Source organism: Bubalus bubalis, chromosome 12, assembly GCF_019923935.1.
Source record: "Bubalus bubalis isolate 160015118507 breed Murrah chromosome 12, NDDB_SH_1, whole genome shotgun sequence".
NCBI lineage: Eukaryota > Metazoa > Chordata > Mammalia > Artiodactyla > Bovidae > Bubalus > Bubalus bubalis.
Window position 1 is genome coordinate 68,031,674 of NC_059168.1, and position 131,891 is coordinate 68,163,564.

At 40.0% G+C, this 131,891-nt stretch overlaps 3 protein-coding genes, 1 long non-coding RNA gene, 2 other non-coding genes and 1 pseudogene across 25 annotated transcripts; 4 read left to right on the top strand and 3 right to left on the bottom strand.

Annotated features, from left to right (window-relative positions):
- Window positions 1-15,452: 15,452 nt before the first annotated feature.
- Window positions 15,453-41,819, bottom strand: C12H2orf42 (chromosome 12 C2orf42 homolog). Of its 2 annotated transcripts, XM_006079624.4 has the most exons (9): window positions 41,681-41,819; window positions 40,381-41,215; window positions 39,567-39,677; window positions 32,133-32,237; window positions 30,719-30,823; window positions 27,225-27,332; window positions 25,275-25,375; window positions 23,768-23,930; window positions 15,453-16,601 (listed from the first exon to the last, which is right to left on the bottom strand). In XM_006079624.4, the coding sequence occupies exons 2-9, from the start codon at window positions 41,201-41,203 to the stop codon at window positions 16,393-16,395; spliced, it is 1,725 nt and encodes a 574-aa protein (XP_006079686.2). In that variant the 5' UTR covers window positions 41,204-41,215; window positions 41,681-41,819; the 3' UTR covers window positions 15,453-16,392. The 2 variants fall into 2 exon arrangements, with proteins under 2 accessions (XP_006079686.2, XP_044782030.2); XM_044926095.2 differs by lacking the exon at window positions 32,133-32,237.
- Window positions 30,128-30,199, top strand: TRNAC-ACA. The gene has a single exon. It is a non-coding gene; the product is annotated as a tRNA-Cys (tRNA).
- Window positions 39,593-96,238, bottom strand: TIA1 (TIA1 cytotoxic granule associated RNA binding protein). Of its 19 annotated transcripts, none has more exons than XR_006543476.2 (14): window positions 95,968-96,219; window positions 85,455-85,557; window positions 82,410-82,508; window positions 80,400-80,454; window positions 80,198-80,230; window positions 78,851-78,938; window positions 75,633-75,708; window positions 69,132-69,240; window positions 68,654-68,749; window positions 68,470-68,554; window positions 67,982-68,105; window positions 66,994-67,139; window positions 54,603-60,937; window positions 39,593-39,677 (listed from the first exon to the last, which is right to left on the bottom strand). XR_006543476.2 is itself a non-coding variant. In XM_006079620.4 (13 exons), the coding sequence occupies exons 1-13, from the start codon at window positions 95,991-95,993 to the stop codon at window positions 65,938-65,940; spliced, it is 1,164 nt and encodes a 387-aa protein (XP_006079682.1). In that variant the 5' UTR covers window positions 95,994-96,216; the 3' UTR covers window positions 63,453-65,937. The 19 variants fall into 19 exon arrangements, 14 of the variants coding, with proteins under 14 accessions (XP_006079682.1, XP_025117078.1, XP_006079681.1 ...); XR_006543477.2 differs by lacking the exon at window positions 39,593-39,677 and adding an exon at window positions 41,753-41,958 and having other exon boundaries at window positions 60,795-60,937; XR_003102346.3 differs by lacking the exon at window positions 39,593-39,677 and having other exon boundaries at window positions 57,500-60,690; window positions 60,795-60,937.
- A 108-nt stretch (window positions 96,239-96,346) lies between these two features.
- On the top strand, window positions 96,347-96,890 carry LOC123328564. Its single transcript, XR_006543479.1, has 2 exons — window positions 96,347-96,731; window positions 96,851-96,890. It is a non-coding gene; the product is annotated as an uncharacterized LOC123328564 (long non-coding RNA).
- On the bottom strand, window positions 96,532-96,602 carry TRNAG-CCC. Its single transcript has one exon. It is a non-coding gene; the product is annotated as a tRNA-Gly (tRNA).
- Window positions 96,891-98,156: 1,266 nt separating the features above from the next.
- LOC112578222 lies at window positions 98,157-102,442 on the top strand (annotated as a pseudogene).
- Window positions 102,443-126,572: 24,130 nt separating this feature from the next.
- Window positions 126,573-128,795, top strand: LOC102399452 (RNA-binding protein EWS-like). Its single transcript, XM_044926100.2, has one exon. It carries the CDS (start codon window positions 126,643-126,645, stop codon window positions 128,608-128,610), a length of 1,968 nt encoding a protein of 655 aa, XP_044782035.2. The 5' UTR covers window positions 126,573-126,642; the 3' UTR covers window positions 128,611-128,795.
- Window positions 128,796-131,891: the final 3,096 nt, after the last annotated feature.

Consider the following 131,891-nt stretch of genomic DNA (forward strand, 5'->3'; position numbering starts at 1 on the left):
CACACACAAAAACACAACAACTGTATTTTCCTAAACCTACAAACCTCAAGTTAGGGGTCATTTTGTCCAGCTTCATCCAAAGTAGAACATCTCAGTTATAAAAATTTAGGCGAGTAAATGTATTTGGTTTTAAACATAATCCCTTGGTTTCACTTTGTCTATCCAATCAACTCGGAGTGACAACTCTCATAAAATATCTGCTCGAGCTAGGAATCCCATGGGGCAGGACTAATTGTGTGTCGAGTTTCGCAGAGCAGAGAGCCCCAGTAAATTTCCATTTAGTAATTCAGTGACTGTCAGTTGACACCTAATATGTATCCATGGCTATCTGAGGCCCTGTGCTGGGGACAAAAACAAATGTGAGACCCAGCTCCGGCCCTCAATCTCTAATCCCCCATTAGGACATCTTCAGCTCATAAATGTGTCTGGACTCATTCGTTTTGTTCTTTTAAATCCATTTGCAAGCTATCTACTATATCACTAAGTTGTGAACATTTTCATGGTTAGCCGTGTTCAGAAATATGATTTACAGGGATGGTTTTCTCTAGCTTCTCCCTTTTTAAAGACTTTTGAGAAATAGCTTTTACATTATAAAGATCATAGCAAGAGTTCAAACTCTGGGTAATGTAATCCACACAAGATTCACTAACCTTTCAGGGTGTTAATTAGTTATAACAGTGTCATAGTGTTCAGCTTTCAGTAGCTAGAATTCCTTCGCTAATATGCAGGAAATTTGAGATGTATGCCAGATGCGTTCAATGAAAGGTTCTGCTCAAATCAAATGTGAGTCAAAAAGCAAGTCATTCTCAGCAACATTGAGCTTGGCAGGGAATCAGGCGTCTAGAAACATATAATCCGCCCCAGCCCCGCAGAGTACTGGGCTGGAACACTGTCATTTAGTGAGTGCTGCTAAATGTGCTGGGAACACAGAGCAGAAGGCACCACAGAGACTGTAGGGCCACATGTATTACACATGCACAGCATCCCCAGGAATGACACCGTGAGATTCATCTGCCCTGGCTTATTCTCAGGGAAAACCCCAACCAGGCTGAGGATCATGAACACCACAGACTGAAAGTAGCAGCCAGAAGCCACTGCACCGTTGTGGCTTCCACAGATCCATACAAAACACAGCGGCAGGAAGAAGGAGTGTTGCCTTTCTCAGGTTTCCTGTCAGGACATCCTGGCTTGAAACACGGTTTTGTCACTGAAAAATCTGAGCTAGTCGACAGATGGGAGACTGCCAGATTGTGTCCTTGAGAATCTCAGAAAATTGGTCAGTTTGCAAAAGAGTTCACAAGCTGGTATGAAAATCACCTATTTCCATTAATAACTGGTAGATTTTCTTCCAGGCAAAGAGCGGGCATGAACCGATTCAAGGAATGGGGTCTGGGGAAGACTCCATGTACACATTCTGAGCAGACAAGGTCTTTTTTTTTTTTTTTTTTGGCAATGCTGTGCGGCTTCCAGGATCTTAGTTCCCCAGTTCAGTTCAGTTGCTCAGCCGTGTCCGACTCTTTTTGACCCCATGAACTACAGCACGGCAGCCCTCCCGGTCCATCACCAACTCCCGGAGCCTACCCAAACTCATGTCCATTGAGTTGGTGATGCCATCCAACCATCTCATCTCATCATCTGTCGTCCCCTTCTCCTCCTGCCCTCAATCTTTCCCAGCATCAGGGTCTTTTCAAATGAGTCAGCTCTTCTCATCAGGTGGCCAAAGTACTGGAGTTTCAGCTTCAACATCAGTTCTTCCAGTGAACACCTAGGACTGATCTCCTTTAGGATGGACTGACTGAATCTCCTTGCAGTCCAAGGGACTCGCAAGAGTCTTCTCCAACACCACAGTTCAAAAGCATCAATTATCTGTGCTCAGCTTTCTTTTTAGTCCAACTCTCACATCCATACATGACTACCGGAAAAACCATAGCCTTGACTAGATGGACCTTTGTTGGCAAAGTGATGTCTCTGCTTTTTAATATGCTGTCTAGGTTTGTCATAACTTTCCTTCCAAGGAGTAAGCATCTTTTAATTTCATGGCTGCAGTCACCATCTGCAGTGATATTGGAGCCCCCCAAAATGAAGTCAGCCATTCTTTCTACTGTTTCCCCATCTATTTGCCATGAACCAGGGATCAAACCTGTGCCTCCTGCAGTGGAAGTGCGGAGTCCTAACCACTGAACCATCAGGGAATTCCCAGAGCCCTGTCTTAAACAGCCTTGGACCAAATTTACAACAAGATTTAACAAACTTGGGGTATAAGCATTACCATATAAGACAGTAGGCACTGTTTCACTTGTGACTCTGAAGATCACCTGTGAATTCCCCATTGCCCCATGGGTTTGCCACCCACATTGAACAGATCAGTTCAGCAAAACAGTCTAAGGCAATATCTTGAACACTATAAGCCATCTCCCTGGGAGAACCACAAGATAAAAGTTGTTTCATCAGTAAATAATGTCCAACTCTTTCGCAACCCATGGACTGTAACCCGCCAGGCTCCTCTGTCAGGGGATTTCCCATGCAAGGATACTGGAGTGGGTTGCCATTTTCTTCTCCAGGGGATCTTCCTGACCCAGGGATAGAAGCTGCATCTCCTGCACTGGCAGGCAGATCCTTTACCACTGAGCCACCAGGGAAGCCCACAAAATAAAAAGAGGATCCATTAAAAGGAGAGGAGACTGTAAGCCAGAGCCCTGTTCCCCAGGCTTGTCATGGCAAGCTCCAGATCAGAGCACTCATCCGTTAGTTCATTTATTCATTTACTCATTCAACAAACATTTATAGAATACCTCTGAGGTTTTAAGCACTATGCTAGGGGGTCTGAGAACACAAAGGCAAATCAGACCCAGTTCCCTGCCTTTGAGAAGTTCACAGTTGAAGATGGAGAGCCAGGAAGATCAAGTACAGTAAGGCACCGTGTGGGTATTGAGTGTGACTGCCCTTCTTGCTGTGTGCCTGCCTTGTTTCAAACATGGTGGCACACAGAGAGTTAGGGAAGAGTGATGACTGAGCTGCACACCTGAAGAGTAAATAGAACCAGGTCAGGGGAAGTGGGGAAGGAAAGAATGTTCAGGCAGTGTTAGCATCATGGGCAAAGGTACAGAGGGGAGAGAGAAGCCATGGCTATGTGGATTGAGAATAGAGGGCGGGAAAAGTGGGGTGGAAGAGATGAGGATGGATGGGGAAATTAAAATCAGGTGATCAAGGCCCTCGTTGTCATGCTAAGGCAGGAGCTGGGTCTCCCTTTGTGTCCCCCAGGGGATGGAGACACTGGTACATATTAGTTGCCAATAAATATATGAAGACAATGAGGTGCCACTGATGGGTTTTAAGCAGGGGAGTAACATGACCAGGGCTGCATCGGAGACAGGCATATTCTGGGAAGACTTGAAGAGGCTTAAAGTGCGTGCAGGAAGACCAGATGACCATAATGACCTGCAGTCATTGAGGTAAGAGATGAAGACGGGCTGAACTAAGGCAGTGCCGGTGGGAGTGGAAAGAAGTGAGTGCACACAGGATCAGTACCTCAGACAGGAGAGGGGCTGCCATTTTTAGGTCAAACAGTATGCTTGATGTTTATCACGTCTCATGGGCAAAGCCAGACCACATGCAGAAATTACTGGCCAATCTGAAGATTCTTCAAGACCACAGACTGAGACTATAGAGCTGGTGGTCTCCACTGCCCATTAGTGTCCGGGCAAGATGCCCCTTCTCAGGTCCCCACAGAACTTCTCTTGTGCTTATTCCCATTGCCTCTTCTGTGGCAGAGGAAGCAAAAAAAGGAAAACACTGTTCAGAAAAGGATGACACCCAACTATCTCTAAGTGACCAATCTCTGTCCAAATGAACAGGTTGGGTTAAGATGAAGGGGCCCCAATCTCTTTACAGAATGTCAGAGGGAACAACAGAGATCAATTCAAGTCCTTTGTACACAGAAAGGAAGCCAGAACTCCAAGAGGGAGAGAGACTTGCCCAAGGACAGACCTAGAGAGGAACAAGAGAACAGGGAGGGACAGTCAAGAACACAAGTATGATCTCTACTCCTCCCCCCCTCCCGCCCCCGCAATTAGGAAGTCCTTTAAAGTTCCCCTAACCTTACCATTAACAGAGGGGAGGAGGAGACAGGTAAAGCCAGTGTGTAAGATGAGCCAATTCAGCTAAGCCACACCAGTTTCCCCAGCTTCAAAGAGAAGAGAGATGACTACTGACTCTGACTGTTGCTACAGGTCAGTGTAGACTTTTGAGGCCCTGTTGTCCATCTCTCAGCCGTGTTCTGGGAGTACTATCTGTTAACACTAGTATTCATACTACCCACCTTTGCTCTCGCCTCAACCACAAGTTTCTACTTCTACTATTCTGTAAGTCATAAAAACATTTTTACAGTGCCAATATTTTTGTCCCAGTTTCACCTCTGGCACCAAGTAGTATGATAAACTTTATAGCTCTGAGTCTTGGTCAGAAAACAGTGTTGTCTGTTGGTGGGAATGTAAGCTGGTACAGCCACTGTGGAGAACAGTACGAGGTTTCTTAAAAAACTAAAAATAGAACTACCATATGACCTAGCAATCTTACTACTGGCCATATACCCTAAGAAAACAATAATGCAAAAAGACATGTGTACCCCAGTGTTCACTGCAGCACTATTTAAAATAGCCAGCACACAGAGCAACCTAGAAGTCCATCAAAAGATGAATGGATAAAGAAGATGTGGTACACAGATGGCTGCCATGGCGCACGAGTGCGGCTGCCCGAGGGCAGGGGCAGTGGCTGAGAGGAGCCACCCTGCATCAGAGGTAGGAGCAGCAGCTACGCTTTTCTGGAGCAGCCGTGAAGAGAGACCCTACGTCCAAGGTAAGAGAAACCCAAGTAAGACTGTAGGCACTAAGAGAGGGGATCAGAGGGCAGACAGACCGAAACTACAATCACAGACAACTAGCCAATCTGATCACACGGACCACAGTGTTGTCTAACTCAATGAAACTAAGCCATGCCGTGTGGGGCCACCCAAGACGGGAGGGTCATGGTGGAGAGGTCTGACAGAATGTAGTCCTCTGGAGAAGGGAATGGCAAATGACTTCAGTATTCTTGCCTTGAGAACCCCATGAACAGTATGAAAAGGCAAAAAGATAGGACACTGAAAGATGAACTCCTCAAGTCAGTAGGTGCCCAATATGCTACTGGAGAAGAATGGAGAAATAACTCCAGAAAGAATGAAGGGACGGAGCCAAAGCAAAAACAACACCCAGTTGTGAATGGGACTGGTGTTGGAAGCAGGGTTCGATGTAAAGAGCAATACTGCATAGGAACCTGGAATGTTAGGTCCATGAATCAAGGCAAATTGGAAGTGGTCAAGCAGGAGATGACAAGAGTGAACATCGACATTCTAGGAATCAGTGAACTAAGATGAACTAGAATGGGTGAATTTAACTCAGATGACCATTATATCTACTACTGTGGGCAGGAATCCCTTCGAAGAAATGGAGTAGCCATCATAGTCAACAAGAGTCCGAAATGCAGTACTTGGATGCAATCTCAAAAACAACAGAATGATCTCTGTTCGTTTCCAAGGCAAACCATTCAATATCACGGTAATCCAAGTCTATGCCCCGACCAGTAATGCTGAAGAAGCTGAAGTTGAACAAGACCTTCTAGAACTAACACCCCAAAAAGATGTCCTTTTCATTATAGGGGACTGGAATGCAAAAGTAGGAAGTCAAGAAACACCTGGAATAACAGGCAAATTTGGCCTTGGAGTACAGAATGAAGCAGGGCAAAGGCTAATAGAGTTCTGCCAAGAGAATACACTGGTCATAGCAAACACCCTCTTCCAACAACCCAAGAGAAGACTCTACACATGGACATCACCAGATGGTCGACACTGAAATCAGATTGATTATATTCTTTGCAGCCAAAGATGGAGAAGCTCTATACAGTCAGCAAAAACAAGACCAGGAGCTGACTGTGGCTAGGATCATGAACTCCTTATTGCCAAATTCAGACTTAAACTGAAGAAAGTGGGGAAAACCACTAGATCATTCAGGTATGACCTAAACAAATCCCTTATGACTATACAGTAGAAGTGAGAAATAGATTTAAGGGACTAGATCTGATAGATAAGAGTGCCTGATGAACTATGGATGGAGGTTTGTGACACATTGTACAGGAGACAGGAATCAAGACCATCCCCAAGAAAAAGAAATGCAAAAAAGCAAAATGGCTGTCTGAGGAGGCCTTACAAATAGCTGTGAAAAGAAGGGAAGTGAAAAGCAAAGGAGAAAAGGAAAGATAATAAGCATCTGAATGCAGAGTTCCAAAGAATAGCAAGGAGAGATAAGAAAGCCTTCCTCAGCAATCAATGCAAAGAAATAGAGGAAAACAATAGAATGGGAAAGACTAGAGATCTCTTCAAGAAAATTAGAGATAACAAGGGAACATTTCATGCAAAGATGGGCACAATGGAATAGTACTCGGCCATAAAATGGAACAAAACTGAATCATTTGTAGAGACATGGAGGGACATAGAATCTATCATACAGAGTGAAGTAAATCAGAAAAACAAATATCTTCTGTTAATGCATATATATGGAATCAGAAACATGGCAAAGATGAGCCTCTCTGCAGGGCAGGAGTAGAGATACAGAGGTAGAGAGTGGACATGTGCACAGGAGGCGGGGCGATGGGGGCAGGGGAACTGGAATACTGGGGTTGACATATATACACTGTGCTCAGTTGTTCAGTCATGCCTGATTTTTTGTGACCCCACGGACTGCAGCCTGCCAGGCTCCTCTGTCCATGCAATTTGCTAGGCAAGAATCCTGGCATGGGTTGCCATTTCCTACTCCAGGGTGGGTCAAGACCAGACTTTTCAGTTGAGATAACTGCCATCAAACATACACTATCATGTGTAAAACAGACAGCTAGTGGGAACCTGCTGTATATAGCACAGGGAGCTCATCTTGTGCTCTGTGGTGACGACCCAGAGAGGTGGAAGGGGTGGGAGGTCCAGACGGGAGAGGATATATGTATACACACAGAAATACGCATACAGCAAACCGTACTTTGTTGTACAGCAGAAACCAACACAACATTATAAAGTAACTATACCTCAATTTTTATTTTTTTCCCAATTTTTAATGAAAAAGAAACAACAGTGCTGTGACACACAGGGTGAGCAGGTTGAGATCCCTCCTGAACTTCGTATCTCCAGCTTCACAGGCACATCTGTGAACAGTGAACCTCTCGAGGAAACACATGTGGTCTCTGCAGATTCCACAGCCACCTTGTCTCAAGGCCTGACTTCCTCCCCGCCCCCTCCCCCAGACCCACCCGCCCTGAGCAGGAAAAGGAGCAGAGAAAGCTGTTTCTTTAGCTCTTTCCTCTTTCTCCGCTTAGGTCTATCACATCTCACAAGGTCAACACCTATTTTCTTAGAACCATAATATTCATATTTAGAGGTTTAGGGTACAATTCTGTCCTCTATCATTGCACCTGGTTTTTCTTGCTTTCCGAAGCGCTCCATTCATACATCATGGCTTACTTTTCCCCAGGCAATGAGTCATATTCACAGACAAATTTTATCTTCTGGGTCACAACCTGGTCAGCTCCCCCTTCTCACAGAAAATGATCAAAGGCCCAGATCTGAGTTTTTAGCTTGCACATATATTTTACCTTTATATTAGCTTGTACATAATTCATTAAACATTTAAAAGAAGAAAATAAAAGAAAAAAACTTTTTTAAGAAAAAAAAATCCTCAGTACATCCTCCAACTTCCCCAACCCTTGTTTTAATTTTCTCCACAGCACATCTGACATAGCATATAGCCCTTCAGCCAACTCTTCTTCTTTCCCACCTTCCTTCCATAGTCTTTCTTTCTCTTCACTAGAGAGAAAGGTAGGGCTTTTGTTTGTTTTGTTCATTTCTGTATCCCCCAGACACAGCTCAGTGCCTGGCACATACTAAAAACTCAAGACATGTTAAATAAACAAGCTGCTGACTAAACAGTTCATTTTCTTTCCTTTTCTCTGGGGCCTACCACTCCCTCTCCTGCCACAACAGTGTTTTTTCTTTGGCTTAACAGCTAAGAGATCAGATGACCATACATTTTACATCAGCTCTAGAGGGACTTCACTGAAATGGCAGAGGATATTTCTTCTCCATCTCCAACATCTCCATCTACTGAAATCCTATCCATTTGGCAAATCCTACCCCCACCTCTTCTGTGACACCATCTTTTCTTTAACCTCTCACAGCAATCTCCCCCCACCTTGGAACCCATAGCACTTGATGCCTGTATCCCTCATCTAGAATTTAACACTTTCTGCCTTGTGCTGATAATTTTCCTGAACGTGATTGCAAAAGGAAGATCAACAATAAGACAAGGGTAGTATTTCCTTGGCAAAGCTGGCTTCCTGCCCCTCCTCCCCAACTTAATTTCTTGCTGATTTAACAAGACCCAGATCTGGGCTTTACACTTTTAAGCCATCCCATGTGAAGGGATCCACCTCTGAAACACCTATTAACCAAGTTCACACAGAGGTTGCAGGGCATACAAACCAAATGCCAATGTAATGATTCATACCAAGGAACTGTGGACATTCTAATGGACTAGAATGCTTGAATTGGCCTGACTGGCTGATCTTTTCCTCAAGGGCTAAAGAGTGCTTGGTTAACAGAAACTGAGAACAAAAGTAATCAACCTAAAGTCACATCTCTCTTTATGGCAGGGCCCCCTTCCCTGCTATAGGAGCAGTTTGATGAAGGCCATCACAGGGCTCAAGTTCCCTCAGATAAGGCCTGCCCTTCCTTAGGTAGTACCAGGGCCAATGCTCTACTTCCAAGGATGGCCAAACCCCTTCTGCTCAGTTTAGACTCTAAACTGCTTTATCACTTAACCTAAATTACAACCGTGTTCCAGCCTTTTCTTCTTGAGACTGCTCCCAGACATCTGATTAGTGCTTGGAGTGTCCTCAACCATTTGGGCAACAAATTTACAGACACTTCCTAGGTTTACTCCCACGGAGAACTCATCATCCTTTACATGTGGATTTTACTGGTATGAAGGCAAACTTATTTCCTGTCACTGGGGTGTATAAACCGCACTGACAAAATAGAAGACATTTCTCCAAATAAGCACCTGGGGGACCATGCCTTATAGGTTTCAAACTAAGGTCCTAAGACAGGACAGAAAGAATTGCTTTGGCAGCAAAGAGGAAGGAAAAAAACACCTTCCATTTAAAGTGGCCCAGAGTCAACTAACAAGGCTCATCTGCTCTCTCAATCTGAAACACAACAGCTACCTACCTTGTTCAAAACCAGGGAATATTTACCTACCAAGTCCTGGGCTTTGAGGAATGATTTCAAAATACCTAGGCCCTGATTAGTTTGCCTTATCCCAGGAATGTGTCTATCTTCTGCTCTAGCCAAGTTCAAGATTTTACAAAAAGAAAGGAAACAAAAGAAAATGGAGAGAGGACTTAGGCCTTTGTTGCTTTACTCGGGTCTCTTGCAGTTCCACAGACAACTAGCAGTGGGTATGGGTTGTCATTCTCAGGATGAAGTTCAGAGAACACCTCTCTGAGATAGCAGTAAACCTAACTTACACTCACCACACTTCTGTCTTTCACACTGCTGACTGGCAAATGAGCCATGGTTTGTACATGGAGCAGGTGCAGGAGAGGTGGCTTCTGCCAGATGGTGCTAAAAAAAGGCCCCAGTCTGATACACAAGTCTTTCCATTAACCCATCCATGACCAAAGCAAAGTGTTTACTGGGAGTGGTGATCCTTCTTTGTTTTTGCAGACTTCTAGGGTCTCAAAGGCTGCCCTTCAGCGCTCCATCACTTAACCTGCTTTTTTGCCTTATACACATGGCAGGTGTAGCCAAGAGACTGGGATATGGAGAGGGTTTTAGTATAATCTGCCTTCACTCTTACCCTCTGGGTGGTCCTGAGCACCTCATACTCTAGAAAAGGGCTGACTCTTTACTGTCTCTTTCTTGCCCGAGCCCTGCAATGGAACTTTAGTAGGGCCTCTGAGATCACTTGCTCTATCACATTCTTGCTTTAAGAAGTGATGCACACCATTTACCCTGTTGAACCAGTTTCCTCCTCTCTATAAAAGGATAATTCAAACCTAGCTCACAGAACCAGCTGTGGGAATCGAATGAACTAACTTGTGTGAAAAGGCAAATACAGTCCCTGCTACATAAGCCCTCCAGGATACATTCGTTTTCTTCCTTGCAGGAGATGGTCCTACCTTGCTTACTCTGTTAGACCAGCTTCCTATAAGCTACTGGAGAGTGGCTTGTCCTCATGGCTCACTCATGCCATCCCAGGAAATGGCCATAGCACTGTAACATGAGATGAAAAATTCTAGGAAGGAGCAGCTAGAACAGAAAGACAACTGCACGGTGCCACAAGGCAGTGTGCCCTAGACAAGGCTCCCAGCAGGAAATCCTGTGGCCTCGCAGTATCACAGGTGCTGGGGCCCAGAGAAAATTCCCCTAACCACCCTTCCGTAAACTCTCATCAGGCCCCACATTCAACTCATCAGATAATGGATGAGCCCTCTGCTACCTTTTCTTCTAAAGCCACTCACTGGACAGGCTGTGGAGCTCATGCTAGGAAAAGGGAAGTTTCTCTCCATTAGAACTCAGTAGTGGGAACCACACAAAGCATTTTAAGAACTACCCAGGAATTAACGGCCCTGCAACGTGGCTCTAAGGGTTAGGGTGACTCTAAGCCGGTGGGAAAAAGTGGAAAAGCAACTTTTTACATTTTGACAACTACTACTAGGCTGCTAGGCACAGACTAGTGTGGAGTGGACGGTGTTTTGAAAAGGAGATCTGAACGACTCGCTCAGGGCAGACAGGCCAGCCAGAGGCCACGCTCCCTTCTGCTTCCACACCAGGCAGGACAGCCAGGGCGAGGCTTGGGCGGGGAGGGGCCCGGGGTCTGGCGCGGCGGCTCTGGGTGCAGTCAGGCCCCACGTGCCCCGCCGCCCCGGCGGACCAGCCGGCCAGAGTCCAGGATCGGCCCCAACCGCGCGAGGGTAACAGGAAGTCGGTGCCCGGCCTTACATAGGATGTGAAGGTTAGGGTGACGCCTGAGCGGCCTGGCCGGCTAAAGACCTCAGGAGAGATTCACGCCAGGCCGCCTGCACCCCTCCCCTCCGAGCCCGCCTCCTCAGCACCTTTGCCGCAGCTAGGCAGCCGGCCCGGCCCCGCAGTGGGTCACGAGGCAGCGTCGGCGGCGGGCGCGGCCGGGTCAGTCCCGGCAGGACCTGTGCCCGGCGCCACCCACGGCCCCCACCCGGCGCGCGCCACGTCCCCGGCTCCGCCCCGGGCCCCGAGAGCCACGCGGGGAACCCCGGTGACGTCACCGTCCTCCAGCTCTCGCCTTCCCGCGCTCTCCAGAAAAGACGCGAAGCTGGTGACGTGTCCGGGGCTTTGACGCGGCTGCGCAAAAGACGTCGGCAACAGAACGTCCTGCGGCGCCGCCTGGTGGAAGAAAAGCCCCAAGGTGGCCGGAAGCGGCGGAGCAGGCGAGAGGAGAACGTGACTGACGTCAGCCTGCGAAGCCGAGGGGGCGGGGGCCGCGTGATCAGCCTCCGCCCTCGGCGCCGGAGCGTCTTTCTTTTGCTCGTTTTCTCAGTATAGTGTGGTAGCTTTCTTTTAAGCTTTCTTTTAAGGTTATAACCTTGCCTTTTCTAGAGCTTAACGATGTAAGTTACATTGTTGGTTATAGAGAATTTGGGGGGGAAAAGCAAAGGAAAATATATGAAGGAAAGGAATAGCAATATCCCTTTTCGTGTTTACTTCTGGCCTTTCTTTTGCTTTAATCAGGTTGTGAACTCGCTGTATGGCAATGGTTTTAAGTACAAAAGCTCTTGAGGGACGAAAAGCACCAAAACTAAGTTAGAAAAACACGATAGAGGAGAAACAATAGGTTAAGGGTAATAGTATTTAATGAACGTTTAACAGACTATCTCATTTACTATGCACATCATCCACAGGAGGAAATGGGCTCAGATCTTTTAAAAACTTGCTTAAGGTTACACGGTTCATAAGCGGGTAACAGAGTAAGGGGTTTGAACCCAGCGGTTGAACTCTGAACTTTAAGATGGAAGTCTGGGGAGAGGGTGAAAAATTGCATGGAAAATAGATGGTGGCAGACCGGCTTTGTATTTCTATAACCGTCAGATGGTGACTAGTTCCCAGGAGCAAGGCTTCAACCGTAGGATCAGCTTTGCAGTAGTGCGCCGTAAAACAGCTCCCACTAATATGTGCCTTGAACCACACAGCTATGTGCTTGTTACTGACCAGAAGCACTGCCCTCTCCCATTAGCAGTGAAAGGTGAGGGTCTGCACCAGCGCTGGGTTAGATCCTGCAATTCGAAGTGCAACCTGCACTCTGGGAGCATTGCTTCAGTCCAGCAACTTGCTTCATCCAGCTGGATGATAAAATTGCAGGCTCTTGGACCCCACCCTGGAATTTCTGAATATATGTTCTGACTATATCCGTGGGTGATTTCTGTGCACATTAAAGCACTAGTGTAAACATGTTCTCCTGCCCTTTCCTGTTGAGATAGGTGGGATGGTAGAAAGATGTGAAGGGAGCCTGGTGTGGGAGGGCAGGCAGATAGGAGGTTTTGTTTTTTTTTGTTTACCTGACAAGCCACATGACTTGTGGGATCTCAGTTTCCTGACCAGGGATTGAACCTGCGCCACAGCAGTGAAAGCCCGGAATCCTAACCACTAGACTACCAGGGAACTCCCTGTAAAGAGGTTTAAAAAGAGGATCAAATAAGGAATGTCAGGAAATATCACAAGAGGGGCCAGAAGAAAAGTAGGAAATCAGAATTTATAAGATTAAAAAAGAAAAAGGGACTATGTTGAGTAAAGCAGGTTCATCTTGGGAAGTTCACGGACAAAATAGACACAGGGCTGTTCTCTGTGACTGACTTTTCTGTGTTGTCTGTGACTTGGCTGAGAGAGTCCATTCATTCAAAGGGCTGGAGGAGGGCAGCCCCTGCCCATTCATTCCCTCACCTTCAGTGGATAAAGCAAGAGTACCCTGAATTCTAGTGGAGGGCAAATCTTGGCCTATTTCTGACATAGGAGGCCAGGCAGTGAAAGAGCAGTTCCTCTGGGATGACATATACTGGTTGCACTCTGTAAGTGGCCTGGCATGGGGGCTGGTGTGGGTGCCTTTGTATGCACATGTGGGCTGGAGGGAAAGGGAAGTGATTGGCTGACTAGACAGAACAGGAATCAGTGAGAGAAGAGGGGGACCTTCCCCAGAAAGTCACAGAGCTGATGACCTCTGGTACCTTGAGAGAGCCAGGTGGCAGGCCTACAGAACTTCCCTTAGGTGGGTGTTTCTTAAGAGTCAGATTTTCTGAAGGTCTCTGGCCTCTCATGCCTCTGAATAGTAGCAAGCTGTTGAGATGCTAGCAATTTTGGTAGAGGCAGATGTGAACCAAAGTGTCCTGGGTGTAGGAGTAGCAAGTAGTTCTCACCATGCCCACTGTGTTAGGGGCCTGGCTATGTTGCTTGAAGGAGGAGTTAGGATGCCCATCAGTATACACTCAGTCTGAGGATGGCCAGTCTGTGCAGTAGGCAGGAGGCTGTGTGGACATCGGAAGGTTTTGCACTTCCCACTCCAGAATACGAACAGTGGCTGCAGCATGGAAAGGCAGCAGATGGGCAGCCCTCAGAGTTGGGAGAGACCAACAATTAATGAAGGAAGTGTGCAGCAGATGGTACGGGTTAGAGTGTGTATGGGTGGGTGCAGCGTTTGAAGAGCACTGGACTGATGGGAGTATCTAGGCCCCCTCTACTCTTGTAGTGAGGGGCAGGTCTGAAATGAGGTCAGTGCTGATGGTGTCCCGAAGGTATTTGGATGCTGGGAGTGGGTGCAGCAACCCTACTGGTACTCTTAGGACTGTGTTCAACCTGGTAGAGACGGTGTCAATGTAACTCTGAACCCATGCCAGATTTTGATGGACTGTGTTGATGGGCCAGGGGGGTCCTGGGTGAACACCCCAGCACTGGAGGAGGAGCCTCTTTGGGTAAATTATTTGCCCCAGCTATGTATTTTATGGCCCATGTGGTTCTAATGGCCCCCAAGGTTAGAGTCAAGTATTGCTAGACAGCCAGGATTTGCCTGTCACTCATAGGTTTAGCTTGATCAAAAAACTGTGACTGATGTCCTCAAAGACTGAAGGACTTAGGACAGGCCAGCCACGGTGTTTCCTTGGGTATTTTTACTTTTCAGGCAGGCACTCTGCCTCACCTAGTTTTAATGTCTCCTCTTCTCTATACTTATCCAAGCCCTTCCTATCCTTTTTTATTTTGTCCACGTGGCAGGGTTTGTGGGATCTTAGTTCCCCGACCAGAAATCAAGCCCGTGTCCCCTGCAATGGAAGCATGGAACACCAGGGAATTCCCCTTTTCCTCTCCTTTAAAGCCCAGCACAAAGTCTAATTCTCCCTGGACCTCTGGGTTCTCAAGGATCTTCCTCATTGTCTAAAGCACTTGAGAACTCTCCACACAAGCCAGCCCCTCAATTGTAGAGGACAAACAATCCTTAATTTGCCTACCCATCTCCTTCATGTAGGGGCACAGGTCCTTCTTTTACCGAAAATGCTCACAGACCCGTCTCCCACCTCCATTAGGTCCATCAGACCTTTCTTTGGGGATTTTGGACTTTGTACTTTTGAGTTGAGCAGAGCAGTCAGTCCTGCTCTAGAGCGTAAGTGATAGCCGTAGTTCCAGGTGCATTTATTGTTGTTCAGTCACTAAGTCTTTTCCAACCCTTTATGACCCCATGGACTGCAGCACACCAGGCTCCCCTGTCTTTCACCATCTCCTGGAGTTTGCTGAAATTCATGTCCATTGACTCGGTGATGCTATCTTAGCATCTAATCCTCTGCCACCCCTTTCTCCTTTTGCCTTCAGTCTTTCCCAGCATCAAAGTCTTTTCCAATGAGTTGGCTCTTCACATCAGGTGGCCAAAGTATTGGAGCTCCAGCTTCAGCATCAGTACTTCCAATGAATATTCAGGATTGATTTCCTTTAGGATTGAATGATTTGATCTCTTTGCTGTCCAGGATGTGTTAGGAGCCAGATATCCTACCAGAAGGAGCTGCACTGTGTTGATAGTAATGAAGCCTCAGGAGAGGTAGAGATGGGTCAGATGGACCCTGGCTGCAGGGGTTCTGAGGCCTAACCACACCCCTGCTCCACCCAAGGATAGTTGTCTAGCCCTATTTTAGTGTTCATGAACCAGTCATTCATTCCTGGTTTTGCCTGAGCTGGTTAGAGTTGGCTTTTTGTTATGTGCAATCAAAAATGCCTACCTACACACTTCTCTTGTCTTCCAAAGATAATGAATTATGAAGAATTTATATTATAAAGCAATATGATAAAGTGGAAAGAACATGCACTTTGGAATAAAATGAAACATTTTTAATGCTATTTCCAGTAAGATACTTAATCTCAGAGAGACTGTGTAACTTTATAAAAGAAGGAGTGGTGGCTAAATTCAAATAATGATGAGGACTAAATGAGAAAAATGATTAAGTGAGATTATAAATGAAAATGCCTGGGATGTAACAGGCAAATAGGAAATGTTCCATTCTCTTCTTTTCTCCTTAAAGGCAGGCTTCTATTCTGTGACTTTCAGTATCTCCATTCTGTGATCAGTGAATTAAAAAATAGAAACTGAATCTTACCACCTGTTAAGCTTTTTGGAGAGTAATGAAGGAAATAAAAATCAAGTGAACAAGCAATTACAAGCATTAGTTTGAAACGTCAATCAATATTGCCTTGACACCTGAATCTCTTTTTCCTAGTTCACTATCACCTAAATCTCCCAAAAGGTTTATACTTTTATAATTAGGCCAACACAAGATATAATTTATAAAAACTAGTGACACTGTGCTTTATTTGAGAAGAAAATAAAAGGATATGATTGGAACTCTGTCAGGATGATCTTCAACATTTTGCCCTAACCAAGGTATTATTAATTTTCCAACATGTTAGTATAAGGTGGAGTGCTGCTGACTTCTTAGAGAATTAGGAAAAGGTTGAAACAAACTCTGAAGGTGAGTCCTTCAGGAAGATAAGTGAGCTGGTTTTCTGTTTCTTTAAAAACTCTACCTAGGAATATCATCCAAGTTAAATGAAGACTATACACAGCAGCACCAAAAGGGCTATTTACAAGAAGAGTTTTTCTTCGAAAGAATTCACTTGAATGCACTGAGAAACTGCATCTTAGCTAAGAGTAGTTCACTAAGGAACAGAGCCATCTAAGTGTCTAACTAGTATTTAAAGTTGTCAAAGGGTGGGGATGTGCAAATTTAGCAGCAAAAGACTCTTGTTTTGCTTCAAGGGAAAGTGATGGTGGTCAGAGGGGCCAGTTCCAAGGGCTGGTCCAAGGGGGGCCGCTGGTCTTGGTACTCTGCCACATGCCCGTTGCGGTGGTGCCCATACTCAAACTTGATTCGAAGCTCACCAATCTTGGATTGGGGAAGAATATCTGGGATCCACTCGATGATGAAAGGTGTTGGCTCCTTTTGATCTGGGGAAGTGTTGCCTGAAGATAAAAAAGAAAAGAAAAAAGAAGTGATTAGTACAATTCCAAAATAAATTTTCACAAATTTTAAAAAGAAAAAGAAGTAAAAAAAAAAAAAAAAAAACTGTGTGAGAAGGAAAAAAGGGAGGGGGGGCAACAAGAATAATCAAGGCAAGGGAAAAGTGATTACTGCTCTATCTATCCAAAATAAAATTTCAGGGAACTGTCTGGCATTCTCAAATAAAATAAGACCTAGCCTGGATGAAAATAGGGCCAAAAGAATCATAAGGAGAGGCCAGGCTAAGAGGGAAAGACAGCTGGATGAGAGGAAAAGGGAGACTAGCAAGAAAAGGTCAAGTTTCAAGGAAACCAGAAAGAAACAGAATTAAAATCCAAATGGTTCTAAAATAGATTACAAATCCATAATAACCACAAGAGAGTTGTAATGGCATATATCTAGACAGACAAAAAGAACAAAACAGAAAGATCCAAAATGGATACAAAAAGAAGAGGAATTTAAGATAAGGCCAAAATGGTATTTTCAATTAGTGTAAGAAATACAAGTAAGTGTTTCTTATAACAAATGGGGTGCATCAACTACATAATTATCTGGAAGAAACTAAAAGATGACAGAATCTTGCTTCATAACTTACATCAAGATAAAGTCCAGAATATTAAAGATTTAAATGTGAAAAACTCAGATTAAAGAATGCTCTTGAATAAATATAAAGTACTAGCAGAATTAAAAATAAGCATATAGTATCACCTCTAAAACATGGAGACAATAAACATAGAAGACATAGTCCATTTAGCAAAAAAACAGAAAAAACAAAAAGGGGGTTTTCCTGGTGGCTCAGTGGTAAAGATTCTGCCTGTCAGTGCTGGAAACACGGGTTCAGTCCCTGATCTGGGAAGACCCCACGTGCTGAGGACCAACAAAGCCCATGAGCCACAACTACTGAGCCTGTGCTCTAAGCCAGGGAGGGGCAACTACAGAAGCCTGTGCACCCTAGTGCTCATGTTCCGTGACAAGAGAAGCCACCGCCGAAGTGAGAAGTCTGCACAGGGCAACTGGGGAGTAGCCCTGCTGCAAGTAGAGAAAAGCCTGCACCGCAAAGAAGACCCAGCACAGCCAAAAATATTCAATAATAATAATAATAAAATAAGAAGACAGAAGGCCAACCATATTAATTATGGTAAAGGGGATATATTAAAGTCAGAGAAAAAATAAAAATAATATAATACTGATAAGAGATTCAACAAGAACAAAGTGTCACAAAAAAGTTAAAAGGATGGCAATCATCAGAAAAATGTAAAACAAAAGAAAGCTGGTGTCACTGTTGTAATACTGAATAAAGACAAATTAAAGGCAGATGTTATTTTTAAATTGATGAACTATTGCTATAGGCTGAATCTATATTCTCTAAAATTTCTCCCTAATACTATTGTATCCTCCCAAAATTCATAAATTGAAAACCTAATCCCCAATGTTGACAGTACTTGGAGGCGGGGTCTTTGGCAGGTGATTAGGTCATAAGGGAAGAGCCCTGATGAGTGAGATTTGAATGCCTTTATTTAAGACCCCAGAGACATCTATGCTCTTTCCAAAATGTGAGGACACAGAGAGAAGCCTGCTGATGGCTATCTTTGAAGCAGGATGCAGGCCCTCATCAGACATCGAATCTGTAGGAATCTTGGACTTCCCACCCTGCAGAACTGTGAGAAATAAATCTCTGTTGTCTAAGTCACCCAGTTTACAGTATTCTGTTACAGCAGTCCAAATGGACTAAGATAATATATTTCCATTGATATCTATCAATAACTCTGCTGCTGCTGCTGCTAAGTCACTTTAGTTGTGTCCGACTCTGTGCGACCCCGTAGACGGCAGCCCACCAGGGTCCCCCGTCCCTGGGATTCTCCAGGCAAGAACACTGGAGTGGGTTACCATTTCCTTCTCCAGTGTGTGAGAGTGAAAAGTGAAAGTGAAGTCGCTCAGTCATGTCCGACCCTCAGCGACCCCATGGACTGCGGCCTACCGGGTTCCTCTATCCATGGGATTTTCCAGGCAAGAGTACTGGAGTGGGGTGCCATTGCCTTCTCCAGTCAATAACTCTAATGTACCAAAAAACAATGCATTACAATACTTAAAGGCTTTTGCAATATCAGAAGGCATTTAGAGAAACAAAACTGTAGTAGTAAATTGTATTACAACTCTGCTATCTAAGTTTTACAAATCTTAAAGCTACACAAAATTTTATATTGGATAAATAATAACACGTTTGCTAGCACAAATTCATATCATACATTAGGTTAGTGAGAAAATATTTTTAAATTCCTTTAAAAAAATTGAAAAGGCACATCTTCTGAACTCAAAATAATAAAAGTAGGAATGGATACTTAAGAATATAGAAATAAAAAAAAAAAAAGAATATAGAAATCAAAAGCCTCAACCAAATAGAAATTTTAAATACAAAGTATTGGGAACACAGAAACTAAACTATGATTATAGACTATTTAGATATTAATAAGAAGAACCTTAAATGTTCCTATTATCAAACATGAATTTTAAAAATTAACTGATAATTCCAAAAGGTATAAAAATTAAAAAGTTCCAAGAAAATGTTAGAAAAAGTTTATAAAGAGTTCGGAAAGTTTAACAGACAAAAGTGGAAAATAGTTCAAAACACACAAATCATTTTCTATATAACTACTACCAAGACCCAAAAAAGATAGCCTCCAAAAAAGAAATTGTAGGCAATTAATAACCCTCTTTATGAAAGTGAAAGAGGAGAGTGAAAAAATTGGCTCAACAGTACTTTTTTACTCAAAAAGTAAAGCTCAACATTCAGAAAACTAAGATTGTGGTATCCGGTCCCATCACTTCATGGGAAATAGATGGGGAAACAGTGGAAACAGTGTCAGACTTTATTTTTCTGGGCTCCAAAATCACTACAGATGGTGATTGCAGCCATGAAATTAAAAGATGCTTACTCCTTGGAAGGAAAGTTATGACCAACCTAGATAGCATATTCAAAAGCAGAGATACTACTTTGCCAACAAAGGTCCGTCTAGTCAAGGCTATGGTTTTTCCAGTAGCCATGTATGGATGTGAGAGTTGGACTGTGAAGAAAGCTGAGCACTGAAGAATTGATGCTTTTGAACTGCAGTGTTGGAGAAGACTCTTGAGAGTCCCTTGGACTGCAAGGAGATCCAACCAGTCCATCCTAAAGGAGATCAGTCCTAGGTGTTTATTGGAAGGACTGATGCTGAAGCTGAAACTCCAGTACTTTGGCCACCTGATGCGAAGAGCTGACTCATTGGAAAAGACCCTGATGCTGGGAAAGATTGAGGGCAGGAGGAGAAGGGGATGACAGAAGATGAGATGGTTGGATGGCATCACTGACTCAATGGACATGGGTTTGGGTGGAGTCCGGGAGTTGGTGATGGACAGGGAGGCCTGGCGTGCTGTGGTTCATGGGGTCGCAAAGAGTCAGACACGGCTGAGCGACTGGACTGGACTGAACTGAATACTTATGAATAGATAATAAAAAATCCTAAATAAAGTATTAGCAAATAGAATCTACATATATATTAAAAGAAAAAAGGCCACATAGGATTTATTCCAGAAATGCAAGATTATTTCAATATTAGAAATTGATTCCTAAAATTCATATTGGACATCAACTGTACTTAAATTTCATTGCACTTGGGTCAGTAGAGTTTATCTTTAGAGGTTTCTCAAAAGATGGTAAAAAGGTATTTAAAAAAAATTCAATTCCAGGGAGCTGCCTGGTGGTCTAGTGGTTAGTATTTAGCACTTTCACTGCTATGGCCCAGGTTCAATTCCTGGTTGATGAACTCCTGCAAGCTGTGTGGCAAGGCCAAAATATAAATGAATAAATAAAAATATTTTTTTTAAAACTATATTAAAAATCAATTATAGCTCCAAATAAAAATAACTTAATAAACTAAGAATATGATATGCTATTAAAATAAAAAATTTTATCTGAAATAATCAATAGTTCATTATTTACTAGTGAAACTTAGAGCAGCTTTTTCCAGAAATGTATTCTATATGAAATACTAATGGCATTCCCCTGAAAAGAGTTCACTGGTCAAATAAATTGGGGAAATTTTAAGTTATATAAAGTTCAGTACAAATCTTTATTTCAGGATCTTTTTAATATGTAGATTTATAGGATGAGTTACTAAGAGAGATACATTATATTGTAAGACACTACTCACTACTGCCTCCCTACTCCAATTGTAACATTTTCTGAGATCTGAGTGTATCTTACAACTAGGGAAGTTTTCATATGGCAAAATTTCTTTTCCAACCAAAAAAGTTATTACAAAGTTGACTGAACATCTTACATTCAAGGGTCTTCAAATCAAAGAAATACAGTATATAGCATTTTTCAAACTTATCAGATCACGGAACACTTTTTTCAGAGAATATTTATCACTATCTCTTCTTCAAGACAGTTGGAAAATGCTATGCTGGGGGAGTTTTATTATAGTAAAAACAATAATTTTACTATAATAAAATGAAAATCACAGCTGCTAGCTTTACTATTATTCACTGTTGCTCTTGAAGTTGTAGGTAATTTAATAAGAAAAAAACAATGGTATAAACACTTGATAGGAAACAAATTTGTCATCATTTTTCAAGTGATATAATTAATTTCCCAAAAACCAACAGGTAAACAACTATCATCACTAATAGGAACTCATTAAGGACAGCAATCTGATAGTAATTATACCAAAATCTGGAGAAGGGCATGGCAACCCACTCCAGTACTCTTGCCTGGAGAATCCCATGGACAGAGGAGGGCAGGTTACACAATCTCTGGGGTTGCAAAGAAGCAGACACGACTGAAGTGACTTAGCATGCATGCATACCAAAATCAAAAGCTTCCCATACACTGGCAGTAACCAGTTAGACACATGACAAACATCTTACTCACAAGAGTAGTCAAAAATATATTTCACAGGAGTTTGACAAAATAATTACAAATTCTAAATTTCTCCATGACATAGTTCACTGCCCTGAAAGTGCTTATAGCCTAGTTAGTGGAAAGACAGGTGAGTGAGTACTGCCTGGATGGCTAGGAGTGAAGGCTCTGACTGCCTGGGGTTGAAGATCAGCTCTACCACTTCACTAGCTCTGTAACTCTGGGCAGGATACTGTACCTATCTTCACCTCGGTTTATTCATCTGTAAATGGGGATCACATTTACAGATGTGATAGGCCCTGAGTAGGCCGATGAGCATTAAGTGAATTAATCTATGTAAAGCACTTAAAATAACACCCAGCACATGGCTCATTAAGTGCATTTTGTTGCAGGTGTCATTATTGCTAAAATCCCTCAGTTAAAAATAGACAAAGCAAAAGCAACTCATCAAATACAAATGACTAATTGAAAAACTTACTCATTGATATTTGAGGGTAATGTAAATTAAAAGAATGATAGGATATTTTTTGCCTATCAGATCAACAAAGATTAAAAAAGAGAAACTCTTTCATACATGGTTAGCAGGAGTAAAGTGTAGAATTAGTACCATCTTTCTGGAGAGCAGTGTGACAAAAAAAATCAAAAGTCCTAAAAATGTAAATAAACTTTGACGCTCCAATTTCACTTTTCTTTTTTTAAATAATTCTATTTATTTCTGGTTGCACTGGATCTTTGTTGCTGTGCAGGGCTTTCTCTAGTTGTGGTGACTGGGGGCCACTCTCTAGCTGCGGTGCTCGGGCTTCTCGTTGTGGCTTCTCTCATTGCAGAGCTCAGGCTCAGTGGTTGTGGCACCCAGTCCAGTCTTAGTTGCTCCGAGGCATGTGGAATCTTCCCAGACCAGGAATCGAACCTGTGTCAGGTTTGATTGGCAGGCGGGTTCTTTTCCACTGTGTTACCAGGGAAGTCCTCCAATTTAACTTTTAAGAATTTATCCCCCAAAATATCCTAAATAAGTTAGGAAATAATTAAGGCCATAAAAGATTCTTCTAAAAGGAAGTTAATTATAAAAGGAAGCATTGTTTATAATAGCAAAAAGTCTGATATAACTTAAACTCAGGGTTGATCAGAGTAAGATAACTTAATGAATGAATTTTATGCACCTGTTTAAAAATGTCATATTCACAATAGCCAAAAGATCAAGCAATCCAAGTATCCAGACAGATGAATGGATACACAAAGTGTAGTCTATACATATAATGAAACATTTCTCAGCCTTAGAAAGAAAATTTGACATATGCTACAACGTGGATGAACATTGAAGACATTATGGTACATGAACTAAACCATTAACAAAAGGACAAAAATTGTATGATTCTAATTTAAGTAGTCAAATTCATACAGACAGAAAGTGGAATGGTAACTAGGGCTGGGGGAGGCAGGAATGCGGATTAGTATTTAGTGGGGACAGTTTCAGTTGAGGAAGATGAAAAACTTTTGGAGACCAATAGTAGGGATGGTTGCATAACAATGCCAAAGCACTTTATGGCAGAAAAATTTTATGCTTAAAAATGGTTAAAATGTTAAGTTTTATATTATATATGTTTTATAATAATAAAAAAGTCTAAAATAATGTTGAAGACAGACATGGAAAGTTGTTCATGATATATTTTTAAGTGGTAAAAGCTATTTAGATATGATACCATGTTTCAGAAACTCTTTCTATGCACAGAAAAAAAAAAAGAGTGTACACTTCAGTCATGTCCAACTCTTTGCGACCCCATGGACAGAGGACCCTGGTGGGCTTTTCCTGCAGCCTGCCAGGTTCCTCTGTCCACAGGATTTTCCAGACAAGAATACCGGAGTGGGTTGCCATTTCCTCCTCCAGGAGATCTTCCCGTCTTCTCTCTTACGTCTCCTGCATTGGCAGGCGGGTTCTTTACCACTAGGGTCACTTGGGAAGCATGGCGGGCGGGATTATCGGTGGTTTTTATTTTTCTTTATGCTCTATAGTGAAATCTATGATTTCTATATAATGAACAGGTATTGCTTCTCTAATTTTATTTTAAAAGCAGTGGCTCAAATGAAACAAAACACCTTATCCCATGACTGCCTTTACAAAATGTATGAATGTGTCTTCTTCGCTTAAGGGCAAGACCCAAAGTCCAGGACAGCATAATACACACAGGTGACCTTCAGAGGAAGGTGTGCTATTGAAACCACCAATTTACTTACCAACTTTGAGAAAAGTTTTTAGTTCCAAGGGTCGCAGCACTGGTTGCTTTTCTATACGACCATAGGTTTCTGCTATGCTCTCTACTTCTACTTTAGGACATTTAAACAGCTCATAGGTCCCATCTCGGTTCTGGATAAAACTCCGGGTGATTTCCAAAGGCATCTGGACATGGAGACAATACCCAGAAAGGTGAGAAAGGAAAACCTTTACAAGTAGACAAACACTGGATGACAGTGGGTTTTATTCATTCTTTCAAGTGCACTCAAGACTTTCCCTTGTATTTTCAAGTAAATTTTTTCAACAGTTCTGCCTTTTCTCCTATATATTGTTCATGGCTTTCCCTTTTTTTCTACAACTTTAATTTGAATTCCAGCCAAACCCTAGTGAACTGAACCCCTAATACCTTCATGGCTACATAACTGCTGCTGGCACAGATCTGCTCTAAAGTCACTTTATTCCTTCCTCACTGCTCTGCTGGCAGCAGTCTTCTCCTAAAAATTCTACCGACAACACCTACGGCGCATGTCTTGTGTGTTTCCACCCTCCTTGGCATTGAGTCAGACAACGCCTGAACTGAGTTTTATCTTTGCCACTAAACAGCAGGCTGAGCTTCCCACAGCCTGTTTCTCATCTGCAAAACACAGTCCACACCAAGTCATGGCTGTGAGCTGGAATGGGGTGATATAGGTAAGTGATGTGCAACAGACAGAAGCTCGGCAACTTGACTTTACTCTGGGTTGTTTCGGTGCCTCCCTGCACACCATGTGTTTCTTTCTGTGACATCCTGCATTTAAAGAAGTTCCTCCATTGTCTTTATGTTAGCCTAGGGCTAACATAAGTCTTCCCTAGTGTTCACATGTAAGTTCTACAAATACCAATTTATTATTTTTCTGAACCTAACAACGCCTTGCAATCAAGCTAATCTTAATGTACGAAATCACATGATGTTGAGTTTTCCACAATATTTCATTATCATAGGAAGGGAAAATCCTCAAGTTTTTAGGATCTGCTTGAAAAAAATGTTTAAAAATGTCTAATACTATCCCTGTAAAAAGGAACACAAACTAAGAATCATTTCTCTAATGAGAACTCAATTGCAGTTTGGAGAGGGACACTAAATAGTGCTGGACCTACTGACTTCACAAGTAGCATATCATCTCAAATTATACATATACTTCCCAGGTGCCTGCCAGTTAATCTAGGGCTCACCACAGATAGTAGGGGAGCATTATTTAATTTACAAGAAAAAGCATCCTTGTTTTCTCATCCCAAAGGCAAAGAAAAAAGGATGCTCCAATTTAAAAAAGAATACAACCTCAGGTTCCAGTGAATACCTATTAAAATCAGAGTTGGAACCATAAAGTCACAAATGTTCCTGAATAATCTCTTAGGATGAACAAAAGGAATTCTCTGTAGTGTCTGTAACTCAACGAGCTGGTGCTTCCTGCACTTGCTTCTCTCTCTTCCCCACTCTGCCCTCCCAGTGTTGTAGAAATCAGCTCTTACCTCCGGGGTATCTAAGATTTGTTTAACCTGCAGGATATTCGTGATATGCCAGGTATACTTGGAAAAGGTTCCCAGTGGCAAGGCATCTTTGCGAACAAAAGCTTTAAGGTAAAAAAAGGGGACAAAATTAACTACTGAAAAATAATAGCATTACCTGTGCTCTTTCACTGAATTTGTCATTTTAGTTTCTAGAGAGTTCAGTGAAGTGATATTCGTGCCTTATAAAATCTTGCCCTCTAAAAAAGAAATCCTGGGCTTTCCTGGTAGCTCAGTGGTAAAGAATCCGCCTGTCAATGCAGAAGACCTGGGTTCAATCCCTGGTCCCAGAAGATCCCACATGCTCTGGAGCAACTAAGCCCGTGTGCCACAACTACTGAGCCTATGGTCTAGAGCCTGGGAGCTGCAACTACTGGAGCCCAAGCACTCTAGAGCCCATGGTCAGTAACAAGGGAAACCACTGCTATGAGAAGCCTGTACAATGTAAGTTGAGAGTATACCCCGCTCTCTACAACTAGAGAAAAGCCCACAAGCAGCAAGGAAGATCCAGCACAGCCAAAAATAAATAAATAAAAATTTTTTAAAAAAATGCTATTTTTTCTTTTTTGGCTGTGCTGCATGGCTTTCAGGCTCTTGGTTACCTGACCAGGGATCAAACTCAGGCCCTGGCACTGAAAGCACTGAGCCCTAATCACTGGACCACCAGGGAAATCCCTAAAAATGGAATTCTAGAAGCAAATCTATAAACAGGGTTTTGGCAAAATGTGGTGAACCAAATGATACGGATTTTTGCTATATGAAGTCTCTGATGCTTCCTTGAGGTACTAATTTTGGGCATCTTAGAAATTTCTTTCTTTGTTTCATAAAACTACAGACATAAGACTCCATTATAAAACAGCTTCTTACAACTTTAGATACAGCAGAGGTCAAATCAGAGTCCTTAAAATAATTACATGGAGTTTAAACTTTGCTCATGCGGTTGCCAATCTATTATTACCCTGCCTCCCGATTATAAAGGAGTTCCACTGAAGGGCCTAAAAACATCTAAGGGATGGGTTAAAATTAATATATTAGACCTCAAGTGTAAACGGGAAGAATCAACATTGTTTCAAACGTTAGAGAGATAAGGTGTAAAGATGGGAGATTTTTTTGGCCCTAAACGGAGTGATTCACTATATGTACCATTTAAAGTGAAAGTGAAAGCGTTAGTTGCTCAGTCATGTCCAATTCTGTGATCCCGTGGACTGTAGCCTGCCAGGCTGCTTTGTCCATGGAATTCTCCAGAATTAAACTTTAGTCCCTATTATATCATCAAATAACAATTTACTGAAGAAATAGCTCTGATTTCCAACTACAGACACTCTTGGGCTATTTGCCCCTGAGCAATCTTTTCTTCCTCCTTTTCTCTCCCTCATTTTTCTATACTACCTAATAAGTATCTTGAGATCTCTAGTAGAAAGATATTATATAAAATCAAGAAATAAGTACCAGAATACTGTAATGGTAAAATGTACCGAGCCTGAGAATCACTCCAAAAAGAAAATCTCCCTCTATCAAAAATCAGGAATCGTGAAAAAAAAGTTTTAGTGTTTAACACATACTGTAATATGCTTCCAAGAAGCCAGCCCAAATAACAACTGGAGCTTGCAATGTTTTTGTTGAAACTGGCTCTTATCTAGAAAATACCCAATTTCTTGGTGGGCACCTTCATTGCCCTTCATTGGTGGTTCTTTCATCAAGTTGTGCTCTCTGAATCTTTCCGTCAATTCTTACTAGAATAAGCATGAGGCCTTTGAAGTGTGTGATCATTATTCTAAGAGCTGATGGGCTAAGGCTTCATGCTCTGAGCATGTAACTAGAAGACCTAATCCTGAAAATCCTGCACAGATTTTCCCAAACATAATTCTGTAAGGTCCAGATATCTACGGCTATTCCTAAAGAAACATCTTGTACCTGTGGTAGAGTTGGGAAGCCGTTTCTTCGCACTGCCGATGGATATTCTCTGTTGCAGGGCATCAAAAAAGGACTGAGGAATGTGGAAAACCAGTGGCTCTGGTTTGCCTACAGGAAATAAGAAGAACTCATTTAAAGAAACATTCTGGTGTGGAGGGGAAAGTAGAGGAAATGGAACTAATGAGCAGTAATAACTAAAAATACCACCGAGACTTCTTTATACAGAGGCAAAAACGAGCTTTGATGGACCTTTATGAATCTAGCACTGTCACTCGCCCTACTCCTGATCCCTTGCAATTATAACCGATTCTTGTCATCTACCAAAAATAACTTTTCTAGTCCTCAATTTTGTAAACGCCACCACAGCACAGACTTCTCCCTTTAAAGAGGACATGAAATGAGATGAGGACATTGAGGCTGAGTTGAGAAGGTAAACTTGATTCACTCCTGCTCACTCTCCCAGGCACTTGCTGCTTGCGTTCATGCTCTTAGATGGCCAGAACTGTGAGTGCCAGAGGCTGCAAAGTTAGGACACCATCCAATAAGCATCAGTCTTCTCTCTGATCTGAAGGTAGGAAAACTGTTTGAAAATACTTAACAAACTTCTTTTAAAAAACTTACAAAACACTAGGTCAACAAAACGTCAACAGAAAATAGTGTTCAGGGGAGAGGTTGAAAAAATTCAGAGTTTTTCTTACTAACTCTGCCCAAGGGTCAAGCTCCAACAGAGCAAAAACATCCAGAACCAAGTGGATTAATAAGTAACTTCCACCTCCCTGGATGCAACTTAAAGAGCAGTTCTTAAAGACAGTTCAGATACCTTTTTTGAAATAAAGATCAAATCAAGAAAAGTAAAAGGTTTTCTGGAATTTCATATTAAGATTTTACATCCTTTCAATTGATTTTACCTGCTTAATTGAATGTAGAATGTCAATAACAAAACTGTCATTGCTTTTGAGCCACTATAATATTAATATAGGGGCTTCCCTGGTGGCTCAGATTGTAAAGAATCTGCCTGCAACTCGGGAGACCTGGGTTCAATCCCTGGGTTGGGAAGATACCCTGGAGGAGGGAATGGCTGTCACTTCAGTATTCTTACCTGGAGAATTCCATGGACAGAGGAGCCTGGTGGGCTATAGTCCACAGGGTCACAAAAAGTCAGACATGACTGAGCGACTAACACACTTTTGAATATTAATATATATGTAGTTGATTTTATTTTTAGCCATGTGGCCTGATTTGCAGGATCTTACTTCCCGAACCAGGGATTGAACCTTCGCCCTCAGCAGTGAAAATGTGAAGTCCTGACCACTGGACCACCAGGGAATTCCCATATAGGCAATTTAGAGAAGTCACTGAAGAAAGGAATTTTAAAGTTTCATCTTGAAATTAGATTATAGGCTACATGCAAAGATCATTACGACTCTAAAAGTGCTAACTCACCAGAACTCAGCTGACGGAATGCTAGGGTTTAGGTTTATAAATTAATCTTGAAAAACCCTTGTAAAAGACACAGAATCACAGTGCTGGAGGGAGCTGATGGTGACTTTGACAAAGGTGGTGGCAATAGAGATGGTGAGAGAGGGTGGAATAAGGAATGGGATGAAAAAGGGCCATAGTTTACAGCTTACATTATTGTCAATGTTCTATTTTATGTTTTGGGAGGTGGGTTAGTAGATATTTATTATATTATTTCAAAAAATATATAAATAAATGAAATTTTAAAAGAAGAGAAAAATAGACTCTCTTTTTAACCTTCCCTAGTTTTTTGTTTTTTTTTTAATGATCTTCTATCTTTGCAGCATGCCAAATCTTTAGTTGCAGCATGTGGGAGCTAGTTCGCTGACCAGGGATCAAACCCAGGCCCCCTGCACTGGGATTGTGTCATCTTAGCCACTAGACCACCAGGGAAATCCCTAAATTTCCCTAGTTTATTTTGTTTTTCTAAAAATAACTTCTAAAATTTTATTTCTGATTAAATTTTATTTATTCTGAACCAAGGTATATAAAACTAAGCATGTATTTCAACACCTTCATTCTTATTCCTTTCTTCACATGAAGCCACAACTGCTCCAACTCTTCAACTCATCTCCTCCTACTGAGTGTCTGCTGTTGGGCTACTATTCCCTTTGGGGTGCTTTATATTTAAAATGATATTCATAAACTTCAACATATTCAGCAAAGAACATCAAAATGTTGTGAGGTTTGTAAATAATGCCACGAGGAATGTTTGAAGACCTGAGATGTATCACTTGGAAAAGAGAAGACCTGTCATGCAGGCCAATGGGTGTGTGTGGTAGCAGGGACTGTTACTTGAAAACGGGAACAGAAAATTACTCCATGTGGCTGGGGCGCAGACTAAAACCAACAGGAAGTATTATTAGCAAACATTTCCCCTTAGTATGAGGAAGACCTTCCTCACAGCTCTCACTGTCCAACAATGTTATGAGCTGCCTCAGAAAGGAGTGAGCTGCTCACCACTGCACAAAACCTGAAAACCATCCATCAAGGATGCTCTTCAGGCAATGGGCAAGGCCTGGTAGATGGTCCACTTCTGAAATTGCTGAGGTTCTATGAGGCTATCATGATCAACCTGAATGCAGCTTGTGTTCTCCAGTCTTCCTTAGCAAACCTGTGCTATGTGCTGTGCTTAGTAGCTCAGTCATGTCTGACTCTTTTCGACCCCATGGACCGTAGCCCACCAGGCTTCTCTGACCATGAGGATTCTCCAGGCAAGAATAATACTGGAGTGGGTTGCCATGCCCTCGTCCAGAGGATCTTCCCGATCCAGGGATTGAACCCAGGTCTCCTGCATTGCAGGTGGATTCTTTACCATCTGAGCCACCAGGGAAGCCCTTAGCATATCCATGTAATTTTATGTAACTATCTTAGTCTCACAGACTTCCCTGGTGGCTCAGATGGTAAAGCGTCTGCCTACAATGCAGGAGACCTGGGTTCGATCCCTGGGTAGGGAAGATCCGCTGGAGAAGGAAATGGCAATCCACTCCAGTACTATTGCCTGGAAAATCCCATGGACAGAGGAGCCTGGTAGGCTACAGTCCATGGGGTCACAAAGAGTCAGACACGACTGAGTGACTTCACTTTCACTTTCATCTTAGTCTCACATATTTAGATTTTTTTCCGTACTTTTTTCCTCTCATGCTTTAAGTTTGAGGGTTTAGAGTGACCTTCTAAGGCTTGTTATCTCCCTCATCAAATACACACCCATGCACACCCTAAGACCAAGGCTGTCTATTTTTACTTATTATTTGCTGTGGTTTTTCTTTTCCATCACCAAATTCAATTTTGTTGGTCCTGCATTTTAATTATGTGATTATTCCTTTATTTCATTTAGATTTCTATCGTCTTGTGGTCCAGTGCCCTCTAGACTGAAGCCCAATTACTTTTTTTTTTCAAGACAGAGTAGAGCTATACACAATCACTTTAATTTATCTGACTTTCAGCAACAGCGCAGTTAGATGACCAACACTTACCATCAAACTGATAGTGCATGGTTTGATGGATGCGTTCTGTGACACTGGCCAGCCAGTCTTGGAAGGATAAGGTCACTTGTGCCTCATCTAACAGCTGACCACAGGCTAGGAAATAAAAAAAAAAAACTTCATTAATTTTTATCTTTTCTTACAGAATTTAACAGTTAACTGAACCCTGAAAAAGCTAAGGAGTTTATAATATACAAAAGAGCAACAAGCCAAAATTCAATGACAGTAGGTAAATTAAGTGAAATGGAATACTGCAGGGATTTTCTTTTTAAAAATCCATCTAAAAAAAAATCCATCTAGAGAAAGAAAAAAAAAGAAATAGGAAGCTCTGAGAGACTAATAGGTTTAAGATTATTAACCACAGAAAGTTTGCAGCCTTTCAACATCAAACTGCAAGCTGAAGAATGGTTGGTTTAGAGCCATTAATTGACCAGATTCCCGATGAGTGTGTCTATATACTGACCTACCGTTCTATATCTTCTCCTGAAATGTCTTCACATGTCTGAAGTATATATCCCCTTTTCATAAAGACGTAAAGATGCCAAAACTACTATTCATTTAAAATTAAAATTCTCATAGGCAAAAGCATCTAATGATAAGCTGGAAGAAAAACTATTTTCTTTTTTCTTTGTATCAAAGTGATACTTTTAATTTGTTTACTTCCTGACCTTCTACAAACATTTGTTCTTAGAATATGTAAGTTCTTAATTAAAATTGAGATTTGGTCTTGTACTATTTGCTGACATGACTGAAATGATTTAGCATGCACACACACATGCACCATCTGCTATTTATGTATTTATTGGTCTTGTCTTCAAAACCAGAGTGTGAGCGTAGAGATGACGTCTAATTTTTAATCACCCCGCCAAATTATATGAGAGTTAAGAAGATGCTGATCCCCAAACATACAGGATTAACTCTTCTGCACAGAAAAGTGAGATATATATATATATAAAAATTTATAAGTTATGTTCAAATCAAGTCATTCTGTCTCAAAAATTCAGAATGATATTCCTGTTACTGCCTTTCAGTGTTTTCAAATTTCACTAATTTTGTATTTCTTAACAAATATTTATCATTGTATAACTGTAAAATATGTTTCTTCTTCAGTTTTGAACCACCTATACCAACTACATGTGGGTAATGAGCAACAAAAATAAAATATTCTACAAAATCCATGATGCTAAATCATGTCAGTAATTTTTGTTGCATTTGTTATTTAAAAGACAATTTGGTTGTGAGCTTGTTTTGAGGCAGTGGGAAGGATTGCACAGATCTTGGCCTCGGTGCTAGCTATTGTTTATCTAGAGGGCCAACATGCAACATTTCATGTGATTATATTCCCCTGGGCTTATTTAGGATAATTTTCCACCTCTTTATCCTATTCTGGGGAAAGGACACTTACCCTGCCTTTTTAATGAAGAAGCAACCACAGGCTTCTTCAGGCCACTTTTCCTTAGATTACTGCTCACTGCATCTGGAGGTAGCAGGGAACTGTTCGTCTGTGCACCTAAACCACAATCATCATAGTGTTTAACAAGACGTCTGCAGAGTATAAATCAATTCCACATTAATTTCTGAAGTCTAAAACATATAAAAAGCCTATGTTAATTTCTACATTAGCTTAGCTTCAGTTTCTAAAAGGAATTAGCATTATCCTTTATATATAACATTTAAAGTGTCTTACACTCTTTACAGGAAGTTGGTGGGGGGACTAGAAGTGAAAGGAGGAAAATAAATTCACCCTTTGTTCTACGTCTCAGACAATCACTATCAATTTTCTGGTGAAGCAGTGTTCATTTTCTTTTTTATAGTTTATTTTGCTGGTTTTGTGATTTTAAGGACCTGTGATTACATCCGCCTTCATGGATCACTGCCTTGCCGTGGCGAAGGGGCTTGCGTAACTCAATGAAGCTATGAGCCATGCCATGCAGGGCCACTGAAGACCAATTGGTCATAGTGGAGAGTTCTGACAAAATGTGTTCCACTGGAGGAGGGAATGGCAAACCATTCCAAGTATTCTTGCTGTGAGGACCCCATGAACTGCACAAAAAGGCAAAAAGATAAGACAACGAAAGATGAGCTCCATCCCCCTCGCTCCCCGCCGCCCCTGGGCTCAGAAAGTGTCCCTTGTGCCAATGGGGAAAAGTGGAGGGCAATCACTAATAGCTCCAGAAAGAATGAAGCAGCTGGGCCAAAGCAGAAATGATGCTAGTTGTGGATGTGACTGGTGATGGAAGTAAGTCTGATGCTGTAAAGAACAGTATTGCATAGGAACCTGAAATTTTAGGTCCATGAATCAAGGTAAATTGGATGTGGTCAAGGAGAAGATGGCAAGAGTGTTGAACATCGACATTTTAGGAATCAGTGAATTAAAATGGATCAGATCAGATCAGATCAGTCGCTCAGTCGTGTCTGACTCTTTGCGACCCCATGAATTGCAGCACGCCAGGCCTCCCTGTCCATCACCAACTCCCGGAGTTCACCCAGACTCACGTCCATCGAGTCAGTGATGCCATCCAGCCATCTCATCCTCTGTCGTCCCCTTCTCCTCCTGCCCCCAATCCCTCCCAGCATCAGAGTCTTTTCCAATGAGTCAACTCTTCGCATGAGGTGGCCAAAGTACTGGAGTTTCAGCTTTAGCATCATTCCTTCCAAAGAAATCCCAGGGCTGATCTACTTCAGAATGGACTGGTTGGATCTCCTTGCAGTCCAAGGGACTCTCAAGAGTCTTCTCCAACACCACAGTTCAAAAGCATCAATTTTTCGGCGCTCAGCCTTCTTCACAGTCCAACTCTCACATCCATACATGACCACAGGAAAAACCATAGCCTTGACTAGATGAACCTTTGTTGGCAAACTAATGTCTCTGCTTTTGAATATGCTATCTAGGTTGGTCATAACTTTCCTCCCAAGGAGTAAGCGTCTTTTAATTTCATGGCTGCAGTCACCATCTGCAGTGATTTTGGAGCCCCCCAAAAATAAAGTCTAACACTGTTTCCCCATCTATTTCCCAAGAAGTGATGGGACCAGATGCCATGATCTTCGTTTTCTGAATGTTGAGCTTTAAGCCAACTTTTTCACTCTCCACTTTCACTTTCATCAAGAGGCTTTTTAGTTCCTCTTCACTTTCTGCCATAAGGGTGGTGTCATCTGCATATCTGAGGTTATTGATATTTCTCCCGGCAATCCTGATTTCAGCTTGTGTTTCTTCCAGCCCAGCGTTTCTCATGATGTACTCTGCATATAAGTTAAATAAACAGGGTGACAATATACAGTCTTGACGTACTCCTTTTCCTATTTGGAACCAGTCTGTTGTTCCATGTCCAGTTCTAACTGTTGTTTCCTGACCTGCATACAAATTTCTCAAGAGGCAGATCAGGTAGTCTGGTATTCCCATCTCTTTCAGAATTTTCCACAGTTTATTGTGATCCACACAGTCAAAGGCTTTGGCGTAGTCAATAAAGCAGAAATAGATGTTTTTCTGGAACTCTCTTGCTTTTTCCATGATCCAGCGCATGTTGGCAATTTGATCTCTGGTTCCTCTGCCTTCTCTAAAACCAGCTTGAACATCAGGAAGTTCACGGTTCACATATTGCTGAAGCCTGGCTTGGAGAATTTTGAGCATTACTTTACTAGCGTGTGAGATGAGTGCAATTGTGCAGTAGTTTGAGCATTCTTTGGCACTGCCTTTCTTTGGGATTGGGATGAAAACTGACCTTTTCCAGTCCTGTGGCCACTGCTGAGTTTTCCAAATTTGCTGGCATATTGAGTGCAGCACTTTCACAGCATCATCTTTCAGGATTTGGAATAGCTCAACTGGAATTCCATCACCTCCACTAGCTTTGTTCGTAATGATGCTTTCTAAGGCCCACTTGACTTCACATTCCAGGATGTCTGGCTCTAGGTCAGTGATCACACCATCGTGATTATCTGGATCGTGAAGATCTTTTTTGTACAGTTCTTCTGTGTATTCTTGCCATCTCTTCTTAATATCTTCTGCTTCTGTTAGGTCCATACCATTTTTGTCCTTTATTGAGACCATCTTTGCATGAAATGTTCCTTTGGTATCTCTCATTTTCTTGAAGAGATCTCTAGTCTTTCCCATTCTGTTGTTTTCCTTTATTTCTTTGCATTGATTGCTGAAGAAGGCTTTCTTATCTCTTCTTGCTATTCTTTGGAACTCTGCATTCAGATGTTTATATCTTTCCTTTTCTCCTTTGCTTTTCGCTTCTCTTCTTTTCACAGCTATTTGTAAGGCCTCCCCAGACAGCCATTTTGCTTTTGTGCATTTCTTTTCCATGGGGATGCTCTTGATCCCTGTCTCCTGTACAATGTCATGAACCTCATTCCATAGTTCAACAGGCACTCTATCTATCAGATCTAGGCCCTTAAATCTATTTCTCACTTCCACTGTATAATCATAAGGGATTTGATTTAGGTCATACCTGAATGGTCTCAGATGACCATTATATCTACTACTGTGGGCAAGAATCCCATAGAAGAAATGCAGTAGTCCCCATAATCAATGAAACTGTCCGAAATGCAGTACTTGGGTGCAGTCTCACAAATGACAGAAGGATCTTGGTTCATTTCCAAGGCAAACCATTTAATATCACAGTAATCTAAGTCTATACCACAACCACTGACACTGAAGAAGCTAAAGTTGATCAGTTCTATGAAGACTTATAAGACCTTCTAGAACTAACACCAAAAAAAAAAGATGTCCTATTCATCATAGGGGATTGGAATGCAAAAATATGAGGTCAAGAGATACCTGCAGTAACAGGCAAGTTTGGCCTTGGGAGTACAAAATGAAGCAAGGCAAAGGCTAACAGAATTCTGCCAAGAGAATGCATTGGTCACAGCAAACACCCTTTTCTTACAACACAGAGATGACTTTACACATGGATATCACCAGATGGTCAATACTGAAATCAGATTGATCACATTCTTTGCAGCTGAAGATGCAGAAGTTCTACACAGTCAGCAAAAACAAGACCTGGAGCTGAATGTGGCTCAAATCATCAGCTCCTTATAGCAAAATTCAGGCTTAAACTAGAGAGAGCAGAGAAAACCACTAGGCCACGCAGGTACAACCTAAATCAAATTTCCTGTAATTATACAGTGGAGGTAATGAATAGATTCAAGAGATTAGTTCTGGTAAACACAGTGCCTGAAGAACTACGGACGGAAGTTTGTAATGTTGTATAGGAGGTATGGACCAAAACCATCTGCAAGAAAAAGAAATGCAAAAAGGCAAAGTGGTTGTCTGAGGAGGCCTTACAAATAGCTGAGGAAAGAAGAGAAGTGACAAGCAAGGGAGACAGGGAAAGGTATATGAATGCAGAATTCCAGAGAACTGCAAGGAGAAACAAGAAGTGAAAGTGAAAGTTACGCAGTCGAGTCTGACTCTTTGTGACCCCATGGACTATACAGTCCATGGGATTCTCCAGGCCAGAATACTGGAGTGGGTAGCCTTTCCCTTCTTCAGGGGATCTTCCCAACTCAGGGAGCAAACCCAGGTCTGCCGCATTGCAGGCGGATTCTTTAGCAACTGAGCCACAAGGGAAGCCCAAGAATATTGGAGTGGGTAGCCTTTCCCTTCTCCAGCAGATCTTCCTGACCCAGGAATCGAACCAGGGTCTCCTGCATTGCAGGCTATTCTTTACCAGCTGAGCTATCAGGGAAGCACACAGAGAAACAAGAAGGCCTTCTTCAATGAACAATGCAAAGAAATAGAGGAAAACAACAGAATGGGAAAAGACTTGAGATCTCTTCAAGAAAATTAGAGATATCAAAGGAACATTTCCTGTAAAGATGGGCATAACAAAGGACAAAAACGGTATGGATCTAATAGAAGCAGAAGAGATCAAGAAAAGATGGCAAGGATACACAGAACAACTGTATAAAAAAGATTTTATTGACCCAGATAACCACGATGCTGTGGTCACTCACTTAGAGCCAGACATCCCAGAGTGTGCAGTCAAGTGGGCCTTAGGAAGCACTGCTGCCAATAAAACTAGTGGAGGTCATGGAATTTTAGCACAGCTATTTAAAATCCTGAAACATGATGCTATTAAAGTGCTGCACTCAATATGTCAGCAAATTTGGAAAACTTAGCAGTGGCCACAGGACTGGAAAAGGTCAATTTTCATCCCAATGCCAAATAAGGACAGTACTAAAGAATGTTCAAGCTACCAGACAATTGCACTTACTTCCCATGCTAGTAAGGTTATGCTCAAAATCCTTCAAGCTAGGCTTCAGCAGTACTTGAATTGAGAACTTCCAGATGTACAAGCTGGGTTTGGACAAAGCAGAGGAACCAGAGATCAAATTGCCAACATTCGCTGGATCATAGAGAAAGTAAAGGAATTCTAGAAAAACACCTTCTTCTGCTTCCTTGACTACACTAAAGCCTTTGACTGTATAGATCATAACAAACTGTAGAAAGCCCTTAAAGAGATTGGTGTACCAGACCACCTTACCTGCCTCCTGAAAAACCTGTATGTGAGTCAAGAGCAACAGTTAGAACCTTACATGGAACAACTGAATGGCTCAAAATTGAGAAAGGAGTACAACAAGGCTGTATAATGTCACTGTGTTTATTTAACTTATATGCAGAGCACATCATGCAAAATGCAGGGCTGGATGAGTTGCTAGGAGAAATATCAACAATTTCAGATATACAGATGATACCACCCTAATGGCAGAAAGTGAAGAGGAACTAAAGAGCCTCTTGATGAGGGTGAAAGAGGAAAGTGAAAAAGCCGGCTTAAAACTCAGTATTGGAAAAATGAAGATCAGGGAATCTGGTCCCATCACTTCATGGCAAACAGAAGGGGAAACAGTGGAAGCAGTGACAGATTTCCTCTTCTTGGGCTCCAAAATCACTGTGGATGGTGACTGCAGCCATGAAATCAGAAGACAACTGCTTCTTGGAAGGAAAGCTATGACAAACCTAGACAGTGTGTTAAAAGCAAAGACATCACTTTGCTGACAAATGTCCACATAGTCAAGGCTATAGTCTTTCCAGTAGTCATGTACAGATGTGAGAGTTGGGCCAGAAAGAAGGCTGAGTGCCAAAGAATTGATGCTTTCAAAACTGTGGTGCTGGAGAAGACTCTTGAGAGTCCCTTGGACAACACGGAGATCAAACCAGTACATCCTAAAGGAAATCAACCCTGAATACTCATTGGAAGGACAGATGCTGAAGCTGAAGCTCTAATACTTTGGCCACCTGACATGAACAGTGGACTCATTGGAAAAGACCCTAATGCTGAGAAAGATTGAAGGCAGAAGCAGAAGAGGGTGACAGATGATGAGAAGGCTGGATGGCATCATCAATTCAATGGACATGAACTTGGGGAAACTCCAAGAGAAGGTGATGGACAAGGAGGCCTGGCAAGCTGCAGTCCATGGGGTCACAAAGAGTCGAACAACAACAACAAAAATTATACCAGGATTACCAGATTTAGCAAAAAAAATTTTTTTAATTTCAAATAATTTTTAATTGTAAATGTGTCCCAAAAATTACATGGGAAATACTTACACCCAAAAAATTATTCACTGTTTGTATGAAATTCAAATTGAATTGAGTATTCTGTACTTTATCTGGCTACCTGAGTGATCTAACATTTCTACAAACTCCTTACAGTCAATTTTAATGGCTGCCTGGCATTCTCTCAAGTGGTTTGTTTAACTATCCCCAGTGGTTGGCCCTTTAGTTGCTTCTAATTTTTCATTACCATAAACAAATACCTAATGAGCATCTCTGGACAAAATGTTTTTCCTATATCAAGGATTATTTCCTTTAAAAAAGATTATTTAAAAGTAGAATTACTGAGTTACAGGGTATAAATTTTATTTTTTTTTAATTTCAAGTTTTCTGGGGAAAGACTCATAAGTAAACATTTAACCACAATCTCTGCTCTATATTGCTGCCAGAAGTCTCTCTCAAAAACACAGAAATAACCAAGTCGCTGTCTCTCCATCTTTCTCCAACTTCCCAGCACCTAAGCCATGCACAATCACTTGACCCGCCTCCAGTAATATTCCCTCTATGGATAGGAACATTTTTCAAGGTTCTTAACAAATACTGCAAACTACTTTCACAAATGACTAAAGCAACTTACACTACATTAGCCACGCTGAAGAGACCAATTTGCCTGTGGCCTCATCACGCAAAAAAAAAAGCTTTGCCAACTTGGTATCCTAAAGTATCTTGTTTTAATTTTGTTTTTATAAAACATTTGCATTTCTCTCTTCACTAGTGAGTCTGGAGTTTGGTCCACATGTGCAGACCAGGTAATATTTTCCTTTCATTCAGAGTCTAGGTCTTTTAACACTTATCAACTATGATACTTTAGCATTTTCACACTGATTTATATGAGTTCTTAACTGACACTGATATATTTGAATTAAAAAAGAAAAAAAAATACACATATAATGCCACCTGCTGAAAATGCAGAAAACAAAGTATATTTCTAAATTATCATGGAAAATATAATTAAACACTATCACAAATTTTTAAACAGACACCTATCAATGAAAACTTTGTAAGTCTATCCTAAGGCAGATTAAGGTGTAAAACTAGTTTGAAATGATTCAGGGATGAACAAACATATCAATAATACAAGCAGAGTTTGAGTGGATCTTATACTTGGCCAACAGAACCAACTCTTAGCTTGAAAAAGAATTATCAATAAAGGTAAAACTTTTTTTTAGACAGCAACAACATTACCTCTTTTATTTGCTGATATTCAGTGAAACACATAAAACACAGTAAAACAATATCTAAAGGTCACACCACCAACAAACAAACGAAACAGCTTCTCACCAGATACTTCCTCCTTTTTCCTCTTCTTTGGCTTAGAGGCAGTAGACTCACAAGCTGATACTGGTGATTCTGAATGGCAACCTAACTGGGGCACAATAACCTCCTTTAGACCTAAAATAAAACAAATTTCTGAATTATTAATACTATCTATGAATAACTATGGGTCCCAACCTAGAGAAAAATTAATTTCTAAAAAATCCAAATCCCCAAAACAAATTACAGCATGATTGCCTGCTTAAAATCAGTTCCTTTAAAGAACTCCCCAAACATACGTTCTTGTTCATGGGCCATTAATATGATAAAAGGCTCTACAGAGAAATGTAAAACAAAAAATTTGGGAGTTGCTGCCAGCTAAAGATCATTCAGAAATGAAAATAAAAGCACAAGATGAAAATGTTAAGAACAACATAAGTCTTTATGTAGAAACTTTAGAAGATTTTTTGAGTAAGGTACTAGTTTTCCCCATCTTCAAAGATAAGAAACAAGCGAGACAAAATAGAAGGTACTTTTTGTTTGTTCTTTATTTTTACTAACATAGGGCACCTGTAGAAAAGTTAAAAAATCAAAGCAAAGCTAACTTTGCTTGATTCATTGTCTCAGTGAAAATGCCCAAGTTTCATTATCGTTAATTTCAACCAACCAACCAACCTTCATGCAAGTGTGCTGACTGGAATTAAAAGAAGGAATGCTTTTCTTTGGATTTATCTAGCAACTGCTTCTGAAGGTTGCTAGGACAATCTCCAAATGCCATCAGTGAGACTCTTTCATTGCCGTTTTAGAAAAACAGAGTAAATGTGTCAACCACACCACCTACCGCTGGAATCAAAGTTTAGGAAGTCTGAGAATTCCTGAGCCAATGTCTCGTCACTGGCAAAGGCACAGATGCAAGCAAAGAAATGAATGCATCTCTGGACTGCCTCATCCTTGGAAGCATTCGACTTGTGTGACTTTAGAGTATGGCAGGAGCAGAAGAAACGGCGTTCAGGCAAGCTTTTGGCACCGATTTTCTGCACAAAGGATGTATGTAAATACCCCAAACTATGCTTCTGGCTTGCTTTGCATTTCACCACCAAAATGTTTTTAGTAATCCTCTGTACAAGGGGACCTGTGGGTTCCGTGGCCAACTGCCAGATGGTTTGCTTGGTTTCTGGGGAGGCCTGCATGGCATTCAGGACCGAGCTCTTTAGAGTCAGAGGGGTGGCCTCTGCCTGGCAGTTCACTGCCAGCTTGATGTGCTGGCACTGGTTCTCCACAACGCCCTGGGTGGCAGCTTTCAGGCATGAGGGAACATAACACCGGCCAGAGCTCAGCTGAGTGATGATGGTCCCATCCACCGTCTGGATGGTTGTCTCTGAAACACCTAGCTCCACAAAGCATCGGTAATCGGGGCCCCGGTCTCTTTGCCGCACTGAGTAGACTTGCAGATCGGAGCCTGTGATGATTTTGACAGCTTCAACACTAGGCTGCTTCCGGGCACCGTACCGGAAAATGGTTCCACATGTCTTGTTCTTACAGCTCAATCCCCGGGTTCCATTGTATGTGCCACATCGGGGACACTTTCTGATCCCCCTCAATGTGGCCTTCCCCAAATCAGATAAGAAAGCTGGAACTTTGGTCCTTAGAGAGTTTGGTTCCATTTTTCACAGGTTCTAGAAAGGACAATAAGCTCATCAGCCCGAGTATACATGTACAAACACACACACAGTTAAAATCACTTACAATATGTAGTACAGAAAAGTAAAATGAAAAGAAGCTATCCACTGTAGAAGCTATCAAACTGTACCCTCAAAGAAAACATCCATTTAAACCCTCAAATAAAAGTGTAGGAAACTTTGCATTTTGCATCTCTCTAGTTTTTAAGGCCTAATGTAATAACTGAAATATTTCTCAAGATTCAGTCTTGTTTTATACAACAAGCTAGGTTAACCTAATCTTTTTCTGACCACACCGAGGGATCAATGGCAGTGGAAGCACAGGGTCCTAACCACTGGACTGCCAAGGAATTCCCTAGTTAACCTGATTTCAACATGCAGAGATGTTTGACTTGAGCGACTGGAGAATGGGAAAGATGAGTTCTCTTTCACCATTCCCCACAAAACTCAGACCAATCTTACCTGTATCAATTGCCAGAGTATCCAGAAAACAGTATAACCTGAATTCATAAGACCTAAAAAGTGTTTCATTAGTTTGTGATGATCATAGAGGACAAGTGAAGATGCAACAATTTGCAGAGTAAAAAACACTGTTTAACTCAAGTCTTCTGAAGTTTGAACTCTGTGGTGTAACAGTGGAGACATTCTGCCTCCTCCTTCTCGGCCAGCCAATGGCAAGGCTCATGCCCAATGTTCCATAGTCAAAGATTCCCACTGCCCTAAGTGGAGACCATGGCAGCCTGTAAGTAAAACAGGAAAAAACTATTAAAGTTATACAAAGAGTGATTCTTTCCTTTTAGAAAAGGAAAGTCTTTCACAAATATTTGAGAAATATTTGATAGAAATTATCATGGCTGTTTTATACTTCCAATCACAAGAAGGTAAAACAGTGCTAATGTCACTACACAGGGAGCTTTCAAAAACACCTAGAGCCAGGTATGTAAATAGTCGAACACTCAGCCTTCCTAAGAGTAATGCACTGCATTTTTAGAGCACTTTATGCTTTTCAACATGCTTTTATGTTCATTATTTCATTTGAACCTCACCATATTAGTGTCACCATATTTGAGCCAAACAACAATGGCTTTTCAGATGAAAATCAAAAAGTTAAGTAACTTGCCTGAGGCCACTTATCAAAATCAGCAGTGTGGTTGCCACTAACCCAGTGTCTGCTAAAAAGAATGTGAATCTCTGTTTCTGATTTCCCCCCAACATTATGAACATTTTCAAACATATAAAAAAACAGAATTATACAGTCAATCTTCATATACCCACCCACTAGATTCTAAAATTAACCTTTTACTATATTTGTTTATTACATATCCCTTTCTTCATCTATCAATTCCTTTCATATTTTGATGCATTTCAAAGCAAGCTGCAGGTATCAGCAGCATGCATATTATTAACTAAAGTTTAATATTTTTAATGCTTTTTAAAAAGGTAAATCTGCTTATGATTTTGAAATAAGGTGTGAGCTTTGCTTTTGCTCTCTGACCCCAAAGAACAGTCTTTTTTTTTTTTTCCAGGTGTGCTGAGTGTTGCTGTGCGAGGGCTTTCTCGAGTTGCAGTGCATGGGCTTACTTGCTTACTTTCTCTGCAGCATGTGAAGTCTTCCCAGACCAGGGATCGAACCGATATCCCCTCTACTGGAGGATCATAGAAAAAACCAATATCCCTTAACTACTGGACCACCAGTAGTTAAGTACCACCAGGGAAGTTCCCAAAGAATGGTCTTGATAAAAGACTCTCCCTTCACATCTTCTCTAGTCCACTGATTAACAAATTGAAAAGTACAAATAACAAAAGTCTAGGAATGCCTACATTTTGGTGCTAAGAACTAATCCCCCATGTAATATGTACTGAGTGAATGAAGTTTTGTGAAATATGATTGATAGTAGGGTTTCTCCACCTTGGCACCACAGACATTTAGGGCTGGATACTACAGGGAGGGAACACGGCCCCACCCATCAGCAGAAATTTAGATTAAAGACTTACTGAGTATGGCTTTACCCACCAGAGTAAGACTATTTTCCCCACATAGGAAGGAAGCCAGTCCTTCCTATCAGGAAGCTTGCACAAGCCTCTTATCCTCATCCATCAGAAGGCAGAGAGAATGAAAACCATAATCACAGAAAACTAACCAAACTGATCACATGGATCACAGCTTTGTGTAACTTAATGAAACCATGAGCCATGCTGTGTAGGGCTACTCAAGACAGATGGGTCATGGTGGAGAGTTCTGACAAAACGTGGTCCACTGGAGAAGGGAATACCAAACCACTTCAGCATTCTTGCCTTGAGAACCCCATGAGCAGTATGAAAAGGCAAAAAGATATAATGCTGGAAGATGAAGCCCCCAGGTCCGTAGGTGTTCAATGTGTTACTGCAGAAGAGCAGAGAAATAGCTCCAGAAGGAATGAAGAGGTTGAGCTGAAGTGGAAACGACACCCAGATGTAGATGTATTTGGTATTGGAGTAAAGTCCGATGCTGTAAAGAACAACATGGCATAGGAATCTGGAATGTTAGGTCCATGAATCAAGGTAAATTGGATGTGGTCAAACAGGAGATGGCAAGAGGGAACATTGACATTTTAGGAATCTGAACTAAAATGGATGGGAATGGGTGAATTTAATTCAGGTGACCATTATATCTATTATCGTGGACAAGAATCTCTTAGAAGAAATGGAGTAGCTCTCATAGTCAACAAAAGAGTTCGAAATGCAGAACTTGGGTGCAATCTCAAAAATGACAGAATGATCTCGGTTTGTTCCAAGGCAAACCATTCAACATCACAGTAATCCAAGTCTATGCCCCAACCACTAATGCCAAAGAAGCTGGAGTTGACCAGTTCTATGAAGACCAACAAGACCTTCTAGAACTAACACCAAAAAAAGATGTCCTTTTCATAACAGAGGAATGTAATGCAAAAGTAGAAAGTCAAGAGATACCTGGAGTAACAGGCAAGTTTGGCCTTGGAATACACATGAAGCAGGGCAAAGGCTAACAGAGTTTTCCTGAGAGAACGCATTGGTCATACCAAACACACTCTTCCAACAACACAAAAGACAACTCTACACATGGACATCACCAGATGGTCAATACCAAAATCAGACTGATTATATTCTTTGTGGCCAAAGATGAGAAGTTTTATACAATCAGCAAAAGCAAGACCAGGATGATTGTGGCTCATATCATGAACTCCTTATTGCAAAATTCAGACTTAAATTGAAGAAAGTAGGGAAAACCACTAGGCCATTCAGGTATGACCTAAATCAAATCCCTAATGATTATACAGTTGAAGTGACAAATAGATTCAAGGGATTAGATCTGACTGAGTGCCTGAAGAATTATGGCGGACGTTCATAACACTGCACAGGAAGTGGTAACCAAAACCATCTCCAAGAAAAAGAAATGCAAAAATGCAAAGTGGCTGTCTGAAGAGGCCTTTCAAATAGCTGAGAAAAGAAGACAAACTAAAGGCAAAGAAGAAAAGGAAAGATACATCCATCTGAATGCAGAGTTCCAAAGAATACCAAAGAGAGATAAGAAAGCCATCTTAAGTGAACAATGCAAAGAAATAGAGGAAAACGATAGAATGGGAAAGACTAGAGATCTCTTCTAGAAAAAGGGAACATTTCATGAAAAGATGGGCACAATAAAGGACACAAACAGTATGGACCTAACAGAAGCAGTAGATATTAAGAAGAGGTAGCAAGAATACACAGAACTATACAAAAAAAGGTCCTAATGACCTGGACAACCACAATGGTGTGATTACTCACCTAGAGCCAGACATCCTAGAGTGTGAAGTCAAGTAGGCCTTAGGAAGTATTGCTAGGAACAAAGCTAGTGAAGGTGATGGAATTCCAGTTGAGGTATTTCAAAACCTAAAAAATGATATTCTTAGAGTGCTGCACTTGATATGCCAGCAAACTCGATATGCTGAGTTTTGGAAAACTCAGCAGTGGCCACAAGACTGGAAAAGGTCAGTTTTCATTCCAGTCCCAAAGAAGGGCAAAGCCAAAGAATGTTCAAACTACTGCACAATTGAATTCATTTCACATGCTAGCAAGGTAATACTCAAAATCCTTCAAGCTAGGCTTCAACAGTACGTGAATGGAGAACTTCCAGATGTACAAGCTGGGTTTAGAAAAGGCAGAGGAACCATAGATCAAATAGCCAACATCTGCTGGATCATAGAAAAAGCACAGGAATTCCAGAAAAACATCTACTTTTGTTTCACTGACCACCCTGAAGTCTTTGACTGTCTGGATCACAACAAACAGTGGAAAATTCTTAAAGAGATGGGAATACCAGACCACTTTATCTGCATCTGAGAAACCTGTATGTAGGTCAAGAAGCAACAGTTAGAACTGGACATGGAAAAACAGACTGGTTCAAAATTGGGAAAGGAGTACGTCAAGGTTGTCCCTGCTTATTTAACTTATATGGAGAGTACATCATGCGAAATGCCAGGCTGGATGAAGCACAAGCTGGAATCAAGACCGCTGGGAGAAATATCAGTAACCTCAGACATGCAGATGACACCACCATTGTGGCAGAAAGCAAAGAGGAACTAAAGAGCCTCTTGATGAAAGTGATAGAGGAGAGTGAAAAAGCTGGCTTAAAACTCAACATTCAAAAAACAAAGATCATGGCATCTGGTCTCATCACTTCATGGCAAATAGATGGGGAAACAATGGAAACAGTGACAGACTTTTATTTTCTTGGGCTCCAAAATCACTGCAGATGGTGAGTGAAGCCATGAAATTAAAAGACGCTTGCTCCTCAGAAGAACAGCTATGACCAACCTAGACAGTATATTGAAAAGTGGAGATATTATTTTGCCGACAAAGGTCCATATAGTCAAAACTATAGTCTTTCCATCATGTACAGATGTGAGAATTGGACCAGAAAGAAGGCTGAGTGCCTAAGAATTGATGCTTTCTAACTGTGATGCAGGAGAAGACTCTTGAGAGCCCCTTGGACAGCAAGGAGATCAAATCAGTCAATCCTAAAGGAAATCAACCCTGAATACTCATTGGAAGGACTGATACTGAAGCTGAAGCTCCAATACTTTGGCCACCTGATGTGAAGAGCTGATTCATTGGAAAAGACCCTAATGCTGGGAAAGACTGAGAGCAGGAGGAGAAGGGGATGACAGAGGATGAGATGGTTGGGTGGCATTACCAACTCGATGGACATGAGTTTGAGCAAATTCTGGGAGATAAGGAAGGACAGGGAAGCCTGGCATGCTGCAGTTCATGGGGGTCACAAAGAGTCAGACGCAACTGAGCAACTGAACAACAACTATTATGCGGGGCTATCCTCTGTGTCACAGGATGTTTAGTGGCAACCCAGGTCTCCACCACTAGATGCCAGTAGCAGTCAACGAGTCCTCCCCAAGTTATAAAAAACCAAAAATGTCTCCAGATATTGCTAAATGTCCTCTTGGGGGGCAAAATCACCCCTTTAAAAACACCTAGAGACATTAGCCTGTTTACACAGCACTTCCTTCTGAGGTCAATACACTTTTTTGGTAGGTATTCTCAATCAGTCAAACGTGGTTTCTTAGGAACGAATGTTGTTCCAAAGCTGATTATCTCTATGACCAAATCTTTTAAATTCTGAGCTTCAGATTGCTTTATATATAAATCAATTTTAAAATTACACCAATGATGATGATTTCATGTTATTATTAAGGTGAAAAAACAGAACAACTTTGCTCATTAAGGGAGGAACTATTTGCCAGTTATAGTTTATTTTATAAATCATTTAAGTCTATGATTTTGCAAAAGCAGACTAAAGGACTAATGACCCTTTTATGCCCTACTTTCACTACCCCCACTTGCCCTTCCACCCCACAAATCCTCACTTTTCAAGAGTAAATACAGTTAACAGGCTGGCATATATCCATCAGACTATTTTCTGTGTTTATCAATCAATAAATATATATATGTACAAATGTGGGATTTTGGTTTTAGAAAAATTGAGTTATATTATACTCAGTGTCCTCAAGTTTGCATTCTTAATATTTTACCACAGTTGAACCATCTCTATTAATGAGTTTTAGTTCTAGACAATGTTGCAATTAACAACTTAAACACTGACCTTAGTATATAGGTGCAAGTATTTCAGTAGAAAAGATTCTGAACATTGTTTCTAGTTTTCTTAATTTATTGGGTACAGAATAAAATTTTATTGGGAGACAGAAATTTGACTTCTAAAAATGTTATTATTCATCCTATCTCACTTTCTGTTCTCAAATACATTCCAAGCAGATAAAACATTCAAACACACAAAAAATGGAACCATCAATCATTAGAACAAAAAGAGGAGGGAATTTTTTCTTAAAATATTTTTTAAGGATGTCAGATTGAAGATGGCCCACATGACACAAAACCCAGAATCCAGAAAATAGTAAACATTAAATCTAGAAATAATTAATTTTTCCTATTCAAGAAGCACAAGCTGGAATCAAGATTGCCAGGAGAAATATCAATAACCTCAGATATGCAGATGACACCACCCTTATGGCAGAAAGTGAAGAGGAACTAAAAAGCCTCTTGATGAAAGTGAAAGAGGAGAGTGCAAAAGTTGGCTTAAAGCTCAACATTCAGAAAACAAAGATCATGGCATCTGGTCCCATCACTTCATGGGAAATAGATGGGGAAACAGTGGAAACAGTGTCAGACTTTATTTTTCTGGGCTCCAAAATCACTGCAGATGGTGACTGCAGCCATGAAATTAAAAGACGCTTACTCCTTGGGAGGAAAGTTATGCTAACCTAGATAGCATATTGAAGAGCAGAGACATTACTTTGCCAACAAAGGTTCATCTAGTCAAGGCTATGGTTTTTCCTATGGTCATGTATGGATGTGAGAGTTGGACTGTGAAGAAGGCTGAGCGCCGGAGAATTGGTGCTTTTGAACCGTGGTGTTGGAGAAGACTCTTGAGAGTCCCTTGGACTGCAAGGAGATCCAACCAGTCCATTCTGAAGGAGATCACCCCTGGGATTTCTTTGGAAGGAATGATGCTGAAGCTGAAACTCCAGTACTTTGGCCACCTGATGCGAAGAGTTGACTCATTGGAAAAGACTCTGATGCTGGGAGGGATTGGGGGCAGGAGGAGAAGGGGACGACAGAGGATGAGATGGCTGGATGGCATCACTGACTCGATGGATGTGAGTCTGGGTGAACTCCGGGAGTTGGTGATGGACAGGGAGGCCTGGCGTGCTGCGATTCATGGGGTCGCAAAGAGTTGGACATGACTGAGCAACTGAACTGAACTGAACTGACTGGAGTATGTTTTACATACCATAACATAAACCCATTTTAAGCGTAAAATTCAATAATATTTATTGTTTATAGAGTTGGGTATCCATCACGACAATTAAGTTTTAGAACACTTCTACCACCTCATAAAAGAGCCCTCTTGCCTTCTGGAGTCAATCACCATGCCCACCCTTAGGTAATCACTAACCTACTTTCCGTCTCTATAGATTTACCTTTCCTGGACATTTCATATAGATGGAATCATACAATATGAGGCCTTTTATGTCTGGCTTCTTTCACTCAACATGTTTTCAAGGTTCTACCACATCGTAGCATGAATCAGTACTTCATTCCTTTACACTGCTGAATGGCATTCCACTGTATGGCTATATCATTTTGTTTATCCATTGATCCTTATACATACTTGGATGGTTTCCACTTCAGGGTTATCATGAACAATACTGTCGAGCACATTAACATGCAAGTCTTTATGTAGACAATTGTCTTCATTACTCTTGAGTAGAAACCGAGAATTACAATTAATGGGTGGTAGGGTAATTTTACATTTACCTCAATAAAGAAGTTAAAAAAACAACACTGATGAATAGGAGTAGTCAGACTTCCCTGTAGCTCAAATGGTAAAGAATCTGCGTGCAGTGCAAAAAAACAGGGTTTGATCCCTGGGTCAGGAAGTTCCTCTGGAGAAGGGAATGGCAATCCATTCCAGTATTCTTGCCTGGAGAATCCCATGGACAGAGAAGCCTGGCGGGCTACGGTTTGTGGAGTCACAAAGAGTCGGACATGACTGAGCAACTAACACTTCGGGGTAAGTTTAAGTGTAACGTTTTAAGAAACTGCCAAAATGTTTTCCAAAGTGACTGTGCCATTTTACATTACACCAGCACCATTATACATTCTCACAAACTTTCTCCATTTCCTGGCCAACATGTGTTATTGTCTCCTTGGTTATGGCCATTAGATTATAATGGGTGTGGAGTGGTACCTCAACCATGGTTTTTACTACATTTCCCTAGTGAATAATGATGTTGGTCACATTTCACATGCTTATTTAGTCATATGTCTATCTCTTTGGGGAAATAACTATTCAAATATTTGACCCAGTTTAAAATTATGACTCATTTGATTACATGAAAATGGTATTTTTCTTTATGGAAAAAAGTACCTTAGACTAAGTTCAAAGATGAAAACAAACTAAGCAACCAAAGCAATGGAAGACTTGTACAGTGAAAACTACAAAACATAACTGAAAGAAGTTAAAGACCTAGAAAATGGAAAGGCATCTTTTCATGTTCATGAACCAGAAGAGTTGATCTTATTAAGATGGCACTACTCTTCAAATTGATCTACAGATCCAATGTAATGTATTCCTATCAAAATCCTAGATGCCTTTTTCTGCAGAAATTGACAAAATGATCCTAAAATTCATATGGAAATGCAAGGGACCTGCAAGAGCCAGAAAATCTTGAGAAAGAACAAAGTAGAAGGACTGTCACTCCTGATTTCAAAATTTACTACACAGCAAATTAAGGCAATGTGGATAGAGAAGGAACAAATACTGTATTACATCACTTACATGTAGAACCTAAAAAGACTAAACTCACAGAAGCAGAATGGAATGGTAGTTGCCAGGGGCCTAGGGCATTGGAGAAACTAGGCGATGTTAATGAAAGGGTACAAACTTTCAGTTGTAAGACGAATAAGTTCTGGGAATCTAATGTACAGCATAGTTATAGTGGTTAAGAATCCATCTTGCAACACAGGGAACCTGGGTTCAATCCCTAGTCCAGAAGATTTCACACACTGGGGGGCAACTAAGCCGGTGTGCCACAACTACTGAGCCTATATTCTAGAGCCTGTGAGCCACAGGCTGTGCACCCTAAAGTCCTTGCTTTACAAGAAGACAAGTCACCAGAATGAGTAGCCCACACAGCGCAGCTAGAGAGTAGCCCCTGCTCACTGCAACTAGAGAAAGCCTGGGTGCAGCAATGAAGATACAGCGCTTTAAAATCTTTATTCCAAAAAGAATAGATGATTTTTAAAAAAGAAATGGTAATTATGTGAAGTGATGGAAGCATTAGGTAATGTTATAGTGGTAATCATTTTGCAATGTAAGTGTGTTACACTTTAAACTTACATAATGTTATATGTCAATTACATCACAATAAAATTGGGGGGGAAATGACAATGTGACAATAGACATACAGATAGATATAGAAACCAATGAAACAGTATTGAGAATTCAAAAGTAAACTCTCTCATTTATGGTCAGTTGATGTTCAACAAGGATGCCAAGATCCATTAGTGGATAAAGGACAGTCCCACGAACAAATGGTGCTGGAGCAATACATAGCCACCTGCAAAGGAATGAAGTTGGATCCCTGTTTCACACTGTATATAAAAATTAACCTAAAGTGGATGGTAGACATAAATGTAACAGCTAAAACTATAAAACTCTTAGGAAGAAATACAGGCATATATCTTTGTGACCTTGGAATAGGAAATGGTATCTTAGATATGACACCAAAAGCCTGAGTGACAAAAAGAAAAAAACAGAAAAATTGATCTTAATCAAAATTAAAAACAACTGTGCTTCAAAGGATGCATCAAGAAAGTAAAAAGATAACCCACAGAATGGGAGATCATGTTTGCAAGTAATATATATGATAAAGGACTTGTATCCTGAATATATAAAAACATTTATAAGTTAACAGTAAAAAGACAAATAACCCAATTTTAAAATGAGCCAATGATATGAATGGATATTTCTCCAAGAAGATATGCAAATAGCCAATAAACACATGAAAAGATGTTCAAAATCATGCCATTAAGGAAATGCAAATCAAAACGAGATGCCATTTCACCAAGATGACTAAAAAAATACAGACAATAATAATGATAAAGAAAAACTGGAACCTTCATACATTGTTGATAGTATTATAAAATGCTGCAACCACTTTAGAAAATTGGTGGTTTTGTACATAATGCTCATTGTAGTAATATTCATAAAAGCCATAAAGTAGAATCAATCCAAATGTCCATCAACTGATGAATGTGTAAACAAAATGTGATATATCCATAAAATGGAATATTATTTGGCTATAAAAGGAAATGAAGTTCTGATACATGGTATGGCATGGATGAATGAACCTTGATATTCTATGCTACATGAAAGAAACCAGACATAAGAAGCCGTACATTGTATGATTCCATTTAAACAAAATATCCAGAATCAACAAATGCATAGAGACAGATGAGTGGTTGCTAAGGTCTGAGGGGCATGGGAGGGATTACGAGTGACTGCTAATAAGTGTGACATTTCTTTATGGGGTGATGGAAGGTTGCATTACTCTGTGAATATACTAAAATCACCAAATTTAACATTTTAAAAGGGTGAATTTTATGTTATATGATTTATATTTCAATACATCTGCCACTAAAAACAAAAGGATAAATTGAAAATCACAAGGACCTACTGTATAGCGCAGGGAACTCTACTCAGTACCCTCTAATTACCTGGATGGGACAAGAATCTGAAAAAGAGTGGATATATGTATGTATATATATGTGTGTACAGAATCACTTTGCTGTGCACCTGAAACTAACACAGTACTGTAAATCAACTATATTCCAAGATAAAGTAAAAATTATATTTAATGGGGAAAAATAAATATTTGAAATGCAAATACAAAGGGCTAATTTCCTAAAATAAGAGTTTTTACAAATCAATAAAAAAGAAGCAATCCCACTAGAAAAATGAGTAAAGGGCATGGAAAGACAGCTTACTAAAAAAAAAGAAAGAAAATTTTTTCTGGTGGTGTGGCTTGTGAGATCTTAGTTCCCCAACCAAGGAATGAATCCAGGTCCTCAGAAGTGGCAGAACAGTGTCCTGACCACCAGGGGATTAAAAAAAAAAAAAAAAGTTTTAAATGTCCAAAACTCAACCTTGCAATAAGCAAGAAGCAAATTAAAACAGGACTTCAGCAAAGTGACAAAAAGATGTTATCACAGGAGGATGTGGAGAAACACTCTGTATTGTTGGTAGGAGTGTAAACTACAATATCGTCTTCAAAGGGATGTAAATAAAACTTAAAACACACTTTGACATAACAATTCCACTTTTAAGATTCCATGAGTTCAAGTCTCACATGAACACGAAACATGCACAGGGGTAGTCCATGCAAGGTTGTCCATAACTGCACGAGAACAGAAGCAGTCTAAGAGCTAACTAAATAAATCATAGTGTAACTATAAAATATGCTACTACAGAGCCATTAAAAAATATCAGATCTATATGTATTGATGAGGAACAAATATCAAGATACACTGGGGGGTAAAAAAAAAAAAAGGTATAAAACTTCGTGTTTAATGTGATACTCCTGGTTTAAAAAAGAAAAAAGGAAACAGGGAAGACACATACTTATATAACATATTGCCTCAAAAGAAGTGATGGGGGACTTGGGAAATGGAAAGAGGGAGGGATATGCACATTTCACTGTTTTGTAAGATTGAATTTTAAACTTGTACTAGTATCACGTAGGATTCCCAGATGGCTCAGTGGTAAAGAATCTGCCTGCCAATATAAGAGATGCAGAAGATGAGGGTTTGATCCCTGGGTCAGGAAGATCCCCTGGAGGAGGAAATGACAACTCACTCAGTATTCTTGCCTGGAAAACCCCATAAACAGAAGAGCCTGGCAGGCTACAGTCCAAGGGGTCACAGAGTCAGACACGACTTAGCAACTGAGCACGAGCATTACTTCTTACAGAAAGCATACATGAACAAGTAACACAATTTGTAAATGACACGGATAGAGTAGGATAATTCGTTAAGTTTAGAAATCCCACTATATTTTAGTATAATTTACTAGCCTTTTGCTAATATACAAATGACTTAATTAGCACCAGGACAGTCCCAATTAGGCCAGAGAGGGTCAAAGGAGGAACTAATGATGTAAGCCCTGATGCAGGTCCAAGAATGGGGGAAGGTGGTCTTCTCTCTTCCCCACTTCTCCTTTGATTATAAAAATGCAGCCCTATTGAATAGTTCTCAGGGTTGTGCTCCCTTGCTGGCTTGCTTGTATCTCTCAAAAGCCTCCTATGCTAATAAACTCATTCTTTACCCGCCACTTTGCCTCACACTTAACTCTCTGAGCTTCACTAAGTCCTGACACTAGTTGAACGGTTTCAATTAAAAGATCAATATAGTGAGTTCCCATTTCCTCCTAAGTCAGGGATCTTGGATTTAAGTCCGAATTTGAGTTTTGGCTGAGTCCCACCTGAGAAGGAATGCAGATTCATAAAGAATCTGTATTTGAGCTCTGCCTTAAGGGTCTCCTTTTCTGGGCAAGTTTTCTGAACAGCCTCCTCGGATGGTGTAGAGGGACTGGGGCTGGAAGAGCTACCCCATGAACACTCCCTGTGGTGGTGGGCTTTCAGCCATGTGCCATTTGGCTGTCGAGCTATATTCAGGTCGCTGAACGCTGTTTAACCCTTGTGAAGCGCAGTAAGTGAACGAGCACCATGAATAAAACATAAAACTTGCTAACATTTATTGAGTACAAGTAAGCCCTTTCCATGCATTTACTCATGTAATGCTCACCACGATCCTTTGAAACAGGTATTATTTTACCAGTGGCTCAGAGAAAGCAGGGATTTGATTCCTGTTCCTCGGCCAGCCTCTAGATAATCTAAGGTGAGTTTGGAATTTGTTGGATTCTTCGTCAAACCAGAAAAGAGAGGAAGGGGCAAGACTAGAGCCAGAACTCTCAACTTCAGATCCAGGCTGCTTCCGTTTGCCCTGCGCTGCCTCGGAACACCGGAGAAAGCTCAAGATCCCCTGTCACCCGGCCAGCGGGTCCCGCACCTTCCACCTGGCTTCCAGGACGCAGCCCGCCCCCAGACGCATCACCCGGGAACCTACTTCCCGGCATCCTCCCCGTGCGACCGCTCACTTCCGGTCCTAAGTAGGCCCGAGTAGAAGCATCACTCGGCCAGCACCCTGCTCTTGGGAAACGCTATCTGCCGGGATTCCCGGCTGTACGCCCTTGTCCCACTGCCGCCCACGCCTTCGGTCAACACAGTCCCCTTACCTGCCCTGCGCCCCCCACCCTGCGGCCCCGGGCTCCCACGCTGATGACCGCCCTCACCTCCTCTCTCTTCGCCTGCCGCGGCCTTTTACAAACGCGGCCAAACTGTTCGCTGTAACGACAATCGTTATTGGTCAGAGCCGCCCCGCCTCAGTTCGCGTTGTCTGACGGGAGTTGTAGTTTACTCATCCTAGAAGCAGCGGACAACGGCTGCGACCAGGCCATTGTACCACTTAAGTTTGTTTGTTTGTTTGTTTTTTGCTATGGCAAGAGTGCTCTGGACAACTCTGCTGGTACTGGAAGGCACAGACAATTCTAGGGTTGGTCATGGCTAGATTAGGCCTGAGTGAGTCCTGTTTCTGAGGAGAATTCCATCCGTCATTGATGCAAGTCTTAAATTTTCTATATTTTTAGCAACGTCGGCTGCGATTTAGTGTTTTGTCAAGGGAGTGTTGTCCACCAAAGTATTCGCTGTTTCTGTCACTTGTGTGTTTGTATCATGTTATCTTTTCTCCCTTAATTATACTCTGACGTATTACTTGAACGTTTTCCCTTAGAAGGGGTTGGAATTGAGTTAATTGAGTTCCGGCATGACCTAGTTTTAGTCCATGGAATTGCAGAATAAATCTACATACTCTTTGTTGACAATAGCTGTTGAGTACAAATATGTTAAGGGTGAGGCTTGTATGTACTGGAAAACCCCGAAATGAGATTTCCTGCACCTTTAGCCTTCATCCTGCTACTTTAATTAATCGTTGCACTGTGGACTGGTCACCTGAGAACTGCCAAATGAAATAATATGAATAAATAAAAAGGTGAGAGTTGTGTTTGTTATATTCAGGGACTTACTGAGGACTGTAATCAATGAGATAGTCTCTCAGCTCTGAGGAAGTGATGTGAAGAGGTTGGGGGGGAAGTTAGCACATCTATGATTTTGGAGAAGGGGTATATGCATCAAGCACACGTTGGTAGAGGGGTGCTTCTGGTGACAAAGCACAGGTATCTTAGTTAAAGATTTTAGTGTTTTGCTAAGTATGGAAAGATGCAGGAAACTAGGTTCATAGAATCTGAAAATATCCGTATGAAGTCCTATTCTCCCAATTTTTCCAGAGCACAGAGTGCCTTGTTTCTGATCTCCACCCTGAACTCCCTTCAAGGTGTGTTGAAGGTCAGTGACTGCAGTGGCTAATGACTTAATCCTTACAGAGCCAGATGGTGAGTGACATTCTTTAGCTGGCAGAACCTTAGTCTTCTTAACTATTAATAAGAGAAGGGGTCCCTTCCGTGATTAAGATTTGCTATGTTGTTTCCTAATCTGGAGGTAGAGGGGAGAAGGGCACATTTTTCCTGTTCCACGAAATTTTTCCAATTTTGTCTTTCCATTTCAAGTTTTAAAATGATCATCAGAAGATCCTGGATCGGGACTTCCCTGGCTGTCCAGTGGCTAAGAATCTGCCTTCCAATATACAGGGGAGGTGGGTTAAATCTCTAATTAGGAAACTAAGATCCCACATATGGAGGGACTAAGCCCCTGCACTGCAACTACTGAACCCACACGCCCTAGAGCCCATGTGCCACAAGAGAGAAGCCCACAAACCACAACTAGACAAAGTCCACACTATACAATGAACAGCCTGTGCAGCCAAAAAGAAATTTTTTTAAGTATATCCTGGATCATCTAAATGATCACCCACGTCTGGTTGTGTTTATGATTGTATTAGTGCCAAGTGATTACACAAAGCAGTTGTTCTCAGCTGGGAGCACTGCTTACACATCTAGTAGATGCCATAGGTGTTGAAGATCCTCCAATGCACAGGACATCCCTTACAACAAAGAGTTATCTGGACCAAAATGTTAATAGTGTCACAATTAAAGAGACTCTGTTGTAAAGAGAGAGTGTTTAAAATTTTTTTCCAATGGAATTGCCCAAATGCATCCTAAGAGATCTGTGGGTTTTCAGCTGATACACATTATATGTTTCAAACAACCTCATTCTAAAAGAGGTTTCTTTCTTCCAAGCCAGGCATGCTAGGTTCTTCAATTCCTTCTTCAAATAAGGGCTTTATACAAATAAGGGCCTTCTTTATTTCAGTATGCTAATATTTTTTTACCCACTTAATTCTCTCATTGTTTTTATAGTATTTTTCTAATTGTCATAAGTTTGGGATTTTTATTTTTCTTTCTTCTTTGGCTCTCCTGGGTCTTCATTGCAGCGTGTAGGCTTCTCTTGGGGAGCACAGGCTCTAGAGTGGATGGACTCAGCAGTTGCAGAGTGTGGGTTTAGTTGCCCCTAGGCATGTGGGATCTTAGTTCCCTGATCAGGGATCAAACCTGTGTCTCCTGCATTAGAAGGTGGATTCTTAACCACTGGACAACCAGGTAAGTCCTGGAAATAATTAATAAGGTAATAGTAGATAGCCTTGTCTTCCTGACCTTAAGAATGTTTCTAGTTTCTCCATTTGCATGAGCCTAGCTTTCACTCTAATTATACTTAGTTAAGAAAGATGTCTAGTTCAAAAAATATTGTTTCCAAAACTTTCTCTATTACTTTCAAAGATAAATTTATCTTTTTCCTGCAACTTGCTTTTGTCACTTAACATAAGATACTATGATCATATTTCTTTAAAAAATATATATATATATATTTTTTGGCTGTACTGGGTCTCGTTGCTCCGAGGGCATTTCTCTAGTTGTGGTGAGTGGGGGCTTCTAATTGTGGTGCACAGGCTTCTCATTGCGGTGGCTTCTCTTGTAGTGGAGCACAGGCTCTAGGTGCATGGGCTTATTTATTTAGTAGTTATTTATTATTCAATATACAATCACTATGTCTAAGTCCTTGGAGGTCAAACGGACAAAGGACATGAACAGAAAAGTCACAGAAAAGAAACACAAACAACCAATTACCATGGGAAAAAAATCACTAACTTTACTTGCAATCAGGGAAATAGAAGAGATCATTTTACATGTCTCAGATTGGCAAAAATGAAAGCTTAATAACAATCAGCATTGGTAAAAGCGGGGCAAATGGGTGCTTTCAGACATTTTTGGTTGGAGTGTAAAATGATACAACTTTTAAGAGGGCAATTTGACAATATGTATCATACAATTTTTACACTTTAAATTCTTTAATCCATCTCTCAATTCTAAGTATCCTAGAGAAATAGTACACACATGCACACAAACACATTCTTGAACTGCTGTTCCAGTTTTTTTATATAAAACAGAGGTATTTTTTTGTTGTGTATTTCCAAATGGGTGAACAGTAGAGGTTTTGTTTTTGGTGATCATTTACTTACCTTTGTGATTTATTCATAATTTATTGTCTTGAGATGTTAAAAAAATTATTGCTTTCTTAAATCTATCTGCTCCTTCCTCTCTGCTTCCTTTTCTCTACAGCCCACTAAATCAGGAAGGCAGTCTGCACTAAACATCTCCACCTCCCACTCCCTAACCCACTGCATCCACATTTTGTTCCTACTGTTTCACTGAAAGTGTTAGTTTTTAAAGTCACCAGTTACTTCTTTATTGCTAAATCCAGTGAACATTTTCCCCCTCTGCCACACTTGACCCTTGACTACTATTTCCTTGAGTGGTTTCCTTCCTGATCTCTGCAACATTATGGGCCTTCAGTATTTCTCCCCTGTCAGGCAGCTGTTCCTCATTCTCCTTTGCAAGCTTAGCTGTCTCTGCCCCCTTCCATACAAGATAGACCTAAGAGTTCTGTCCTCAGGCCTCTTCTCACTCTACTGTCTCTCTGGGTGACTGCCACTCCTTGGGTTGAACTACCACCTAAATGCTGATGACTCCCATCTCTATTCCAGTCTGGATCTCCCTTCCAAATTCTACAACATTGTCTACTGGATATTTCTACCTGAATGTCTTATGTGCCTACACCCCACATTTTGGAAGGTAGATCTCATAGAATTGGCCCTGGTATGGTCCTTTAGTTTTAGCTCTTATCACCTCAAACCCAGTATTTTATCAGCACACAGCAGAAAGCCATTTGTTTAAAATGAGATCGAGATAATTAAATTAATTAAATGATTTACTACCTACAGGGTATATATACAGCACTGAAGAAAACAGTCACCAACTTTTAATGGGGAACATAGTTTTAAAGATATAATCACATAAATACATAATTTAAAATTATGACAGATGTTCTAAAGGGAAACTATAAGATGACTAGAGAGGCTCCTGATTTAGACTGTGGGTAGAGAAAGGAAGACGTTTTAGAGGAAGAGACATTTAAGTGGAGAGCTGAAGACAAACAGCAGACAGACAAAAGGCATTCACATGGCAGGGCTCTGCAGTGGGAGTTCTGATCCCCAATCCACTCTGCTATGCCCTGCTTTGTAAAGCATTTCACCTGCGCCAGCTGGCTCAATATTAGGCTCTGCCAACAGAGGGACCTAGAGGAACATGCAAGGCAATGACAGGAGGGAATGTTCCTTACAGGTTCTGGTTCAATCTTTGTATTCAGTGTGCAATTCAATGGATCAGTGTACAGAAGACCCAGGGGTGCTCCCTTCAGTGGTTCTCTGGACCTGCCCCTGCTGCACCCTCAGGCTACACTTTTCCTCACTTGCAGCTGCTTCTATGGCAGCTTTGGATGCACCAGCCTGTAGCACCGTCAAAGGCTGACAGATAAAATACAGGACACCCAGTTAAACGTGGATTCCAGTTAAACATCATATAACTTTTAGTTTGTTTCATGTAGTATTTGGGACTGTGCTTTCACTTGCTAAATCTGGCAACCCTAGCTCCCTCACCTGGTGGACCATTTCTGGAGATCAACTCTGGCCAATGGTAGGCAGCTTCTAAGGAACAGGTCTGGCCCACACCTTCTGGCATGTTTCTTACCAGGCTGCAGGTTCCTGCGAGAATCAAGCCCACTTTGAAGAGGTTAGAAACTTCAAGTGCTCTCCTAAACCCTTAGCACTGTCCACTCTGCTCAGAAGTAGTAGCTTTTTTTTCTTTTTGCACTTGCAATTTTTGGACTCCTTCTAGGGATTAACCATTTTTCACTATTTACACTAAAATTTCCCTTTTCAAATTTTAGTGGTGGTCTCTGTCTCCTGATGGGATTCTGATATATAAAGTGGCTTGCAGTGAAGTTGGGTAAACACAGACTACTTTAGAAGACAACTGCAGGCTGTATTAAAGATTTTGGTCGTTGTTTTTCAGTTTCTCAGTCATGTCAGACTCTTTGTGACCCCATGGACTGCTGCATGCCAGGCTTCCCTGTTTGTCACCATCTCCCAGGTTTGTTCAAACTCATGTCCACTGAGTCGATGACGCCATCCAACCATCTCATCCTGTTGCCCCCTTCTCCTCCTGCCCTCAATCTTTCCCAGCATCATGGTCTTTTCCAAAGATTTTAGATTACATCCTAAATATAATCTGAAGCAAAGACTTTCAAGAAGGGAAGAGTCATGATCAGATCTACATCTATAAAAGATTCCTTTGGGCTTCTGATTCTGGCAGAAAGGTTAGTAGTCTGGTACCTGGATCTTTACCCTTCTCCTGGAAACCACAGGGAACAATAAGGAAAACCTATGACCACCAACTCCCACAAACAGTATCTTAAGTGAAGCCAGGGATACAGAGAAAACTCAACACATTCCACATTGAGAAGAAGTGTGGTACTGGATGGGAGGCCAACTGAGTGTTGTGGGGGAAGGACAGGGAGTGAGGAGGGGGCCAGTAGTGGCAGACCTCAGAAATCACTTGCAAATATTCAGTCTGAGAGCCAAACCGTGAGTGGAGCCAGCTGTCAGAAGGACTGAACTAGTATGTGAGTACTGGAAGAGGCAGGGAGGGAAGATGTGTTAAGTGCCTAAAGGATCCAGAGGAGATGTCTTTCAGAAAGCAAGTTAGGGGATCTCCTTGAAGACAAGAGTTTTGTCACTTAATGGAGCACATGAAGCAATCAAGGGTGCTCAGCTGGCACAGAACTTCTGAACAGGGCCTCATCCCAGAGAGGAACCATGTCTACACTTTTAAGCAGACAATTCATTGCAGCCACAGAGAAGGGAGGTAAGAAACCCTGACAGGTTCTTTCCCCTTCATCCTCCTGCTGGTACTTGGTCTAGAAAAAACCAACCATTTCAAATATGAATAAACAGAAAGATGTAAGCACAGCATTTGTACCAAGATACTGTAATTAAAAATAAGAAAGACAGCAAAACTTACCCAGAGTTTCCCCGGAGAAAACTCACAAGAAAATGTTCCCATAAAGCAGTTGAAAATAATACACTGACATTCCAATGTAAATTTTAAAAATCTAATGAAGCAAATGCAGCTAAGAAATATAAGAATTCAGGGAAGAGCTGTCCCTAAAGTGAAACAGAAATTGGTAGAATTTAGGAAACAGAAAAAAATATTTTTTTCTCCCAGAAATGAAGGTTACATTAAAAGGAACACAGCTGAGTCAGGATACCATAGGAAGCACATTAAGGAACAGAGATTAGAGATGAGAAACGCAGGGACTTCCCTGGCGGTCCAATGGTTAAGACTCCACGCTTCCAAAGCAGGGGACGCGGCTTCGATCTTTGGTCAGGGAACTAAGATACCGTATGTCATGGTGCCAAAAAAAAAAAAAAAAAAAAAAAGGCAAACGAAAAGATAAAAAATAATTAAGAACAAATGATAGAAATTGATGACAGGCAGAGGAAATCCAACATACAACTGGAGTTGCCAGAGAAAACCAAAGCAGTGGAATAGTACAAATATTTATGAATATAATTCAGGAAAACAAGAAATATTAGCTTGGTGCATGTACTTGGCTCAGGGAATGTTTTTCTTCTTACACAATGTTTTCCCTGGCTTGTCTCTTCCCATTTGCCTGATTTTCCAGTATTTAGTCTTTTCACATTCTCCATAGTTCTGCGAAGCTTCTCATAATACAGAGCCCGACCTCTAGAAAGCCTTAAGTCTGGCCTGCTGACCATCAATCTGGATTGGCTGCCAGGTCTCTTCACAACTGTAATCCTAGGACTTCCTATTATCTCACTCCTGTTTGATCCTGTTTCTAGATACTACATTGTATTTTTTTCCATGACTTGTTCTGATGGAGTTTATCCAGTTTATCCCTGAGAATCAGTCTTCTATGAACTTACATATCTAGTCTTTATTCTATTGTGACCCATGACCATAATTCATTTACACTTCTGAAGACAGTGTCCCACTGATACCTAGGTTCAATGTTGTCATTGGGTATTTTTCTCAATCCTTTTTCTATCTGGTAAATTTTAGGATGGGCCCCTTACAGGCCTGGCATCCTAAAATTTTATAGTGGTGTGGCTTCACATGAATCTTTCCTATTTATTGTGCAAACTCAACATTAGCCTTTCTTCAACCTTAAAACTCAAAAAATCATCAGGGAAATTTCCCTTTATTTAATAAATTCCACCCACTCCCCTATTTTCTGTTTTCTTCTTGGAACACTTATTGATTTTATATTATAAACCTCCTGAATGGATCCATATTTATTTTTTCTACTTTTGATTTCTGTTCCAGGACATCTCCTTGTCTTTTAATACTCCCACTGAATTTATTTATTCTCATTTCTTGTTGTGACATTTTATTAGGATTGTTCTAATTTCTTGAATACAGTATAAGTTTTCAGATTCTTGAGAGCTGCTTTTTATTTAGCTCTACCTTTTGCAGTCAAAGTTTTTCTCAATTTCTGGTGACCTTTGGCTGACTTCATTGAAAAGTGAAGCACTAAAAACCTGTTTGGAAGGTTTGTGTACATGGGTAGGGCTTACTAGTCAACACACTCCACTCTACGAGGACTGGTGGCCAGTTACTTTTTGGTTTTGTTGTTCAGTTGCTCAGTTGTGTCCGACTCTTTGCGACCCCATGACTACAGCATGCCAGGGTTCCCTGTCCTTCACCACCTCCCGGAGCTTGCTCAAACTCATGTCCACTGAGTCGGTGAGGACCTTCAAATATCAGCATCTGTCTTTTCACTCAAGAGCAGCTTAGTATTTCCACAGTAGGAGCCTCTAAATCTTGCATGTTTAAGTATGGTTAGTGGTGTTCTAGAGCTGAAAACAGATAAGCTAGGGATCTCATTTATCTAGTATGTAAACCTGCTTAACTCCTACTTTCTGTGCAGTAACTCATTTAAGCATATTAACCCTGAGTCAAAAATCTACTTTTTCCTTTTTTAGGTGAATTACTATTAGAATAACTTCAGCCTCCAACTTCAGAGGCCATAGGGTAAAGTAGTACTCAACTGAGACTCATTCATATACATTTTACTCAAGGTTCTTAAAATTTGTTGTTTTAGAGGTATGTTCTTCAAGTTCTAAACAGTCAAAATGTAGTCACTGGAAAAAATGCAATAATCCTGTACACAAAGAAGATTTTGTGTTTAGAAATCATCACTCTTTCATTGAAAGGGTTTGCTCTTTATTTCCTACAAACACAGTTTATTTTTCCAATTCAACTGTAACCTCAAGAGCACCCTGTATCTCTTGGTAAACTCAATTCTAATTCTCTATGCAAACTAATCCTTATCAACCGCCTTTTCCAAAGTAATAGAACTCTTAACACACATACAAAAGGAAGCTAAGCAAGCATAGAAACAAAACAAGAATAAAACTAGAATGTGAATCTCATTTTCAACAGGGAGAGAATATCAACAAGGAAAATGAGATCCTGATTTCATATAATAAGTTTTCTACAGGAATTCTTTGCAGTATCCCAATGCAAAGCATGGTTTCTGAAATAAGATTAAAAAGAAATCTAACAAATACCTGAGTGAATATAACAATATGGCTAGACCAAAAAGAAAAAAAAAAAATATCACACACAATAATCACTGCAAGAAGATCCCAAAGGTTATAGAAAACATAAATGAACTTTAATATCCAAACAGTCAGGGCAAAGAATACTGGATTAATGAACCCTTTAAGTGTGAACCACTTCAGGTTCTTTACAGTACCAGATGTATTTTAAAGTAAAATCTGAATGCATATTGCAGAGAAAGAATTCATTTTAAAAACTGTAATTTCCTTACTGGATACTAATACCAGTATGATTTTTAGACTGTTAATTTTTAAAATGATTTAACACTGAGAATAAGATTTAAAGCAAAGTCAGCAATGTTCCTGAATTGCAAATTTGTTCAGTAGTAACCCTTTGAGTAATACTACTTTCTTCTCAAAAAGTAGTCTGTACATTTTAGAATTGTGCAATAAAAAAATATTGGCTAATAAAAAGTGTTATTACTTGAGATAGTCAAAATGAAAGGAAAACTACACTTTTGCCTAGATTATTTATGCCCAAATAATTTACCCTGCAGTCCACAGATGTACAGGACATAAAATTTTTTTGAATAAGAGAAAAACAACGAGGGTCCTAAAACAGGAACATAAACCAGAAGAATCTAAAAACAGCATCCTATTATTTCATTTTTTGAGTATTTCATTTAAGCTGCTTTTGGTTGCATGCCCTGATCTGTAGAAGTTAACAAGGAAATAAAATTTCCAAGTGTTTACAACTGCATAGAATTGAGCCCCAGAGAATTATACATTTATGAGCTGTCTTTCCTGGGCTCTGGTTTACTAGAGTATTGGCTTAGAGACCAGTTCAGGCTCCTATACTGCTACCTGGAGAATACAGACTAGGAATCTCTTAAGATTCCACGGGCCTTTTCTGTTCCTGAACAAAATACCGGGAGCTCTCTGGTCTTAAAAAGAACAACCAAGCATCCAAATAGGTATAGTGGGGATCCTTTTTCTTTGTGAGTCAAACAGGAGAGTTTGTGACTTTAATTGAAAACAAAACAAAATCTCCCACTATTGTTCTAAGAGACTCTGAAATGTACTAGAAATTTCAAAACTAGAACAATGCCATCGCAGATTAAAACTTCTTAATGCTTGGAGCCAGCCCAAAATAAAACTGGGAACTCCAGGAAAACAGGTACCAAAAGAATCAAAGTAATGATTGCACTGAGGCTTCTCCTCTTCGAAGGCTGTTTAAGGAGGTAGGATTTCAAGGGTTTTTGTTATTTTTTTGTTGTTGTTTATCTTTTGGCCTCTGAACATTTAAAAAATGCTTCGCCCGGCTGGTCATTCAGGCTAATTTTGAAGTTCACAAGGAACCCCCATGCCTGACCTAAGGATATTCTACAGTTTCACAGCTATCATTTGTACATTAAAATCAAGTTGATTTACTCTTTTCGAGTAAATGTAACTAGAATATGGCAAATTAATATATTTTTTTACATACAACTTTGTGTCTCAAAATTCTTGAAAAACAAGAGCTGATGACTTTGTATTCAAAGACTACCAAAGTGTGTATTTCATATTCACATGCAAACAAAACTTTATAAATCTCCTGTTGACTCTGCATGATGCCTTTAAGGAGGAAATGACATACAAAGTTTGGTAACTGTGCAAAATATTAAATTGCTAAAACATTTTACATAATGAAATAATACATGTAAATATAGAAGTTGACATATGAAATTAACATGGGTTCATAAGAACTTATCACATTTCAGAGATTTTCTTTAGTAACAAATTTTTGTTTTTATAATTCCTGGTACACAGCAAAGTTTATCACAGAAGATAAAAACCCTTTTAAACAGATTCAACAGGGAATTCTTGAGGCACCTTCTCATATAAAACACAAGATGAATACAATTATCAATCCATCTGAGAAAAGTTTTCAATCTAAATGAACATCATTTTTTTTTCCATTTAAGTGTATTTTACAGAACTTTAATAAGGCAAGACAAATTTATGAAAAAATGTAGATACAAAAATGATGTAAACTAATAATTTATATTTAAAAACGGCAGAGGGAAACCGTGGCGATGGGACAGCTCAAATAATGTCTATTTCAAAAAAACCTAAAACAGAATTGTGCATTAGCTGAAGATTACAAAGAACTTCTAGACTCTGCACAGTTTTGGTTTTTCTTTTTTTTTTTACATCTTTATATTACATGTTTTAAATCATATCAGGAATGCAAACTAGAACTGCACACTACTTCAGTGGAAAAAAGTTCAACATTGTGCAATTTTCTGCCTCAATTTTAAAAAAAGTGGCAGCAATCCCTGCATTTGTATTTGAAACAAGGATCTGAGAATCTTTATCAAAAAAGGTAATGAAGGCAAAAATTGGCAGACATCCAGCATCTTGTTTCTTTTTAAAACAATGTGGATGATAAGTAATTTCATGATTGAAAAATGAATCTTTTAAATAAATACACTGTATCTGACATTTGCACTGACTGATTTGATAAATCTGTAAGTAAACAACGGCTTTACTACTCCCTGTAGCCTTAAGCCCCTGACTTTAGATTCTGGAGTCCTTTTTCACTGGGTTTCATACCCTGCCACTCGATACCCTGCAGGCTGATTAGGCATCATGCTGCCATTCTGTCCTGGAGGTGGCTGCACTCCATAATTTGGTCCCATCCATGGTGGAGAAGACTGTGTCTGACTGGTGGAGAATGTGAAAGAAGCAGAGGGGAAGGGAAATCCACTGATTAAAATAAAATGTAATGCCAAGAAGAAATTACACATATGTGGGAAATATCCTTTTTCTTAAGCCCAAATATAAGAATAATTGTTATGTCAGAGAAAGCAAAGGCAAAAGGTTTTTTCTTTTAAAAATAAGCATCTATGTAGCTTTAATGTGTATGGTTTAATTCTGTTAGTTTAACTACAGCTAAGAAAATACCCTTTATCTATAAACATTTATTCCCTTTGAACTCAGAAAAACTCATCTCTAATCTCAGAACTGTTTTCCTGGGGTTTGACATACATTGAACAAGCCACTGTCTGAAAGAATCTTGATCATCTGGTATAATACGGACTTGCATTTATATTACTCAAAGAAGAAATTAAAGTATTTATTAGTATATGTAAGCTTATATTTCAACATAACAAGATTCATTTTAAATAAAAACTGTAAAGTGTTTTTCAGAAATTTAAGTAAAATTACATAATTCAGGATGTATAAAGAAGCTTTTGTATAACAATGTATAAATAAACCCTTTTGCACAGGAAAAAAGCCTAATGAATAAAGCAACTAGGATCGAAATAACTGTATCCAAGAAAGGCCAGTGACCATTAGTCACATAAAAACCTTAACAACTATTAAGTTCCTATTTTCTTACTTAAATATTTGTTGAGTCATTCAAGCATTACCAAAGTGCTTATAATGCTGGTTATAAATCAAAGCAACACATTTGCAGGCAATTTTTAAAAGATATACACTTAAAACTATAAAGTAAAAAACTCTCTAAGTCCTTCAAAGGCTATGCTTTAGATAGAAGGCCACATTACCTGCTAATTACTTAAAATCTCTTCCTAAGTTCTTGACATTTTCAAAGGTTAATAATAAAGGAAAAGAACAAGTGTGCTTACTTAAATCCTTGCTGGTTCCACGGCTGGCCATACATTCCATATGCAGGTACTTGCCAACCATTAGGCATATACTGGCCAATTTGTTGTGCATTCCCATACCACTGGCCCCACTGGCCATAAGCTTGTGGATATCCAATTTGATTCTGCTATTAAACAAAGTTATAACAGATAATTTAGCATTATTTGAAATTATAGGTGCATATACAGTCCTTATATACCACAAATACATAACCGTAACAGATAGGGTCATCATTACAATGAAAACTAAAGGATAAGCAAGAGTAAGTTGTCACTGCTAAAAAACAGCAAGGTCATACTGCTTCAACTCTACAGTGATGCTCTAAATGCCATATTCTTTGAGCCAGCAGGTAATGCCCTAGAAATAAATATTCAACTCAAGAGAACATTTAAGTGTTTTGTAAATTATCCATATGACTGTTTCCTTTAAATAAGGAAGATATGAAGACTATTCTTATATTCAGTTTACTTAAGAAACTTATATAGTTTAGGATTTTCTCAATCTTATCTTGATGTTTCATTTACTATTTCCTCATAGACATATTTGTGGGATCAAGTTTGAACTACTAGAGCTGCCTGGAAAAACAAAGGTGGCAAAATCTGGAAGAAAATGCCAAGGTCCTAAATATATTTATAGCTTTTGTTTCAGCTGAATTCAAACATGCTTGTGAGTTCTCCAAATAGTATGTAAGTCTACTAAGAATTAGAAAAAAATTTAATATCCTGTCAGGTTTGTTAGAACATTTTAAAATCCAATGTGGTGTGAGCATGAGTCATTTGAGGCAGTCACATTCATCATGTCACCGCTGCATACATGAACCATCACTCTGGAACTATAATATTATACATGTAGGAAGAGCCCCTATATGCCATCATTGTAGCTAGAAACATTAACAAGGATCATTAACAATTCCATTTAAAAATACCTATTAGCCCAGCCATTACTTTGCAAAGTCAAGAACTCTCTCACCTGTTGCACAGGATTTATCATATCGAGAGTTTCTTTGCCCCAGTAGCATTTCACAACATGGCCTTCAATGGTAGTTCCATTAACAGAAACAATTGCATGTGCTGCACTTTCATGGGAATTGAACCTATTGAAAATAATATTAAGAATTACAATGATATTACAATTACAATAATATTAAGAATTACAATATAAATTGTTTAAGGTACTTATAAATAAAACGTATTTGAAAAAATCAAACTGGGCCTGAGGTAAAACAGGAAGTTAATATAAGAGAATAAAATGGCCTATGTTTTCAGTTTTTGGAGAAAATTCTCTTAATAGAAAATGATTTGCCTTTGTATTGGAAGGAAGGAGTTATTGTGGCAAATTTAATAAAAGCTAGATAAATGTATATTTCTTTATAACCAAAGTAAATTTTAAAGAAAACCACTAAGTTAAAAGTTCAAAAATGATCTGGAGGTAAAAGTTTTTTTAAAAACCACACCTACCGAACAAAAGAATATCCTTTATCTGGAAAGACTCGAATTTCCATTATTTGTCCAAATGGTGAAAAAGTCTGACGCATTAGTTGTTCTGTTACACAAAAACCAAAACCGAATCACATTAAAATCCTACCAATATCAAGTACTTTAAAATTAATCTTAAGATGCCACATAGGTAAGGTCCCCGTACCTGTCAGCCCGGAAGTGACGCCTCCACAGTACACAGTACAGTTGCTTGGACTGGACTGATTTACGACCTCATCATATGATAGCTGTTTGGTGTTTGCTGGGGAGAAAAGTTTAATATTTTTAGTTCACAAAATGTTCAAAAAGAGGAAAGCAATATTAACTATACTACTGTAATGGTAGTATTTATCTTGTTCAAAATGCTTGTTTAATACATATTACAATTTGATTGAGGATTAAACCTCCCCGAAGAATGTCTAAATATTACTCAGTATTCTCTAATTAATAGGAGACTTGACATTAGAGATATTACTTATTATTTATAATTACAAAAATGAAAACTAAGTACATTTTTCAACAGTAGTCTTGATTTGCTTCTCATCTATTTCTGCAATAAGTCTCCGGGAACAGCTCTAACATTTAAAATCTAGTGTTTTTTCCTCCAAAATTCCACATTTCCTTTTCTTCTCCAATACACCTACACTCATATGTACTCTTTGGAGCTGGAGGCTTTCGGGTTGCCCAGTTAGTTCTGATTTGTCTTCCACCAAGCCACTGGCCACCCATCTGTTGAATGGCGTTTTCAGCATCCTGTTCCACACAACATTAGAAATGACAAAGAAGCCACTATTAGTTGACGTTAAACAACTGTTTGCAAAAGAGAAAACTCATGGTTGCTTTCCACAAATGTTTTCTTAATGGAATACTTTATGATATACACAATATATGACAGCTTTCCTAAAATACAATGGTGCTTTTAAACTGTCTTTCTTTTACCTCATAAGGGCTTTTGGGAATTTTAATCACCTGAAAGACTTGAGCCCAAAAGCCCTTGTGAGATAGCCATTGTCAAGTTCACGTAACAACCCAGACTATTATGGATGAAAATCTCACTTCATACAATCCAACAAGTTTTCAACAACAGCATTTGGTTACTCATTCATCTTACAAGTAAATACTGAGCAGTCATCATGTTCTAGACAGCAGTTAACGTTAAGTGCTGGGAATACAGTCAAAGAGGCAGACACGGTCTCTGCTGCCATGGAGCTTCCATTTTTTGGAGGAGACAAATAAAGTAATTATTAGTTGTGGTAAGTGCCATGACAGAAACAAAAGGCTGAGAGCAAGAATATGCCATACTGAGATACAGGGGGAGAAGGCAATGGCACCCCACTCCAGTACTCTTGCCTGGAAAATCCCATGGACGGAGGAGCCTGGTAGGCTCCAGTCCATGGGGTCGCTAGGAGTCGGGCACAACTGAGCGACTTCACTTTCATGCATTGGAGAAGGAAATGGCAACCCACTCCAGTGTTCTTGCCTGGAGAATCCCAGGGACAGGGGAGCCTGGTGGGCTGCCGTCTATGGGTCGCACAGAGTCAGACACGACTGAAGTGACTTAGCAGCAGCAGCAGCAGAGACACAGGGATAAGAATCTACCTTAGGGAACCCTCTTACACTGTTGGTGGGAATGCAAACTAGTACAGCCACTATGGAGAACAGTGTGGAGATTCCTTAAAAAACTGGAAATAGAACTGCCTTATGACCCAGCAATCCCACTGCTGGGCATACACATCGAGGAAACCAGAATTGAAAGAGACACGTGTACCCCAAGGTTCATCGCAGCACTGTTTATAATAGCCAGGACATGGAAGCAACCTAGATGTCCATCAGCAGATGAATGGATAAGAAAGCTGTGGTACATATACACAATGGAGTATTACTCAGCCATTAAAAAGAATACATTTGAATCAGTTCTAATGAGGTGGATGAAACTGGAGCCTATTATACAGAGTGAAGTAAGCCAGAAAGAAAAACACCAATACAGTATACTAACGCATATATGTGGAATTTAGAAAGATGGTAACGATAACCCTGTATGCGAGACAGCAAGAGATACAGATGTATAGAACAGTCCGTTGGACTCTGTGGGAGAGGGAGAGGGTGGGATGATTTGGGAGAATAGCATTGAAACATGTATAATATCATATATGAAACGAATTGCCAGTCCAGGTTTGATGCAGGATACAGGATGCTTGGGGCTGGTGCACTGGGATGATCCAGAGGGATGGTATGGGGAGGGAGGTGGGAGGGGAGCTCAGGATGGGGAACACGTGTACACCTGTGGCAGATTCATGTTGATGTATGGCAAAACCAATACAATACTGTAAAGTAATTAACCTCCAATTAAAATAAATAAATTTATATTAAAAAAAAAAAAGAATCTACTTAGGGCAGCACGATTAGGGAAGGTCTCTTAGAAATGACTTTTAAGCTGAGGAAAAGGAGCTAGAAAAGTCAAAAAACCGGAGTGTTCCTGGTAGAGGGAAAACCACTGCAAAGTGTGTTAAGGCAGGCACGAGTTTGGTACACATCTAAAAGAAGCATGTGAAATACAACTAGTTTCACTGGAATCTAGTGTGCCAAAAGGAAAAGTGTGAGAAGAAAAAACTGATTATTTTAAGAGATTATCATGATCCAATTTATGTCTTAAGAAGACCATCCTTATGTTTTAAGGAGAACAGTTTGGGGAGATAAGACAGTAAAAAGACACTTTATAAGACTAATATAATATTCAGATTAAAGAAGAATGTTGGTGACCAGGACTAATACAGTAGCAGTGATGTAATCTAAAGGAAGAGTCAATAGAATGGGGGTGGGGGGGCCGTGTGCACAGTAACTAAAAGGGCAGGAATCAAAGCCGACTCCTAGGTTCCTGCCTGGGCAGCAGGGAGGACAGTGCTAGCATTGATGGAAATGAGAAGTCTGGGAGGCAGTGGAGGAACAAGTTCGAGGAAGAAACGATTATTTAAGACACATTAAGTTTCAGATATATGTAAGACATCTAAACGAAAATAATTTGTTAGTTAAGTGTGAAGTAAATGGAGCTGCAGATATAAGGTTCAGAGCCATGAAGAAAGGCTGGAGAGAAAATAAAGCATCCTAGGATAGAGCCCTGAAAAACAGCAAAATGTGAAAACTGGATAAAGGAGAAATTGCGAGCTAAGGTGACTAAGAAGGAATAGCTAGTGATGAAGGAAGAAACCCACAACCATGTACTGTCGAGAGCCAAGCAAGCAGAAATCCATAGGTGAACCTGAAAAGAGTAGGCCTGGTATAGAGTAAGAATAAAGCCAACTTAAGAGTAGACTGAAAAGGACGTGGGCTTCAGCTTTGGTTTGCCTACATCAAATGTGGGCTTCACCTAGCAAACAACAGGTAAATTTAAGGCTAAAAGCTGTTCTTAAGACACATAAAAAGGAAATGATTCTTCTTAAAAAAACAAATATTGCTTTCCACACTAACCAGTCTGAACTCTGTAAGATGTTTAATAACCATCTGTTGTTGGATGAACTGTGTCACTTAAATTTATATGAAGTCCATCCAGCCTCATAACTGTGAAAGTGACCTCACTGCATTTGAAATAGGGTCTTTGCAGGTATATTAGTTAAGATGTGGTCATACAAGTTACGGTGGGCCCTTCTAAAGAAGGGCTGTTATAAGAAGATGAGAAGTTAACGAGGACACACACAGAGGAAAGAGGGTCATGTGAAGACAAAGGTAGAGACTGGAGTGATGCAGCTACAAGTCAAGGATGCCAAGGATTGCCAGTTACCACCAGAAACTAAAGAGGGAAGGAAGGATACTTCCAGCATCTTCAGATGGAGCATGGCCATGATGACAACCTGATTCTGGACTTCTATCCTCTAGAACTTAGAGAATCTTTCTATTACTCTAAGTCATTCAGCTACTTTGATACAGCAGCCCTAGAAAACAAATATAATTACACGCTCATATACAACTACAGGAAAGACTTCCTCCACTGTAACAGGAGGAAGAGGGAGAAGGTGAGAGCATTTAATGTAGGTTTGGTGGTAGAAAGCTGAGGGAATTTCTGTATGATAGCTTTTACTTTCTCATTTGAAGCTCAGGGTGATGATGGAGAAAAAGAGTGAGGAATATTTGAGGAGAAATGAGGGAGCATGAAACAGTTTTTCAAAGAACAGGAAATCAATTTTACTAGAGAAACACAGGTTTACAAAGACAGTACCATGTGTTTATCTATGTGTAACCGCTAAATTAGAAGTGAAACCAGCTGACTCAATTTCTCTCTAGCAACACTCCGTTACTTCAGAGTCGGCAGGGAGGTATGTTCAACCAGTCCTGGAGTCTGCCTAGGACACACAACACAGGAGAGGCAAGGGAGCCAGGGGCAACAGCAATCCGTGCTGCGGCACTTCGCAACACCAGGAACGCCTGCCAATCACACAGCGCAAATTTATAGACACTAAAACATAAACTTGGGAAGATCAAACTGTATCACTTACTCAAAGTTATATACCTTTTGTGTGATGATTGTCAGGATTATAATCCATGTCTGGTAACTACAGAGGTCACACACAGACATCCTCTGCTATATCTGACTTTCATACTAACTATGCATTCAATAGTGACATATAGCAGGGTAATATATTCCATAATACCAAATGCAAAAAAGTGAGTTTTTACTCCACCCACAGACCTCAACCTATATCACCAAGTATCACAAAACATTGACAACCTGTTTATCAATCCTTTAAGGTAAATGTGGCTATCAGTTCATTGCATGAGGTATTCTTCTACCTTCCCTAAATATTATGCTGGGATTAACAGTAAAGCTTTAAGAGGTAGTTACTGTCTCATAGTTTTTATTTTTTCATCTCCTTTTACACTTGGTAGATGGGACCATACATGACAAGAGCTTTTACATCTTCATCTCTCAATATGCTTTACCATTTGCAATTTTTCTTCTAATATATGGATTTTTCCTGACCTCTTAGATTAATACCTGCTTCTTAGAAGACACTTTCGCTTCATGAGAGGAAGATGATAGTTAGAATCTGATCGAAAGATACAATGCCACTGTGTGAACAGCCGACACACAGTTACGGTGCATTCTACCTTCTTTTGCCTTAACTTAAAAGCCATGTTAAGGACTTCCCAGGTGGCGCAGTGGATAAGAATCCGCCTGCCAATGTAGAGGACATGGGTTCGATCCCTGGTCCAGGAAGATTTCACATGCTGCGGAGCAACTAAGCCCGTGTGCCACAACTACTGAAATCTGTGTGCTCAAGGGCCCGCAACAAAGAGTTGTGCCCCCCACTCTCCACAACTAGAGAAAGCCCTCTCGCACCAATAAAGACCCAGCACAGACATTAATTAAAAAAGAAAAAGGCCACGTTAATATTTTTAGGGCTGATGTTTTATTTGAAAAGTAAATTTTGAAAAAGTAAAATGGCTGCAAGCTGGCTGTTATAGTGAATATCTGGATAGGGAGGAATAACCAGACATTAGTTTCAATATAAGCAGACACAGAAACTAGAAAATAAAAGATAATTTGACACTAGTTGGCATAACTGCAAACAGATGTTTTTAAAAACTCGGAAGGAACTGGTACAATAAATGAGGCTTATAAATTTCACCTGAAGTTATCAAGAAATGATACCTATTTCAAATACTCCCTTTACTAAAGAAAATCCTTTCTAAAATACATTTCATAGTATCAAAAATTTTAATGGCTCATTCTAAGGGACTCTTGCACAAAAAATACAGTATTTTTGCACTTATCACTGGCAAACAATCATAACATAGAGGCAATACAATAAAATTAAAGGTTAATGAAGCCTCAGTGTATAATCCAGGATTAATGCATATAAATTCTCCTATCATCCACCCCTATATTTTTAGAAGTGTGATATCTTTGCATTTAATTGTTTGGACCCTCGAGTTATCACACTAAAAAAACGCTTTACTTGAATTAGTAATATATTTACAAGGTTCAAACTTCACATAGTACAGTATAGCTAAAAGTTTCTCGCCGTCCTGCCCATGTGCCTCGCATTACCTGCCCCACAAACAGGAAACCTTACAAGTGTCTTGTTAATCTCTGCAGGGGGAATGCAGGGGGAAAAGAAATCACCCCCACCCTGCCCCCTGCCATGCATACACATATAATATGCTCTCTTCTTTTTTACACAAAAAAGTTTTTTTACCTGACAATTTCCCATGGAAATCTTTCCATAACCAGTACTTACAGAGGTTCCTCATTCATTTTCCTTTTGTAAACACCACAGTACTACATTGTATGGAGAACATACCAAAGATTTTATCCAGCTGTCATAAATGTAAGCCTTTCCTTATCTATAACCGCCTTTCACCTCTCATTTGAGAAACTATGCTATCCTTCCTTTTCTCTGCAAAACTCAGAAACTTCAAGCCTATGCAAATTCATGTTCAATAGTGTTTACTGAATGAAGGAAATGATGAGACATTTTCAAATACATTAATATACTCTTTTTAGAAAAATTCCCATCCACTGGAACATTTTATTAGTTACTTTTAAATTAACATAGGAATATAAAACAGGGAGAAAACAAATCAAATATATATGAGATACTCAATATCTGTCCTATCTTTGGATGATGATTTAAACACCTCTACTTTTTATATTCTGAAAACATTTTCTCAGTACTTTGCATGCTGCTGCTGCTAAGTTGCTTCAGTCATGTCCAACTCTGTGCGACCCCATAGACGGCAGCATGCATCAGGTGCTAAATACATGTGCTTAGTTGCTCAGTTGTGTCCAACTCTTTATGAGCCCGTGGACTGTATAGCCTGCCAGACCCCTTTGTTCCTAGGATTCACCAGGCAAGAATACTTGAGAGAGTGGCCATTCCCTTCTCCAGGGGGTCTTCCAGACCCAAGGATCGAACCCCAGTCTCCTGCATTGCAGGGGATTCTTTACCATCTGAGCCACCAGCGAAGCCCAAGGTGCTAAATAAATGTTGACTAAATAACCAAACAGGAGAAAGAAGGTATCATCTAGTAAGAGTACTAATTATCAGTGATATGAACAAATGGTAGATGACAGAAATGACTAATAATCGAAATGAAATGAACATTTTTGTTCTTTCTTCTATTGCACATGCACTTTTTATTGAGCTCACCCATTTGTTGAAAAAGGAGACAAAGCCATATCCCTTAGACTTTCCTGTCGCCATGTCTTTTACCACTCGGGCATCTCTGAAATCAGAAACAATCAGAAGTTTAGGTTTGCAAACTCTCCTCTGGATATCAAGCGAGAATTTCATACACAACTCATTTTCATGTTTCATCTTCATTAAAATGAACCTTTAATACAAATTTACCTTTTATTCTATAAAATTTATCATGTATTAGCAAATGAGGCTTAATTTTATAAACATGCAAATCAAAAACTTCTTAAATATATATGTATACATTTTATAGAAACTGCCTCCCACTTCAAAGTTTTTACATTTTTAAATATTAAGCATGGTAAAAGCAGCTATTCACATGAATTACTTAACTTATAGGGTTCACTGGCACACTAAATGAATGGCTTTCTTTAACCATGCAATTTATAATTTGCTATTTTACACTATATACTACCTAATCATTAAAAAATTAAAATAGAAAACTGGAAACTAAAAGAATGAAAAAGTTGTATATTCCCTAAATCAATTAATTTTTTTCATTTTCTCAGATCAGTTCACACCCCCCTTCTGAACTATGGGTAAATTTTGAGAACTTGACATTTTCAGAAATGTTAAACTACTGAAGAAAAATACTAGACACACACTTAGTCTTATTCAATATAAGAAAGGATTTTACACTAAATTCTAAAATAGCAATCATATAAGATTGATTGGAAACTACAAGATATAAAAGCAAAATTTTAAAAAGTCAGAAAGTAAAAAAGCACGCCAACATTTATCCACTGTGAACCGTAGCTTGTAGTTAGCCAGGGCAATTCTGTCCATTCTTCAGAGATACTCTGCAAAATAACCAGAGCCCTATTATTTGAGATTGAGTGAAAAACCCAGCCATGATAGCTAAAACTCCATACCTCAAAAAATTGGACTCAAATTGTGCTTCGCAGGCAATCTGCTTTTAAGTTAGCCAGGTATGTCACAATGCTTGTTCTCTCAGGACACATGAACAAAACAGGCACTTTCACAACAAAAACCCAAGTCAGAAAGCCATGCAATATAATTTTATATTAAAAGTATACATAAGCATATTTTGATAAATTTAGGAGTGATTTATTAAGTGCTTAGGGTCAAAATGACAAAGAGGTGATGGTGAAAGAGGAAAACTAATGCAAGTCACTTCTCAATATGTAAAAATACTTATGGTACACATGCATTTAATTTGTCGCTGATTCTTTTCTACAGCAAAATCTGTTAGACTACCCTAAACTCAAGGAACAGGAAAAATTTAAGCTGTATAAATTAGGGAAAGAAAGTGCTGTAATTTTTATACCCAATATTTTAATAGGCCAACACTTACTACACAATTTTTATAAATCAAGCACTGTTGTAGAATCTACAGACAATACCTGACTATCATGAGAATCTCTCAATGTATGTATTTATCAATGTATCTCCTTTAATTAAAAAAAAAATCAAGAAGTGATGCTACCAACTGAAAATGGTTCCTTCAAATTTATAAACACTAACTCTTAGGATAACCTAAAGCTTAGACATTATCTCAACTGAAAATTATAAAACTTAAAGGTTGTATCAAGAAAAAAATCATATATACATCAGTAATCATAGTAGACTCTAAGAAAATCTACAGACTACAATTATGATACCAACATATTTAACAAAAAGAAATGATTGATTCTTGATTAAAAAGCAATGAAATTACTAAAATTTGGATGTCATTTAACTTACACTCACCAATTGTTAAACAATCTTTATCTTAACCCCAAACTAAATATCCACGCTTTCAGAAAAGCGACTTCAGTCAAAATCTAAACATTTAATAATATAGCATTTAATCTGTTAAAATGTTAGAAAAGCCTTTTCTTCTTAAAGTTAAGTTTTAGGAAATGTTAGCCTTGATTCTTATATTATCTGAAAGAATTCTCTAAGGAAGAAGTAGCAAAGATACAGATCAGAGTTCTTTAATCCTTTACAGTCCTGTGACTACACTGAAAGTGGATAAAATTTACAAAGATACTACACACCAAAATGAAAAGAAGCACAAAATTTTGTATACAGAAATTTATAAAGCCTTTAAGAGGTCAAAGGTTAAGACTGTCCAATCTAGATATTTGAAAGCCAGCTAACCATCATCAAAACCCTAAAACAGACTAAAAAGAACAATCAAGAAATTAGAACTTTTCCTAAAGTCAGTCCTAAGAGTTCAAGAAAAATGTCACCTAAAAGAAGAGCCCACCTATAAACTCTCATCTTGTGACTGCCTTTAAAGTTGGCCCCTTACTTATGATCATTCTTTGGTCACTATCCATTTTCATCCTCCTACCAGTGAAATAAAACTCTTTAAATGAAAATTCCCAAATTCAACATCAATATCACCAGCATTTACTTTCCAGTCTCCTTCTCATCTCTGCTGTTGGTCTGTTCATCAAACTAAATCAAAGCTAGAATTTCCTTTTTTCTACTCTTCTAGCTGGAACACCAATAATAAAGCAACCAGAAACTCTAAAAACTTTGTTTTCTAGATTCAACAATTACTTCTAAGAAAGTGCAATAATCAACTTATTCTTACTCTATTACAGGCATGCTTTTCAAAATATTAAAGTTCTTTTATGATGAATACTCAAGTGAACTATTTATAACAGGCCTAAACTGTACAATTAATAACAATGCAAGCAATACAGTGCTTCACAAAATACTAAGAGGCATTATTATTGTTGTTAATAGCAACAATAACAAAATGTTAAATGGAATTAACATTTAATAACTGCTTTTTAAACTATTAAGGTTTCTTTTTGTTAAAATATATTAACAGAAAATGCATGGTATCATAGAAGTGCCAAAGGGTCTAAACTCCTTAGTCACAGCACAAGTTCACTAAAGATTATGACCAGGCTAGCAAGACACTCATACAAGAAACAGGATGCAGGACAGCACATTCGTCTCTTAAAAGCTAATGCTAATTGAAAAAAAAATTTAAGGTAATTGAAGACCAAAGATTTATCAATGGGAAAATAATCTTTGGCTGTTAACTGCTTGAATAGGCTCTAAACAATACATTTATTCAAGTGAATATTAATACATTACATTCAAGTGTCAAAATTAATGTCCAAAAAAATTCACAACAGATTTTCAAATTACTTCTATATGATTGTTTCTAATTAAAAGCATTTTAAAATTTATCTTCTGTTACTTACGATATTCTTCCAAATGGTGCAAAAGCAGCTTTTATATCTTCAGTTGTAATTTCTGGACTGAGATCACCAACAAAGACATGGAAATGATCTTATAGGGGAAAGGAAGGGGAATTGAAAAGAAAAATACAATTTTAGAATTTAAAAAAATGCTAAGATCTATTCAATAAAGTATTCTTAAAATAATTTATGTATTACAATAAAGTATAAGTAAAACACTATCCTATATCTAGACAAATTCTATCAGTTTTAAACATAATGAATAATGAATCAAGGTGACAATACAGGAAAGATTCTCCTATGATATATCTAATGGGAGACTGATAGTTACATTTCTACTTATAACCAATTATTATACTGGCCAAAATAAACTAGTAATATATAACAAGTTTTGCAAAAAAAAAAAGAAAATATATATATATATATAAATAAATGACTTATTTACCATTCTAATAGTAATTATTCACATTTATTCAGTTTACCACTACATTAAATCTTTACAAATTAAAATAGTGGTATTATGAGTTATTAGGCTAGATTTGCCTCAGTTAAGACAGTTTACTGAAGCTAGCTATGCGATATACTTGGTTTAACCATATTTTGTGAAGAACAATCAAAGAAATACCTTGCATTGCAACAGTTTGATGTTAAAGTATTTGAGTTTTCTCAAAAGCCAACAGTTTTGGTTGCCCAGACATTACACCATTCAGTTTATGTGAATCCATGTGCAAGTGAACTAAGACTGAAGGCAACAGAATGAAAACAGTAATCCCTTCACTTTATATCAGTCATTAAAAAAGCACTGGAGAGAAATAATGATCCCATATATGAAGTTTTCTTAAAAAGACAATGCTCAAAAAAAAAAAAAAAAAGAAACACTTTAAATATACAAAATAGTTGGATCAACACTTTAAATGGACATACACATCAATTCTGACAAAGTATATCTGGAAAGAAAAGTTACCCCTACTTGGCAGGCCTTAAGCAACATATTAGGTTGCCGTTTGGGAGACATAGTTTCAAGTGCAACTCAAGCAATAAGAAGATCTGGGTATGAAGCACAGAACTTGACCTCAAGGAAACAGGGTATCTTGCCCTTCAGTGGTGAAGTATTTCTAAGGCATCAGCTGCTACCAAGGGGGGAATCAGAGAATTTGAAATAGCACCCAAGTAGCGGACAAGCCACACTTGGTGAACACTGGGAAAAAGGGGGAAAAATATTGCCAGAGAGACAAATAGAAATACGATCCCTCCCTCCCCACTCCCCCCAACATCAAACAAAAAAACTTCAGGTGGTTAGTGAATACCCTTTCAAGAGATTTCATTTTATGTTTAAGAAGATACAATTACCTTGTGAACGCTGTGTGCTGACAACGGTACTACCTGATGACAAAGATTAGATTTGTTCTTAAATTTATTAACACAAACACAGTCAATCATATCTTAGGATAACGATCAAAACATTACTGCAAATGCATGATGTTTATATGCTTACAAGAAAACTACTATGTACAATAAACACAAAAGTTCAAAGAGTATAAAATATACTTACTGCTTGTGTCTTTCTTTTGACTGCTGGGAGTTGTTGCCCAATTCACTTTGACTTCCTAAAAAAATGTTTTCTACATTTATATTTCATAAAAATAAAGGTCATAATCAGGTGTTACAAGATTTGCATCTATGAATACAATGGTATATGTCTGACAAGAAGCATTCAAAATTTTCTGGTCAAAATTTCAATACTTTTTAAAAAAGAATTAACAACTTTGTTTCATTAAGTAAGGACATTAAAAAAATCATTACCATCTGTTATCATTTTTTTTTTTTTTTGGAGAAAAGGCTTTTTAACATTAGGAAAAATGTAGAAAGGACATAATCTCAGAATTATTTCATTTTTCCCTTAAATATTTATTTTTTTAATGTACAGTTCTGCAAATAACAAATCCTAACCATACATAACTTCTCTATTAACATTCAACTAACCTGCCTAATTGCACTCATCTCACAGGCTAGTAAAGTAATGCTCAAAATTCTCCAAGCCAGGCTTCAGCAATACATGAACTGTGAACTTCCAGATGTTCAAGCTGGTTTTAGAAAAGGCAGAGGAACCAGAGATCAAATTGCCAACATCCGCTGGATCATCGAAAAAGCAAAAGAGTTCCAGAAAACATCTATTTCTGCTTTATTGACTATGCCAAAGCCTTTGACTGTGTGGATCACAATAAACTGTGGAAAATTCTGAAAGAGATGGGAATACCAGACCACCTGACCTGCCTCTTGAGAAATCTGTATGCAGGTCAGGAAGCAACAATTAGAACTGGACATGGAACAACAGACTGGTTCCAAATAGGAAAAGGAGTACGTAAAGGCTGTATATTGTCACCCTGCTTATTTAACTTCTATGCAGAGTACATCATGAGAAACACTGGGCTGGAAGAAGCACAAGCTGGAATCAAGATTGCTGGGAGATTGCTGGGAGAAATATCAATAACCTCAGATATGCAGATGACACCACCCTTATGGCAGAAAGTGAAAAGGACCTAAAAAGCCTCTTGATGAAAATGGAAGAGGACAGTGAAAAAGTTGCCTTAAAGCTCAATATTCAGAAAACAAAGATTGTGGCATCTGGTCCCATCACTTCATGGGAAATAGATGGGGAAACAGTGTCAGACTTTATTTTTGGGGCTCCACAATCACTGCAGATGGTGACTGCAGCCATGAAATTAAAAGACGCTTACTCCTTGGAAGGAAAGTTATGACCAACCTAGATAGCATATTCAAAAGCACAGACATTACTTTGCCAACAAAGGTCCGTCTAGTCAAGGCCATGGTTTTTCCAATGGTCATGTATGGATGTGAGAGTTGGACTGTGAAGAAAGCTGAGCGCCGGAGAATTGATGCTCTTTAACTGTGGTGTTGGAGAAGACTCTTGAGAGTCCCTTGGACTGCAAGGAGATCCAACCAGTCCATCCTAAAGGAGATCAGTCCTGGGCGTTCACTGCAATGACTGATGCTGAAGCTGAAACTCCAATACTTTGGCCACCTCATGCGAAGAGTTGACTCATTGGAAAAGACCCTGATGCTGGGAGGGATTGGGGGCAGGAGGAGAAGGGGACAACAGAGGACGAGATGGCTGGATGGCATCACCGACTTGATGGACATGAGTTTGGATAAACTCCGGGAGTTGGTGATGGACAGGGAGGCCTGGCTTGCTGCGATTCATGGGGTCACAAAGAGTCAGACACGACTGAGCGACTGAACTGAACCTGCCTAAAGTACCAATAAATTTTTTTTTCTTTTATTCTTCCCCATTAGTAGTCAGCATTCCTATATATTTCAATAAAGCCTAGTAATTCAACAGTTACTTCAGTATTTACCATATGCAAGGAACCATGAAGAATACTAACATAAACACATACTCTAAAAGCTTTACCCCATCTTTTTAATATTAATTGTGATCGTTTTCTGTAAAACAAATACAATGCTTCTAAAATGGAAATAAAACCTTTTACAACTTAGAGTTTTCCAGTGCATGTCACCTTCTTTAATTATGATAGCTTACCTTACCCATTATCTTCCGCCCATTCATAGCAGCAAGTGCTGCAGCTGCATGACGATGCTCATAAAACTCCACAAAACAATATGGATCATTTCCGGCTGTCTGTTGAAGAAGAGACACAAAAGTCAGTTTTATGCTTTATATACTCTCCTTACTTTAAAACTAGACAAAGTTTTATACAGCTCAGTATCAGGCCATGGAGAATGAGCGGCTGTTCTGCAAGTAAATGTTTAAGACAAGACAGTAAACAACAACAAAAAATAACTATTTTTATAGAAAGCTATCTTCTTCAACAGCTTGTATTATGTACTATATGTAATTTAATCTTTTATTAATGACTAAACCTTCTAATTAACCTTCTTAAACCTATTATTAAAATAGAAGTAAATATACTCTAAAAACTGAAGACATTTTCAGGTAAGTAAAGTTTTAGAATAGGTTTTAGAAGGTGGACTTTCTGACATCAAAATTTTTGCCTGCTTAGAAGGCCTTTAAAAATAAAAATTCTTGGGAATTCCCTGGTGGTTCAGTGGTTAGGACTGCATGAGTCCACTACGGGGGCACGGGTTCAATCCCTGATTGGTGAACTAAGATCTTGCAAGCCACTGTGCAGTGCAACCAGAAAGAAACTCTCTCCTCTCTTCTGTTGGTGTTTGAAGTAGTTGAAGCCTGATGACAGGCAAAGCCTGGGTGCTTTCTTATACGGAAGTAGAAAAAATACCCAGTATTTTCACACCTCTTGGTGTAAAACACCAAATGGCTTCATAGTCCATTTTACAATTCTTTCCATAATCGCCCAAGCAGAATTGTTAAAATAAGAAACTAATTCAAAAGACTAGATTGGTAATAAAATAAAGAAATATGCCATTTTATTTCATGCACAACTAACAGTTAAGAAAAAATGTCCCTGGCAATGATTTCAAAGAATTTTAGGGTAAAGAGGCAACCACCAAATTGATGACATTGAAACTATCCATTATTTATTTTTAAAAGCATTAGAGAATATATAAGTGTTAATTCAAACTAATGCTATTCTTAATGGGAGTTCTACTACCAAGATCCATGTTGACAGGCATCAGAATCAGAAAACTGGTCAAAAAAGTGGCTTACACGTAAGAATATGGCAATCAAATAAATAAGAATGTTCATTTCACTTGTGTCCAGAAAAATAAAAACTATACTTTTTAGATTAAAAAAAAAATTCTAAGCATATGCATTATCAGCCTTTGTACTCTAAAGTCTTAGTCACTTAGTCACGTTGAATTCTTTGTGATCCCACGGACTGTAGCCTGCCAGACTCCTCTGTCCATGGGATTTCCCAGGCAAGGATACTGGAGTATTCCTTCTCCAATTCATACTCTGCTGCCAAGTTGCTTCAGTTGTGTCCGACTCTTGTGCGACCCCATGGACTGCAGCCTACCAGGCTTCTCCGTCCATGGGATTCTCCAGGCAAGAACACTGGAGTGGGTTGCCATTTCCTTCTCCAATGCATGAAAGTGGAAAGTGAAAGTGAAGTCACTCAGTTGTGTCTGACTCTTAGCGACCCCATGGACTGCAGCCTACCAGGCTCCTCCATCCATAGGATTTTCTGGGCAACAGTACTGGAGTGGGGTGCCATTGCCTTCTCCCAATTCATACTCTAGGGAGTATAAAATTAATAAATATGAACATCAGTCCAACAGTGTGATGTGAACTTTAATAATAATAAAAAAATGGTAAGCAGGAGAAAGAGTAGTCAATCTAAGTCTCTGAGTGACCAAAGTCCAATGTACACGAAGCGGCAGAGGCTCCCCTAGCTACTCTTTCTGTAGGTGCAGCAGTCACTAACATTTTGCTAGATCTTTACCAGAAAATTGAGAAAGACCTAGACAGAGAGAGAACAGCTGCCTATAGACCTATGGAGAGAATAGATCAATCTGGGTTGACATCCTTGCTTTGCCTCATTTCTGTATATATTAAACAGGAATAACATTTGCTTTGTAATGTTTCTATTTAGTATTTTTGATGAGGCATCAGTATAAAAATGATAGGCAGTAAGCATTTCGTAAATGCCATTACTAAGATAAGGAAGGAGACCCAGATGAAGAAAAGACTGGTTTTAAATTCTCCGTCGTTTCCCTTTATCTCTCCCTCTTATCTTTCTCTATGGGTATGGGAATCTTTTATTCATTATCCAAAGGCATACAGATATTAAATATGATTAATAGAACACTTCAGAAGAGTGTAAAGAATAAAAACATTGTTGAATCCATCTGTATTATGTGTGGGTGACTCTGCCACATTAGGAGAAAAGTTTTGACATTTTAAAATACAAGACAACAAACCGAAGCCAACTGGCTAAATAATTACTTTTAAAATACCAAGTTAAAAAACGTTAAACTGGAATATAATAGAAGAGAAAGTAGTAGATACCGATACATACATGACTTTCTTTCCTGGAGAAACAAAAACTAAACGTTTAAATGCAGGAAAGACCATGGGATAAAAGGTTTCTCTTTAGTACTGTTTTTCTTATCAAGAGAATTTGAAGCTGCCTTTTTACACATATTATGACTCAGGATTAATACCGATTACATGAGTGAATTGTTGTTTTTTCTATACATTAAAGTCTGATGAATGGGCACTGCCACAATTCAAGAAAAACTTGAATTGTGACCTTTAAAAATAAAGTTTAAAACATCTTCACAGTATCAAAGTCTATTATTTCTTTTGCCTAATTTCCCATTTTAATAACTGAATTTCTAGATTTGCCAATCAACTGACACCACATAGAAAACAAACAATTCTGATGCCTCAAAACATTTAAAAAGAAAAGTCCCACATATAGTTCTCATCTGTTTTGGAAATGATCAGATCTAGTCTCTCTTTCCTGAGTAAAACAAACTTGGTGGCCAAAATGGACTTATTACAAATTTACTAAAACCTTTATGAATTTAGACTGTATAAACCAATTTAAGAGATCCTGGAAATAATGGATTTAAAGAATGTATTTAAAAAAATAAATAAATTAAAAAAAAAAAAAAGAAGAAAGTTAACTAAGTAAAATACCCTTACATCCATAATCATTTTGCAGTTTTTACAAGGTCCAATCTGGCTAAAGAGCTGGAGAATTAGAGCTTCTGTGACATCTCTGGAAAGGTTACCAACGTATCTGAAACACAAAGAAAAACAATTCACCACTTAAAATTTGCTTCTTTTAAATCAGTTCTTAAAGTTGAATACTGAACAATGAATTGGGGGAATAGGCAGATCTTTGCTGTGTACTACAGTATTTAGGAACTTATAAAAGTTTGAAAACTTCAAAATCTCTTACAAAACAGATGTAATATATGTTACTTACAAATATACTAGACAGTTTAGTAGAGGGAAACTAGTAAGTATCTGTTTTTAGTGAAGGTTGCACAAATAAAACTTACTGCTTTAAGTTTATAGGCTTACCTTAGGAAAATATGCCTAAAATCTCTCAAATGAATCATTTGACATGTAGAACAATTCATACAATCAATCCTAGAAAACTCTGCAAGTATTCTCCTTCTACAGTATGACTGAGATCATTAAATAAAATTTCCTCAATGTTTAATTCACATGATTGTCCTAAAAGTGTCCAATTGAGGTATACTTTGGTTTCGACAGTAAACATATTTTTGAAAGATGAATCAATCACTATCAAACTGTTATACATGCTCATGAAAGAAAGGGAAGCCTTTTAATGAATATCACTGATCAGTGGAAGCAGAAAGGGAGTAGAAAGATTCTAGGAGAGACTTTTTTTAACAGATAATATAAGTTGGTGACTAACAAAATTACTGTAAATAATGTATCACAAGACAACATGACTGGGATGATCCTTACTTTTTGCGGGGGAGGAAGATGATCCTTATCTAAAGGGTTTATAAATATTCAAAATGGGATTTTGAAATGAGATTACCTCAGGTATGTTAGTTTTATTACTTCTGAAATCAGAGAATGTAGTCTCCCAACAACTATAGATGTTTTAATTCTTCTGCTAAGAATCCTTCAGGGAATGTGATGAAAGGTACAGACCCTCTCCCCAGAAAAATAAAACACCTATACATGCCAGAAAGCGTGGATTCAATTCCTTCCTTCCATTTACCGATTCAACAGACTACTGAATGCTTACTATGAAGGCATAGGAATAGGCTAAAATGGCAAAGAGAGAAGTGCCGAGTCTTAAGAACAATGAACAATTCCTTTACAGAAAAATGCTAGACAATAATTATAGACAGACAGTATTAAATTAACGATGTGTAAGCCCTACTGAAATCATTGATTCAGGAATGAACCATCAATAGATGTAAAACTTAGGTGAAAGGCTAGTAAGAAAATGGATATGTGCAGGGTACCTAAGATGTCACATAGATTACTTAACATATGAAAAGGGAAAACTCACCTTAAAAGTGAGAACTCTACACCAGTCAGAATGGCCATCATCAAAAAGTCTACAAACAATAAATGCTGGAGAGGGTGTGGAGAAAAGGGAACACTCTTGCACTGTTGGTGGGAATGTAAATTGATACAGCCACTATGGAAGATGGTATGGAGATTCCTTAAAAAAACTAGGAATAAAACCACCATATGACCCAGCAATCCCACTGCTAGGATATACCCTGAGGAACCCAGGGTTGAAAAAGACACATGTATCTCATTGTTCATTGCAGCACTATTTACAATAGCTAGAACATGGAAGCAACCTAGATGTCCATCTACAGATGAATGGATAAAGAAGTTGTGGTACGTATACACAACGGAATATTACTCAGCCATAAAAAGGAACTCATTTGAGTCCGTTCTGATAAGGTGGATGAACCTAGATCCTATTACACAGAGTGAAGTGAGTCAGAAAGATAAATATCATATTCTAACACACATATATGGAATATAGAAAAATTTTATTTATTTACAGGGCAGCAATGGAGACATAGAGAATAGACTTATGGACATGGGGAGAGGGGAGGAGAGGGTGAGATGTATGGAAAGAATAACATGGAAACTTACATTACCATATGTAAAATAGATAGCCAATGGGAATTTGCTATATGGCCCAGGAAACTCAAACAGGGGCTCTGTATCAACCTAGAGGGGTAGGATGGGGAGATGGGAGGGAGGTTCAAAAGGCAGGGGATATATGTATACCTGTGGCTGATTCATGTTGAGGTTTGAGAGAAAACAACACAATTCTGTAAAGCAATTATCCTTCAGTAAAAAAATAAAAGAAAAAAGTGAGATCTCTAGGCCACTTTGACCCTGTGATCAAACTTTAAATCATGTTATGAACGAACAATGAGACATTGTGTATACAATATTATACAATATCATATATGAAATATTCAAGTCAGAAAGATCTAACTTGAATTTAGCTAAGCTTAAATTCAGATCTAAGTTTACAGGATACTGGGCATATAAAACAATTATACAAATTCAGATCTGGGATATTATATAAGGTGACTTATTTGATATCTTAAAGATTACCATCCTTTAAAAAAAAAAAAGTAAAAAGGAAGGCTACTTTTGATTAAGAGGGACTTAAAAGACACTGACAACTTAATATTTACAATGAATAATCCTTGACTGAATCCTCGATTAGCGAGGGGGTGAGAAATCACTTTTTCTTACAGAATTCTAATAAATAAATGTACAAGAAATGAGGGAAATCATCATTAAAACACCTTAGTAATAATGTTACGGGTAAGAATTCTTTGATACACCTCCCTCTATGAAGTGAGGCTTAATTTCCCTCTCCTTGAGTGTGGGCAACTCTTAGTGACTCAATTCTGACAGGGTATGTTGAGAAAAAAGGTAGTCACTATACAGTGGAGATAAGATCACAGTATCCAGTCCAATCACTTCAAGGCAAATAGACAGGGAAACAATGGAAACAGTGACCGACTTATTATTTTGGGCTCCAAAATCACTGCAGATGTGACCGCAGCCATGAAATTAAGACACTTGCTCCTTGGAAGGAAAGCTATGATCAACCTAGACAGCATAATAAAAAGCAGAGATATTACTTTGCCAACAAAGGTCCGTCTAGTCAAAGCTATGGTTTTCCCAGTAGTCATGTACAGATGTGAGACTTGGACTATAAAGAGAGCACCAAAGAATTGATGCCTTTGAACTGTGGTGTTGAAGACTCGAGAGTCCCTTGGACTGCAAGGAGATCCAACCAGTTCATCCTAAAGGAAATCAGTCCTGAATATTCATTGCAAGGACTGATGCTGAAGCTGAAACTCCAATCCTTTGGCCACCTGATGTGAAGAACTGACTCGCTAGAAAAGACCCTAATGCTGGGAAAGATTGAAGGCAGGAGGAAAAGGGGCCAACAGAGGATGAGACGGTTGGATGGCACCACTGACTCAATGGACATGAGTTTGAGTAAGCTCCAGGAGTTGGTGATGGACAGGGAAGCCTGGTATGCTGCATGCAGTCCATGGGGTCGCAAAGAGTTGGACACAACTGAGCGACTGAACTGAAATGACACAGAGGAGGAACAGTACCCTTCATAAGTGCTACAATGAAAGATATCTCCTCACATATTACAGGAAAGTAAAGTGACATGACAACTAAACACAATGTATTTTGGATTAGATGTTGGAATAGAAGGACATTAGTGGGAAAACTGGGGAAAACAGCAATAAAACTTGCAGTTAATAGTACTGTACCAATCTATTAACTTCTTAGTTTTGATAATCATACTATGGTTATGTAAGATATTAACATTAAGGGAAGGGTGAAGGTGAAAACTCTGAACCATCTCTTTAACTCTTCACTGTCTCTTTTTACCCAACTCATGTGCCTATAAGAAACCCTAAGGATTGCATATGTCTAAGGGAAAAAAATGGCTCTTCTGAAAATTTAATTCTAACATCTACTTTGCTAAAGCTAGGTAATCCAGTGATAAACAGACAGTATGTAGGGAACCTGGAGTCTGTCATTTACTCTGCAAAGCTTCAAGATTTTTCTCAGAAAAAATTTGTTATCAAATTTTTTCTCAGAAATTCAAAATTTCTAAGTGATTTTCCTAGTTTGAAGATAGCTAATAATAAAAGCTACTACAAAAAGCATTAAGGTCTGTACTGCCTTTGTATCTATTTAATGTGGCCTATATAATGTAAATTCCTGGAGCCTTTATCAATTAACTTCACACAGCTGTTTATTAAGTCTCTTCAGAGCAAGTTACACAAACAACTTGCTCTCAACCTTTGACACCATTACAATAAACCTTAAGTTAACATATGTAACAGTCTCAATTTTATAAAACAAGTTTCTTTAGTTACCCCATACTTTGTCACGTATTATTCTGTTTCTGAAGCAAAGGATTTCCTATTAACAGCATAGATTTAAGTTACATGTTAAGTTTTTTTTCTTTCAAGGCTGCCAAACATCTTCCTACATTTAGAGAAATCTTCACCCTATGGCAAAGCCTGACTCCTCTTCAAAAGATGAAAGGCTAAATATGGTTATATAGTCTACAACGCATATGATCTGGGCTAGGTCCAATACTTTGGCCACCTCATGCGAAGAGTTGACTCATTGGAAAAGACCCTGATGCTGGGCAGGAGGAGAAGGGGACAGAGGATGAGATGGCTGGATGGCATCACTGACTCGATGGACGTGAGTCTCAGTGAACTCTGGGAGTTGGTGATGGACAGGGAGGCCTGGCGTGCTGCGATTCTTGGGGCCGCAAAGAGTCGGACACGACTGAGCGACTGAACTGAACTGAGGTCATATTAGAGATACCAGCCCTGAACACAGAAGACAAAGACAGGGGTTAGAAGCAGAAACTGAAGAGAATCCACTTTGGTGGCAAACAGCAGCAGAGTCCCATGTCCAGTGGAAGTTGAAGTTGTAATACCAGGCCCTCACTGTATGTGGTAGGAGTATGCTTTTTGGGGATAGTCTATAGCTTGATTAGGACTGTGGGCCTGACAGTTGTCTGTCTTTCCTGAACGTTTTCTAAGCCAGGTTCCATAAACTTCCTCCAAATTCTGAAAGTGTCCTCTCTCTCTCTCTATATATATATATATTTTTTTTTTTTTTTAAGGAAGCATGATTGAACAATTCTGAAGCTACTTTTTGAAATTCTAAGACTGAGCAAATAAGTGAACATACTGGGAATATATATACTGGCAATAGAAGCCAAGTTCTTCACAGCTGGGAGAATGGAGTTACAAATACAGAGAGGGGAAAGAACAGAATGAACTCTGTAGCATCAGACTAGAATTGGAAGTATCAGTGCAAACTCTTGGGCATGTGTATCTCATTCATTTCCCAGCTCTAACCTCCAAGTGGGCCTGGTCCAAGGACCTAATGAAGCTCAGGTTCTTGATGTCTCACTGCGGAAAGAACTCAGTGAGACAAAGTGATAGGTAACAAGTGGATTTATTCACAGAGAAACACTTCACAGATAAGAATATGGCCCCAGTATCTTTTTTTTTAAATCAAATTCCTTTCATGCTTAAATTTTTTTGCAGCAATGCATTTAAAGAAATTCTGATGGATACCAAAATTGATTCTGGAGCAGCTGAAAGCCAAGATTTCTTGTCACCATGTTGAATAGACTACTAAACCAAAATGTAAATTTCTTACATTTATGTAGTTATAGTTTTTCAAGATGCTTTTTATTCAAAAACATTAAAATATCCTTCTCTAGGTGTTCCATGAACTTCTTGTTAACAGCCTAGAGTGAAGTATCTCATGTTGGTATTTATAACATCACCTCTGAGATCATGCACCAATCTCATACAAAACTGGCAAGTAAATGTTCTCCTTGGGCAACTGGATAAAATATGAACTATGTATTGATTAAAAACACTCTATCAATGCAGTTTCCTTAGTATGAAAATTATATTGTGGTTATATAAGAGAATGCCCCAATTTTTACATTTATTTAAGCCCTAAATGTATTGATGTTTTCTCATATGGTTCAGCAAATGTGGCCACTAGCAATTGGTAATTCCACATGAAAGGTATCTAAGTCTTAAATGCACTATTCTTGCTACATTTCCATAGGTTTTAAATTTTTCAAAATAAAGTTACCTGAGACGTTTCAATAGAAAAAGTCATCAATGCCAGTGAAAACTTGACAGCTCTGGGATAGGACTTCATGTCAATTTAACATATACATTATTTTAAGGTGATATTAAGTTCAAATAGTTATAACACTAGAATCTAAAACATTTTAAGTATTTATTAGTACAGCTCTGGAAAATTAAACTTACAAAGAAAAATCTGCAAGGCAGAATGCTGTATTGGGTTTGTTTTGAGCCACAATCATTGTATAAAAATGCAGAATTTGATATGAAGCCTCTGAAAATTTGAGTGAAAAACATGAATAAATAGGTTTTAATCTAATGATAAATTTTGTAAGAGTAGAGACATATTTTCATTCATATCTACTACTTAGAACTCTGCCTGGAATATTCTAGGTGCTCTATAAATATTTGTTAAAGAGATAACTGTAGCTGATTCACTCGGCTGTACAGCAGAAACTAACACAACACTGTAAAGCAATTATACTCCAATAAAAAAATAAAAATTTAAGAGAGGTAACTGTATTCTCTTAGAATTATTTTTGAACATTTGCAATATGATAGAAAATCCATTTTGCTGGAGTTATTCTAGTTCAGGGGTAAAGGTGTATGTCTCTTACTAATTATGAAATTATGACAAGGATATATTGTACACCACAGGGAATATAGTCAACATTTTATATTAAAATAGCAATATATTTTATAACTATAAATGGAGTATAACCTTTAAAATTATACACTAGTAATTTATATAATAGTGTATCAATTATATCTCAATTAAAAAAGGAATTATGTACAACAGTAAATACTTGTTTTACATAGTACATAGGTATTAGTCGCTCAGTTGTGTCTGACTCTTTGCGACCCCATGGACTGTAGCCTCCCAGGCTTCTCTGTCCATGGGATTCTCCAGGTAAGAATACTGGAGTGGGTTGCTGTCTCCTTCTCCAGGGGATCTTCCTGACCCAGGGACCAAACCCAGGTCTTCTGCATTGCAGGTAGATTCTTTACCATCTGAGCTGCCTGCGAACCCCCAAAGTGTCTGCAGCTCAAGACAATATTCTGGTTTCCTTTACATCCAAGTCCTTTACCTGGGGTTTGCTTCTGATGGGAGGAGGGACACCTTTTGCTGCCATGATGGGCTGGACAGGCAGAGGAGGATAAAATGGGTGCAGGCCAGTGTCTGTTCTTTTCTCATGTGTTGGGGAGATGATTCTGCTCTTGCCAGATGGTATCTAATCTCTCCATGAACAATCTAGCAAGCTCCATTGAAGCTGAGGATGGAACTTGGTAAGAGCCACGTGGTACATAATATAAATATTACATGCCAGTATCATAACCTTATAACAACTGTCTCTTCTTCACAAAAGACCGCTGCATGATAGCAGAAACCCTTTAATTTTATTAGTTGGCATCTCCTTCACTTGGATATCAGACCATATGCAGTCATCCATCCCTTGTTACTCTGAAGGGATTGGTTCTTGGACCTGCCTGTTCCCATGGATACCAAAACCCATGGATGCTCAAGTTTCTTACATTTGGCTTGTCATATTGAGGGTTTCACATCAGTGGATACAAAGGGCCAACTGTAAACAAATCAGTCTGAAGACAAGACTTGCCAGGTGGCGCAGAGGTAAAGAATCAGTATGCAACGCAAAAGATAAGGGACATGGGAGACAAATTCACTCAGGTATGCTTGCCTGGACAATCCCATGGACAGAGGAGCCTGGCGAGCTACAATCCATGGGGTCACAGAGTCTGACACAACTGAGCACATGCAAACATGCCCAGAAGACTTACTAAGACATCCAGGCTCTCAAGGCAGTTCTCATTTTTATTTTGCAACAAACTAACATTCTAGATGACTGATAATTATGCATTTGCAAATTAAAGTTATTGTCGACTTCACTCTCACATTCAACATCAAACCACTGGCAATTCCTGTAGCTTTATTTTCAAAATGTATCCCGAATCAAATCGCTTCTCACAATATGGTTGACCCTTGAACAACATGGGTTTGAACTGCGTGGATCCATTCATTCATATACATGTATTTTTTTCCACTAAATATGTACTACACAATCCACAATTGGTTGAATCCACAGATGCAGAGGCCCAACTGTAAAAGTTCTGCATGGATTTTTGATTGCTCAAGGGCTACAGCTCCTAACCCTTGCATTGTTCAAGGGTAAACTGTACCATTTCCAGAGTACTGCTGACAAGAAACTGAATCCTGGCGGTCTCCAAAGAGGCAGTGCTGAACACGCATTTGGGGCAAATGAAGGTATTTCCTCTGAGCCATTTAGGTACACAGGCAATACTGAAATTCAGACTATATCTTACCCTCAAGAATGAGTAAATCTTGATTCACTGCTTGAAACTGTACCCGTTTTTAGAACAATTTTATTGATCACTTACCATGGATCAGACATTGCTAAGAACATATTAAGAGTCTCTGACTCCCAAGGTTATTCACACAAACATTTTGTATTAAAAGTAAAAACGTTGCTGGCAAAACTTAGGGATGAGCACCTACTCATATTTAATCAGGATTGGTTTGACTGGAAGAATGGGAGCTTTGGTTGAGAAAAGTAGAAGCAAGGGAGGAGATATTAGGAAATGTTCAAGTATGGACAACTTGGGGAAAAGATTCTTGGATGTGGTGTTCTGGTAGTATACAAGGCAAAATCAGTCATAAACGTGAGTCAAAGCTGAGGACTGCAAAGTGGCAGGCTGATGAACAAAAAGGTGTATGACTTGGGATGACTTACTTAAATTCTAATCTCAGCTTTTCCTCAAATGCAAAATGGACACATTTACTGCAGAATTCTGATGAGGATTAAACAAGCACATGAAAGGCTTAACAGCGAAGGCAAGTATTTGTTGAATAAAACTTCCTTCATTAATTCTCCCACAATGGCTGGTCCTCTGTCCCCAGACTAGTACTGCATGTTTCTGTAGACTGACCTGGGAAAGCGGAAGTTGTCATTATTTGATATTCCCAAATCAACATACTAAAAAAGGTTAAGTTCTCAGATTATTTTTGGCAGTTTCTGAAATTAAAAATTTTGAAATAAGAACCTTGAAGACATTATAATATAAAAAGACAGTTTCTTAATTCAGTATGCTGTTGGATATCATACTTGTAGTGAAGAGGCAAAAGGGAAAAAAGGGTTCCATAAACTCTATGGGGTTAATGATTTTTTTTTTCCCAGGGAGTATTCATCTACAGATACAATCTTTCAAAAAACAAAAGTCATGTGCTAATTGCTGCATCCTAGTACTAAAGGTCACTAACATGAGATAAAATAGCAAAAAATTGTACTTATTTATTAAGAAAAGAGTGACTATATTTCTCATAGATTATATAACAAAACTATTTTTTGGCGCTAAAAAAATAATTGACTACATTGTATTTCATAACAACTATAATATCCAGAGTTGCAAAAAGAAACCTAAGAGTGTATTTTTTTTTTAATGCAGAGGGTTCTCAAATTGCCAGTATTCTAAGAATAAAAATAAGAAAGCTACGTCAAAAATTGGGCTTTTTCTTATTTTCGAGAAAAGCAACAAAGGCAGGATCACCTCATCGGATAGTACTTCGAAAAACAAAGGAGAATGCCTGGGGCGGGGGGAAAGCTACGCTACAAAGAGATGATCCCAAACTAAGACCACTTAACACTACAAAAATTCACAGAGGTGACTAAATATTTTAGTTACGGTACTTATCAATTGTTGCTTTATTAAAAACTCCCCGCTCCTTCAACGACATGTCAATCACAAAAGTAGCAAGCGAAGATAAAAGAGCATTAAATCCACTTCCCCTCAGTTGATATATACCTCCGGACGAGAGTTCCATTTTTAAAAAGCAGTTTCAAAATCCTTAGGGGTCCGATTTGGGGCTTTTTGATCGGGGATGGGGGGTTGCCACAGAAAAAGAGCCAAAGAGAAGTTTAAGAAAAAACAATTGGCTTTTTCCCAGTTGGCAACTGCGAAAATAAAGTTTACACCCCTGAAAATGAGTACACGGATTTTCAACACAAAAATTCTTATCAATGAAAAGAAAATGAAAGGGAGAGTATCTGGAGAAAATCAAAGTAAAATGAAAGCGAGACGGTTGTAAAAATCAGAATAGGTTAATCAAGAGGCGGGGGAAGGGATGCAGGCGAGAAAGAAAGCATGGGACAAAAAGGCTCGCCGAGTTCTAAAAAGAGGTTTGAATGAAAGTCTTTTCTCAGGCCGAAGGCCGCCGAGGGCCCGGGACGAGGCCAAAGGCCAGGCTGTAGGGGCAGTTACGGTGTACGGACTAATTTAGAGGCTGAGCCCCATCTCCTTCCATTTCGTCCTCACTGCCTGGGTGTCGGTCCCTAGACATCCAGGTGAGCGCCAGAGAGAGTAACCTTGATAACGCGGCGTCCACGGGGAACAATAGGCTGGGGAGCGGCGCAGAGCCGAAGGCTCGCTCCGGGACGATCACCATCCCGCCCCCCTCATCGCTGCCCCAGACTCACAGAGTCTTAGGCATTTCGTCCTCCATGGCTGCTGCTGTCGCGGCGGCGCCTCCAGGTCCAGCTCCCTACCCTTTACTACCTCACAAATCTTTTGACCGGCTATGGCTGAGGGGTAGCCGGGTTTCTCGGCTGACCGGAGGTTACCCCGCCTCCTTCTTCGGCGGCAATTACACTCAACTGCCGGGCCCAACGCGAACAATGAAGCCCCAATACAAGATGGCGGCGAGCCGGGAGCCTTGGAGCAGCCAGGGAAGTGACCCCGGCCGCGCAGGCGCAGAAAAATTTTGCACTTTCAACCTCCTGGCCGCCAGGCTGCACCTCAGTCCTTATATTCACTTGTTGCGCAGCCGTGCTTCCAACGACGCCAGGGGGTTGTGTCAGACTGCGCAGGCGTAAAGGTTAACTGTTTCATGACTTGAGTAAACATTTTTGAATTCCACCTCAAGATTCGAATGTGTCAACAGTGATTTATAGTAAAATATAAATCTTCATGGAAATGAAAAGTTGTGTTTCTAGAAGAAGAAAGACTCTAAAAATTACGCAAAGCGGGGACAAAAAGCAGCGTGCGCCGCCCGGGAATCGAACCCGGGTCGCAAGAATGGGAATCTTGCATGATACCACTACACCAGCGGCGCTCACGGAAGCTGGGTTTGCCGAAATACCTTAGGACCAAGTACACGCGGACGTTCGTTCCCATATTAGGAAGATTTAGTCATTTTAAAATAAAAGTTTACCGAGCGTCTCCATAACCTGTTACTTTTCAGGTAAGAAATGATTTCTTTTCTTTCCTTTTGGTACGGTTGAATGGATGTTCCTACTTTTTCTGTATGAAAAATCTCACTTAATAATTTTTTTTTTTTTTTTTTTTTTTTAAATTTAAAAGAGTTTCCGGGAGTTTCCTAGCAGTCCAGTATTTAGGACTCCACGCTTTCACTGCCGAAATCAGGTTTAAACTCTGGTTAAGTATTCCCTAAGTCACGCGGCGCAGCCGGAAAAAAAAAGTAAGAGTTTCATTAAGAATTTGTCTTCTTGGTGTTAACCGAATTTTTGAGCCAGGAATATATTTCCAGATCTTTGAGGAATTTTTCTTTATATTTGAATTTCCTTGATATAATCATTGTACATTGGAAAATATTTAAGAAACAGTTATTAAATACAGATCAATCCAAGAGTTCTAAAACTGAAGGAATAAGAAGATATACAAATCTTTATCCTCTTCCAGGGAGGCAGAAAAATGTATGTCAGTATAGTCATTATGCATTTTGTATTGCATTTTAAATTATGTAAAAAATTTTTTAAACATTGGGAAATGTACATGCCCAAAAATGTGATGTTTTCTTTGAAGTAGTTCATTTAGACTGCAGCACCTTTAGATAATCATTTTTGAAATTGAATTTAGAATCTGTGGTACATTCTTGGGATTTTATTCAAAGACATCAAGTAATAATATTTTGAGGGTGAACAATACAAATTTTTAAAATGTGTAATTCAGGAATTTCCTGTGGCCTAAAGTTTAGGGTTCTGGGGTTTTTTTTTACTGCCATGGCCTGGGTTCAATCCCTGGTCTGGAAACTGAGATACTGTATACCATCAGTCAAAGGAAAAAAAGTGTATAATCCAATGGTTTTTTAGTATATTTACAGAGGTATGCACCCACTCTATAATCAATCTTAAAACATTTTCACCCCCCACCCCCACCAAAGGAAACCCTTACCAATTAGAAGTCACTCCCAATACCCCTTCTCACTCCTCCCCTCCAATCCACTGATCTTCCCTCTCTACAGATTTGTCTGTTCTGAACATTTCACATTGTCCACAAAAAAATGATTAATGGTTAATCTAAGAAAGAAATAGAGGAACCTCCTTGCTGGTCCAGTGGTTAAGACTCTGTTCCCTCATCAGGGAACTGGATCCCATGTGCCACAACTAAGAATTCAAATGCCACAACTAAAGAGGCCACAGGCCACAACTAAAAATTATATCTATCTATCTATCTATCTATCTCTCCTGCATATGGCAATTAAGACCTAGTGCAGCAAGATATTAAATAAATAGGTAATTTAAAAAAAAGAAATAGAGAATTTTATTCAAGCCAATTTATAATCAAGAGGATTATAACCCAGGAGACAGTCTTTCAGCAAGCTCTGAGGATTTTCTGCCCATTAGAGGTTAGTGCTCAGGGCTGCCCCATGCTGCTGCTGGTGAGGGAGCTCCAGCCCTTGTGCACAGGAGGCCACCCCGGCCTGGCGGGCCCAATCAATGGTGGATATGGAGGTGGTGCCTGAGCGCTCTCTGGGAAAAGAGCAATAGGTATTGGCACTGGTCTCCTCTTTTAAGCATGACCTCATCCATAACCTGACTCAGGAGAGGATCAAACTACTGTTTGAAGCCTTCAATCAGAAACTTAAGGTGATTCAAATATATCACTTGACTAATAGATAGGGAAACAGTGGAAACAGTGTCAGACTTTATTTTTTGGGGCTCCAAAATCACTGCAGATGGTGACTGCAGCCATGAAATTAAAAGACTCTTACTCCTTGGAAGGAAAGTTTTGACCAACCTAGATAGTGTATTCAAAAGCATATTCAAAAGCAGAGACATTACTTTGCCAACAAAGGTTCGTCTAGTCAAGGCTATGGTTTTTCCTATGGTCATGTATGGATGTGAGAGTTGGACTGTGAAGAAGGCTGAGTGCTGAAGAATTGATGCTTTTGGACTGTGGTGTTGGAGAAGACTCTTGAGAGTCCCTTGGACTGCAAGGAGATCCAACCAGTCCATTCTGAAGGAGATCAGCCCTGGGATTTCTTTGGAAGGAATGATGCTAAAGCTGAAACTCCAGTACTTTGGCTACCTGATGCGAAGAGTTGACTCATTGGAAAAGACTCTGATGCTGGGAGGGATTGGGGGCAAGAGGAGAAGGGGACGACAGAGGATGAGATGGCTGGATGGCATCACTGACTCGATGGACGTGAGTCTGAGTGAACTCTGGGAGTTGGTGATGGACAGGGAGGCCTGGCGTGCTGCGATTCATGGGGTCGCAAAGAGTCGGACACGACTGAGCTACTGAACTGAAAGTACAGTTAAACTATTGTGGTGTGCATTTTAATTGAGCAGATTGACCAGTCTTTGGTGCAGCCCATCCTGGAGTGGACAACTCCACTGCACAGCTTTTTCAGCTCAACCTCAGAGGACTGTCTTTCTCTTTTCAGCTAGACTCATGCACCAAGTTTCCCGAGTATGAGCCCAGTTTTGCCCATGTTCTGGCTTCTCTCCAGGTACCCCACAGAGCAACTGTGAGATGAATGTACATGTACAGTGGAAACAGCCTATAGGATACCGAGGCTCCCATGATGCCCCTGAGATGTTTCCTGGGCAACATGTATGCTGAGACTGTAGATAATCTTTGATATGAAACTGGATCCCCAGCTTTACAACTTTGCCTACTTGCCACAGGTGTGGACCCAACTTATTACCAGATGGTCCAGATGCAGGTATTTGAAATCTTAGTATATTTTGGCGATTCCTGCCAAGATGTTCTTAGCACGCTTGACTCTCCACACAAGGTCTTCTACAAGTCAGAAGACAAGATGAAGATTCTTTCTCCTTTGCCTCACAAGCAAGTTCCACCCAAGTGTAATGACTACTGTTTCTTTTTGGCTGCTCTGAGTCTTCCTTAACAGCTTGTGAACTGTTTTGTTGTGGAGCACAGGCTCTAGAGCATGTGGGCTTAGTTTCCCTGGGCTATGTGGGATCCCACCAGGGATGGAACCCATGTCCTGCTTTGGAAGGTGGATTCTTAGGTACTGGACCACCAGGGAAGTCCCATGACTGCTTTTTAACTACTTCACTTTCAGAATGAACATCTGCTTTGATGGGAATACACACAAAATGAAGAGGTTTGTCCTACACACCAGTTACCCTAGACATTATAATTTTAATATGTATCACTACAGTGAATTCAAGATTCCATTATCTGTAAAGAGAGAAAACACAGAGGGTCAGACAGAAACACACATGACCTACAGCAAGTGGGACAACATTCAGGAGCTTCTGGGCCATCCTCTGGGGTGGGGGGCGGGGGGAACCTGTTGTCTTGCACAAGTTCTCCTGCCCAAACAATTCCAACCCATTTGGCTCCCACATTCTGCTTTGGCCTTAAACAGATGGTCTCTGAGGTCAGGCAGAACAGTCACATTGCCTTGGTAACTCTCTATGGCCCTCCAGGCTTGGTGCCCACCTGAGAACCATGGAGCTGTACCCTAGGAACATCAGGACTCATGAAACTGCTCCTCCATGAAACTGTGTACCACATACTATTCAGCAGGCCACCCTGTGGGTTTTCCTGGACACCTTGCCAGTGTGGAAGGGTTATTGTGATATGTTAAGGTGGGGCTCAGGCTGGGTGCTCTGCCATGAGGTGAGAGGTCCAGATATTCCTCTGTCCCCCATTCTCACCTGCTGGTGCCAACAGGGGACACAGACTACAAAGAGAAGTGCAACTGTGCATCTTGATACCCAGACCCAGGAGCTCTCAACTAACATGTAAGGAGACAGGGCTCTGTCTTTCCTGTCCCACGCACCCTGGGAAAAGTCTTTTTTGGGACTCTTTCTGTGATTGAAGACACAGGCATTCAGGATAAGAACAAGGTCCTGCCTTTGGCCCAGCATGGCCATGTGACCATTAAGGCAAGCAGGGAACATGCCCATAGTACTTAGTGGTGACTTTTTTTGCACTACATCCACATTAGTTACTTTATGAGCTGGTTGTGGCCAGGATGGCCCACCTACCCTTCTCTGTTTCTTTCTTATATGCGCTCCCTGCTAGGCCTAGTGGGCACACCCAACTGGTTGAAATACAACTTTCTACCATCAAGGTATGTGCCCAGACCTGGTTCCCACTGCTCTTGGAGCCAGCCTGAAAAGTTGCCTGTTTCCTGACTCTTCCCCAACCTGGCTGGTAGGACTGCATGTTTCCATCCTGTTTGCCTCTTTCATTTAATGCCAAGGTTTTAGCTAAAGACATCTTCCTTCTTTTGTGTGTGTTTCAGCATTCTGTTCTGCACTGTGGGCTTGGCTCTCCTGCCCTGACTCTGGACAGTGTCTCCTGGCCAGGCCCATTCATGGTGCAAGGCCTCTGGGGCTCAAGGAGGGCTGGGCTGCTCAGTCTCTCTGTGGGATTTGCTAAAGAAAGTAGCATATGTGTTTTAAAAAATTAATCCTTTTGAAAAGAATTGAGAAGTTTATAATTTTACCCTGTTTTTAATATTTTGGCTTAGCAACTTGTGACACATAGATGAGAATTTTGAGAGTTTTCACCTGTGTGTACAGATTTTTGTAAGTACAACTCTTTTGTAATAAACTTATGTACAGCCTCACCCTGTAGAGTTTTTAACAACGAGTGTGCAGAGACCTGACCTGGGCTCCTTTGTGGCACCCGGGCCAATAGCCAAGCTTATGTGGCATTCCCATAACTTTGTGACTGATTGTTTTCCTATGTAGACTGTGGCCTGGCTAAAGACCTGCACACATCCCACTCTGGGGCAGCCAGAACTGTTCCCATCCTCCTAGAATGAGGGAACATTCCTCATGCCCTGCCCATAGTCCTCCTCCTATGGCTTCAGCAACAGCTCACCTTGTGCTGTTGCTGGAATGTTAGCACTTAAAAAAAAAAAAAAAAAGAAATTAATGCAAAGTTATATACATTTTGAAGACAAAACAAATGATGACAGTTTGCATCGTCCAAATCTGCATGTACAAATGCAGATTAAGGATTAAGAAAGAAATGTGGGAATTCCCTGGAGGTCCAGTGGTTAGGACTCAGTGCTTTCGTTGCCCAGGACTGTGTTCAATCCCTGGTTGGGGAACTAAAATCTTGCATGGTGTATGGTACACCCCAAAAATAATAATAATAAATAAAATAAGAAGAACATTTGAGCTAGAAATGAAAACCCTCTTCAGTTGAGAAGAAAAAGAAATAAAACATCCCCATGCTCAATCCCTCACGTTATATCCTAAGGAATTACTTTTCTGGTGCCAGAAATACTTGCTCTTTACCATCAAGCAGGAATTCCTGTGTCTTTTAAGGAAATCTGGTTAACACATAATTGCGGAAGCACAGTGCACACTAAAGAGAAGTAGTGGCCTAAGTGAGCAGAGAGAGTTTTATGTTTAAATTTTTTTGTCGTGCCTTAAAAATGATTTTATTTCATCAACTCCCTCTTTTGATCCTTAATCTTTTGATAGAAGGCATTTGGTAATCAAATATTTGGTCCCTTGATGCCACCCAGAATGGTTGCTTACCTGCTCTAGGACCATCATATCCCTCCATTCCTGGTTCTAAAAGCCTGCTCTTTCTTTCCTTTTAGGGGGGATTGTACTAGTAGAGGGGCTTCCTCTGTGGCTGAGTGGTAAAGAATCTGCCTGCAGTGCAGGAGCCACAGGAGACTCGGGTTCGTCCCCTGGGTTGGGAAGACCCTCTGGAGGAGGACAAGGCAACCTACTCCAGTACTATTTCCTGGAGAATCCCATGGATGGAGGAGCCTGGTAGGCTGCAGTCCATGGGGTCGCTAAGAGTCGGAAATGACTGAGCAACTTCACTTTCACTTTTCACTTTCATGCATTGGAGAAGGAATTGGCACCCCACTCTAGTACTCTTGCCTGGAAAATCCCATGGACGGAGGGCCTGGTGGGCTGTAGTCCATGGGATCGCTAAGAGTCGGACACGACTGAGCAACTTCACTTTCCCTTTTCACTTTCATGCATTGGAGAAGGAAATGGCAACCCACTTCAGTGTTCTTGCCTGGAGAATCCCAGGGACGGGGGGGCCTGGTGGGCTGCCGTCTATGGGGTCGCACAGAGTTGGACACGACTGAAGCGACTTAGCAGCAGCAGCAGCAGCAGCAGCAGTACTAATAGAGGGGCTTCCTCTGTGGCTGAGTGGTAAAGAATCTGCCTGCAATGCAGGAGCCACAGGAGACTCGGGTTCGTCCCCTGGGTTGGGAAGACTCCCTGGAGGAGGACAAGGCAACCCACTCCAGTATTATTGCCTGGAGAATCCCATGGACACAGAAGCCTGGTGGGGTATAGTCCATAGTGTCTAAGAAGAGTTGGACAGGACTGAAGTGAATTAGCACACATGCATGTACATATTGGTAGAATGTCTGGCAAGGACTAACAGTCAATCCAAATTGTCCAATAGAACTTAAGCCAGTTTTACATTGTATATGCATTGTGAAGGTTCATTATTTTATAGGGAGCTATAGATGTGATCAATAATTTCAAGCAGTTTAGATGTTACTGTCTTAGTAGAAGTTGGTGATACACAGCATGAAATGCAGGAAGCCATCACTTTATGTCACACAAACTGTAATCAAAATTACCATCAATAATAACAATGCCAGGGACTTCTCTGTGGTCCAGTGGGTAAAACTCTGTGCTCCCAATGCAGCGGGCCTGGGTTCGATCCCTGGTCAGGGAATTACATCCTGCATGTTGTAACTAAGACACATGAAAATTGAAGATGCCCTGTGCTGCAACTAAGACCTGGTGCAGCCAAATAAATGTATTAAAACGAGTAACAATACCGTTAGTAAAGCTACGACCTCTTCCTTCCCAAACCAAACCGTTTTCCTCGCATCTCCCCTAAACGCGAAAGAAGGTCATTCAGAGTGGAAATTGGAGTCTTCATTTGTGTCACAATATGGGTTATATTAGAAGCCTCTTGGGAAGCAGTTAAAAATATCAAGGGCCACGGGATTTTCTCATCATGGAAACTTCTGAATTAAGCAAGCTAATGACTTGGTTACTATCATTTAAGGCTTGCTGGGTGAGTTTTGTTAAAGTCTCTGTGAATGATGACATCTTCAAATGAAGGAATAAATTCGTTGACTAAGTGATCATACCAGTGGAAGACTGATCCCTGTGTGTTCACTTTAAAGGCAGATTGACAGGGGCAGTTTCAAAGGCTACCTCCTCTACGTGATCTTGAGCATGAGTAAAACTAATAGTGCATCTTTCTAACCAGCCTGGGGAGAGCCAAGGCCATAAATTTGTTCCATGAATTCACTGGATCTTAGTAGGAGCTAACTAATATATTTAGCATCTAGTGAAAAGGAGTATTTATGGCCATACTCCAAACAAATGTCATTAACTGGCTGGATAAGAGAGTCCCACTTAGTGATATCAGCAGTAGCTTATGCAGTCCTAGAGTATCTTTCTTCTAAAATAAAATTTCTGAGCGCCATCCAATTAGAGCCTTGGAGAGAAGTCCACTACAGTACACTTGGAAAAGTTGGACATAGGCTATTGACTGTAAAACAATTGAATTAATTTAAAACTCTACATAGGATTTGTGTCTGTGATAGAAAAAAGTTGGTTTATACAAAAGTCCAAGAAATCAGTAAAAAACTATAAATGATCATACACGTCAGGTCCAGCATCTTACGATAGCTGTCTGCCTCTGATATTGTCTTCTTGTCCTAGTGTGGGTGTCCGTTTCCCTTCTATGTGAGCAATGTATTAAAGTGAGTTGAAGTCAGCAGGTCTCTCTATATACCAGCCCAATGCAGGACCCTTTTGAAGTGGGAAATAAGAATCCAAAAGTCAATTTCCTTCAGTTTTACTGTATGTGAGTTAGTTAAGAATACCTGGTAAGGATCTTCCATCTAGGTTGGAGATAATCCTTTAAATAATGCCTTTCCTAGTATGCATAATCTGCCTGATTACAGGTCATGGGGTACTTGATCTTCACCCAAAGATAGATTTCTGTGATTAGCTTCAGAAAGAAACTTAGAATGCTCTTGAAAAATTTAAAGTTAACAATAATATAGCATAGTAATGAGAAGCCATTCAGGAAATGAATGTTAGGCAGTAAATTAAAAAAAAAAAAATGAACACTAGAATTTAATATCCACAAAGTTATATTGTTGAAACATAATTTTTTTTCTCTCTATAATTATCCTCATTTCCTGATTTGAGAGAATAGCATTGAAACGTGTATTATACGTGAAACAGATCGCCAGCCCAGGTTCAATGCATGAGACAGGGTGCTCGGGACTGGTGCACTGGGATGACCCTGAGGGATGAGATGGGGAGGGAGGTGGGAGGGGGCTTCAGGATGGGGGACACATGTACACCCATGGCTGATTCATGTCAATGTATGGCAAAAACCACTACAATATTGTAATTAGCCTCCAATTTAAATAGATAATTTTTTAAAAATAAAAAAATAAAAGGTATCTGGAAAAATAAAATTATCCTCATTTCTACCACATATAGCCAAATTAAGACTAATTTGTTTGCAAAATAAACCTGGCTTCAATAATTTGTCTTGATTATTCACATAAGGCACTAGTGATAAAGAACCTGCCTGCTAATGCAGGAGACATAAGAGATGTGGCTTTGATCCCTGGGTCAGGAAGATCCCCTGGAGGAGGGCATGGCAGTTCACACCAGTATTCTTGCTTAGAGAATCTCATGGACAGAGGAGCCTGGCAGGCTACAGTCCATAGGGTTGCACAGGGTCGGACACGACTGAAGCAACTTAGCAGCAGCAATTGATTCTATAGGCTCTTTAAATTGGCTTTTCTGGAAGTTTTCATAAGGAATCTCAGGCAGAATGTTTAAAAGGATTCTCAAGGGCGGGAAAGCCACCTCAAGGGCTTGCTATTAGATTCTGACTGCGCAGTATCTATAGATTTGGGTGAATTCCTGTCTTCTAGAGGTCTCCAGAATATCTGGAGATTCCTTTACCAGCCAGGAGGTGGAGTTCTTTATTTACCTAGTAAGGCTGCTGAGAACCCTGCAAGCAGAGTACCAGGTTGTTTCCAAGGGGCTTTATGGTGTCATAAAGTTCACGTTAGTTCTTCAAAGCTGTTTGGTTATATTTGATTCTATAAATATCCTGTAATACGACATTCAAATAAAAGCCAAAGTAATTTTACCAGTGTTTCCAATTATGCACTCTTATAAGGAAACTTCTCAAATAACTATATTGCCTAAAAATAAGAATATTCACTAAGAGTTTCCAAATTCTGGAATGAGCAGTTATGGAGAAAGGATAAATATTTAAATTCTGCCTAAAAAAGTACAAGTTTCCCTAGTGCCTCAGATGGTGCCTCAGACAGAATTACCTGGTGCCTCAGACAGAATCTGCCTGCAATGCAGAAGACCCTGGGTCAGGAAGGTCCCCTGGAGAATGGAATGGCTACTCCACTGTTTTTGCCTCCAGAATTCCATGGACAGAGGAGCCTATGGACAGTCCATAGGGTTGCAAAGAGTCGGATACAACTGAGTGACTAACACCAAGTTGCTATAAGTCATTATTAGCTTAAGGGGAAAGATTTCCTTAAAACTGGAAAACAAATATTGAAAGCCAATAATATTTCAGACAAAAAGTCATAAAAATTATAACTATATTCATCAGTTCATTCAGTCCTATTGTAGCTAATTCTTGTTGATCTTGATTGTTAAGTGTTTATGAAACCATCATCAGTTTTCCATTAGAATTCTTTAATTTCTTACTCAGATTAGTGGTATGATTTGAAAGTTATTAGAAACTGTACTTGTCAAAAGGTCCTTACTAAGAATATTCTTGAAGATGAAGCATCTTTTTCCAAAGTATCAGAGAGCAACAATAGCTGTCTGTTAAATGACAGAAGACTTTAAAAGGGGTGGTTAAAGATCTATTTACAATACAATTGATGAAATAATCTTGGATTCATCAAATCAAGTTCTTTTTCTTGCTAATTTTTTTTAACATATAATAAGACCTTATTTGACTTCTAGTAATGCCCATCACTTCATGGGAAATAGATGGGGAAACAGTGTCAGACTTTATTTTTGGGGCTCCACAATCACTGCAGATGATGATTGCAGCCATGAAATTAAAAGACGCTTACTCCTTGGAAGGAAAGTTATGACCAACCTAGATGGCATATTCAAAAGCAGAGACATTACTTTGCCAACAAAGGTCCATCTAGTCAAGGCTATGGTTTTTTCAGTGGTCATGTATGGATGTGAGAGTTGGACTGTGAAGAAAGCTGAGCGCCGAAGAATTGATGCTTTTGAACTGTGGTGTTGAAGAAGACTCTTGAGAGTCCCTTGGACTGCAAGGAGATCCAACCAGTCCATCCTGAAGGAGATCAGCCCTGGGTGTTCATTGGAATGACTGATGCTGAAGCTGAAACTCCAGTACTTTGGCCACCTCATGCGAAGAGTTGACTTATTAGAAAAGACCCTGATTCAGCTGGGAGGGATTGGGGACAGCAGGAGAAGGGGATGACAGAGGATGAGATGGCTGGATGGCATCACCGACTCGATGGACATGAATTTGGGTAAACTCCGGGAGTTGGTGATGGACGGGGAGGCCTGGCGTGCTGCGATTCACGGGGTTGCAAAGAGTCAGACATGACTGAGCGACTGAACTGAGGTGAACTGAACTGAAAACTGTTTTTGAGTATTTTTCAAATCATATGAACCTAAAATTCATTTGAATTAGTTTCTTTTCTATTTCTGAGTATTTACGTAAGAGTTTAATTTTCTTGAAGCCAATTAAATACAGTTAATTTACAAGTTAATTTTGGTAAAGTCATTCACAGTAAAGGTATATCATATCTATAACTTACACACATACAGGACTTCCCAGGTGGCTCAGTGGTGGAAAATCCACCTGCCAATGCAGGAGCCACAGGAAACATGGATTTGATCCTTTCCTGGAGGAGGAAATGACAACCCACTCCAGTATTGCAGAGTCCGACGTGACTGAGCACGCACACATGTATAGACAGACACAACCAGAGATTTCATGACTTCATTTTCAAATCTAGTCATGAATCAGGGATTACAGTATAAACTCACTAGTTTGTAAATAGCAATTGGAATGCATGCATGCTAAATTGCTTCAATTGTGTCTGATTCTGTGCAACCCTGCCAGGTTCCTCTGTCCATGGGATTCTCCATGAAAGAATACTGAACTGGGTTGCCATGCCCTCCTTCAGGAGATCTTCTTGACCCAAGGATCAAACCCACATCTCTTTCGTCTCCTGCATTGGCAGGCAGGTTCTTCACCACTGTGCCATCTGGGAAGCCCCAACAATTGGAGTAGTTAATTTTATTTGCATGAGTTTAAAAAGGCCTCTTTTCCATTTTTTTTCTTCTTAGTCTCAGGAATTGCAAATGGTTTAGATAGGAGTAAGCTAAGACTTCCTGAGAGCCTTGGTAGAAAATTTACATCTCAAGGCTTAGGGAGAGAAAAGCGAGTTCCTCCTAGGAGAACTTGTTCCCTTAGGGTCTGAATTCTGAAAAGATGTTGATCAAGCTGGCATTATGTAAATGCATGTGCAAAGCCAGCCTGGAAAGGTGAGAAGAGCCCCATCTTAGTCATTTTGGGGGCACTACGTTCCTCAGTTCCCAAATACATAAGCATTTGCAAGTATTTTGTCCATATTTCAGTTCAGTTCAGTTGCTCAGTCGTGTCCGACTCTATGACCCCATGGACTGCGGTACAACAGACTTCTCTATCCATAAGTGTTGTACATAAGCCCTACTGGGGTGCCCATAGGTGCCTGTCAGTGAGCTGTTAGGCTTTCGAGGAACAATTTCCTATTATTAATTTGGTACCCTAACTCAGATACGATCTGAGCAATTTTCTGAGAAGAGTGTGGTGGATCAGATGTGTACTGTTTCTGAGTTTAAGCTCCCCAAAGAGTTAGCCTTGGATTTTTGACTCTTTGACATGCCTCTGTTTTTCCCTCTGGTAGTTTAAAACTGCTTTGGGTGCTCAGGGCACTAGATGATCAGTCTTTACATCGTGCGTCTCAGGAAGAGCAGATTTCCTTAATGGTTGTGCTGGGATTCCCTGTGAGACTGGTCCACGTTGGAAGGATTGATCTTCAGACGCTTCCACTAGGTTCTCAGTTGCCTGAGGACACCTTGTGGCCAGAAGGAGCTAATGTCCCTTTTCTTCAGAGCAGAATAATTCACCTTTCATTTCACTAGCAGTTTGTTCAGACCATGTATCTACTTGTTTTTCAATTAAGCCAGATTTAACAAAAACATGGCCACCTATGTTTCCTTGAGCACCCCACTCATATCCCACTATGTCCCTGCCTAAGAAACGTACAAGTGCCCCTTAAGTCTCCAAGAATAAAATTTTCAGGTCATCATTTGATACGATTTGGGGCTTCCCTGGTGGTTCAGTGGCTAAGACTTTGTGCTCCCAATGCAGTGGTCCTGGGTTCGATGCCTGGTCAGGGAACTAGATACTACATGCTGCAATTGAGTTCACAGGCTGCAACTAAAAGTTCCTGCATGCAGCAGTGAAGACCTGGTACAGCCAAATAAGTAAATATTTAAAACCAAACAAACAGTAAGATCTCAGCATGAGAACTCATCGGGATACCTGCAGAGTACTGAGAAGGCAGCTGCAAAGAGTTCCTAGAATATGCCACCATGTATTCAATGGCAAATTGAATAAATGACCATAAATAGCATTCATTGACATAGATTCAAGGTCCACTGTTCTTGTTTTATTATTATTATTGTTTTTCTACCTCTTAATCTCACTCATCTATTTCATTCCTGCCCATGACCTCCACCTCTGACAACTACCTGGTCATTCTCTGTATCTACAACTCTGTTTCTGTTTTGTTATGTTTATTCATTTGTTTGTTTTTTAGATTCCACACATGTGTGTAATCATACAGTATTTCTTCTAAATCCATTCATCTAGTGATGGGCACTTAAGATGCTTCCATATTGTGCTATGCTAAGTCACTTCAGTCGTGTCCGACTCTGTGTGACCCCATAGACGGTAGCCTACCAGGCTCCCCCGTCCCTGGGATTCTCCAGGCAAGAACACTGGAGTGGGTTGCCATTTCCTTCTCCAATGCATGAAAGTGAAAAGTGAAAGTGAAGTCGCTCAGTCGTGTCCGACTCTTATCGATCCCATAGACTGTAGCCTACCAGGCTCCTCTGTCCATGGGATTTTCTAGGCAAGAGTACTGGAGTGGGGTGCCATTGCCTTCTCCGAATCGTGGCTGTTTGTAAATAATCCTGCAGTGAACATGAAGGTGCACATATCTTTTTGAATTTTTTTTTTCTGGTAAATACTCAGAAGTGAAGCAGTTGAATTGTATAGTAGTTCTGTTGTAATTTTTTTTTTGAGGGGGGGCAGCCATGTTGCACAGCTGGTGGGTTTGTTTGTTTGTTTTTACTATCCAAATGGTTTACCACAGTGGCTGCACCAGGTCACACACTCACCTACAGTGTACAAGGGTTTCCTTTCTTCTGCATCCTCACCAACAGTTATTATTTGTTGACTTTTTTTTTTTTTTTTTTTTGGCTGTGCTGCTTGACTTACGGGATCTTAGTTCCCCAGCCAGATATTGAACCTGGGCCCTCAGCAGTGGGAGTCTTAACCACTGGACCATGAAGGAAGTCCTGGTGAGTGGGATGTTAACATCACTACTATTACTGCATTTCAGTCAATTTCTTCCTTAGGTCTGTTATTATTTTATACCTGTTTTCCCCCCTATACTACAAATAATGTTGCAATAAGCATCCTAGTATATATATCCTTGTAACTAGCTCTTTTATTTCTATAGAATAGATTTTCTATTTGGAAATTTTTCAGAAATTTGGGATTTTTGAAATATGTGTTATCTCTCTCTACATATCTTAATAACTAATGTTTTTAAAAGGTTTTATTCATTCACATCCACAGGAACAAAGTCAGTTCCTGAGATCATCAACTACTTCATCTCATTTTCTTCTGTATTAAATTGTTTTTAGACTTAATTTTTGCTAATATGAACAATTAAAACTTGTATCTCCCTGTTTGAATTTGCATTCATCTAAAGTACTACTTCCCTTGGGCTTCCCTTGTGGCTCAGCTAGTAAAGAATCTGCCTGCAACGTGGGAGACCTGGTTTCGATCCCTGGCTTGGGAAGATCCCCTGGGGAAGGGAAAGGCTACCCACTCCAGTATTCTGGCCTGGAGAATGCCATGGACTGTATAGTCCATGGGGCTGTATAATCCATGGGGTCACAAAAAGTCGGACAAGACTTAGTGACTTTGACTTTCAAACTGCTGCTGGAGTTTAGCATCTCTTCATGTGTGTTTTTTTGACCAATGGTACTAGCTTTCTCTTTTTTGATTTGCCTTTTATATACCTGCTGATAAGTCACTTCAGTCGTGTCTGACTTTGTGCGACCCCATAGATGGCAGCCCACCAGGCTCCCCTGTCCCTGGGATTCTCCAGGCAATTTATTTTATATACCTAGTGTATTTATATTGAGTTGTTTACCTCTTTCTATCCATATGTAGAGCTCTGTGTATATTTCTGATATAAACTACAATCTTTCTTGTCACATTAGTGACAGATTTTTTCTCATGTCTTTTTAAAAACTTTAAAAATTCTATCTCTAGCTATCTGAGAATGTTTAAGTTTTATGGAATCAGATGTGTTTATCTTTTCATATTGCTTCTGAATTTTCTGTATTGTTGCCACATCCAGCACAGCGAGTGAGAAGGACCTGAAACAGGGGCAAGCGCAATGAAAGGACAGACACGTATAATTTGGCAATCGAGGAGTCGGGGCCTTCCTGCTGTCCATGGCAGGAAGAGAGAATGGCTCCTTTCAGCCCACACTTTTATTACCGGAAGTCACATGAGATCATTAGGGAATAGCTATACTGGGGAGCTTGATTAATGAAGGCTCTGCTGTTGATCAGGAATATCTTGTTTTGTTTCCATGAGGACAGATGCAGGGGTAGGCAGTGAAGTGGAGCAGAGAGCATGTCCCGCCCCAAAAATGTCCCTTCAGCATGCTTGCTAGGACAATCAGGAGGGCACAGTTTGCCGCACCCTCGAGTCATGGGGCAGGTCCTGGTCTATGCCCCACCAGGCTGCAACATGCTGTCTAAGACAGAGTAAGTAATCATTTAGACTACTTAGAATAAGAAAGAAATGAGCTATGGGGAAATGAGAAGGTAGAAAATGAATTTCTTCAAGGTGGTTTGAAAGAAAGAAACATGGAGCTTTGGCAGAGTTATAAATATCAGTGTTGTCAAAGATAAAACAAAGTTGGACAATATTTAAAGTTTAAATTGTAGTCAATAATATAGTATCACAATAGGGGAAGGTTCAGTTTGAATACAGTGTGGACACTAAGTTTAAATTTGTATTAGTAATATACTATTGCAATACAGAAATTCCAATGTGAATTGAAATCAATTTCAATTTGTACAGGGACTTCCCTGATACCTCAGTTTGCGCCCCATTCCTGTATTCTTAAGCTTCCATTGTGGCTCAGCTGGTAAAGAATCCTCCTGCAATGCAGGAAACCTGGATTCAATACCTAGGTTGGGAAGATCCCCTGGAGGAGGGAAAGGCTACCCTCTCCAGTATTCTGGCCTGGAGAATTTCATGGACTGTATAGTCCATGGGATTGGAAAGAGTTGGACACAACTGAGCGACTTTCACTTCACTTCAGTTTGTACAGAGATGATCTGCTCTTTTAGAAAGGCACAGAGGATAAAGGGAGTGGAATGATTTGGAGCTCAGTAGTACTTTTGAACTGTGGTGTTGGAGAAGACTCTTGAGAGTCCCTTGGATCCAACCAGTCCATTCTGAAGGAGATCAGCCCTGGGATTTCTTTGGAAGGAATGATGCTAAAGCTGAAACTCCAGTACTTTGGCCACCTCATGCAAAGAGTTGACTCATTGGAAAAGACTCTGATGCTGGGAAAGATTGAAGGCAGGAGGAAAAGAGGACGACAGAGGATGAGATGGCTGGATGGCATCACCGACTCGATGGACGTGAGTTTGAGTGAACTCGGGGAGTTGGTGATGGACAGGGAGGCCTGGCGTGCTGCAATTCATGGGGTTGCAAAGAGTCGGACACGACTGAGCGACTGAACTGAACTGAACTGAGAGTCAAGGAAGTAAAGTTTTGGAAAATGAGAAGTAAGGATTAGTTCAAGTGAAGCTCACAGGGTTTCCTTAACTTGTGCTTATCATAGTTAGACTCATACCATTCCTAAGAGGCTAGAAGATAGGGGCTCTATCTCTCAGGTTGCTCAGTGATAAAGAATCCACCTATCAATGCAGGAGATGTGGGTTTGATCCCTGGGTCAGGAAGACCCCCTGGAGGAGGAAGTGGCAACCCACTCCAATATTCTTGCCTGGAGAATCCCACAGATAGAGGAGCTGGTTGACCTACAGTCCATGGGGTTGCAAATAGATATGACTTAATGACAGTAGGCATGCACGTACTCAAAGTGTTTGCTGGAACAAACACTAATTTCTTGTTAAAAAATATATTTATTTGGTTGTGTTGGGTCTTAGTTGTGGCCTGTGGGATGTTCATTGCATTATGCAGGATCTTTTGCTGAGGCACATGGACTCACCAGTTATAGTGCATGGGCTAAGTAGTTGTAGTGTGCTGGCTTAGTTGCTCCTGGGCATGTGGAATCTTAGTTCCCTGACTAGGGATGGAACCAATATCCCCTGCATTGCAAGGCAGCTTCTTAACCACTAGATTACCAGGGAAGTTCCCACAAACAGTAATTTCTTTTGGCAGCTTTGTGTTTTCTCAGGCACTAAAAAGGGCACTAGGGTCATTCCCAAGGATGCAGCTTTGAGCTGTCAGTAACTATGTTAATGGTTTGTTCACTTTTTTTTTTTCATTTTTTCTTAAAGATACAATTGACTTAGAGCACTGTGTAAATTTAAGGTATACAACATAGTGATTTGACTTACAAAAACGACAGAATGATCTCTCTTTGTTTCCAAGGCAAACCATTCAATATCACAGTAATCCAAGTCTATGCCCCAACCAGTAACGCTGAAGAAGCTGAAGTTGAATGGTTCTATGAAGACCTACAAGACCTTTTAGAACTAACACCCAAAAAAGATGTCCTTTTCATTATCAGATCAGATCAGATCGGATCAGTCGCTCAGTCGTGTCCGACTCTTTGCAACCCCATGAATCGCAGCATGCCAGGCCTACCTGGCTATCACCAACTCCCCGAGTTCACTCAAACTCACGTCCATCGAGTCGGTGATGCCATCCAGCCATCTCATCCTCTGTCGTCACCTTCTCCTCCTGCCCGCAATCCCTCCCAGCATCAGAGTCTTTTCCAATGAGTCAACTCTTTGCATGAGGTGGCCAAAGTACTGGAGTTTCAGCTTTAGCATCATTCCTTCCAAAGAAATCCCAGGGGTGATCTCCTTCAGAATGGACTGGTTGGATCTCCTTGCAGTCCAAGGGACTCTCAAGAGTCTTCTCCAACACCACAGTTCAAAAGCATTAATTCTTTGGCGCTCAGCCTTCTTCACAGTCCAACTCTCACATCCATACATGACCACAGGAAAAACCATAGCCTTGACTAGATGAACCTTTGTTGGCAAAGTAATGTCTCTGCTTTTGAATATGCTCTCTAGGTTGGTCATAACTTTCCTTCCAAGGAGTAAGAGTCTTTTAATTTCATGGCTGCAGTCACCATCTGTAGTGATTTTGGAGCCCAAAAAAATAAAGTCTGACACTGTTTCCACTGTTTCCCCACCTATTTCCCATGAAGTGGTGGGACCGGATGCCATGATCTTCATTTTCTGAATGTTGAGCTTTAAGCCAACTTTTCCACTCTCCATTTTCACTTTTATCAAGAGGCTTTTGAGTTCCTCTTCACTTTCTGCCATAAGGGTGGTGTCATCTGCATATCTGAGGTTATTGATATTTCTCCCGGCAATCTTGATTCCAGCTTGTGTTTCTTCCAGTCCAGCGTTTCTCATGATGTACTCTGCATATAAGTTAAATAAGCAGGGTGACAATATACAGCCTTGATGTACTCCTTTTTCTATTTGGAACCAGTCTGTTGTTCCATGTCCAGTTCTAACTGTTGCTTCCTGACCTGCATACAGATTTCTCAAGAGGCAGGTCAGGTGGTCTGGTATTCCCATCTCTTTCAGAATTTTCCACAGTTTATTGTGATCCACACAGTCAAGGCTTTGGCGTAGTCAATAAAGCAGAAATAGATGTTTTTCTGGAACTCTCTTGCTTTTTCCATGATCCAGCGCATGTTGGCAATTTGATCTCTGGTTCCTCTGCCTTTTCTAAAACCAGCTTGAACATCAGGAAGTTCACGGTTCACATATTGCTGAAGCCTGGCTTGGAGAATTTTGAGCATTACTTGACTAGCGCGTGAGATGAGTGCAGTTGTGTGGTAGTTTGAGCATTCTTTGGCATTGCCTTTCTTTGGGATTGGAATGAAAACTGACCTTTTCCAGTCCTGTGGCCACTGCTGAGTTTTCCAAATTTGCTGGCATATTGAGTGCAGCACTTTCACAGCATCATCTTTCAGGATTTGGAATAGCTCAACTGGAATTCTATCACCTCCACTAGCTTTGTTCGTAGTGATGCTTTCTAAGGCCCACTTGACTTCACATTCCAGGATGTCTGGCTCTAGGTCAGTGGGGACTAGAATGCAAAAGTAGGAAGTCAAGAAACACCTGGAGTAACAGGCAAATTTGGCCTTGGAATACAGAATGAAGCAGGGCAAAGACTAATAGAGTTTTGCCAAGAAAATGCACTGGTCATAACAAACACCCTCTTCCAACAACACAAGAGAAGACTCTATACATGGACCTCACCAGATGGTCAACACCGAAATCAAATTGATTATATTCTTTGCAGCCAAAGATGGAGAAGCTCTATACAGTCAGCAAAAACAAGACCAGGAGCTGACTGTGGCTCAGATCATGAACTCCTTATTGCCAAATTCAGACTTAAATTGAAGAAAGTAGGGAAAACCACTAGACCATTCAAGTATGACCTAAATCAAATCCCTTATGATTATACAGTGGAAGTGAGAAATAGATTTAAGGGCCTAGATCTGATAGATAGAGTGCCTGATGAACTATGGAATGAGGTTCGTGACATTGTACAGGAGACAGGGATCAAGATCATCCCCATGGAAAAGAAATGCAAAAAGCAAAATGGCTGTCTGGGAAGGTCTTACAAATAGCTGTGAAAAGAAGAGAAATGAAAAGCAAAGTAGAAAAGGAAAGATATAAGCATCTGAATGCAGAGTTCCAAAGAATAGCAAGAAGAGGTAAGAAAGCCGCCTTCAGCGATCAATGCAAAGAAATAGAGGAAAACAATAGAATGGGAAAGACTAGAGATCTCTTAAGAAAATTAGAGATACCAAGGGAACATTTCATGCAAAGATGGGCTCGATAAAGGCCAGAAATGGTATGGACCTAACAGAAGCAGAAGATATTAAGAAGAGATGGCAAGAATACACAGAAGAACTGTACAAAAAAGATCTTCAGGACCCAGATAATCACGATGGTGTGATCACTGACCTAGAGCCAGACATCCTGGAATGTGAAGTCAAGTGGGCCTTAGAAAGCATCACTACGAACAAAGCTAGTGGAGGTGATGGAATTCCAGTTGAGCTCTTTCAAATCCTGAAAGATGATGCTGTGAAAGTGCTGCACTCAATATGCCAGCAAATTTGGAAAACTCAGCAGTGGCCACAGGACTGGAAAAGGTCAGTTTTCATTCCAATCCCAAAGAAAGGCAATGCCAAAGAATGCTCAAACTACCACACAACTGCACTCATCTCACACGCTAGTCAAGTAATGCTCAAAATTCTCCAAGCCAGGCTTCAGCAATATGTGAACCGTGAACTTCCTGATGTTCAAGCTGGTTTTAGAAAAGGCAGAGGAACCAGAGATCAAATTGCCAACATGCGCTGGATCATGGAAAAAGCAAGAGAGTTCCAGAAAAACATCTATTTCTGCTTTATTGACTACGCCAAAGCCTTTGACTGTGTGGATCACAATAAACTGTGGAAAATTCTGAAAGAGATGGGAATACCAGACCACCTGACCTGCCTCTTGAGAAATCTGTATGCAGGTCAGGAAGCAACAGTTAGAACTGGACATGGAACAACAGACTGGTTCCAAATAGAAAAAGGAGTACATCAAGGCTGTATATTGTCACCCTGCTTATTTAACTTATATGCAGAGTACATCATGAGAAACGCTGGACTGGAAGAAACACAAGCTGGAATCAAGATTGCCGGGAGAAATATCAATAACCTCAGATATGCAGATGACACCACCCTTATGGCAGAAAGTGAAGAGGAACTCAAAAGCCTCTTGATAAAAGTGAAAATGGAGAGTGGAAAAGTTGGCTTAAAGCTCAACATTCAGAAAATGAAGATCATGGCATCCGGTCCCACCACTTCATGGGAAATAGGTGGGGAAACAGTGGAAACAGTGTCAGACTTTATTTTTTTGGGCTCCAAAATCACTACAGATGGTGACTGCAGCCATGAAATTAAAAGACTCTTACTCCTTGGAAGGAAAGTTATGACCAACCTAGAGAGCATATTCAAAAGCAGAGACATTACTTTGCCAACAAAGGTTCATCTAGTCAAGGCTATGGTTTTTCCTGTGGTCATGTATGGATGTGAGAGTTGGACTGTGAAGAAGGCTGAGCGCCAAAGAATTAATGCTTTTGAACTGTGGTGTTGGAGAAGACTCTTGAGAGTCCCTTGGACTGCAAGGAGATCCAACCAGTCCATTCTGAAGGAGATCACCCCTGGGATTTCTTTGGAAGGAATGATGCTAAAGCTGAAACTCCAGTACTTTGGCCACCTCATGCAAAGAGTTGACTCATTGGAAAAGACTCTGATGCTGGGAGGGATTGGGGGCAAGAGGAGAAGGGGACGACAGAGGACGAGATGGCTGGATGGCATCACTGACTCGATGGATGTGAGTCTGGGTGAACTCCGGGAGTTGGTGATGGACAGGGAGGCCTGGCGTGCTGCGATTCATGGGGTCGCAAAGAGTCGGACACGACTGAGTGACTGAACTGAACTGAACTGACACAGTGAGGTAAAAATCATAATAAATTTAAGAAACATCCATCATCTCATGTAGATACAAAGTTAAAGAAACAGAAGAGTATATATATTTCCTTGTGTCCAGAACTCAGAATCTATCCTCTTAATAACTTTCACATATAACATGCTGCTAAGTCACTTCAGTCGTGTCCGATGCTGTGCGACCCCAGAGACGGCAGCCCATCACGCTCCCCCGTCCCTGGGATTCTCCAGGCAAGAACACTGTAGTGGGTTGCCATCTCCTTCTCCAATGCATGAAAGTGAAAACTCAAAGCGAAGTTGCTCATTCGTGTCCGACCTTTATCTTTGACTGCAGCCTACCAAGCTCCTCCGTCCATGGCATTTTCCAGGCAAGAGTACTGGAGTGGGGTGCCATTGCCTTCTCTGATATATAACAAAGAACAGTGTTAATTATATTTATCATGTAGCACATTACATTCCTCAGTTCAGTTCAGTTCAGTCGTGTCCGACTCTTTGCGACCCCATGAATCGCAGCATGCTAGGCCTCCCTGTCCATCACCAACTCCCGGAGTTCACCCAGACTCACATCCATCGAGTCAGTGATGCCATCCAGCCATCTCGTCCTCTGTCGTCCCCTTCTCCTCTTGCCCCCAATCCCTCCCAGCATCAGAGTCTTTTCCAATGAGTCAACTCTTTGCATGAGGTGGCCAAAGTACTGGAGTTTCAGCTTTAGCATCATTCCTTCCAAAGAAATCCCAGGGGTGATCTCCTTCAGAATGGACTGGTTGGATCTCCTTGCAGTCCAAGGGACTCTCAAGAGTCTTCTCCAACACCACAGTTCAAAAGCATTAATTCTTTGGCGCTCAGCCTTCTTCACAGTCCAACTCTCACATCCATACATGACCACAGGAAAAACCATAGCCTTGACTAGATGAACCTTTGTTGGCAAAGTAATGTCTCTGCTTTTGAATATGCTCTCTAGGTTGGTCATAACTTTCCTTCCAAGGAGTAAGAGTCTTTTAATTTCATGGCTGCAGTCACCATCTGTAGTGATTTTGGAGCCCAAAAAAATAAAGTCTGACACTGTTTCCACTGTTTCCCCACCTATTTCCCATGAAGTGGTGGGACCGGATGCCATGATCTTCATTTTCTGAATGTTGAGCTTTAAGCCAACTTTTCCACTCTCCATTTTCACTTTTATCAAGAGGCTTTTGAGTTCCTCTTCACTTTCTGCCATAAGGGTGGTGTCATCTGCATATCTGAGGTTATTGATATTTCTCCCGGCAATCTTGATTCCAGCTTGTGTTTCTTCCAGTCCAGCGTTTCTCATGATGTACTCTGCATATAAGTTAAATAAGCAGGGTGACAATATACAGCCTTGATGTACTCCTTTTTCTATTTGGAACCAGTCTGTTGTTCCATGTCCAGTTCTAACTGTTGCTTCCTGACCTGCATACAGATTTCTCAAGAGGCAGGTCAGGTGGTCTGGTATTCCCATCTCTTTCAGAATTTTCCACAGTTTATTGTGATCCACACAGTCAAGGGCTTTGGCATAGTCAATAAAGCAGAAATAGATGTTTTTCTGGAACTCTCTTGCTTTTTCCATGATCCAGCGCATGTTGGCAATTTGATCTCTGGTTCCTCTGCCTTTTCTAAAACCAGCTTGAACATCAGGAAGTTCACGGTTCACATATTGCTGAAGCCTGGCTTGGAGAATTTTGAGCATTACTTGACTAGCGTGTGAGATGAGTGCAGTTGTGTGGTAGTTTGAGCATTCTTTGGCATTGCCTTTCTTTGGGATTGGAATGAAAACTGACCTTTTCCAGTCCTGTGGCCACTGCTGAGTTTTCCAAATTTGCTGGCATATTGAGTGCAGCACTTTCACAGCATCATCTTTCAGGATTTGAAAGAGCTCAACTGGAATTCCATCACCTCCACTAACTTACATTCCTAGTACTTATTTATTTTGTAACTGGATGTTCATACTTAACGATTGACTGCATCCAGTTTTCCCTCTCCATATCCACCTCTGGTACCAAAAATCTGATCTCTTTTTCTAAGAATTTGTTTGTTTTGAAATGCAGTTTACGTATAATACTGTTACTGTTAGATCCAATACCAGTACAGGAGCAGTACTGTTGGGTCCTGCTGTATAACATAGTGATTCAATATTTCCAAACATTAAAAGCAGTCACCACGATAATTCTAGTCATAAGTCAATGTATAAAGATACCGCATAGTTTGACTATAATCCCCACACTGTGTGTTTCTACCTGTTACTCATTTATTTCACAACTGGACGTGTATAACTTCTTAATCGCCCTCACCTATTTCTTTCCTCTCCCCAGTCCCTCCCCAATGACAACCATTTGTTAACTGTCTATTATCTATGATACTGTTGCTGTTTTGTTATGCTTGTTCATTTGTTTTGGCTTTTTTTTTTTTTTTTTTTTTATTTATTTAGGCTGCTGCATGACTTGTGGAGTGTTAGTTCCCTGACTAGGGATTGAACCCAGGTCCAGCAGTGAGACTGTGGAATCCTAACCACTGGATCACCAGGGATTTCCTTGTTTTGTTTTTTTTTTTTAGATTCCACATATAAGTGAAATCATACAGTATTTGTTTTTCTCTGTCTGGCTTATATCACATTGCATAATACCTTCGAGGTCCCTCTATGTTGTTGCAGATGACAAGATTTCATCCTTCTTTATGGCTGAGAAATATTCCATTATTTATACCACATCTTCTTTATCCATTCATCTATTGATAGACATTTAGGTTGCTTCTGTATCTTGGCTACTATAAATAATACTGCAATGATCATAGGGGTTTATACATGTTTTCTAATTAGTATTTTAATTTTCTTTAGATTAATATCTAGAATTGGATTGCTGGGTCCAAGTAGTTCTATTTTAATTTTGTGAAGAGTTTCTGTAGTATTTTCCACTACACTGGCTGCATCAATTTACTTTCTCACTGGTACTGTACAAAGATTCTTATTTCTTTACATCCATGGCAACATTTATGATTTCTTGTCTTTTTTATAATAGCCATCTTGACAGGTATGAGGAGATATTTCATTGTGGTTTTGATTTGCATTTTCAAATGGTTGGTAAAGTTGACGCTCTTCATGTACTTGTTGGTCATCTGTATGTCTTCTTTGGAAAAATGTCTGTTCAGAACCTCTACCCATTTTGAATTTTTTTTTTTTTTAATGTTGAGTTGTCTATGTTCTTTGTATATTTTGGATATTAACCTCTTATTGAATATATCATTTGCAAATATGTTCTCTCCTTCAGTTGATAACCTTTTCATTTTATCTATACTTTCTTTCACATGCAAAAGTTTGTAACTTGATATAGTCTCATTTGTTTATATTTGCCTTTATTTCCCTTGCCTGAAAAGACATATCCAGAAAAATACTGCTAACACTGATGTCAAAGAACTTACTGCTTATGTTTCCCTCTGGTTTAGGGTTTATGGTTCAAGTCTTACATTTAGTCTTTAATCCATTCTGAATTTATTTTTGTGCATGGTATTAGAGAGTAGTTGCATTTGATTTTTTTTGCATGTAGCTGGCCAGTTTTCCCAAAACCATGTATTGAAGAGGCTGTTTTTCCCCTATTGTGTATACTTGCTTCCTTCGTCATAGATTAATTGCCCATATAAGTGTGGGTTCCTTTCTGGGTTCTCTGTTTTGTTCCATTGATCTGTGTGTCTGTTTTTTTGTGTGCCATTGCCATACTGTTTTCCTTACTGTGACTTTGTAGCAAGGAGCATGATACCTGCAGCTCTGTTCTTCTTTCTCTAGACTGTTTTGGCTCTTTGGAGTCATTTGTGTTTCCATTCACATTTTTAAATTATTTGTTTTAGTTTTGTGAAAAATGACACTGGCACTTTATGGTCATTTTAACAGTATGAAATCTTCCAACCATTGAACATAATATATCTTTCCATCCATTTGTGTCATTTTCAATTTCTTTTTTCATTGTCTTATAATTTTCCAAGTATAGGTCTTTTACCCTCTTGTTTAGATTTATTCCTAGATATCTTATTCTTTTTTATGAAACTGTAAATGGGATTGTTTTCTTAACTTCCCTTTCTAGTAGTTTGTTGTTAGGACTTAGAAATGCAGCAGATTTCAGTATATTAATTTTGGATCCTGCAACTTTACTGAATTCTTTGATGAGTTCTAGGACTTCACTTGCACTTTTCACTTTCACGCATTGGAGAAGGAAATGGCAACCCACTCCAGTGTTCTTGCCTGGAGAATCCCAGGGACAGGGGAGCCTGGTGGGCTGCCGTCTATGGGGTTGCACAGAATCGGACACGATTGAAGTGACTTAGCAGCAGCAGCAGTAGTTTTCTGGTAGTGTCTTTAGGATGGTCAGTGTATGGTATCATGTCATTTGCTAACAGTGACAATTTACTTCTTCATTTCCAGTTTGTATTTATTTTATTCCTCTTTCTTACCAATTGCTGTGGCCTGGAGTCCCAATATTACTCTCAATAAATGTGGCAAGAGTGTTCATTCTTGTCTTATTCTTGATCTTAGAGGAAATGCTTTCAGCTTTTTACCATTGACTATGATGTTAGCTATGGGTTTGTCATATATGACCTTTATTATGTTGATGTATGTTTTCTCTAAGCATACATTGTTGAGAGATTTAATCATAAATAAATTTTCAATTTTGTCAAAAGATATTTCTCCAAGATTATCATATTATTTCTATTTTTTTGATTAGTTAATGTGGTATATCCTATGATTGATTATCAGATATTAAACCTTACTTCCATCCCTGAGATAAAGCCCACTTGATCAAGATGTATGATCTTTTTAATATATTGTTGAAATTTGGTTTGCTAATATTTCATTGAACATTTTTATGTTCATCAGTGATATTGGCTTATAATTTTCTTTTTGTTTTGTATGTAATTTTCTTTTTTTGTGATATCTTTCTCTGGCTTCTTATCTCTTGGCCTTATAGAATGAGATTGGATGCATTCTTTCTTCCACAATTTTTTGGAGTAGTTTGAGAAGGCCAAGTGTTAACTGTTCTCTGTTTGGTAGAATTCACCATGAAGCTGTGTGGTTTGGGCTTTTGTTTGTTGGGAGTTTTTCTATTACTGATTCAATTTCATTGCTGGTAATTTGTTTGGTCATATTTTCTATTTCTTCCTAATTTAGTCCTAGGGTATTGCACATTCCTAGGAATTTGTCAGTTTCTTCTAGGTTGTCTGTTTAATTGGCATATAATTGTTAATAGTACTTTCAAATGATCATCTACATTTCTGTGGTATTGGTTATATCCTCTCCTTTTTCATTTCTGACTTGATTTATTTGATCCCTTTCTTTTCTTTCTGTTGATGAATCTGACTAAAGGTGTGTCAGTTTTATCTTTTCAATGAACCAGGTCTTAGTTTTACTAGTATTTTCTATTGTTTTTTAGTTTCTTTTTAATTAATTCTGCTCTGTAAATTTATGGTTCTTTCCTTCTACTGACTTTGAATTTGTTTGTTGTTTTAGTAGTTCCCTTAGGTGTAAGGTTAGGTTGCTTATTAGAGATTTTTCTTGTTTCTTGAAGTGGATTTCTATTGCTGTAAACTTACCTCTTAAATTGCTTTTGCTGCATCCCATAGCTTTTGGGTCATTGTGTTTTTGTTTTTTCATTTGTCTTCAGGTATTTTTTTTATTTCCTCTTTGATTTCTTTAGTCTTTGAGTAGCATATTGTTTAGCCTCCACATGTGTGTATTGTGGGTTTTTTGGGCATGTTTCTCCATTGTTGTTGATTTCTAGTCTTATGGTGTTGTGGTTGTAAAAGGTGTTTGACATGATTTCAATCTTTTAAATTTTACTGAGACTTATTTTGTGACCTATCATGTGACCTATCTTGCACTTGAAAAGAATGCATATTCTGCTGTTGTTGAATGCAGTTTTCTTTTTTTTATTTATTAAGTCCAACTGGTCTGCTGTGTCATTTAAGACCAGTGTTTCCTTATCAATTTTCTGTGCGGAAGACCTGTCCATTGATGTGAGTGTGGTGTTAAATTCTCCAATATTTCTGTGTTTTCCCTACCAATAGCACCGGGCTTCCCTTTGTATCTGTTTGAATTTCACATCTTCCAACTTTTTTTCCCCATACTACAATCAGTGTTGCATTAAGAATCCTGGAACATATATCCTTAAGACTGATTCTTTAAATTCTGTTGAATAAGTTACTGAACATGAGATTTCTGAATTAAATATATCACTTTCTATATATATATCTTACTAAATAATTGTCTTTAAAAAGTTATAGTCATCCATAACACCAATAGTTAGTATCTGAAAACCCCACCCAGTCCACCTCAGTTTTTCTTGTATTAAGATGTTCTTATCATTAATTTTTGCCAATATAAATGATGAAAACTAGTATCTCTTGTTTGAATTTGCTTTTGTCTAAAGTGCTATTGGAGTTACCATCCATTCATGTGTGGGGTTTTTGTTTTTTTTTGCTCAGTGGTACTTGTTCTTTCTTTTGTGATTTCCCTACTCATGTATTTAGTCTGTATTTATATTGAGTTGTTTAACCCTTCTTATCCATTTGCAGAGCTCTTTGTATGTTTGTGATATAAACTACAATCTCATCTGTCATTTAAAAATATTTATTTATTTGGCTGCGTTGGTTCTTAGGTGTGGTTTGTACGATCTTCATTGCATCATGTGGGATCTTTCATTGCAGCTCGCGGATTCTCTAGTTGTGGCACACAGGCTCCCTAGTTGTGGTGCATGGGCTCCAGAGAGCACAGCCTTCGGTGGCTGTGGCATGTCGACTCTCTAGTTGTGGCACGTGGGCTCTGGAGTGTGCAGGCTCGGTAGTTGTGGGGCACGGGCCTTTAGTTGCTCCATGGCATGTGGGATCTTAGTTACCCAAAGTGAAAAGTGAAAGTGAAGTTGCTCAGTCATGTCTGACTCTTTGCAACCCCATGGACTGTAGCCTACCAGGCTCCTCCATCCATGGGATTTTCCAGGCAAGAACACTGGAGTGGGGTGCCATTTCCTTCTCAACCAGGGATCAAACCTGCACCCCCTGCATTGCAAGGCAGATTCTTAACCACTGGACCACCAGGCGATTCCCTCATCTACCATTTTGATGGCAAATATTCATTCTCATGCATTTTTTAATGTTTAAAATTTTATCTCTTGCCATCTGAAAATGTTTATGTTTTATGTAATCAAATATGTTCTCATATTGCCTCAGAATTTCCTTTTATTTCTAAGACAGAATAAATGTCATTTGGACTATTTAAAATAAGAAGAAAATCAGATGTGTCGAAATTAGAAGTTGTGAAATGAAATTCTTTCAGGGTAGTTTCAAAGACAAAAACAAAACAAAAATCAAACCAAAACCAAAAAGCCTATGGAGCAGTGCTGGAATTATTGACTTGAGGGTTGTCATTGATAAACAATGCCAGACTCAAGTTAATGTTTAAATTTTAGTCAGCAATATGCTGTTGCTGTAGGGAAAAGTCCAATGTGAATTGTACAAATCAAGTTTGATTTGTACAGGGATGATATTTTGATTTAAAAGGAGAATGAGGAAATACGGAGGGAGATGAACAGGGGCCTAGTAGAGTCAGGGAAATGTAAGATTACAAAAATTGAGCAGCAGGGATTAGTATAAGTGAAACTCTTCTATTTTCATTAACTGGTGCTTATCAAACTTAAACTCTGACCTGAATAATATTCTATTGTGTGAATATATGTGTACCATATATTTTTATTTATTTTTATTTTTATTTATTTATTTATTTTTTTACCATATATTTTTAATCTTTGCTTGCTTCCATATTTTGGCCGTTATAAATAATGATGCAATGAACTTAGCAGTGCATCATATTTTCTAATTAATGTTTTCATTTTGGGGGGGATAAATAACCAATAATGGAATTGCTGGATTCTTTGGAAATTCTATTTTAATTTTTTGAGAACTCTCCATACAGTTTTCCACAGTGACTACACCAATTGACATTCCTACCAATAGTACCAGGCTTCTCAGGTGGCGCTAGTGCTGAAGAACCCGCCCCGCCAATTCAGGACGGGTAAGAGAAGTGGGTTCAATCCCTGGGTCGAGAAGATCTCCTGGAGGAGGAAATGGCAACTCACTCCAGTATTCTGGCCTGGAGAATCCCATGGACAGAGGAACCTGGTGGGCTACAGTCCATAGGGTTGCAGAGTCGGACACGATTGAAGCAACTTAGCATATACCAGTAGTTCCAGAGGATTTCCTTTTTTCCATGCCTTGTTATTGCCAACACTTATTTGTTGTCTTTTTGAAAACAGCCATTCTGACAGATGTGAGGTGATTGCATTGTGGTTTTGGTTTGTTTCTTTAATGATCTGCAAAGTTGACCCCTTTTCATGTGCCTGTTGGCCATCTGTATGCCTTACTTGGAAAAATGTCTGTTCAGAGCCTCTGCTCATTTTCCACTAGGGCAGAGGCTCTGAACAGACGTTATTTTTTGATGTTGAGTTATATATGTTCTTTATATATTTTGCATATTAACCCCTTGTTGGATATAGCATTTGCAACTATCTTCTCTGACTCAGTAGGTAGCGTTTTTGTTTTGTTGACAGTTTGCTTCACTGTACAAAAGTTCTAACTTCAGTGTAGTCCCATTTGTTTATTTTTGCTTTTGTTTCCCTTGCTTGAGGAGACATATAAAAAATATTGTTAAGACAGATATTAAAGACTTACTGCCGTAGAGGACCAGCGAGAGGGAGACGGACGTTGAGAGAACGAGAAGGAAGGAGAGAAAATGGCGTCCATGGATTATAGTACATACAGCCAAGCTGCAGCCCAGCAGGGCTACAGTGCGTACACCGCCCAGCCCACTCAAGGATATGCACAGACTACCCAGGCATATGGGCAGCAAAGTTATGGAACCTATGGACAGCCCGCTGATGTCAGCTACACCCAGGCTCAGACCACTGCAACCTACGGGCAGACCGCTTATGCAACTTCTTATGGGCAGCCTCCCACTGGATATTCTACTCCAACTGCCCCCCAGGCATACAGTCAGCCTGTCCAGGGGTACGGCACTGGTGCTTACGACACCACCGCTGCTACGGTTACTACCACCCAGGCCTCCTATGCAGCTCAGTCTGCATATGGCGCTCAGCCCGCTTACCCGGCGTATGGACAGCAGCCAGCAGCCACCGTGCCTGCAAGACCGCAGGATGGTAACAAACCCGCTGAGACTAGTCAACCTCAATCTAGCACAGGGGGTTACAACCAGCCCAACCTAGGATATGGACAGAGTAACTACAGTTATCCCCAGGTGCCTGGGAGCTACCCCATGCAGCGGGTCTCAGCACCACCATCCTATCCTCCTACCAGCTACTCCTCTGCGCAGCCGACTAGTTATGATCAGAGCAGTTACTCCCAGCAGAACACCTACGGGCAGCCGAGCAGCTATGGACAGCAGAGTAGCTATGGTCAACAAAGCAGCTATGGGCAGCAGCCACCCACTAGTTACCCCCCCCAGACTGGATCCTACAGCCAGGCTCCAAGTCAATATAGTCAACAGAGCAGCAGCTACGGGCAGCAGAGTTCATTCCGACAGGACCACCCCAGTAGCATGGGTGTTTATGGGCAGGAGTCTGGAGGATTTTCCGGACCAGGAGAGAACCGGAGCATGAGTGGCCCTGATAACCGGGTCAGGGGAAGAGGGGGATTTGATCGTGGAGGCGTGAGCAGAGGTGGGCGGGGAGGAGGACGCGGTGGAATGGGCGCTGGAGAGCGAGGTGGCTTCAATAAGCCTGGTGGACCCGTGGATGAAGGACCAGACCTTGATTTAGGCCCACCTGTAGATCCAGATGAAGACTCTGACAACAGTGCCATTTACGTGCAAGGCCTGAACGACAGTGTGACTCTCGATGACCTGGTGGACTTCTTTAAGCAGTGCGGAGTCGTTAAAATGAATAAGAGGACTGGACAACCCATGATCCATATTTACTTGGACAAGGAAACAGGAAAGCCCAAAGGCGACGCTACGGTGTCTTACGAAGACCCAGCAACTGCCAAAGCTGCTGTCGAGTGGTTTGATGGGAAAGATTTCCAAGGGAGCAAACTTAAAGTGTCTCTTGCTCGGAAGAAGCCGCCCATGAACAGCATGCGGGGAGGGATGCCGCCGCGCGAGGGCAGGGGGATGCCGCCGCCGCTCCGAGGAGGTCCAGGGGGCCCAGGAGGTCCTAGAGGACCCATGGGGCGCATGGGAGGCCGTGGAGGAGACAGAGGCGGCTTCCCACCAAGAGGGCCCCGCGGTTCCCGGGGGAACCCGTCTGGAGGAGGAAACGTCCAGCACCGAGCTGGAGACTGGCCGTGCCCCAACCCGGGCTGTGGGAACCAGAACTTCGCCTGGAGAACAGAGTGCAACCAGTGTAAGGCCCCAAAGCCTGAAGGCTTCCTCCCACCGCCTTTCCCGCCCCCGGGCGGTGACCGCGGCAGAGGTGGCCCTGGAGGCATGCGGGGAGGAAGAGGTGGCCTCATGGACCGCGGTGGTCCTGGTGGAATGTTCAGAGGCGGCCGTGGTGGAGACAGAGGTGGCTTCCGTGGCGGCCGGGGCATGGACCGCGGTGGCTTTGGTGGTGGAAGACGAGGTGGCCCTGGGGGACCCCCTGGACCACTGATGGAACAGATGGGAGGACGACGAGGCGGGCGAGGAGGACCTGGAAAGATGGATAAAGGCGAGCACCGTCAGGAGCGCAGAGACCGGCCCTACTAGACGCAGAGACCCACAGAGCTGCATTGACTACCAGATTTATTTTTTAAACCAGAAAATGTTTTAAATTTATAATTCCATATTTATAATGTTGGCCACAACATTATGATTATTCCTTGTCTGTACTTGAGTATTTTTCACCATTTGTGAAGAAACATTAAAACAAGTTAAATGGTAAAAAAAAAAAAGACTTACTGCCTATGATTTCTTCTGGAAATTTTATGGTTCAGGTCTTAACGTTTATGTTTTTAATTCATTTTGTATTTATTTTTGTGTATGGAGTGAGAGAGTAGACCAATTTGATTTTTTGCATGTCCCTGTTCAGTTTTCTTGTCATTATTTATTGAAGAGGTTGTCTTTCCCCCATTGTGTATTCTAGCCTCCTTTGTCATCATTTAATACCCGTGTGGGTGGGTTCATTTCTGGACTCTCCATTCTGTTCCATTGAGCTATGTATTTTTGTGTGTGTGTATGCCACTACTATACTGTTTTCATTACTGTGGCTTTGTAGTATAATCTGAAGTCAAGGTGCATGACACCTAAAATTCTGTTCTTCTTTCTTAAGATTTTTTTTTTGCTGTTCAGGATGTTTTGTGTTTCCATATAAATTAAAAAATTATGTCCCAGTTCTGTGAAAAATGCTATTGGTAGTTTGATAGGCAATGCATTGATTCTATAGATTGTCTTGGGTAGTATGGTCATTTTAACAATATGAAATTGTTCAGTTCATTAGCATGGTATATCTTTTCATCTGTTCATGTCTGTAATTTTTTTCATCAGTTTCATATAATTTTCTGAGTGGAGGTCTTTTACCTCCTTATTTAGACTTATTTTTAGGTATTTTATTCTTTTTAATGTGACTGTAAGTGGGATTTCCCCTTTAATTTCTTTTAATAATTTGTTGTTAGTAATAGAAGTTCAACATATGTCTCTATATTAAATTCATACTCTTTAGTAGTTTCTTTAGGATTTTCTATGTATATGGTGTCATGTTATCTAATAGTGATAGTTTTACATCTTCCTATCCAGTTTGGATTCTTTTTATCTCTTTTACTTGTCTGATTGGGGTAACTTCCACTAATATGTTGGATAAAAGTGGCAAGAGCAATTTCCTTGTTCCTGATCGCAGAAGAAATGCTTTCAGCTGTTCACTGTTGAGTGTGATATTAACTGCGGGCTTGTCATATATGGCCCTTATTATGTTGAATTTTATTTTCTCTGTACACAGTTTGTTGGGATTTTTAATTCTAAATGCATGTTGAATTTTGTCAAACTCTTTTCCTGTATCTTTCAAGATGACCATATGATTTTTATTCTTCAATTTGTTAACATGGTGTGTCATGTAGATTAATTTTTGAATACTGAGCCCTCCTTGCATCCCTGGGATAAATTCTTGATCGTGCTGTATGATATTTTTAATGTAATTGTTGAAGTCAGTTTGGTCATATTTTCTTGAGCATTTTTGCCTCTGTGTTCATAAGTGATATTGGCCTATACTCTTTTTGGTGTGGTATCTTTGTGTGTTTTGTTTTCAGAGTGATACTGGCCTTGACATGTATTTGGAAGCACTCCTTCCTCTGCAATTTTTTAGAATAGTTTTTTAAAATTTAAAATTTTTTTTAAAATTTAGGTGTTAACTTTTCTCTAAATGTTTGGTAGAATTTACTTGTGAAGTTACCTGGTCCTGGACTTTTATTTGTTGGGAGTTTTTCTATTACTGTTTCAGTTTCATTACTGATAATTGGTTTGTGTGTATTTTCTGTTTTTCATATTTTCTATTTCCTCCTGATTCAGTCTTGGGATATTACACATTCCTAGGAATTTGTCAGTTTCTTCTAGGTTGCCCCTTAACTGGCATATAACTGTTCCTAGTACTCTCTTATTGGAGAAGGAAATGGCAACCCATTCCAGTGTTCTTGCCTGGAGAATCCCAGGGACTGGGGACCCTGGTGGGCTGCCGTCTATGGGGTCGCACAGAGTCGGACACGACTGAAGCGACTTAGCAGCAGCAGTACTGTCTTATGAGGGCTTCCCAGGTGGCGCTAGTGGTAAAGAACCCGCCTGCCAATGCAGGAGACAAGAGATGTGGGTTCAGTCCCTGAGTGGAGACTATCCCCTAGAGGAGGGCATGGCAACCCACTCTAGTATTCTTGCCTGGAGAATCATATGGACAGAGGAGCCTGGTGGGCTACAGTCCATAGTGTCACAAAGAGTTGGACACAACTGAAGCGACTTAGCACTCAGACATTCTCATGATCCTTTATATTTGTATGGCATTAGTTGTATCCTCTCCCTTTTCTGACTTTATTTATTTGGTCCCTCTCTCTTTTTTTTCTTGATGAGTCTGGCTCAAGTTTTGTCAATTTTGTTTTCTCTTTTCAATGAACCAGATGTTAGTTTCACTAGTATTTTTTTTTTTTTTTTGTAGTTTCTACTTAGTTCTCTGAGTTTATACTTCTTTCCTTCTACTAACCTTAGATTTATTTGTTCTTTTATTAGTTTCTTTAGGTGTAAGTATAGGTTGTTTATTAGAGATTTTTCTTGTTTCTTGAGGTAGGCTTCTGTTGCTAATAATTATCTCTTACAACTACTTTTTTGCATCCCATAGCTTTTGAGTCATTGTGTTTTTGATTTTTCATGTGTCTTCAGGTATTTTTTGATTTCCTCTTTGATTTTTGTAGTGATCCATTGTTTGTTCAGTAGCATATTATTTTGCTTCCATGTGTTTGTATTGTATTTTCTGCACATTTCCCCCTTGTAGTTGATTTCTAGTCTCATAGTGTTGTAGTTGGTAAATATGTTTGATATGATTCAAAGTTGTAAACTTTTATTTTATGGCCTATTATGTGATCTATCCTGGAGAATGATGCAAGTGCACTTGAATGTGTATTCTGCTGTTCTGAATACAATTTTTAAAATATAATTATAAAATCCAACTGGTTTACCATGTTGTTCAAGACCAGTGTTTCTATACTGATTTTCTGTCTGGACATCTGTCCATTGATGTGAGTGTGGTGTTAAATGCCCCCCAATTTTTGGACATTCCCTGGTAGCTCAGTGGTAAAGAATCCACCTGCCAGTGCAGAGACACTGGTTCAATCCCTGGTCTGCGAACATCCCACATGCCACAGAGCAGCTGAGCCTGTGCGCCACAGCTGCCGAGCCCATGCTCTGTAGCCCAAGAGTCACTACGGTGAGAAGCTCTCACACCGCCACTAGAAAGTAGCCCTTGCTCGCAGCAACTAGAGAAAAGTCCGTGCAGCAATGAAGACTCAACATGGCCA

Excerpts from the sequence above, each read along its gene's own strand:
- C12H2orf42 (XM_006079624.4), bottom strand. The coding sequence starts at position 41,203 with ATGGAACCAAACTCTCTAAGGACCAAAGTTCCAGCTTTCTTATCTGAT. Across the intron at positions 39,678-40,380 it reads CCTAAACTTTGATTCCAGCG|GTCTAAAGGAGGTTATTGTG; the intron begins GTAGGTGGTGTG and ends GTTTTATTTTAG. Across the intron at positions 23,931-25,274 it reads AAATCTTAGATACCCCGGAG|ATGCCTTTGGAAATCACCCG; the intron begins GTAAGAGCTGAT and ends CTCCATGTCCAG.
- TIA1 (XM_006079619.4), bottom strand. The coding sequence starts at position 95,993 with ATGGAGGACGAAATGCCTAAGACTCT. Across the intron at positions 68,106-68,469 it reads AAAGGATATTCTTTTGTTCG|GTTCAATTCCCATGAAAGTG; the intron begins GTAGGTGTGGTT and ends TATTTTCAATAG. Across the intron at positions 67,140-67,981 it reads TGATAAATCCTGTGCAACAG|CAGAATCAAATTGGATATCC; the intron begins GTGAGAGAGTTC and ends TTTGTTTAATAG.
- LOC102399452 (XM_044926100.2), top strand. The coding sequence starts at position 126,643 with ATGGCGTCCATGGATTATAGTACATACAGCCAAGCTGCAGCCCAGCAG.